Source organism: Zea mays, chromosome 3 (genome assembly GCF_902167145.1).
Source record: "Zea mays cultivar B73 chromosome 3, Zm-B73-REFERENCE-NAM-5.0, whole genome shotgun sequence".
Taxonomy (NCBI): domain Eukaryota; kingdom Viridiplantae; phylum Streptophyta; class Magnoliopsida; order Poales; family Poaceae; genus Zea; species Zea mays.
In genome coordinates this window covers 73,267,716-73,411,894 of record NC_050098.1, presented here as the reverse complement: position 1 = coordinate 73,411,894, position 144,179 = coordinate 73,267,716, and positions in this window count along the sequence as shown.

Genomic DNA, 144,179 nt, shown 5'->3' with positions numbered 1-144,179 from the left:
TGGGAAGGACATCAGCAGCAACATCTCTATCTTTTGACTACAGGACAGTAGCCTTGCTGCATTGTGGAGGACTATAGGTGTGGAGGACTACAGGTGTGGAGGACTGTAATTAGGACAACATCACCTTTGTGCTGCAGTTTGGACAACAGTACTTTTGTGTTGCAGTTTTTTACTGCACTTTATCATCTAGAGGACATCACCTTTGTGTAGTGTGTAGTGTATTGTGTAGTGCAGTCCCTAGTGCTATAAATATGTATCCCCATCCCTTATATGGGTATGACATTGTTTAGTGTTTAAATATATTAATGAAAAATTGCACCAACTCATAGTGTCATTCTTTCATTCAGAGTAAGAGTCCCATAGCGTACAATTGGTATCAGAGCCAAACTATCATTCAGCCTAAACATCACTTGCTCATCACCTTTCTGTGCCTCTCCCCATACTCAATTGGTAGCAAGAGCTTCAATTGTTCCTTCGTATCCTGCTCAGACAACAAGCCTTTTATCTGAGACAACCTCTTCCACACGTAGCGACCCCTCACTAGCACACCATATCCCTACGCTTGGTCACTTCGAGTGTGCGGTGCCAGTAGGAGGCCGAGGTCGCCACGACACAAGAACACGAGCAAGCAGCAACAGAGGAAACAACCATAGCGGCGAGGGTAGCACAGCTGGCGGTGGTGAAATTGGTAGCATCGAGAGTGGAAGTAGAAGCAGCAGAGGCGGTGGATGCTACACGTGCGACAGAGGCAGAGCTCAAGGCTCTATGCGGTAGTAGCGCTGACAGCTCTGTATCTAGCAACGGCAGCACCAACGACGAGCTTAGGCTGGCAAGGGAGGTAGCGCAAGAGCATGCAACACAATGGGCATCTGCACATCCTCAAAAGGGTACGCGCAACATCAGCCCAGATAGGAGTAGATGCACCATTGACACTCCAGGCGAGAACACGCACGGCGGCAGCACAGACGGGCACAAACGCGTCGGGGGTGCTCTCGGTGGCGGCAGCTGGGTCGATAGAGATTGTGACCTCTATAGGCGGTGCGGCTCTCCCTCCCCGGATTGATAACATGGTCATCGTGTGGTTTAAGCCATTGTCAAGGACATCGGTCCTAGCAGTGGGTGGCCTACCCTCACCAAGACCAACTACATAGAGCAGGCCACAGTAATGAGGGTATGACTCTAGGTTCGCCACATGTGAGAAGCAGTTCGATATGGCGACATCGACTACTATGAGGATCGACGAGCACTGGATGCCCTCATTGCTGCAGTCTCGCCCGAGTTGCAGTTTTCGCTTTCCCAGAAGCGGATTGCCAAGGGGGCCTGGGACGCCATCGCTGAGACCCGCATCGGCAGCGACCGTGCCCGCAAGACCAAACTACATGCACTTTGTAATGAGTGGGAGAACCTGACCTTCATGCCTGGTGAGGATGTTGATGACTTTACTCTCTGCCGCAACACTCTGTTGTAATAGATGGTATAGTTTGACGACGACACCTACGATAAGGAGAGAGTTATTGAGAAGATGTTCCGTTGCATCCCCGAGAAGCACAAGCAGTTCGCTCACTCAATCGAGTCTTTGCTAGACCACTCCATGATGATGATCGAAGAGACGATAGGTCGTCCCAAGGTCGTTGACAGCGATGAACCACAGGTTCTCTCTGGGCCTATCACCATCGGCGTGAAGCTACATATCACTCAAGAGTAGTGAGAGGCCTGCCAGGGTGACAAGAAGAAGGGGGAGTCCTCCTCCTCAACATGTGGCCATAAACATAGCAAGCCGCAAAGGCGCGAGAAGGCGCCCATGCCCGGGCACGAGGACAGGCAGAGGGTGGTGCCCGCATAGGCATCCATGGCGGAGCCCTCGGCAACAAGAAACCGACACGAGACGATGCCTATCACAACTGTGAAAATCTTGGCCACTAGGTCAGGGACTATCGACAGCCATCTCGTGGCCAGGCCAATGTTGCATAGGCAGAGGATGAAGCTTTGCTCCTAGCACACGCAAGCATCAAGCTATCTCCAGTGGCACCGACCATAGCGGCACTCCTCCACCTTGATGAGTCAAAAGCACGTGCTTTCCTCGGCAATTGCTCTAGCAAAGACATAATCGAAGGATGGTGCCTCGACACCGACACCACCCATCACATGACCGGCCGATGGGAGTTCATCACCGAGCTTGACTCTAGCGATCGAGGCTCTATCATGTTTGGGGACGCCTCCGGTGTAGAGATCGAGGGTGTCAGCTTCGTCGTCTTCATCACCGCATCTGGAGAGCACAAACTGCTCACCGAAGTCTACTACATCCCCGCGTTGAGGAACTCTATCATCAGCTTGGCACATCTAGATGAGAATGGTTCACATATGGAGGTTGAGCATGGAGTCATGAGGATCTGGGACCCCTCTCATTGCCTTCTTGCCAAGGTACACATGAGTCCAAATTGGCTTTACATCCTTGCAGCAGGAGGGGATCGACTTCGATGATGCTTTCGCCCCCATAGCATGGATGGAATCCATGCGACTCCTCCTTTATTCTGGTAGCCCAACTGGGCTAGCACGTTCATTACATGGATGTCATGTCGGTGTTTCTTAACGGCAACTTAAAGGAGGAGGTCTACGTACACCAGCCACCAAGTTTTGTGAACCCTGTCAAGGAGGGCAAGGTGTTGTGCTTGCGCAAGGCCCTCTACGGCTTATGACAGGCATTGAGGGCATGGAATACCAAGCTGGATTCCACCCTCAAGAGGATGGGCTTCATGTCAAGCCTGCACATGGCAGCCATCTATCGGCGAGGTAATGGAGAAAATGCCCTGCTGGTGGGTGTCTACGTCGATGACTTGGTGATCAGTGGCACCAAGGATGCAAAGGTGGCAATGTTCAAGGAAGAGATGAAGGCCACCTTCCAGATGAGTGACCTCGAGCATCTCTCCATCTATCTAGGGTTGAGGTGCACCAGGGTGACTCTGGGATCACACTTCGCCAGACGGCCTATGCCAAGTGCATTGTTGAGCTGGCTGGGCTCAACAATTGCAACCCAGCTCTCACTCCAATGGAGGAGAGGCTGAAGCCGAGTCATGACAACACAACGGAGAAGGTGGACGCTACACAGTATCGGTGTCTTGTGGGGAGCCTTCGCTACCTCGTCCACACACCGCCAGACTTAGCATACTCTGTCGACTACGTTAGTTAGTTCCTGCAGCGACCAGTTGAAAGTGCATTCACCCCTTTTGTGAGTTTTGGTGATTAGGATAACAACACATTTAAAGGTCTAACAAGTTTGGTAAGTGTTGAACAGGAAATTCAGTATGATGAACATATTTGAATAGTGTATAATGATCAGTGAACAAAGGTTCAACACAAGGTTAAATAACCAGTGAGACAATGCAAATGGATATAATATGGTCTCTATATTGGTTTGAACATATGGACAAGACCTGAGAAATCATTATGCATAAATATGATCAGAATAGAGGTTGAAGTGATTAAGAGGATTGGTCAAGCCAAAGTGAATGAGATATGAGGAATCATAAATTGGCTTGACCATATTACTATTAGTCCATATATGCTTCCATGAGAATCAAACTAGAGCTTGATAGATCTTAGCATTTATATCTAGATGACATTCAAGCAAGGTTCACAATATCAAAGAAATGATTCTCTCAATGGATGCTCAATATGATGTGACTCAAGAATGGCTTGATAGGGTGAAGATAGTAAGGAAAGGGCTTCGAGGAACTAAGCGAAGGTGAAGGCCAAGCCACGGCTTGTGGACCAAGGTACCATGGCTAAGGTGAAGAAGAGAGTACTTGCACTAAGTCGATGAACTAATCAGCTATGAAGAGTTATAATATGTTGATGCATCAGTAAGATGACCTGAAGCCATGATTTGAACTCATATATGGTGAAATGGTACAAGTCACAGGCTCGATTTGTGTTTGCTTCAAAAGGTGAGACAAAGATGTTTGTGATCTTTATGAAGCAACACCATAGAGAAATCACACATGAGACACCAATGACTCAAGGAGTTTACTTAATTATATTTTATTTAACTTGAGTATAAAAATCGTCGTACTATCAAGGAGGGTCCAAAAAGAAGGTTGGTGTTGGTACTAAAGCTCAAAATCCTTGATCCAAAACTTCTATTTTACCCTTGTTAATCCTTAGTGAAAGGATGTAGTACAACCTTTTTAAATCTATCTTGGCCAACATTTCTCTCTGGAAAATACTGGTTTAGCTGGTTTTCAGGCTGGTTTAGCTGGTATTCAAATACTGGCTCAGCTGATTTCACGTTGGTTTAGCTCGTATTAAAAAACCAGCTCAGCCGGTTTTTGTACTGTTCACTGTTCACTTTTTCTGCCAGTCTGCTGTGTCAGCAGCTTTTTGAAAACCGGCTCAGCCGGTTTTGGGACCGGCTCAACCGGTTTTTGTGCAGAAAAGTAAAAAAACGACTAGTTTTGGAGCTCCACCTATATATACTCACTCCTACCTCTCTCCCCCATAGTAGAGCACGCACAAAACTTCATTCCTAACCTGAGAAACACCTCCCACTCTCTCTCACACACCTCTTGCCTCTCCCATTTCAAATCTTTGGAGAGAAATCGTTGAGTGAGATTGAAGAGCTGTGGTTTTTGTGCTTCATCTCCAAATCCTTCTTGTTCTTCTTGATTCGAGGTTTGGTACTACATCGAGTTCTTTGTGGATTCATTACTCTTGGAGCTTCTAGCTCCTAGACGACTAGGTGTCTCTTGTGAGTCTCCAAATCTTGTGGAAGACCACAAGAAAGTTTGTATTACCCGCTCATTTGAGCAAAGCTTAGTATGTGTGCTTGACCTTTGTGGTCGGCAAAGGGAGGATTAGGGTTGAAAGAGACCCGACTCTTTGGGGGCGCCTCAACGAGGAAGTAGGGCACCTTGGTGGTGTGACCGAACCTCAGGATAAATCTTGTGTCTCTTGTGTTCTTGCTCATTGTGTTTGTTCGTGTTCTTCATTCTCTCACCATTCCACGGAAGAATTGTTTACAACTTTTTGGTGTGTGGATTTTGAGAAGTGCCCTTCTTAGATCTACTACTTTGAACCCTGTGGATCAACTAGAACATCTCATTTCCAAAGTTAACTGAGTGAATTTCGAGATCAATTCAGTTTATATCTCATTCTTTAGTTGAGCTCGTGCAAACCAACTAAACCGGTTTTGACACCGGTCGAACCAGTTTTACCCAGTTCGTTTCTAGTTTTGGTTGAAAAAGTTTCCGCTTGCATATTCACCCCCTCTAGGCAACTTTTAATTGGTATCAAACCCTAGTCCTTGTTCTAACGCTTAACCGCGTGAGGAAAAGATCATGTCAGGGGGACTAAGAAACAAAAGTGCTTCTAAGCTTGAAAAAGTTGAGGTTGTCTCGACTTCATCTTTTAGTGCAGATGCTGATCCTAGGGCAATAGACCTTGCCATGAGAATCCCCGAAAGGATGTTCCTCAAAATGAAGGAAGATGAGGCGAAGAACAATATTTAAGAAGAAGAAAATGATCGATGGAGACCAAACGACGAATCCACCTCTTCACAAGGTTCGTCTTTCAAATCCACTTCTCATATGTGCTTTGTCGCTAATGGGCGTGATAGTGAAAGCGAAAGTGAGGATTTACATGAACGTGATAGTGAAGATGAGAATGATCTTCAAAAATTCTTCGCTCAACTAAGCAAGAACCGGATGAGCTTGCTCAAACTCATGAAAAGAGTGGAAGAACAAAAGGAAATGCTTCATAAGCAAGAAGATATCCTCATCGAAAAAATCAAAGACTTGGAGAAGTTGACCAAATAGCCTGAGAAGGTAAAGTGCTCTCATGATGATTTGGTCCAAATGTATGAAAATATTTCAATTGAGCAAACTAGTACTTCAAATGTTTTATCTTGTGTTGCTCAATTAGAAAAAGAAAATACTATGCTCAAGAACACGATAGAAAAGCTAAATATTGAAAATCTAGCTTTGCAAGAAAAACATGATATGCTTGTGTGCTCTCATAATAAATTTATGGATTCACATATCATGTTAGAAATGGCTCATGAGGTTGTGTTAACTAATCTGAAATCATACCAACCTCACATGTGCACATGTGTTTAAATTGAAACTATATTACCATGTGCTAACAATTGTTGTTATCAAGCAAGCCAATCTTCCATTGAGCTAAAAATTTCAGGAATTAGTGATATTTCTATCACATAAGAAAATAAAGATCTCAAGGAATAAGTTGGAAGGCTAAGAAGGAGCTTAACTCTTTTGAATGGAAAGTGTCATGCTCAACCTTCTCACGATAACTGTGATAACATGGTGAAGAAGCTTGAGAAGGGGACAACCACAGCATGCACAAACCCCCTTCAAAAGAATGCTAAGTTCCCTAAGAAAGGCATGAGCAAACATCAAGAGAAGAAAGCCAAAGCTCATGAAAAGTTTCTCAACCACGCCTCCACATGCTTCACACAAGGTAACAAACAAGCCACTCTTCCAAATAAAAGAAGATGCACTAGAAAGTGTTATCAATGTCATGAGAAGGGACATGAGATTAAGTCATGTCCCTACATAAAATATAGTGGCTTAACTTTGGAAAGAAAGAGGCTCACTAACCATGTAGCAAACAAGAAGCAAGGCAAGAAGGAGTCTTGCAAAATTAAAAATCATATTTGCTACACTTGCCGAAGATAGGGACACCTTTGCAAGGATTGTCCCATGGGTAAGTATCCTAAGCATACCATGTCAATTCATTCATACTCGCTTAGGAAACCCAAAAATGACACTTGTGCTAGAAAGGTAATTAGTTCACCTAAAACTAGCACAAAGGCCATTTGGTTGCCTAAGTACTTATTAGCTAACCTTGGTGGACCCATCCAAAAATGGGTACCAAAATGTACTTAATAAGTTTTGCAAGTACCCAGAGATGATATGAAGCTTTGGGTGCTTGAGTAGTTTAACTCAATTCTTATCTCAAGCTATCGATCTTACATTTTCTATCCTTTAAGATTGACACAAATATGAATTGAGTTGTTATATCACTAACTTCATATTCATCTCTAGCAAGAACTTGTGTTGTATGGAGTAAGGATTAACTTTTGTGGGAATCAAGCAAAAGGCCTACAACTAAGGATATCTAAAGGATGGTAACAATTAAATCTTAAGTGCACATTGCTTTTAATTAGTATATTCCTTTGTGTATTTCGTAGCCACATAAAGGAAAAATGAAGCACTTAAGAATGAACTTAAAATATTTTACCTTATCTTTGAAAAGTTCCAATCATATGGTAGATTGCATATTTGTTATTTTTATATGTGGCAATCTACATACTTTAATTGATGATAATTAATTCGTGGCATATTTCAAATGAATTATCGTATTACTGCCATGACCCAGACATAAAGAGGATTATCCCGAATTCTTAAATGGATAGAGTGCTAAGTAAGAAATTCAAATTCTTAAAGCACTTATCAAAATGCAACTTCTCTATATGACTAGAGTTGTGAGACTAATGTTTTTATCTAAGTGATTTATGTAGTTTCACAACATGAGAATGTGTCATTCAACATTCAAAGAAGATCAATCCAATACTATGTGATGTATTCCTTCTTGTTTAAATTGGTTTTGATTCTTCTACATTAATCACTCACCATGTTATGAATTAAACTTTCCATGTAAACTTAATTAAATAATCATGCTATTTTCACGTTGTTTAAATCGGTGTTATGCATGATGCTTGTAAATGTAATTTAGCTCATATCATGAGGTTTAGTTATTTTAGTAACCTTCTTGTCATTCATATACTAGAGGTTGCTAAATAGGAAACTATTGCTTGTGTATCTAATGCAATCTCTTTTAAGATATTTCATGGAAATTCATAAGTAGAGATTGTGCTCCTTCAATTGGTAAAATCACAAGCATTAAAGGTTAATCTTCACCTAAAAGAAAGATTAGGAATGCTCAAGGCAAAGGTATGGAACTAGTTGTTTCATTTGGTATGTGACCGATAATAGTTCCTTTCATGTGGCATTCTTTCAATTGGTAATAATCTATTCTATGGAAAGAAATGTAAATATGAAGGTTAAATTCCTTTTGGTTTAAATTTGTAAATTGGTGCATATTGGTAATTCACTCCTCCATGTGCATTAACTTAAAAGAAATTTAACTTATGCCTTTATGCCTCATAAATGATGATTTGTTTGCAATTCATATCTAAAGATCACCATTCATTAAATACTTCCTTGTACTACTAATATCTCTTTCAAAGTTATTTTTCAACTAGTATTAAAAGGAAAGAGATAACAAGCTAAAGAAGGAAGTCTCCACAAATGATGAAAAGAAGAATATTACGATGACACCACCACAGATAGTAAGATCTTTCAAATTGGTATTACAAATGGTACGCTCTACTTGGTGGTAAGTATTCTTAAGGATAATTTAATTCATTGCAAATTTTCATGCCTTGACCAATATATGTAATGTACTCCTCATGAGACTCTTAACTGAATTGAAAGTGCATTTGGCAAGTCATTCAAATACTTGATGCACATATCTAGTGGGAGCACATTATATATATCTTGTGTCATAGAGAATAAGTTTCCCTCGAGTAAACTATACTAAGACAATCCATAATGGTAAATTTGTATCTCATTCATATGGATTGTAATCTTTGTTTTGTAAATAGCTAATCTAGGTGCAATTTAAAATTCTCTTACCGTTAAAACAAAAAGTGCATATGAATCCTTTCTTTTAGTTGATATTTTATCATATTCATATGCACTAACATGGATATGATTTTTGAACTATAAAAGGTGCAATTAGTGATCCATACTCTTTAAATTTTGGAAACCTACAAATTGATATCTTAGGAATCTATTTCAATCGGTATCCCTATGCTTCACACTAGGATTGGATCACTAAGTTATAAATTCCATGTATAACTTGTCTTTATGATATGAATGCTTGTGTGACTAACCTTGATAAGCTAGGTGCACCCAAGGTCAATCTAGGTTCATCATCAAGAAAGCAACACAATGATGTATCAAGAAAAGGAGAAAAGGCTCATATTCTTAACTCTAGCTCTTATCTATGAGTTTACATATTAACTTGGAACCATAGTAAGATGGCTATCAAGTATGTGGATGCCTACACAAAGAGAAAGGCCACAATAAGGAATGTGTGGGTACCCAAGGCTCTTACTACTAATCTCAAAGGACCCAATTCAAATTGGTACCAAAATACGAAGCTTAAACTTGTTTTGTAGGATCACTCCTTAAATGGATCAAGTTGGGTGCTCGATAATGGATGTATAAATCATATTTGGCGATAGTAGCAAGGGTGGTAACAATTGAATCTCAAGTGCATATTATTTTCAATTCATACCTCCTTTATGACTTGTGTAGCCACTAAGGAAGAGGGAGCACTTGAGGGTATACATCAATTGTTGATTATGAAGTAAAGGTCCAATTGGAAGAAAAATGAATCTTATCATATATTCAACAATCCAAAACTATGTGATGTACTCTCTCTAGTTAATTTGGATTTGATTCTTCTATATTAAACATTCACCATAATATGGCTTAAATTAGACCTTTGGAATTCATTGAATAACCATGCATATCTAAATCTATGTCATTCAATAATGTATTGTGCATAAGGGATTAAGGGAAATTTAGTCCATATTATGAGGTTTCTTTATTTTTAGCAACTCACGTGCCTTCCACAAAAAAATGGGATTGCTAAATAAGAAACTAGTGCTTGTGCTACTAATACCATCTCTTGTTTTGAGTTTATCTATAGCAAATCTATGTTAAGAGATGGTGCTTATTATTAAATTGGATAAATCATAAGCTTAAAGGAAACTATTCAACTAAAGTAAGATGAAGTTGATAAGAGGCCAAGGTATGAAAACTTCCTCTCCTTTAGTTGTTTTAGTATTTTATCCTTAGTGGAATGTACCATAGTATATGTTAAATTCCTTGCAGTATAAAATGTTCAATAGTGCATATAACTTTGACATCAACCATATGTGTGCACTAATTTAAAGGAATTCAATCTATCCTTATGGGTTTCAAGAATAATGATTCATTTGCCATCCACATATAAAGATAATCATTTGTGAAACTCTCTCTTGTGTTTTTAATGCCCTATTTTCTAAGTGTTTCAACAAGGTCCTTCCAAGTTGTTTCAAGACGGATTCAAAATCTACAAATACAAGAGTATTGGTTCTTTCAATCATTGAGTTTCAATGGGTCTCATATAAAGTATGATCGAACCAAGCAAAGATGAATAAAGTTCAAGATCACTTGGCTGGATGAAATCATAAAGAGAAGAAATCACAGTGAATCAAGACACTACAAGAAACTGATAAATGTTCGTGGGTAAAATTAAGAACGTGGGTACCCACGTTCTTACTTGAGTTAAGTTCATGGGTTATGTTAAGAACGTGGGTACCCACGTTCTTAAGTGAAGTTCGTGGGCCCTGGAAAAAACCGTCGAACTTAATGAGTTAGGAACGTGAGTACCCATGTTCTTAACTTAAGTTCGTCGGGCTCGTGCACTCCGTCGAACTTAATCCTAAAAACCTAAATCCAAAAATCCCACGTGTGCGGCTCTCTCTCTCTCTCAACCCCTGTCTCATCCCGCCCACACACACGCACTCCTCTCTCACCTAGCTCTAGGCCGAGCCGCCGCCGCGCCACCTCGACCGGCTGCGTCGCCGCCACGCCACCGCGAGCCGCGTCGTGCCTCCGCTGCACCACCGCGAGCGGGCCTCGCCGCTGCCCCGGCTCGCCAGCTTGGCCCCAACCCGCCTGGGCCGCGCTGCCACCGCGCTCGTCGAGCCGCCGCCAGACCCGTGTCCAACCGTCGGGTGGCAGCTGCTGTGGGAGGGCGGGCGCTCTCAGCGAAAATGGGCAAGCGGTAGGTGCCCGCATGCTCTCACAGAAGAAGATGTGTGCCGACTACTGAAAGCTGGCCAGGTATCAGCTCAGCTGGCCGCGCTTTTCTCCTACCTGTTGTCCTAGGCATTTCTGATCCGTCATTCTTGAGTAAATTGCACTGCTCCATCAGTGGTAGTAGGACGATTAGACCCTGTTTCAGAAGTAGATCCCAATCATTACGGATTCAGACCCCGTTTCAGAAACTAAAGCAAGCTCTCTTACCTGGGAACAATCACACATGTCTCTTCAAATTTGATATTTCAGTGTTATCCATTTCTGAAATCTAAAGCAAGCTTCACTGTGAGATCTACTTTAATGAAAAAGTAAAGAAACATTTAAAATATCTGATTAATCACTGTTAGTTTCCTCTTCCATTGGGTTATATTGGAACCTAATTAATTCACTGTCCATTTCTTTTGATATTTAGTCCAATACTACACAAATATATTCATTATTTTTGTGATCCTGTGTCCTGGGCTTGTGGCCTGATCATTGTTAACCTTTCTTCTCCAATTTATTACATGATAGCCTTTGGCATAACTTCTTCATGAATGATACATGCTAGCATTGCAAGGTTTCTGTGTTTTATATTTTTCTTTTTATTCATCACATGTTGCATGTAGGTCAAACCACTGTCGATCAAGTATGGGCTTGGTATACCAGACCATGATACTGAAGGGAGGGTTGTGACTGTAGAGTTTGATAACTTCTACCTGTTAACTTCTTATGTACCGAACTCTGGTGATGGTCTAAAAAGATTGGTAAATAATCAGTACTTTTCTTACTAGTATGAACCATGTGAGGTTAAAATCTGAAGTCCATGAGCATGTATTTATCTGCAGACTTACAGGGTCACAAAGTGGGATCCATCCCTTGGTAACTACATGAAAGTATGTCTTTTATTCTGCTACTTATCTTCCATCAATGTGTAAAGCATATTTTTACTGAAACAGAAGTACCGAACTAATTTAATGTGCATTTTGTTTATGTTATTCTGTGCTGCATTTATTCTTCTTTTTTCTAGGCTATTTTGAGTCTCTATTTGAGTTGGTTAGATGGCTTGAGTAGCACTTCTTCTGAGTTCAACTCTCCATGGGAGCAAATTTTCAAGTTAGACATGTGTGAGCTATTCTTAATGCAATGTTCGGGGGCTATCTTCCCCCTGCAGGTTGAGTTTTTTTAAAAGAAATCTTGTGTTTTCCTGGCTATGACAGTAATGACCATATAAAGTTCTAAACCTAGATTTTGCATTCTTCACGGTTGTTGTACTATGCAAAAAATACCATGCTGCTGAAATATGCATGATTTTTTAAATACAATTTCACCTCCATTTACGGACTTCAGTAGTGATCAAAGCACGACACATTGTATCTCATGCTGCTAAGTTCTGAGATGACTATACACGTCTCTTATGATTGTGCAGGAATTAGAGAAATCGAAGCCTGTCATACTAACTGGTGATCTTAATTGTGCGCATCAGGAGATTGATATACATGACCCTGTTGTGAGTAACCATCTGTTTGAATTTTTTATGCTGTATTTTAAATTTTTAGTCTCTCATTTAATTGTATCCTTATTTGGCTGTTTGTTTTATGCTACAAACACCTTGATCCCAGTAATAGAGTAGAATGACAGAAGTTTAGCCGTAGTTTTGGACCCATGTTAGATCTGAGATTTCTGATCCAGTTTTATTAGAAAGCTTGAAGAGTGGAGAAAATTGTTGCCCAAAGTTGCGAGAAACCGATAAACCTTACATTGCATTGTCATGGTGTCGTTCTTTTAGCAACCTATACTCCTGTTGCTCATATCTATATGTATATGCTCGGTGCCCTCCATCAGATTGGAATATGCGATAAACATTACCAGTTTTGCTTTAGGTACTTCACCTATCTTTTCTACATGGTCTTTAACCCATTTTTAATACCTGTTTTCCAGGGAAATCGTAGAAGTGCAGGCTTTACAAACGAGGAAAGAAAATCATTTGGGACCAATTTTTTGTCCAAAGGGTTTGTGCTGGCAGGTGCTCTAAATGCTCATAATAAACATGATGGCTGCCGAAGTTTGCGTGGGCAATTAGGGGTTTCCTTCTCTCGAGTCCTGGCATAAGTGTTGAAGAATTGATTGAGTATTCAGCACGGTGGAATTTTCAGAGTTGCAGAACTTCAAAGCGAAATACTGACTGAAGTGCCTGAAAATACAAGGTTATGTTTTCTCCACACAATTTTGGTTCGTCCATCTATACTCTTTTATTCTTAGAAAATAAGTTATTACATGAGTCGGATAGAAATTCTTCCTTTTTCATGGGAATTTTTCTTGGTGCACGGACAAAACTGCTGCTAGCACTAGCACTGCTGCTTTGCACTCTGAGATTGTCGATTTTATCAAGCCAGCTTTGGGGAAGCTTGAAGGTGAATATTTGACCAATGACCTTTATGACCTCAATGCTTGTATTTAGTACGTGACGAATTTGTGATTGCAACTGGAGTCATTGCTTGCTGCTATTTTTCTTTGGTTGTCACCAGAGCAGAGACCCAGTTTGGTGGCACTGTAACACTGTCACTTATGGGAGGATTATTTTTCGACGATGTTTGCAATGGATGCAAGAATCTTGCCCGTCATTTCATTTCATCATTTGTTCTTAGTTCTTACCATTGGAGAAACATAAATACATATATAGTGCCATAACTACTATGTAATTGACAAAAAACATTCTTTCATTTTTTCATCTCACACACACACACCGCATAAGATGATAGTTGTGGCTATTCCTAGATGTACAATAAATTGCAGCACATATGCCCTTTTCTCAAGAGGTCATTGCTATATTTTAACACATTGGTTTTTGTGGCGTAGGATAAAATCATTGTTGGTTCAACATCATGAATGACACTTGGCATCGTTTGTTCTATGTTTCATGTTGTGCATTGTTTTTTAAGGTCCCATATCATGCCGCAAGCAGTGTAATATAACAGGTTGGCGTGAACACATCCTTGTACTATTTGAGTTAACAAAGTCGATGTCAAAAGAAATCTGGTGAACACTGATAGCATTGTGTTCTCTTTTTTTACCCATTGCAAGAACATCTGAATAGACTGGAAAATCATGAATAAGCTCGTTTATTAACTGACCTATTTTCTGTCCTATTTTTTGTTCTATTTTCTGTCCTATTTTCTGTTCATAAGCTTTCTTCTCCAATAAGCTCGTTTATTAACTGAATTTGATACACATTGAATCACCTTGAGATTATTATAAATGAGTTGTAGACAATTTTATTAGCTTTCTAAAAAGTCTAGGATCACTTGATTTTGATGCCTGAGACTCCAGTTATAGATTTTTGAAGTGAGTAGTCGAATTTTGTCCAAATCTGGACAGAATTTACGTTTAGCACTGTTTGACCTTTCTAAAGATTGAATCTTGTTATGATGATAATACAAAAGTTATAGAGGACTTTATAAGCTTTCTAGAAAGTACTAGTTTACTATTTTTGGATGCATATCTTGTGAGTTATGAGCTAAAGAAGCAGTTGTTGTCCTGCTGTCCAAAAATCAGCAAATATTAAAATGATTGCTTGGAGTCTCTTTTGTGTGGGTAACTAGATTTGGTTAGTTCTTGTCTTGATTAATGAAGTCTTGCAATCTGAACATACATACTATGGTGGCGCGAGTGCTTTTTAGCTCTATCTTTCTTCTGTGTCTATCAACCACTCTAATCCTACACGTTCCAATGCACTTTATGTTTTCCATCAGATTCAGAATTCAGTTGTTTAGTATAAACTCTATATATACATTAGTTTAAAATAAAACTCAAGCATATTGTATTTGCAGATGTATAGTGCTCAGATGGGATCTCAAATGGGACCCTAGTTCACCCGTCCGTCACAATCTGGACAGACCCCAAACACCAACGAAACACAGGTATAGTTTTGTAGTATATTTGCTTTCATTTACAATTATAATCATGCATCGTTTTATTTGGTTATAGGGTTCTGAGACCGGACAAGGAAACCCACAGATGGACATACAGTGGTCGATGCCCCCTAGAGGACATATTCTTCCTCCTCCACAACCAGGTATGGGATATTGGCCGCCACCACCATGGGGATATCCTACACATCCAATGGGGTCTTGGGGACGCCCCCATGGCCAACACAGCCACTTCCATCACCAATGGTACGTTCCTAGTTTCTTGGACAGTTAACATCGCAGATCCTTTGCACGATGCATCATTTTAAATAACACGGTCATGCGTCTTGAAATGAAGTCTGTTTTCACTCTCATGTTCATGTTCATGCACAAATATGGAAACCACATTTTGTGTTTATCATGCTTTCCTATATCTTTGTGTACATGTGATTTAATGTCAGTTGTATATTTATGAGAATTTTGGTTTATTTTGTAGGATTCCGGTTCTCATCAAGTGACTCATCCCCCTCACGATGACTTTGTGGACAGATGTCTCAATTCTAGTGGTGGAGCTACGAACAACAATTCGATGTCCTGATCGAGAGCGATGGAGCTAATGTTTGAACTTGTGTGTTTGAACTTGTGAACTAAAAATGTGAACTATTGATGTGAACTTGTGTGAATTTGTGAACTTATGCATTTGGACTTATGTGAATTTGTGAACTTATATATTTGGACTTGTGTGAATTTGTGATATGAACATATATCAATGTGTTTGAAATCTGTATTGTATGTGATATTCTATGTTGCATGTGATATTATGTGTGTCTAATTTTTCATTTCTGTATTTTTTAACCGTAAGTTCGACGGCCACGTGGCCCCGTCGAACTTATGGGAAAAAATTCGACGACCCCCATCAAACTTAAAAACACACGTTCTTAATGTTAAGTTCGACGGTACCCACATTCTTAATGTTAAGTTCGACGGTACCCACGTTCTTAATGTTAATTTGGACTACTTCTCTAAGTTCGTCCAAAAATCGTCGTCGGCTATATTCGTCGGTAAACCCATGTTCTTACGGTAAGTTCGACAGCTTATTACATTAAGTTCGACGGTTTGTCACCCACATTCTTTAACCAGTTTCCTGTAGTGAGAAGGAAGTTGAACTATCCTGTAAACCAAATAATGAAGTAGTGACATAATCATATAATATCCTTCATTATGAGGTTTGAGGTTCATAGTAGCATGCTTTACCCTTTAGGATTTCAATTGATATACTTTCCATTCTTAAACTTTCAATTGGTTTAATTTTCATCATCTATGTAAAGCATGTTACGTTAAACCAAGATATAGTGCAAACATCTCCTTTAACCTCGTATTGTAGATGTGCATAAGTATACTTTGTGTACTCTTCCATGCACAAATTGAGGGAGAATTTAGCCTATATCTTGTGAAACTAATGATTTCCTTCAAGTTCATGTTGTGTAGTCTCACACCTTGGAGAAAGGAGAACATTAAATGAGGATGAGTGGTTCCAAGGAAATGATCAAATATTTACCACATGCCACCCATGGATTAATTCTATTGGGGAACAATATGTGTTCTCTAGCATAAGTTCAATTGTTTCAAATATATATGCCTTGACCAAGATATATGATGAACTCCTCTAAGAATCTTAATTGAATCAAGTGCATGTTATAAGTAATTCGAGTACTTGATGCATACATTTAGGGGAGCTCATTCTATATCATGTGTTCTTAAAGACTAACATTTTCTTTTAGTGAATTTGTGTAGTTCTTTGAAGAGAATGAGTTTCTGATGATTTTTTTGAAGAGGATAAGTTTCTCTTTGGCATGCTAAATTGACTCAAACCAAGTCATGATGAAGACTAATGGGCATCAATGAAAATCATCATGTGTTGTGTAAAGAAGTCTCAAGTCTGTCAAAAGCTAAGATGGAAATTCATGATTATAATGAAGACCATGTGGCGTAGAACAAAGGTGTGTCACTCCATGAAAAATTGTATTACATTTGTGTATCTAGGCTCTTACATGCTATCATGTGTATGTATATACAATATCTTAAGTCACATCATAAGGTTACACTTGTGGTGACGATTAAAGAATCTCTAGATATTTGATTAATACCTCTTGTGGTGATGTCATAAGTTAGTCTTAAGTCATCTTAGTGAGGTATGAGTCGAACATGCTAACTTCTCAAGAATCTTGGCTTAAAATATTTCATATCATGTATATTAATATACCTTTTGATTATGAGTAATTCCTTCAATTGGTATAATTTCACATTTTCATACTTTATTTGTACCAAGGTTCAAATTGTAGAACTTAATCCCCTGGCCTCACAAGTCCAAGTGCATAAGCTAAACAAGTATTCATCACTTGTATGCAAACATTTAGGGGGAGAATAGTCTATGATTTGAATCTTTGAGACTAACTTCATTTTCAAGTCAATTATGTGTGTGGTCTCAAATTAGAAAGGAATCTTGAGGCAAAAACAATCGCTTCAACTGCAAATTTGATGGGTATCAAAGATTCTTTGCTCCACTAAATGTATCTTTTGTACATTTTATAAGAGAATGAGTTTCTCTTGTATATGCTAGTCCAACGTCATCTAAAATTGGTAAATATGTATTACATCCTTTTGGATTGCAAATGTCTAAAGTAGCATAGCTTATAAATTCTCCTGTCTAGAACTTAATTGATTAAATAGCGCACATGTTTCTTATGTTGCATGATTACGTTCAATTGATACTCATTTTATGTCAGTGGTACTTTAAATTACAAATAAGTACTCTCAACTGGTATCAATTGAATTCACATATATATATATATATGCAATAAAACTTGAGGAGAACTTAGTGTAATATACAATTAGTGATCTGTTTATCTATCAAATTGTATCAATTGGTACTTTTCTTACATGATCACTAGTTGTATAATACATACTTGTGCAATTTTCATGTTGCCTCTTGTTATGATAAGAAAATGCTAGGTGACATCTAGACTCCAGGTATGAAGATTCATCTTTCGATTTAGTATGACAATCTTCATTTGATATCTTGGACCTATGTCACAATTATGCCAACAAGAGCTTGCAAATGAATTCTAAATCCAACATAAGCCTGGAATCCATTTGAAAAGGTAAAATGTAAAGGTACATCACTTCATGTCACTTCTCCATTACCTTTGTGCCATATAAGGACCCCTTTCATGATAGTGTGTTCAAATCTTGATTAATCATAATTTCTACCCTTTATATTTTTTGTATCCTTTTTGGAGATTTATGACAAAGGGGGTACAGCTATGCATTAAAGCTTACCTTTAGTCTTATGTAACTAAGTGTAAGAAGACTTTTGAAAAGCGGGAGAAATAATTGACAAAAGGGGGAGTATCATAAGTAAAACATAAGATGTAGAAAATTGATGAGTGCATAATATGTCATGAGCATCACGTTTATTTTATGGCACACTGCACCCCATGAATAGTATGATATAAGTTGTCTCCATACTTTGACCCAAATATGTGCTTTTGGCATTTGAGTACAAAATTGGTATTTTCTGAAATGCACATATTTAGGGGGAGGAAACTATATCATACATTTTAAAATCGTATTTAGCAAATCCTATGTAAGCTTTAAAGGTGTTGTCATCAATCACCAAAAAGGGGGAGATTGAAAGTGCATTCATCCCTTTTGTGAGTTTTGGTGATTTGGATAACAACACATTTAAAGGTCTAACAAGTTTGCTAAGTGTTGAACAGGAAATTCAATATGATGAACATATTTGAATAGTGTATAATGATCAGTGAACAAAGGTTCAACACAAGGTTGAATAACCAGTGAGACAATGCAAATGGATATAATATGGTCTCTATATTGGTTTGAATATATGGACAAGACCTGAGAAATCACTATGCATAAATATGATCAGAATAGAGGTTGAAGTGATTAAGAGGATTGGTCAAGCCAAAGTGAATGAGATATACGGAATCATGAATTGGCTTGACCATATTACTATTAGTCCATAGCTTCTATGAGAATCAAACTAGAGCTTGATTGATCTTAGCATTTATATCTAGATGACATTCAAGCAAGGTTCACAATATCGAAGAAATGATTCTCTGAATGGATGCTCAATATGATGTAATTCAAGAATGGCTTGATAGGGTGAAGATAGCAAGGAAAGGGCTTCGAGCAACTAAGCGAAGGTGAAGGCCAAGTGACAGCTTGTGGACCGAGGCACCATGGGTAAGGTGAAGAAGAGAGTACTTGCACTAGGTCGATGAACTAATCATCTATGAAGAGTTATAATATGTTGATGCATCAGGAAGGTGACTTGAAGCCATGATTTGAACTCATATATGGTGAAATGGTACAAGTCACATGCTCGCTTTGTGTTTGCTTCAAAAGGTGAGACAAAGATGTTGGTGATCCTTATGAAGCAACGCCATAGAGAAATTACACATGAGACACCAATGACTCAAGGAGTTTACTTAATTATATTTTATTTAACTTGAGTATAGGACTCGTCGTACAATCAAGGGGTGTCCAAAAAGAAGTTGGTGTTGGTACTAAAGCTCAAAATCCTTGATCCAACACTTCTATTTTACCCTTGTTAATCCTTAGTGAAAGTATGTAGTACAACCTTTTTAAGTCTATCTTGGCCAAAATTGCTCTCTGGAAAATACTGGTTCAGCTGGTTTTCAGATTGGTTCAGCTGGTATTCAAATATTGGCTCAGCTGGTTTTAGGCTGGTATTCAAAAACCAGCTCAGCCGGTCACTCAACCGGTTTTCAGGCTGGTGGAAACCAGTTTAGCCGGTTTTTGTACTGTTCACTTTTTCTGCCAGTCTACTGTGGCAGCCAAAAAGTTGTGCGCAACTTTTTGAAAACCGGCTCAGTCGGTTCTGGGACCGGCTCAACCAGTTTTTGTGCAGAAACGTAAAAACGGCTATTTTGGAGCTCCACCTATATATACTCACTCCTACCTCTCTCCCCCATAGCAGAGCACGCACAAAACTTCATTCCTAATCTGAGAAACACCTCCCACTCTCTCTCACACACCTCTTGCCTCTCCCATTTCAAATCTTTGGAGAGAAATCGTTGAGTGAGATTAAAGAGCTGTGGTTTTTGTGCTTCATCTCCAAATCCTTCTTGTTCTTCTTGATTCGAGCTTTGGTACTATATCGAGTTCTTTGTGGATTCATTACTCTTGGAGCTTCTAGCTCCTAGAAGACTAGGTGTCTCTTGTGAGTCTCTAAATCTTGTGGAAGACCACAAGAAAGTTTGTATTACCCACTCATTTGAGCAAATCTTAGTGTATGTGCTTGACCATTGTGGTCGGCAAAGGGAGGATTAGGGTTGAAAGAGACCCGACTCTTTGTGGACCTCAATGAGGAAGTAGGGCACCTTGGTGGTGTGACCGAACCTCGGGATAAATCTTGTGTCTCTTGTGTTCTTGCTCATTGTGTTTGTTCGTGTTCTTTGTTCTCTCACCATTCCGCGGAAGAATTGTTTACATCTTTTTGGTGTGTGGATTTTGAGAAGTGTCGTTCTCAGATCTACTACTTTGAACCCTGTGGATCAACTAGAACATCTCATTTCCAAAGTTAACTGGGTGAATTTCAAGATCAATTCAGTTTATATCTCATTCTTTAGTTGAGCTCGTGCAAACCGACTGAACCGGTTTTGACACCAGTTGAACATGTTTTATGTAACACCCCTGGTGTTACTGTCACTAAAACTTGAGCATAACATCATAAGCATTGGCATTGCATATGTTTGATACACCTAGAATGCATTCACTAGGCAAAATTTTCGAACAAGTTGTATTGTTATGGTATTTTGTAAATAAGACCCTAGTGTAGGGTACTTAACCCTAAATGGGAATTAGAAGGGTAAAACAAAACCCAAATAGAGAAAACCCTAAAGTTTAAATGAAATAATCATAAAATGTTACTAAGAATGGACCTAAATTACATTCACACCCCAGAGTTACCAGAAACCCTAATTGGAACCCTAAAAAACTCTAAATCCAAACCCTAGGGGCCTAAGTGTAAAATTAGTGCACTTTTGGACTAAAGTGCAAAAACCATGATAATAAAGTGTCCTAATTCATAATGATTCACAAATATGTGAATTTGCAAGCTAAACCCTGAATTTTGGACCTATTTGCAAAAAGGACCCCATTTGTGTTCTTGAGCTAAGTCTGAAATTCAGTGGTATGGGCTCAACTTTGGAGCTTTGTAACTTTCAAATTCTAAGGATTTTGCCCTAGATCACCACAACAGTTTTGTAGCTCTATGAAAGGAGAATAACTTTGCTTAAGGGAGTAAGCACTGTTGTTATGAAGAATTTAAAGATAAGTGAGCCTGAAGTTGGGCTGTCAGGCTGTTTAATGTCTGAAATTCAGACTAACAGTGCAACTGCAGTGACTTTGGGCATGAATTCAAACATGATCGAGCAAGAATTTGCTTAGGATTGCTATAACAATATTGTAGCTGGATCTTAGAGCTATAACTTTGCTACAGGGTGATGATCATGTTACTACATAAAATTGAGAGAAAATTCGCCCTAAACTTTGGCTATCAGGTGCACTGAATGATCCTCGCCATGGTACAGTGCCCCGGGAGGATAAGGTTCAGAACCTCGCCGCCGATGATCTCTTCACCGCAATTCGTGCCGCCGGCGTCTCGATTCGTGCCCAGGGTAAATGGATAACGTCGTGGGGTAGAAAAATCATTGCCGCCGTGGAGCTGGACACCAATCCGGCTAGCCGACACACTTTTCCCCTTTGCTCATCGTCGATCAGATAAGATCTCACCGCCGTTGAGTCATCCCTGCCATCCGCCGCGTGTCCAAACGCTTTACCACGTCGCGGCTAACCGTGCTATGCACGTCCGGTGATCGCCGGAGGAGCCGCCACGGTGAAAGCCACCTGTTTCGTTGCGCCAGTACTCTTTCTCCCCTCCGGCCGCCAGCACTGCTCGGCCAAATTGAGCACCACCACTTAAGCCCTCTATAAATTGAAGGCTGGGTTAGCTGCGCTATGTCATCACGAAACCAAAGCACCCGCTCCCACCCTCAATCGTTCGCTAGAGCTCACGAATTTCGAGTTTTCCCCAAATCGGTTCATCCCACCGCATGAACACCCTCGCCGTGGCCAGTGCAATTGAGGTCAGTTCAAACCTTCTGCTCCCTCGTTTGAGTGATCTCACATACCCATGATGCTCGTCGACTCATCCGATTGAACTAGACCGCCACCAATCGTCGGGAACGCGATGTTCCTTTGATTCTCCGCACTATCACCGTTGACAGAGTAGGGTAGACCACCATTCATGAAATTAGGTTGGGGGAAATGCTCGGGCGAGGTTCAATTTGGTGTCTGCCACTCGGGAGCGCCAGTCCTTGCCCCGTTCGGCCGGTCTACGAGCTCGCCGGAGCTCTGCCGCGCTCGTCGTCGTCGGGGACCTCAGCGTGGAAGGGAATAGAACGTGAGGGGGTTTCTTGTAATCTGTCAGCGACTCAGTCAAATAGTGCCATGACCCCGCTTCTAGTTATTCAATAAGCCAAGGGTTTTTTCGCAAAGCTGCCAGCACGGGCGCAGGCGCGCTTTCCACCTGAGTTGGGCCACCTGGGCTAGATTCGGCCCAACACTATTTCAGCTTTTTTCTTTTTCTTTTTCTCTAAAACTTTGGAAATCTATAGAAAATTGTATAAAAATGGTAAAAAGGTCAAACCAATTTTCCTAGATTCCTAATTTTCCATAGTATTTAATAAAAATAGTTTCTTGATTTTTAGTCCAAATAGGGAATTTTGAAGCATTTAAAATAGCCTAGAACATTGGTTCTGGATTTTTAGAAAATAGATAATAATTCCAAAAATCTCCAAACTTTTTATTTGAACTCTAAACATTATTTAGAAGCCTTGGGTAGAGTTTGGTTTGAATTGGACCTTATTTTATAACTAGAACCCAAAACCCTACCCCCTGCCCTTTGAATTCCTTTACTAACTCCGGAAACCCTAGTTTCCCGGAAAACCGTGAAGGAAAGTTGTATTCAAGACCTTAGAAATAAACTTCTACATTTTCATTGCACTCTCATGAGCATTACATGGCATTCACTCTTATATATATATGGTTATATTTAGAAAACGAGGAAGAAGTTGAAGTAGAAGAAGAGAAGACTTCACCGCCACCACCTGCGGAACATCAGACAGGAAATTGTTTTTACTTTGACATCTGTGGATCCGAGCCTGACTCACCTATAAACGAAGGCAAGCCCCGGTGCATTTGCCACCTCCTTTTGTTTTAAAAATCTTTTTCACTTGCTTGATGCATTAGGTGATAGGAGTTGATTGCTAAAACAATTCCTACATTACCTTCCTTGAATTTTATTACCTTCCTTGATCACTGTTTTACAAAAGATTTTTGATGCTTAGCCCTGCTTTAGAAAAACAAAATGTTTTGTTTTCACGAAAGATGATGTGGCAAAGTGGGTGGGATGTTTTCGAAAATAAAACTTGATGATGGATCCATCAAGGCCTTGATGGGTTCAACATCGGAAAAGATGTACCTCTGCCAGGTACCAAACTTTGGGTTGAAATGATTAAGCTGAGACCAGGCAGGTGACTTGCACGAGAAGAGAGTCTCGGTGTAGTGTCTCCGTCTGAGTCGATTAAGGACCGTCTCGATGCAGGCTTGATGACCGAGGACCCTTTAACTGGTCACATGCCTCGTCATGGGTAAGCTTTGCCTCGGCAGACTAAGGCCAGAATAAGATAACACGCAATGGGAGTGGAGCGATGGCGAGAGTAGCGTGTACCCTTCGTGGCAAGAGGCTGGACGGTGGTGTATCTGTGCTCTCGGTTGACGTGAATCTGATCTGGTCTTAAGAACCCCGGTGGCGGGTTGACATATGCAAGGGTTAAGTGCTACATATGTCGTGTGATCGGAGATCCTCAATTGAGTATAATCGATTCGGATCGCCGTACCTTCGCGGTTATGAAGACTTGGTCACTGACCTATACGTAGAACTCCAGTAAAGATGAAGGGATTGTTAAGAAATTGGCTAGTGCAAGTCAAGTGATTGATCTAGGGTAGAAAGAACTCTATTTATAGGTAATTTTACTTAACTGGACAAATAAAACTGGATTTTTAAGGATCCACTTTTAGTAAGTATTTCTGCAAAACAGAGTCTTTGATCATTGAGAAACCTTACCTTGACTACCTTATAACCAGCATACCCTTGAGAGTCTTTTCTTTAGTCGGGTAAGACTTGCTGAGTAATTCCATACTCAGGGTTTTATTCCCCGTTGTGTTTAGGTGAGGAAGCAACCAACTTTTGTTGCTTCTGTTCTAAGGTGGTACCGAAGGAAGAACACCAGGAGTAAAGCTGCAGGAGGAAAGGATCCTCCATAAAAACTTTTGTTTAAAGACTTAGCGGGAGGGGTTTTTGCCTCCCTTGATGTGTAATAATAATACTATGCACTCATAGGTTATATTCTGGTCTGTAATTATTCAACTCTATCTTACTTTTAAATAAAGGTAAGTTCATGTAATTGCTTCCGCATTCTCGTAACTCCGATGGTTGTAATGTCTGCGTGACGGGTGAAACGCTCTTGGGAAAGGTAAGAAAAGCAGATACCGAACTTGTCAAGTGATTCAGGGGCACCTATAGGGTTGTTTGAGGTCCGTTGGACAAGGACAACTGTAGGTGGGCCTAATGACTTGGGAGGTTCCGTCACAGCTGGTATCGGAGCGAAGCCCTTCTCTGCAGATATTATGAGGCATCTTCAAAAGAATTTTCTAAAGACTTATCTAGAAAATCTCTTCCCTTCTTACCTAAGTATTTCTGAAGAGTTTATCATAAAGACCAGATAGTAAGAGTGCAACATATAGAAGGTGTGAATTAACTAAGGTTGATTCTGTACTTACACATGCATCATACTAAGAACTATGCTAATAAAATTTTCCCCCTAAGAAAAATGCCGCCGCGAACGAGGAAGACTGCACGTAAGCATACTGGCCCAATTGGTGTGCCACGTCATCAACTTGCCCCAAAACACGAGGATAGCAGTAGTGGGAGTAATGATCCGATCGGGGATCTTGAAGTGCATGTGAATCGGCTTCAAACAGAACTCCGACGCAGGACTGACATATGGGTCGCGGATGGCGACAGAATCAATGAATTGAGAAGCGACATCCGCCGCCTGCAAGATCAGCTCGCGGATCGAGATTTAGCGCTCGACTGGGCGGTCCATTCTCGTTCGCTTGCCTGGGCTAAGGAGGCAAAAGCTCGAGCCTGAATAGAAGAGCTTAGCTCAGCTATTGATAACCTGCAGGCTTATTGTAATACTCTACATGAAGAAGTTCATGTATTGTACTCACAACTACACCCCAGTGTACCTGCGGATCCTATCGGGACAGAAGTCGGACCTTCTCAAGTAGCGGGAGAAGCTTTTGGTGGCAAATTGGACCTTTTCAGGCCCCTCCCTCTATAAAGTTGGTCGATGAGTGGTCTCCTAAGCCCGATAGCGAGGCTACCAGGAGCAACAGGAAGCAGGAGTAGTATAGTTTAATAGTAGAAATAGTAGTGATGTATAATAGGTAGTGTAATCCTGTTGTAAAAATCGAGTCTGTAACATTACTCCTTTTAGTAATGTAAAATGGATGGTTTTCTTTGGCATATTATATCGTTTTCAAATGTTTGTTGCCACAGATGCCTTCCCGGACTCGTGCTTAGGATGGGGCTAGTACCTCCCGTGGGAGGGAGGCAACACCAAACCCACCTCCAATCCCTCCCACATTAGCCGAGGCTATCGCCGCCTTGGTGAATGCTACAGTAGATAATACCCGTTTCCTACGGGAGATGGCAGGTCAGCAACTACAACAACAAGGCAGGCAGGTACATCAGAAGGGCCTCCGTGAAACATCTTATTTGGATTTCTCTGAAACGCGCCCCTCGTTGTTCACCAAGGCAGAAGATCCTTTAGAGGCGGACGAATGGATCCTCGTCATTGAACAGAAATTTGGGCTTCTTCGGTGTTCTGAAACTCAAAAGCCCCTATTCGCAGCTCAACAATTACGTGGCCCTGCTAGCACCTAGTGGGGGAACTTTGTTGCCGTGCAACCGGCCGATCATCAGATTACCTAGGATGAATTCAAGCTGGCCTTTAGAGAGCATTACATACCTGAAGGTGTCCTCCACATGAAACAGGAGGAATTCATGAAGTTGAAGCAAGGCGGAGATACTATCACCCAGTATCTCAATAAATTTAATCACTTATCTCAGTATGCAATTGACCAAGTAAACACCGACATAAAGAAGAAGAACTGTTTCATGAGGGGTTTAAATGATTGGATGCAAAGGAAAATGGCTACATGCGTCGACCTCACATACGGAAGGGTTGTCAGCACAGCGCTGGCAGTTGAATCTAAATATACAAGTTCTGGAAAGTCCAAGGGGAATGAAGGCAACAGGCCTAATCAAGGCCCCGAGAAAAGGCAACGGTTAGTTATCTGACCTTTAATCAGGGTTGTTCTTCATCACGCCCACCCTCCTTCCCATTCAAACAACCAGTGTTCATCCATCCCAATGCTGCCCCCACTACAACAAGTCAGCCGGGTGCCCCTGGCACTCGTTTCCCTGCCCTTCCTAGTTCGTCAACAGGCTTCTTCAATTGCGGAAAATCTGGGCACTTTATTAAGGATTGCCCCTACTCGAAGCAGAATCGCTCAAACAATCAACAAGGTACTGGGAATTCTTCTCAAGCTAAGGGAAATGAGGGCAAGAATATAAAGAAGACGGGACGAATTTATTACACTCAAGTGGCCACCACACCGGACGGTGAACAGGTAATGATGGGTATGTTCCTTGTGGCCAATCATCCCGCAATTATTCTTTTTGATTCTGGTGCTTCACATACATTCATAAGCAAGGAATTTGTGTAGCAACATTGCATTCCATACCATGAATCAAGGGAAGGGTTTCAAATACATTCGCTTGGGGGACAACTCTTTACCAAAGAAGTGGCTTACCAAGTGCCCGTAACATTGGTTGAATGGGACTTTCCTACTAATATGATTGTTCTGAAAGACCAAGACATAGATGTGATTTTGGGCATGAATTGGTTGGCCCAACATAAAGCAACCCTCAACACTGATCAGAGAACCATCAGGTTGAGTCATAACCAAGAGGAAATTCTTTTGTCTATCCCCATTCCAGCTAAAACTACTGGCAGAATATATGAAGCCATTATACCGGAGATCAAGGATATTCCGGTAGTAAGTGAGTTCCCATATGTCTTTCCAGAAGATTTGCCTGGATTGCCACCTAAAAGGGATGTAGAATTTGTAATTGAGTTGAAGCCCGGTACGGCTCCCATTTCTAGAAGATTGTACCGAATGCCTCCAAATGAGCTGGCAGAACTGAAGATTCAATTACAAGATCTACTAGAGAAAGGATTCATCTGGCAAAGCTCGTCACCATGGGGTTGTCCAGCCATATTCGTCAAGAACAAGGATCAAACATTGCAGATGTGTGTGGATTATCGACCCCTGAATGAGGTCACTATCAATAATAAGTATCCTCTTCCTCGGATTGATATTTTGTTTGATCAACTGACTAGAGTGAGGGTATTCTCTAAAATTTTTCTCAGGTCGGGCTATCATCAGATCCGTATCAGGCCCGAGGATATACCAAAGACCGCATTCACTACGTGGTATGGTTTATTTGAATACTTGGTAATGTCTTTCGGACTGACGAATGCTCCTGCCCACTTCACTTATCTGATGAACTCGGTATTCATGCCCGAGTTGGACAAATTTGTGGTGGTCTTCATAGATGATATCTTAATATATTCCAAGAATGAAGAGGAGCATGCTCAACATTTACGGATCGTATTGACGCGCTTAAGGGAACATCAATTATATGCTAAGTTCAGTAAGTGCGCGTTTTGGCTGGAAGAAATTCAATTTCTAGGACATGTGCTATCTGCCAAGGGGATTGCGGCGGATCCCAGCAAAGTCAAGGATATTTTGGAGTGGAAACCCCCAACCATTGTTCATCAAGTCCGAAGCTTCCTTGGACTAGCTGGCTATTACCGCCGATTTATACCAGATTTTTCTAGGCTTGTGAAGCCAATCACAAGTCTATTGAAGAATGATACTAAATTCAATTGGTCTTCAAAGTGTAATGAAGCCTTTGAGAAATTGAAGATATTATTAACCACTGCTCCGGTATTAGCTCAACCGGACATTAATAAGCCCTTTGATGTGTATTGTGACGCATCAGCCAGTGGTCTCGGCTGCGTATTAATGCAAGAAGGCCGAGTAATAGCGTATGCTTCAAAGCAGTTACGCCGGCATGAGGAGCATTATCCCACTCATGATCTGGAGCTAGCTGCAGTGGTCCATGCCCTGAAGATATGGCGTCATTATCTACTGGGAAATGTTTGCCACATTTATACAGACCATAAAAGTTTGAAGTACATCTTTACCTAGTCTGAGCTCAACATGAGACAAAGGCGATGGCTTGAGCTTATTAAGGACCATGAATTGGAAATTCATTATCACCCGGGCAAGGCCAATGTAGTGGTAGATGCACTTAGCCGTAAGGTTTCCTATCACTGTCTTACGGTGAAGACCTCTGACAATACACTATGCCAGGAGATGGAGAAGTTAAACCTGGGAATGATCCAACAAGGAGCCTTAAGTCAACTAAAGCTTGAGTCAGTCCTTTTACAAAGGATAATGGATGCTCAAAGGGATAATGAGTGTATGAAACACATCCATGAGAAAATAGAGGCCAGAAAAGCCAAATGTTTCAGAAAGGATGATCAAGGCATTGTATGGTTCAACAACCGCATAGTTGTGCCGAAGAATGAAGAGCTCCGCCAGCAAATTTTGGATGAAGCACATCTTAGTCATTATTCTATTCATCCCGGAAGCACTAAGATGTATCAAGATCTGAAACAACATTATTGGTGGACGAAGATGAAGATTGAAATCACATGCTATGTGGCTAGATGTGACACTTGCAAACGTGTCAAAGCCATACATATGAAGACGACTGGTCCATTACAATATTTACTAATACCAACATGGAAATGGGAAGATATTAGTATGGACTTTATTGTGGGATTACCTAGGACCGCCAAAGGGTATGATTCTATCTGGGTTATTGTTGATCGGCTTACAAAAATTGCTCATTTTCTACCAGTCAAGACATATTACCCAGTCCTCACATATGCGGAACTATACATTGCTCGTATTCTCAGTTTGCACGGTATTCCGAAGACTATAGTGTCGGATCGTGGACCTCAATTCGTATCTAAATTCTGGGAAGAACTTCATAAATCCCTGGGTACCAAATTGCTCCACAGTTCAGCCTATCACCCTCAAACAAGTGGGCAGACTGAGAGGGTCAATCAAATACTTGAAGATATGCTACGGGCATGTGTTCTGGAGTTTCCACAGAAATGGGATGATTGTTTACCATTAGCGGAGTTTTCATATAATAATAGCTATCAAGAAAGTATTAAGATGGCACCCTTCGAAGCTTTATATGGACAACGATGTCGCACTCCGTTAAACTGGTCTGAACCTGGTGAAAGATATTTCTTCAGACCTGATATGGTGAAAGAGACCGAAGAAAAGGTTCATTGAATAATTCATAATTTGAAGAAAGCTCAAGCTCGGCAGAAGAGTTATGCAGACATCCACCAGATACCCTTATACTTTCCAGTTGGAGACTATGTCTACGTGAAAGTTTTTCTAATGAAGGGTGTATCATGTTTCGGGGTAAAATGGAAGCTTGCACCCCGGTATATTGGTCCTTTTCTCATTCTTGAAAGATATGGGCCAGTGGTGTATCGACTTCAACTACCCGAAACCTTGTCTGATGTACATAATGTGTTCCACATGTCTCAACTAAAGAAGTGTCTTCGGGTTCCAGATCGAACCATTGAAGTAACGGATGTTGCCCTAGAACCAGACTTGACATATTCTGAGCACCCTATTCGAGTCTTGGATCAAAAGGACAGGGTTACCCGGAGAAAAACTCTCAAGTTTTACAAGATACAGTGGAACCAACATTCCGAAGATGAGGCTACATGGGAAACTCAAGACTTTTTAGACAAGAATTTCCCAGGCTTTTTAGCCTCATGTAAATTGTAAAGTGTGTATGGTTGCTGTAATAAAGGAGTAAGTCCCAAACCACCCCTGCCTTGTACCAAGAATAAGGAAATAAAGACATGTCGTGTTTCCTTTTCCATTACTTGCCCTAGGACTTTTAATCTCGGGACGAGATTCTTTTATGGGGGGAAGGATGTAACACCCCTGGTGTTACTATCAATAAAACTTGAGCATAACATCATAAGCATTGGCATTGCATATGTTTGATACACCTAGAATGCATTCACTAGGCAAAATTTTCAAACAAGTTGTATTGTTATGGTATTTTGTAAATAAGACCCTAGTGTAGGGTACTTAACCCTAAATGGGGATTAGAAGGGCAAAACAAAACCCAAATAGAGAAAACCCTAAAGTTTAAGTGAAATAATCATAAAATGTTACTAAGAATGGACCTAAATTACATTCACACCCTTGAGATACCAGAAACCCTAATTGGAACCCTGAAAACTCTAAATCCAAACCCTAGGGGACTAAGTGTAAAATTAGTGCACTTTTGGACTAAAGTGCAAAAATCATGATAATAAAGTGTCCTAATTCATAATGATTCACAAATATGTGAATTTGCAAGCTAAACCCTGAATTTTGGACCTATTTGCAAAAAGGACCCCATTTGTGTTCTTGAGCTAAGTCTGAAACTCAGTGGTATGGGCTCAACTTTGGAGCTTTGTAACTTTCAAATTCTAAGGATTTTGCCCTAGATCACCACAATAATTTTGTAGCTCTATGAAAGGAGAATAACTTTGCTTAAGGGAGTAAGCATTGTTGTTATGAAGAATTTAAAGATAAGTGAGCCTGAAGTTGGGCTGTCAGGCTGTTTAATGTCTGAAATTTAGACTGACAGTGCAACTACAGTGACTTTGGGCATGAATTCAAACATGATCGAGCAAAAATTTGCTTAGGATTGCTATAACAATATTGTAGCTGGATCTTAGAGCTATAACTTTGCTAAAGGGTGATGATCATGTTACTACATAAAATTGAGAGAAAATTCGCCCTAAACTTTGGCTGTCAGGTGCATTGAATGATCCTCGCCATGGTATAGTGCCCCGGGAGGATAAGGTTCAGAACCTCGCCGCTGATGATCTCTCCGTCACTATTCGTGCCGCCGGCGTCTCGATTCGTGCCCAGGGTAAATGGATAACGTCACGGGGTAGAAAAATCATCGCCGCCGTGGAGCTGGACACCAATCCGGCTAGCCGCCGCACTTTTCCCCTTTGCTTATCGTCGATCAGATAAGATCTCACCGCCGTTGAGTCATCCCTACCGTCCGCCGCGTGTCCAAATGCTTTACAACGTCGCGGCGAACCATGCTATGCACGTCCGGTGATCGCCAGAGGAGCCGCCATGGTGAAAGCCACCTGTTTCGTTGCACCAGTACTCTTACTCCCCTTCGACCGCCAGCACTGCTCGGCCAAATTGAGCACCACCGCTTAAGCCCTCTATAAATTGAAGGTCGGGTCAGCTGCGCTATGTCATCACGAAACCAAAGCACCCGCTCCCACCCTCAATCGTTCGCTAGAGCTCACGATTTTCGAGTTTTCCCCAAATCGGTTCATCCCACCGCAAGAACACCCTCGTCGTGGCCAGTGCAATTGAGGTCAGTTCAAACCTTCTGCTCCCTCGTTTGAGTGATCTCACATACCCGTGATGCTCGTCGACTCATCCGATTGAACTAGACCGCCACCAATCGTCGGGAACGTGTTGTTCCTTTGATTCTTCGCACTGTCACCGTGGACAGAGCAAGGTAGACCACCATTCATGAAATTAGGTTGGGGGAAATGCTCGGGCGAGGTTCAATTCGGTGTCTGCCACTCGGGAGCGCCAGTCCTTGCCCCGTTCGGCCGGTCTACGAGCTCGCCGGAGCTCTGCCGCGCTCGTCGTCGTCGGGGACCTCAGTGTGGAAGGGAATAGAACGTGAGGGGGTTTCTTGTAATCTGTCAGCGACTCAGTCAAATATTGCCATGACCCAGATTCTAGTTATTCAATAAGCCAAGGTTTTTTTTTGCAAAGCTGCCAGCGCGGGCGCGGGCGCGCTTTCCACCTGAGTTGGGCCACCTGGGCTAGATTCGGTCCAACACTATTTCAGTTTTTTTTTCTTTTTCTTTTTTTGTGAAACTTTGGAAATCTATAGAAAATTCTAGAAAAATGGTAAAAAGGTCAAACCAATTTTCCTATATTCCTAATTTTCCATAGTATTTAATAAAAATAGTTTCTTGATTTTTAGTCCAAATAGGGAATTTTGGAGCATTTAAAATTGCCTAGAACATTGGTTCTGGATTTTTAGAAAATAGATAATAAATCCAAAAATCTCCAAACTTTTTATTTGAACTCTAAACATTATTTAGAAGCCTTGGGTAGAGTTTGGTTTGAATTGGACCTTGTTTTATAACTAGAACCCAAAACCCTACCCCCTGCCCTTTGAATTCCTTTACTAACTCCGGAAACCCTAGTTTCCCGGAAAACCGTGAAGGAAAGTTCTATTCAAGACCATAGAAATAAAATTCTACTATCTTTGCACTCTCATGAGCATTACATGGCATTCATTCTTATATATATATATGGTTATATTTAGAAAACGAGGAAGAAGTTGAAGTAGAAGAAGAGAAGACTTCACCGCCACCACCTGCGGAACATCAGGCAGGAAATTGTTTTTACTTTGACATCTGCGGATCCGAGCCTGACTCGCCTATAAACGAAGGCAAGCCCCGGTGCATTTGCCACCTCCTTGTGTTTTAAAAATCTTTTTCACTTGCTTGATGCATTAGGTGATAGGAGTTGATTGCTAAAACAATTCCTGCATTACCTTCCTTGAATTTGGTTACCTTCCTTGATCACCGTTTTACAAAAGATTTTTGATGCTTAGCCCTACTTTAGAAAAACAAAATGTTTTGTTTTCACAAAAGATGATGTGGCAAAGTGGGTGGGATGTTTTCGAAAATAAAACTTGATGATGGATCCATCAAGGCCTTGATGGGTTCAACATCGGAAAAGATGTACCTCTGCCAGGTACCAAACTTTGGGTTGAAATGATTAAGCTGATACCGGGCGGGTGACTTGCACGAGAAGAGAGTCTCGGTGTAGTGTCTCCGTCTGAGTCGATTAAGGACCGTCTCGATGTAGGCTTGATGACCGAGGACCCTTTAACTGGTCACATGCTTCATCATGGGTAAGCTTTGCCTCGAGCAGACTAAGGCCAGAATAAGATAACACGCAATGGGAGTGGAGCGATGGCGAGAGTAGTGTGTACCCTCCATGGCAAGAGGCTGGACGGTGGTGTATCTGTGCTCTCGATTGACGTGAACCTGATTTGGTCTTAAGAACCCCGGTGGTGGGTTGACATATGCAAGGGTTAAGTGCTACATATGTCGTGTGATCGGAGATCCTCAGCTGAGTACAATTGATTCGGATCGCCGTACCTTCGCGGTTATGAAGACTTGGTCACTGACCTATACGTAGAACTCCACTAAAGATGAAGGGATTGTTAAGAAATTGGCTAGTGCAGGTCAAGTGATTCATCTAGGGTAGAAAGAAATCTAGTTATAGGTAATTTTACTTAACTGGACAAATAAAACTGGATTTTTAAGGATCCACTTTTAGTAAGCATTTCTGCAAAACAGAGTCTTTGATCATTGAGAAACCTTACCTTGACTCCCTTATAACCAACATACCCTTGAGAGTCTTTTCTTTAGTCGGGTAAGACTTGCTGAGTAATTCCATACTTAGGGTTTTATTCCCCATTGTTTTTAGGTAAGGAAGCAACCAACTTTTGTTGCTTCTGTTCTAAGGTGGTACCGAAGGAAGAACACCAGGAGTAAAGCTGCGGGAGGAAAGGATCCTCCATAAAAACATTTGTTTAAAGACTTAGCGGGAGGGGTTTTTGCCTCCCTTGGTGTGTAATAATAATACTATGCACTCATAGGTTATATTCTGGTCTGTAAATATTCAACTCTATCTTACTTTTAAATAAAGGTAAGTTCATGTAATTGCTTCCGCATTCTCGTAACTCCGATGCTTGTAATGTCTGCGTGACGGGTGAAATGCTCTTGGGAAAGGTAAGAAAAGCAGATACCGAACTTTTCAAGTGATTCAGGGGCATCTACAGGGTTGTCTGAGGTCCGTTGGACAAGGACAACTGTAGGTGGGCTTAATGACTTGGGAGGTTCCGTCACATTTTACCCAGTTCGTTTCTAGTTTTTGTTGAAAAAGTTTCCGCTTGCCTTTTCACCTCCCTTTAGGCAACTTTCACCAATGATGGAGCACGAGTAGGCCGTGAAGAGGATCATCCGCTACATTGCAGGGACTCTCTACCACGGTCTCTACTACTCGAGGTGCCCTGGGGAGGCACACCTTGTCGGGTACAGTGACAGCGACCACACCGACAACATCGACGCCAACAAGAGCACAAGCGAGATCCACTTCTTCCTCGGCAAGTGCCGTGCCAGCTAGCAGTCAGTCAAGCACTAGGTGGTTGCCATGTCCAACTGTGAGGCTGAGTACATAGCGGCCTCCATCGCTTCAACTCAAGCGCTCTGGCTTCTTGACTGCTCGATGATTCCCTTGGGAGAGGCACTGGAGCGATGGAACTCAAGGTGGAGAGCTAGTCCACCCTAGCGTTGGCCAAGAACCACGTGTTCCATGAATGGAGCAAACACATCTAGGTGAGGTACCACTTCATCCGTGACTACATGGTAGAAGGGAGCATCAAGGCATGCTACATCAACACCAAGGATCAGCTTCCTCGATTTAATCGTTGGGGGTGTGGAATTTGGGCCTTGTTAGGTCGCGCTGATGGTGGGCATGATCTCGGTAGGCAAGATCGGGGGCCAGAACACCTTGAATTGTCGACCAACTCCAGTGCTCCACCGAGGATCATTTCGCTCGCGTGGGCAGCCTCATCAGCACTTCATCTCCGGTAAAGATACTCACACACGAATCACCATATAGAATGAAGTGAGCCACGAGATAGGGAAGTTGAATTTGTCATTGATCTCTTACCTGGAACCGCTCCTATTTCAAAATGGCCATACAGGATGTCAGTAGAAGAACTAAAAGAACTTAAGAAGCAACTAACAGAATTACAGGAGGCTGGGTACATTCGTCCGAGTTTCTCACCTTGGGGAGCGTCGGTTCTGTTTGTACAAAAGAAGGATGGATCACAAAGGATGTGTGTGGATTAAAGATCACTTAATGATGTTACTGTTAAGAACAATTATCCTTTATCTCGTATTGAAGATTTATTTGATCAGATGAGAGGTGCTAGGGTATTTTCGAAGATTGATCTCAGATCGGGTTACCATCAAATGAAGATTAGGCCATCTGATATTCCCAAGACGGCTTTCTCAACCCGATATGGTCTATATGAATTCATAGTCATGTTGTTTGGACTAACTAATGCACCGGCCTATTTCATGAATCTGATGAATAAGGTGTTCATGGAGTATCTTGATAGATTCGTAGTGGTATTCATCGACGACATTCTCGTTTATTCCAAGAATGATAGTGATCACGAGGAACATCTGTGGATGGTGCTACAGAAGTTACGAGATAATTAACTCTATGCCAAATACAGCAAGTGTGAGTTTTGGCTTGATGAAATTCCATTCCATGGGCACATCATCTCCAAGGGTGGAATCTCAGTGGATCCGGCCAAAGTAACGGCGATAGTTGTTTGGAAGATACCAAGTTCAGTCACGGTGGTCTGGAGTTTCCTGGGACTCGTCGGCTATTACCGGCGATTTATTGAAGGGTTCTCCAAGATTGCTAAGGATATGACCTCACTGTTAGAGAAGGGGAAGGAGTTTAAATGGACCTAGGAATGCCAAGAGGGTTTCAATCAACTGAGGTTTAAATTGATGTCAGCCTCAATGTTTATTATGCTAGATCTGCAAAAGGGATTTGATATATATTGTGATGCAAGCCGCTAGGGCTTGGGATGTGTTCTTATGCAAGAAGGACATGTTATCTCCTACGCTTCTCATCGGTTTCGGAAACATGAGTTGAACTACCCCACTCATGACTTAGAACTGGCAGTCGTAGTGCATGCGCTCAAGATATGGATGCATTATATAATGGGAACAAAGTTCCAAGTCTACACCGATCACAAGAGCTTAAAGTACATCTTCACTCAGAAAGATCTCAACCTTAGGAAACGCCATTGGTTGGAGCTCATCAAAGACTATGACTTGGAGATTCATTACCATCCGGGCAAGGCGAATTTGGTTGCGGATGCCTTGATTCGGAAGGAGCATGTTCATGCAACTATTGTTGTTCAGTTACCGGATGAGTTAGTAGAGGATTTTAGAAGACTCAACTTGGGAATAGTTGCACACACTGAAGGGTTAACTGTTGAAGTGGAACCTACCTTGGAGCAGGAAATACGCAAGGGTCAGATTGGTGATGCTAAAATCCAAGAGATCAAAGATCTGATTACTGAAGGTAGAGGTCTAGAATTCACGGAGGATGAGCAAGGCACAATATGGTTCAAGAACCGGATATGTGTTCCTAAAATTGACAGCCTCCGTGAGACTATATTGAAGGAAGCCCATGACTCTGATTACTCTATTCATCCTGGTAGCACTAAGATGTATCAGGATCTGAAGCAAAAGTACTAGTGGTATGTGCTGAAAAGAGATGTAGCTGCACACGTGGCTGTGTGTGATTTATGTCAAAGAGTCAAAGCGAAACACCAAAGACCAGCTGGACTACTGCACCCATTAAAGGTACCCAAATGGAAGTGTGAAGAAATTGGTATGGATTTCATTACCGGGTTGCCTCACACCTCGAAGGGTTATGATTCTATATGGGTGATCGTGGACAGATTGACCAAAGTGGCTCACTTCACTCTGGTCAATACTACTTCACATTATTAAGTGATCTATAATCCACACACATCCTTTGTGATCCATCCTTCTTCTGTACAAACAAAACTAGCACTCCCCAAGGTGAGAAACTCGGATGAATGTACCCAGCCTCCTGTAATTCTGTTAGTTGCTTCTTAAGTTCTTTTAGTTCTTCTACTGACATCATGTATGGCCATTTTGAAATAGGAGCGGTTCTAGGTAAGAGATCAATGACAAACTCAACTTCCCTATCTGGTGGCATCTCGGGTAACTCCTCTGGAAAGACATCGGGGAAATCTCTAACCACACGGATGTTGCTGCCTACAAATTTCCCATCTAGAAATATGGCAGGTCTAGTAGAGGCAGTTATGGTAATTTCAACTTTAAATCTTTCTCCTTTAGAGCTGGTGAGTTCTACAGTTCCCTTAGCACAGTGTATAACTGCCTTTGCTTTTCTTAACCATGACATACTGAAAGGGAAATGTGCCCTTGGGCCATTTCTATAATTGTTTTGGTGATTGAATGCCCAACACATTGTTTTAAACTCATATGTGCTAAGGAGGCGAAAAGTGCACATCAAAGAACAAGGTATGTTTCTAGACTTAGTAAATTGTTTTAAGGTGCTAACATGTTTATCTAAGTGCTAAGGACATAGCCAAGAAAAGAGGAAAAGAGATGGAGAAAGAATGGCTCGGTTCACCCAAACCAGCACCAGCCTGTGGCACACCAGACTGTCCGGTGCCTAGGCTGGCCCGGCGGTGAACTAGCCGCTCTCAGGAAAAGAATAGGCGCTGCGGCTAAAAATCACCGGACTGTCCGGTGGAGCACCGGACCGTCCGGTGAGCCAATAGCGCTCGCAGCCAACGGTCGGCTTCACAATCAGTGGGCGACGCATGGCCTGCACCAACGGTCGGTTGGGTGCACCGGACTGTCCAGTGTGCACTGGACAGTATCCGGTTTGCCAACCGGACCCGAGGCCCAACGGTCGACTGCACCCGATTAGGAAGGAAATCGAGCACCGAACAGGTACTGTTCATGTCCGATGGTGCACCGGACAGTCCGGTGCACCACTCGACAGAAGGCAAGATTTGCCTTCCATGTTGATATCCAACATCTCCTAGCTACCTTGGGGCTATAAAAGGGACCCCTAGGTGCATGGAGCACTACACCAAGCATTCTCTAAGCATCTTAAGACTCCTATACTCCGCCTTCACGCATTTGGATTGTTGTGTTAGTGATTTGAGCTCTGTTTGAGTTGTGAACTCCCTGCGCCGTGTTTTGAGGTCAAGTCTTGGCTTGTGTGCATGTGTGTGATGTGGATTGAGTCTTGCGTGTGTTGCTTTCCCTCCCTTATTTCTGTGCTACTTGTGTGATCATCATTGTAAGGGCGAGAGGCTCCAACTTGTGGAGATTCCTGGCAGACAGGAAAAGACTACTGAAGAAGATAACTGTGGTACTCAAAGTTGATCATTGGATCACTTGAGAGGGATTGAGTGCAATCCTTGACCGAAGAAGGTCACCACAATGTGGAAGTAGGCATTGGCCGAACCATGGGATAAATCACTGTGTATTGTGTCCATCTTCTTTGTGATTGGTTTTCTTCTAAAGTTCACACCTTAGCAACTTGGTTTTAATTTCACTAACATTTCATAACAAAGTATTGGCTATTTAGTGTTGAATTTCGCAGGATCACCTATTCACCCCCCCTCTAGGTGCTCTCAATTGGTATCAGAGACATACTCTTCATCTAAGGGACTAACCGCCCAAAGAGATGGATCCTAAGGGTAAGGGGATGGTGGTCAACGACAAGGAGTCCCTCTTCAACGAGCCAAGAGACGACAAGCCCACTTACTCAGGCTCGAGTCACAAGAAGAGGGACGGGAAGAAGAAGAGGCGCATCAAGAAGATCATCTACTATGACAGTGATGCCTCCTCTTCTTCACCAAGGGATGACGACGATGACTCATCATCCAAAAGAAAGACGGTTAATCAAAACAACTCCTTTGATTATTCCCGCATTCCGTACAATTCAAATGCCCATTTACTTTCTATTCCTCTTGGAAAACCCCCACACTTCGATGGAGAGGATTACTCATTTTGGAGCCATAAAATGAGTAGTCACCTATTTTATCTCCATCCTAGCATTTGGGAAATTGTGGAAAATGGAATGCATTTTGATAGTACTGATAACCCTGTGCTTATCAATGAACAAATTTGGGACACTACTATTTTGCTAGCATCTCTGTGCAGGGACGAATATAACAAGGTTAGCGGCTTGGACAACGCCAAACAAATCTGGGACACCCTCAAGATCTCTCATGAGGGAAATGATGCCACCATGATCACCAAGATAGAACTGGTGGAAGGCGAGCTGGGGAGATTCGCCATGATCAGGGGAGAGGAGCCAACACAGACCTAGAACATGTTCAAGACCCTGGTCAACAAAATCCAAAGCTACGGGAGTACAAGATGGACGGATCATGATGTCGTCCGACTCATGCTCAGGTCATTTACAGTTATTGACCCCATCTTGTAAATCTTATTCGTGAGAACCCCAGGTACACCAATATGACGCCCGAGGAAATCCTTGGAAAATTCGTGAGCGGGCGCATGATGGTGAAGGAGGCACGATACGTGGACGATGCACTAAACGGTCCACTTCTCGTCTACGAGCCACAACCGTTGCTCTCAAAGCAACCAGCAGCAGGGAGGCGCTACCCAGCAAGGTAGCACAAGTGGAGGCTACCGGGCTCAACGAGGACGAAATGGCGCTTATCATCAAGCGCTTCAAAACCACCTTGAAAGGACACAAGGAATACCCCAACAAGAATAAAACAAGGGGAAAGCACTCCTGCTTCAAATGCAGTAAGACTGGTCACTTTATAGCTCAATGTCCCGATAATGAAAATGACTAGGCACAATAAAAGCATGGGAAGGAGAAAAAGAAGAACTATAGGAAAGCGAAGGGCGAGGCGCACCTTGGAAAGGAATGGGACTCCGACTGTTCTTCATCCGACTCCAATGATGAAGGACTAGCTGCCTCGGCTTTCGACAAATCTTCGCTCTTCCCCAACGAACGCCATACATGCCTTATGGCCAAGGAGAAGAGGGTATGTACTCGGGACACTCCAAAGTATACCTCTTCTAGTGATGAAGAATCATCTGATGATGAAGTAGACTACACTGATTTATTTAAAGGATTAGATAGAACTAAAGTAGACAAGATAAATGAATTAATTAATGCTCTTAATGAAAATGATAGATTGCTCGAAAAGCAAGAGGATATTTTCTATGAAGAGCATGATAAATTTATTAGTGTTCAAAAATATCTTGCTCTAGAAATTAAGAGAAATGAAATGCTATCCTCTGAGTTGTCTACTTGTTATGAATCTATTTTTGGCTTAAAGAATTTAAATGATGAATGGAATGCTAAGCTAGAAAAAGTAAATGCAACTAGTTCATGTGTAGAACATGTAGTTATTCGCAATAGGTGTAAAGATGTTGACTTTGATGAACATGCTGCCATTGCTAAATTAAGTAATGATGTTGTAAATCTTAATGGTCAACTTAAGACTTGCAAAATTGATTATGAGAAACTAAAATTTGCTAGGGATGCCTACATAGTTGGTAGACACCCCTCAATCAAGGATGGACTTGGTTTTCAAAAGTAAACCAAGAACTTAACAAGTCAAAGGACCTCCGATCTCAACAAAGGGAAAGGGAAGGCTCCTATGGCTAGTAGCTCACATGATCAAAAGAACCATGCTTATCTTTATGCTCATGTTAAGAAAGTTTCTCATCATGATAGGAGTTATAATCATACTGCTTTACCTATCTATCATGATTCACATGGTAGAAATAGGCCTAGGCGTAATCATGTTATGTCTCATGTGCCTAGAAAAATTTGCAATGGTTCTACTACTGTCTATCATGCTTGCAATGCTTCTTTTGTACTTCCATGCAAAAATGCAAAAGTAGTTGCTATGAAGTTGGGATCCAAATGCAAAGGAAACAAACCTTGCACATGGGTTCCAAAAACCGTTGTGACTAACTTTGTAGGACCCAACAAGAGTTGGGTACCTAAGACCCAAGCTTAAATTTCTTGTAGGTTTATGCATCCGGGGACTCAAGCTGGATTATCGACAGTGGATGCATAAACCACATGACAGGGGAGAAGAAGATGTTCACCTCCTACGTCAAGAACAGGGATTCCGAGGATACAATTATCTTTGGAGATGGGAATCAAGGCAAGGTTAAAGGATTGGGCAAGATAGCCATCACAAACAAGCACTCAATATCAAATGTATTTTTAGTAGAGTCGCTCGGGTACAATCTTCTGTCTGTAAGTCAATTGTGTCACATGGGCTACATTTGTTTGTTTACAAATGTTGATGTATCTGTCTTTAGAAGGAGTGATGGTTCATTAGCTTTTAAGGGTGTATTAGACGACAAGCTCTATTTAGTTGATTTTTCGAAAGAGAATGTCGATCTAGATGCATGCTTAATTGCTAAGACTAGTATGTGCTAGCTTTGGCATCACCGTCTAGCACATGTTGGGATGAACATTCATAAACTTCTAAAGGGAGATCATGTGTTAGGACTAACTGATGTCTGTTTTGAGAAAGACAGACCTTGTGCGGCATGCCAAGCAGGGAAATAGGTGGGAAGCACTCATCATAGCAAAAATGTGATGATGACATCAAGACCACTGGAACTTCTTCACATGGATCTCTTCGGACCCGTTGCCTACCTCAGCATCGGGGGAAGTAAGTATGGTCTTGTAATAGTTGATGATTTTTCCCGCTTCACTTGGGTATTCTTTCTGTAGGACAAATCTGAAACCCAAGGAACCCTGAAGCGCTTCTTAAGGAGAGCTCAAAATGAGTTCGAGCTAAAGGTGAAGAAGATAAGAAGCGATAATGGGTCCGAGTTCAAGAACCTTCAAGTTGAAGAGTATCTAGAGGAGGAAGGCATCAAGCACGAGTTCTCCTCTCCCTACACACCACAACAAAATGGTGTGGTAGAGAGCAAGAACAGGACGCTAATCGACATGGTGAGAACGATGCTTGGAGAGTACAAGACGCCTGTGCGGTTTTGATCGGAAGATGTGAACACAGCTTTCCATGCCATAAACCGGCACTTTCTGCATTGTCTCCTCAAGAAGACCTCCTACGAACTCCTAACTGGTAACAAACCCAATGTCTCTTATTTTCATGTATTTGGGAGTAAATGCTACATTCTAGTGAAGAAAGGTAGACATACTAAATTTGCTCCCAAGGTAGTAGAAGGGTTTTTACTAGGATATAACTCAAATACAAAGGTGTATAGGGTCTTCAACAAATCATCAGGATTAGTTGAAGTCTCTAGCGATGTTGTAATTGAAGAGACTAATGGCTCTCCAAGAGAGCAAGTTGATCTTGATGATATAGATGAAGATGAGGTTCCGACGGCCGCAATGTGAACTATGGCAATAGGAGACGTGCGACCACAGGAACTACTGGAACAAGATCGACCTTCTTCCTCAACAATGGTGTATCCCCCAACTCAAGACGATGAACAGGTACCTTAGGAAGAGGGGCAAAATCAAGGGGGGCCATAGGAGGAACAGGTTATGGAGGAAGAAGCACCACAGGCCCCTCCCACCCAAGTCCGAGCGACGATCCAAAGACATCACCCCATCGATCAGATTCTGGGTGACATCAGCAAGGGAGTAACTACTCGGTCACGATTAGCTCATTTTTGTGAGCATTACTCGTTTGTCTCTTCTATTGAGCCTTTTAGGGTAGAAGAGGCCTTGCAGGATCCGGACTGGGTGTTGGCCATGCAGGAAAAGCTCAACAACTTCAAAAGGAATGAAGTCTAGAGCCTAGTGCCACATCCAAAGCAAAACGTTGTGGGAACCAAATGGGTGTTCCGCAACAAGCAAGACGAGCACGGAGTGGTAACAAGAAACAAGGCTCGACTTGTGGCAAAAGGTTATGCCCAAGTCACAGGTTTGGATTTTGAGGAGACTTTTGCTCCTGTGGCTAGGTTAGAATGAATTCGGATTTTATTAGCCTATGCCGCTCACCATTCCTTTAAGTTGTTTCAAATGGATGTGAAGAGCGCTTTCCTAAATGGACCAATCAAAAAGGAGGTATACGTGGAACAACCCCCTGGCTTTGAGGATGACAGGTATCCCGACCATGTATATAAGCTCTCTAAGGCGCTCTATGGACTTAAGCATGCCCCAAGAGCATGGTATGAATGCCTTAGAGATTTTCTTATTTCTAATGCTTTCAAGGTTGGGAAAGCTGATCCCACTCTTTTCACAAAGTCGATGACATAATATTTGGTCTACTAACCAAAAGTCTTGTGAGGAGTTTAGCAGGGTGATGATGCAAAAGTTCGAGATGTCGATGATGGGCGAGTAGACCTACTTCCTTGGATTCCAAGTGAAGCAACTCAAGGACAATACCTTCATCTCCCAAATGAAGTACACTCAAGATCTTCTCAAGAGGTTTGGAATGAAGGATGGTAAGCCCACGAAGACACCGATGAGAACTGACGGACATCTTGACCTCAACAAAGGAGGTAAGTCTGTTGATCAAAAGGCATACCGGTCAATGATAGATTCATTACTTTATCTTCGTGCTAGTAGACCGGACATTATGCTGAGTGTATGCATGTGTGCTAGATTTCAATCCGACCCCAAGGAGTGTCACCTTGTGGCCGTTAAGTGAATTCTTAGATATTTAGTTTCTACGCCTTGCTTCGGGATCTGGTATCCAAAGGGGTCTACCTTTGACTTGATTGGATACTCAGACTCCGACTATGCTGGGTGCAAGGTTGATAGGAAAAGCACATCTGGGACGTGCCAGTTCCTAGGAAGGTCTCTGGTGTCCTGGAGCTCCAAGAAACAAACATCTGTTGCCCTATCCACCGCTGAGGCCGAGTACGTTGCCGCAGGTCAGTGTTGCGCGCAACTACTTTGGATGAGGCAAACCCTCCGGGACTTTGGCTACAATCTGAGCAAAGTCCCACTCCTATGCGACAATGAGAGTGCAATCCGCTTGGCGGATAATCCTGTTGAACACAGCCGCACTAAACACATAGACATCTGGCATCACTTCCTGAGAGACCACCAGCAAAAGGGAAATATCGATGTTTTCCACATTAGCACCGAGAACCAGTTAGTCGATATCTTCACCAAGCCTTTAGATGAGAAAAGGTTTTGCAGGTTGCGTAGTGACCTAAATGTCTTAGATTCGCGTAACTTGGATTGATCTATAGCATACATATGTTTTGTTGGTGGTATGCTTCGTAGCCGAAGATCCTGAAGAAAGAAACACCTTCAGCGGATCCTCTCAAAAGCAATGCCGAAGCTATCACCTATAAAGCTTCGGCATAGTGACATGTCTCAAGACGAAGGAGTGAACCGACCTAAAGATGAAATGACCAATAAACCCATGATAGTTTGTGTCATGATTGTAATCGATTGTGAAGGGCATAAATGTAATTTCACATAGGTTGCGCCCTGTGCCTATAAATAGATGAACAGTACCCCTGTACTGTTCATGCTATCTTGTAATCGCTTGAACGCAACACTTGAATTTTTGCCTTCTATCAAGCCGAAGGTATAAATGTAATCAAATATCGTATTTAAATATCCAAGTTTGTATAATGATAATATATAAATGATATTATTATGTGCTTATTTGTGTTTATTTTTTATGTTTTATATGTTTCATCTTTCATTATCCTATAACCGTAATGATGAAGGTACGTCCTTCATGACCTTCGTTCGAAGATCGTTATATCCTAAGGGAAATAATGCTTCGAAGGACGAAGGACATTAACATTTAATACTTCGTGTTGCCTTGTTCTTGACTCTTAGCATTTGAGAACAAGTCTCCAACATTGGCGCCCACCTCCGGTGAACTCACTTCCACTTTCTGAGCTGATGGCTTCGTTCAACAACCAAGCTGAAGCTGCTTCGACTACGAAGCTGGTGCTCCCAATAACAGGCGATTCATGCTCAGAGCCAGCCAACAAAAAGCAGAAGGAGGCTCAAAGAAGGGTACAACATGTTGGGGTGCAAGGACCCTTCATCAAGTCAAAATGGTCCCACATCCCAATCACCTTCTCCCAGGAGGACCTTCAGCTCAAGGATTACCCTCATAATGATGTTATGGTCATTTCTTGCGTCATCAAGGGATTTCTGTTCCACTATGTTCTGGTTGATACAGGCAGTGCAGCGGATACTATATTTTCCAAGGCCTTCAGACAGATGCAAGAGCTAAAAGATATGATTCATGACGCTACACACCCTCTTTGTGGCTTCAGAGGAAGGCAGATCGTAGTACTTGGCAAGATCACGATGCCAGTGACCTTCAGATTTGTCAACAATACAAGGACTGAGCAAGTTGTGTTTGATATTGTTGACATGGAGTATCCTTACAATGCAATCATTGGTCGTGGGACACTCAATGCTTCTGAAGCAATTTTTATCCAGCATATCTATGCATGAAGATACCTTCGGATCAAGGGCCTATTGCTATTCATGGAAGTCAGGAAGCTGCCAGAAAGGCTGAAGGAAATTGGACAGATTCAAAAGCAATCCATAATATAGATGAAGCCGAAGCTTGTGAACAGTATAAGTACAGAAGGGAGAAGGCTGCTTCGGCTGATCAGCCGAAGCCCATGCTTCTATGTGAAGACATAGCAGAGCAGAAGGTATTGTTGGGATCTCAACTATCTGAAGAGCAGGAGAAAAACTTGTTAAGGTTTTTATTCAACAACAAAGATGTTTTGCATGGTCAGCCAACGATCTCTATGGTGTCAATAGGGACGTCATTGAATATTCGCTCAATGTCGATCCATCCTTCAGACCCAGAAAACAGAGGCTTCGGAAAATGTCTGATGACAAGGCCGAAGGTGCTCGGAATGAAGTGAAAAGACTTCTTAGTGCTGGAGTCATCAGAGAAGTAAAATACCCGGAATGGCTAGCTAACACTGTTATGGTGAAGAAGGCCAATGGTAAATGGAGAATGTGCATTGATTTTACTGATCTCAATAAGGCTTGTCCAAAGGATGAGTTCCCATTACCAAGAATAGATTCTCTAGTGGATACAACAGCTTTGTCAGAGCTCATGAGTCTACTAGATTGTTATTCAGGCTACCATCAAATCTGGATGAAGAAGGAAGATGAGCCAAAAACCAGCTTCATAACCCCCAGTGGTACATATTGTTACCTTCGGATGCCTGAGGGGCTCAAGAATGCTGGAGGAAGCTTCAGTAGAATGACAGCAAAAGTCCTTCATTCTCAGATAGGCAGAAATGTACTAACATATGTTGATGATATCATAGTAAAGAGCACGAAGCAGGAAAATCACATTGCTGATCTACAGGAAACATTTGCTAATTTTAGGCAAGCTCGCCTTAAATTAAATCCAGAAAAATGTGTCTTCAGAGTAAAGAAAGGAAAATTCCTTGGTTGTCTAGTTTCAACAAAGGGGATCGAAGCTAATCCGAACAAAATCGAAGTTATTCTTTGGATGGAGCCGCCAAGCACAAAGAAGGGGGCTCAACGGCTGACAGGAAGATTGGCATCTTTGAATCGATTCATATCTAGATCAGCAGAGAGAAATTTACCATTCTTTGAAGTGCTGAAGTCAACCGAAGTCTTTCAATGGGGATTAGCTCAGCAGAAAGCCTTTGAAGAGTTGAAGCAATACCTGATAGATCTAACAACGTTAACTCCACCCACGCCAGGGGCTCCTCTGCTATTGTATGCGGCAGCTTCGCATTCTGCAGTAAGTGCGACGCTTGTACAGGAGAAGCTTGAAGGACAAACTAAAAAGAAAGTCCCAGTATATTTTGTCTCCAAAGTATTAAGCTTATCAAAGAAAAATTACACAGAATTGGAGAAAGTGTTATATGCTGTGTTAATGGCATCCAGGAAGCTTCGGCATTATTTTCAAGCTTACCATATAATTGTTCCCTCGTCACAACCTCTGAAGGATATTATGAGGAACATAGAAGCTACTAGAAGGGTTGGAAAGTGGGCCGTGGAGCTCAATGAATTCACCATCTACTACGTACACAGATCTTCATTTCAATCTCAGGCGCTAGCAGACTTCATAGTTGACTGGACGCCAGGGGCTCATGAAGAAGGGACAAGCAAAGATAACGAAGCTTGGACGGTGTTCTGCGATGGTTCTTGGGGAACCTTCGGTGCAGGAGCAGCTGCAGTCCTAGTGGCACCTTCAAAAGTCAAAACATGTTTTGCAGTCAAACTGGACTTCAGTTGCACAAATAATATTGCTGAGTACAAAGCACTTCTTTTGGGGCTTCGGAAACTAAGGGCAATGGGAATTAGAAGGTCCATCCTAAAGACTGATTCTCAAGTCATTGCTGGCCATGTGGATAAGAGCAGCAAGGCACGAGATCCGAAGCTTGAAAAGTATCTGGATGCAGTCCGAAGGTTGGAAGCTTCCTTCGAAGGTTTTTCCGTCAAAAATATTCCAAGAGGTGAAAATGAGCATGCAGATTTACTAGCCAAATCAGCGGCTCAGGGGCTCCCCCAACCCTCTGAAGTATTTTTTGAAGCAATAAAAGCACCTTCGGTTGAGCTTATGGAGAGAGCAGTGCTTACTATTTCTCCAGTACATGGTGAAGACTGGAGAACTGAAATAATATCTTTCCTTCAAGGCAATTGTCTTTCAAGTGACGAAGTTTATAACAAAAGAATGGAGGCAAGAACAAGACCATATGTGATAATAGAAGGGGAATTGTATAAACATGGAGTTTGTTCACCACTCCTCAAATGTTTATCAAGAACCGAAGGTATGGAATTGATGAAAGAGATACATGCAGGTCTGTGTGGATCACACATTGGATCTAGGCCCTTGTTAGGAAAAGTTTTTCGACAAGGATTTTATTGGCCGATGGCAGCTTCAGATGCGCCAGAATTAGTCCAAAAGTGCGAAGGCTATCAAAAATGTGCAAGAGATCAGAAGCAACCTTCGTCTCTCACTCAATTAATACAACCCACTTGGCCACTGCAAAGGTGGGGCCTCGATTTACTAGGCCCACTTCCACTAGCACAAGGAAACCTAAAATATGTTGCGGTGGCGGTAGAGTATTTTTCCAAGTGGATTGAGGCGAAGCCTTTAGCCACAATAACTTCGGTCACTGTCCAGAAATTTTTCTGGCAAAATATTGTTTGTCGCTTCGGAGTGCTGAAGGCTATTACTGTGGACTACGGGACACAATTCGATGCTGATGCTTTCAAAGAATTCTGTGAACAAATTGGCACGAAGATTCGTTTTGCATCGGTCAGACATTCGAAGTCAAATGGACTTGTTGAAAGAGCTAATGACATTATAATGACAGGAATAATGAAGTTAATCTTCAATCAGCCCAGAGGAAAGTGGCCAGATGAACTGATCAAAGTGGTGTGGAGCCACAACACAACAATATCAAGGTCAACAGGCTTTACACCATTCAAATTACTGTTTGGTGACGAAGCAATAACCCTAGAAGAAGCTAAGGCAAGATCAATAAGAACAATGGCTTCGGCAGAGGACGAAGCTGATTGTTCTGTGGCAAAAGATGCTATAGAAGGGATCAAGCTTCAGGCAGTGGAGAACATCAATAAATATCAAGCCGAAACAATAAAGTGGAGTGACAGAAAAGTTCGGCTAAAGAACATTAAGCCAGGGCACTTGGTACTTCGGAGAGTGGCCAACCTAGATACAGTAGGCAAGCTGTAGCTGAAGTGGGAAGGACCTTTTTTGGTAGTATCTTCATCAAGACCCGGCTCTTACAGATTGAAGGATATGAACGACAACGACATTCCTAGATCTTGGAATGCGGATGAGCTTCGGCGATATTATGTTTAGCTGATGTAATCTTTTTATTTTTCCTATGGCACCCTTTTCCTTTCCGAAGGGAGAGAAAGGTTTTTAATGGGGCGATAGCATGTAATTTCCCTTTTTTCTTATTCAGCTCTACGAGACAAAAATCCCCCAAAAATGTAAATGTAAAAGCTCAGTATGCACCATCGAGTGCAGAAAAAAGGAAAAAACAGGGAGAAGCTCGAAAGTCGTCCCTAAGGGGATGCAGAGCACGACGAAGCTACAAAAAGCCGTTCCTAAGGGAGCGCAACGTAAGTTTTCTGCTCAAAAGTCGTTCCAAAGGGAATGCAGAGCTTACAGCGAAAAGTCAACGCTGATTCCGCCGAAATAGAAGGCAAAGAAGTTCAAAAGACGTTCCTAAGGGGATGCAGAACTTACAGCGAAAAGTCAGCGCTGATACACCGAAAAATAAGCGGTGAAGCTGAAAAATAAGCGGCAAAGAGACTTCGGTCATTCCCAAGGGAATGAGGGCTATGGTTGTTGCTTCGTATGTGTGTTTGGACATTCATTTGCACGACACATTACATCATACATTTGCATTCATAAACATTCATTTAGACATGCATAGGATCATCATCATCATAACATACAGACACATGCAGATGCTTTGGCTCTAAAAATAAGGCTTTGGCAAAAAGAGAAAAAGAAGCAGTTTTATGCTTCGTTGTGTACGAAAAGAAGGGAAGGTGTTTTTCGCCTTAGGCTCAAAAAAATGCTAGTTTCGTCCACAGCAAAGCAAATCAATGCAAGTACAAGTGTTGTTCACATCGAAGCACTTCATACATTGATGGAAAGGTAAAAATATATTACAAGGTATGGACAAAGTTTGCAGAGTAAAATCTAATTCTAAAGTTACAATATTCTTTACAAAGGTTATTACAAGAATTCTCAGAGTCTTTTCCATAGCTATCTATTCAACCTTCATCATTGTCTATTAAGCTTTGGCTTCACGCTCTTCAGCTTCATCAACTTGCTCCTCAGCTTCGTCATCCTGTACATATTTAAGTATTGTAAGAATTATTCAAGTTTAAAGGGAAAGGTAAGCATAAGGTATGATTTTGTTATCGGCTTAAGATGACTTCGAGCTTCATCACCGGCTATGCTTCGTCCACCCTTCGTCCATATTAGTTTGATAAACCTGTTTCCTATGCTTCGGGCAAGATTGGGAATATCAACCAGATCTGCTGGTGACAAACTAAAGTTGGGCCTATTAACAATATTTCCATGTGTACAACCAGATTTTAGGAAGGCGGCAGCTGTGCCCCGAGAAGCTACCAGGGCACAGAAATCACCATGTCCGGCTATAATTTCATCAAGGTCATCAATTTCACCCTCGATATGTTCGAAGGCCCGTGGCAAGTCTTCAGTCGAAGGACTAAATTTTTCGCAGCTGGCTCCAACCGAATTGAAGATCTACTTCAGCCGTTGTACACATCGGCTACTGAACTCCAGACATCTATTTTGAAGCTCTGTCAATGATTTTTGCAGATTCGAACTTTTCTCAACCTCAGTCTTAAATTTGGCATTTAACTTCTGCTTCTCCTGTTCGAAGCTTTCCGACTTCGAGAGAAGCTCCGTATTTAACTTTGCAATTTTAGCTTCAGCTTCTGCCAATAAACCTTCTGTTGTCTGAAGCTCGAAATCTTTCTTTTCAAGAGCAGCTGCTTGATCTTTTATTTTACTTCCTAAACCCTCAATTATAACTTCATGTTTTTTATCTTCAAGATCTTGTTGCATTCTCAAAGCTTTGCTCAGCAGCATACTCTGTGCACAAGCAACCTTCGTTAGAAAACACCTTCGTTGTTCAAAACAATAAAAAGTGGAAGAAAAGTTTTTACCTTGAAATTTGAATAGAATAAGCTACCGACAAGATGTTGTCGTCGGTAGCGGCTTATGTCGGTCTCAAGCTTCGGGAAACCAGTACTCTTTGATAGAGTACCGATAACCTTCGCTCCGGTTTGATCTCGGACGCAGCCTAACTTTTCATCGTCAACACCACCGAAGAGTAGTGCCCCTGGTTGATATCCATAGGATATGGCATATTCTTTTAATTCTTCTTTCTCAGCCTTCGTCAACTCTTGTCCAACTAAGTTTTGAAAGTTGAAAATTTCCTTTTCTGAAGCATCTTCAGCTATTTTCTTCCCCTTCTCAGGTACTGTAGCCATGGCTTCTTCAGTGGCTGCGGCAGCTTCTTCTGTGGCCATGTCCAGAAGTATCTTATCAATGTTAGAAATTGTGCTTTCTAAATGTACATCTTCGGCCGTGGCAGCTTCGGCAGCTGCAGTTTTAGCCGGTGCAGTTTCGGTTGCTGTTGTGCTCTCAACAACTGGTGCCTTCGAAGCCGAAGCTTGCGGTGGTGTCCCTTCAATAACTTCTGTCGCAGTAACAATTCTTCGTTTTTTCGGCCTAGCTGCCTTCTTCATTATCAAGGGCTCCTTTTCCTTCTGAAAAAGCTTCGTCAGATGCGGCCCTAGTGGACTTAGCTTGATAGGCAAAGATTCAGTAATTACCTTTAAGATTTCCTCCACGTCGGTGGTAGAAGGTGTTGCAGCAGTTTCTTCTTCTATATCAGTTGCCTTCTGCTTCGGAGCTGCAACCTTTCTTTTCTTCGAAGCATCTATCTTCGGCTCAGGCCTCAGCTTTCTCTTTTTCAGTTTTTCTTCATCATGTTTCACCAATTTAGCATCTTCTTTATTCAGGACGCTGGCAACTCTCTTTCTCTTCTGTCCTTCGGCGCCTCGGTCCAGTCGCTCATAGTCAGGATACTCAAAGTTCAGAGCATCCATTACCCGGTTTAACCTTTGCTTCGGGCGAGTGCCGAAGGCTGCAGTCATCAGTTGGTCTTCTTTTTTTAGAATAATTGCCAAGAATGTCGTTGCACATAACTTCAATTGTGTTTAACCATCTTGGCAAGGCACTTTGAAATGTTTCTTGAATTATAATAGTAGGGCAGCCGAACAAGTTCCCCCTTTTTCTTTTCTCCCTTGAGCTTCGGCATGTCCCACTCTTTCAAAGTTGGGAACACTCTAAAAGCCAAGAATTCTTGCACCAGATCCCTAGTGCCAATATGCTCCGCAATAACTCGAAATTCGCCCAGTGCAATTTGGCTTGGACTCTTCGGTGTCATGTTGCACTGGGGCCTGGTTTCTCCAAAGATTAATTCCAGTGGACTTTGGACCAGCTTCTCCTTTTCTTCATCAACTTTGACGTAGAACCATTCGGTCTTCCAGCTAGCTGGCCACTTGGTACGATAGCTGATAACTGGAAACTTTGTATTTTTGTGATAAGCAAAATTGTAGCAGCCGAAGTTTTCATGCAGCCCATCTTTTCTGGCTTTTGTTTGATAATGAAGCTCATGTACTCGGCAGAAGCCTTCGGCAAATGGTTCTACCCCCTGGCTTCGAAGGGCCCAGATGTAAACACTAAGCCTAACGATGGCGTTAGGCGTTAGTTGATGAAGATAAATCCCAAACTTCTTCAAAACATCAGCAATCATCCCATTCAAAGGAAATCTTAATCCTGCTTTAAAGAAGCTTTTGAACACTACCACCTTATATTTTTCTGGCTTCGGAGTAATTTCCTCTCCGCCAAAGCGAACGAGCTCCTTTTTTGCTTCACTGAAATAGCCCAGCTTCATCAGCTTAGACATATCACCTTCGGTAATGGTGGATTTCCCAAACTCCAAGTGGCTGGGTTTAGATGGCACGACGCTGTAATCATCTTCAGATTCAGTTTCCTCAACACCGACCTACTCAGCTTCAGCGGCAGGTGCATCCTCCGATACTACCAGCCCTGACCGCTGCATCACTTCAGAGATTGGAGTGGTTTCGGCACATTCGGCTTCCTCTCCGTCGCGAGTAATCCTAGCTGTTGAGCGTACCCTAGCCATCTGATGATTGAGTTTCTTGTTTTTTGTTGAAGTTGAATTTTTTTAACTTTGCCGAAGCTCTTTCTTGTTACGAAGCTTGAGCAAAATGAATAGCTTCGGTTGACGATGCAGTAAGCAAGCTTCGGCTATGGTCAAATTTTTGGCAGCAAAACAGTGCAATAGCAATGAATGTTGTGGTAACTTCACACCTACCCATCTGTTTATATATTGCCGTAGGTGGGAAGGTAAATCATCAAGTCTTCCGCACCAGACAAATAGCCGCCCCGCATCCACTGAACGGTGGGCCACAGAGCCCGAGAAGGTGAATCGCCAGGACGCGCGTAACTGCTGCATGGCGGGGCCACATCGCGCTCGGATTATTTTAATCGTTTCTCGGCAACGAGCTCAGGGACGGTGTTTTTCGGATCTTCGGCATCCCGAAGCCTAAGAGACTTTTTCACGGATCAAGCTCGTTACGAAAAACGATCTAGCACCGCGAAGGGGCTACTGTTGGGGGTATGCTTCGTAGCCGAAGATCCTGAAGAAAGAAACACCTTCAGCGGATCCTCTCAAAAGCAATGCCGAAGCTATCACCTATAAAGCTTCGGTGTCACACCCGGTTTTAGAAGGCAAACCGAATGCGAACCATGTACGTGCCAGGATCAGTTATTCACGTACACAGCAGTTACATAATATGGACATCATCACACAGTGCTCAAAATAGTATTAATAAGGGAAATAGTCGATTACATCATACGTCTGAGACGTCCATATAGTTCTTACAATAAATCAAAGTGCGGAAAAGAAACGTAGATAACGCGGCCTTCACAGGCAGCCGACTGGGGGTTGCCGCTAACCCACACCTAGAACTCGTCGTAATCTTGGAACTCCTGGAAGTCTCCTTCCACAGCTTCATCTTCGCCTGAGCAGTGGTTGCAATGCTGACAACCTGGGGGGGGGGTTTGGTGTGTAGAGCAAGGGTGAGTACACATCAACATACTCAGCAAGTATCCTGTTTGGCTGTAGTGGACTAGCTTTATGTGGGGATAAGTCAAGCGGTTGCTTTTAGTTGGTCAGATTATTATTTACTAGTAGAAAGCCAAGTTTTAGCATTAACCCAAGTTATTAACCCGATGTACCCTTTCCAAACGGAAAGAATACCACTTACCAGCACCATAATCATAACCAGAACCATCAATCTCATAACCACCTGTACCACAATGTCTCTGATCAAGTATCACTAATCATTGGAGCTCCCTTGGCCGCTCATAACCGCGAGCACGGCTGATATATCAGTTTCATAACACTCTGCAGAGGTTGTGCACTTTACCCACAAGCCGTGATTCCCTCTCTAGCCCGGGCTTGCAAGACCCTTATTCACTCCCGAGGTGAATGGCCAGGGATTCACTACGAAGCCTTTACAAAGATTCCCCGGGGCTGTAGCCACCCGTTAGGTTTCCTAAATGCACCGCACTCCTCCCCAAGGGGCGAACCCAAACTTGGCAGAGCGAGCCGCATACACCGAGCCCCATTGACGGCACGACGGCTAAGTGAACTACACCCCGGATCCTCTAATTATTCAGCTAAGGGCACCCCATTCCACCCTTATGGTTGCACTGTTTTCCCGGGCGGTCATCCATAGAACAGGTCCTTACGGAGAGGCACTTGAGAAACCGCTCGAGTCCCCTTGAAAACCACAAGTATAATCATAAAGGAGAACGGGAAAACAGCGTATCATAGATAATCACATCATGTTCATTGATTAGAGTTGAGCAATAGCATCAGACTAAGTAGTAATAATCCGACCCAAATAGGTAAACAAGGACATGGATAACAAAAGCTAGTCAATCCTTAGGTATAAATGTGTAATGCGGGAGGTGAATTAAAGAATGAATAGGACATAGATAGGTCAAAGGACACTTGCCTCCACCAAACGACTGCTGCTCAGGGGCTTCTCCTGCGAATTCCTCGGGCTCTTCGACCGGATCGTTCTCTATGCGAGCGCAAACATACATACATACATCCACATATTTAATACAAAAGAACAGTACACCATACAAGATAACAAATAAAGCGAATATGCATCAAGTATGACATTCGATAACGCATTTGTTGTGGATAGAAAGAAACGGGAAAGGTCTCGCAGGGGGGTTAAATCTTATGTACTAATGACACAATTGGTTTTTAACAAAATAATTCTGTTATACATAATTATATCTACTAATGGAAACCTAATCACTTTTAGTTGATCAACATTGCACAGGGTAAACAATTAACTACGTGAATCAATAGCATAACGGAATTTTAAATTGAACTTCCTATTTTCCATAGCATAAACAGTGATTAGCCTACTTAAAATACAGTAATTATAATCACAGAAAGTAAATAAAATAAAATAAAAAAATAAAAAAAAACAGAAGGGGGGGGGCGGTTGAACCGGCCCTAGGGCGGTTGAACCGGCCCTAGGCGGGGCGCGCAGGGGCGGCCGAGCTGGCGAGGGCGAGGCGGCCGAACCGGCGGGGCAGGGGGCGGCCGAACCGGCGGGGCAGGGAGGCGGCGCAGGGGGCGGCCGAGCCGGCCGTGGGGCGGCCGAACCGGCGGGGCAGGGAGGCGGCGCGGGGGGCGGCCGAGCCGGCCGGGCAGGGGGCGGCGCAGGGGGCGGCCGAGCCGGCCGTGGGGCGGCCGAACCGGCGGGGCAGGGAGGCGGCCGAACCGGCCATGGGGAAAGGGGAGAGGGGATGGGGGAGGGAGGAGAGGGGGAGGGGGGAGCTCACCGGGGAGGGGCGCGACGGCGAGGGGCGGCCGGCGGCAGGGGCGGCCGAGGGCGGCGGTTGGGCAGGGGGCGGCGGCGGCTTAGGGCAGGGGTAGGGGCGGCGGCTTAGGGAGAGGGAGAGAAAATGAGAGAGAGGGAGAGGGATTGGGGGGTTTTGGGGAAAATAAAGGAAGGGGGGGGGGGCGGCATGGGCTTTTTGGGCCCAAAGGGGGCGCCAGGGGCGGCTGGGCCGGCCGGGGTCGGCCCACGGCGCGGGAGAGAGAGAAAAAGAAAGGAGAGAAAAAGAGAGGGAGAAAAAAAGAAAGAAAAGATCTTCTCCACATTTTCGAAATCCGATCTTTCTACATGAATGCAATTGCGCTTTCAAAGCAATCAAAAGAAATGCAAGGGCGGCATGGTGCATCAAACAACATAAAGTATTTAGGGTTTTTATACGTACGGGAATTCCAAACCGAATCCCGCTAGAACTTTGGAAAAGGTCAAGGTTTAGCGAGGGGAAAAAGAAAAGGAAAAGGTAACGCCCGAATTTTGGCGAGTAAAGAAAAGAAAAAATTCAACTGCAAAATTCGGGGCGTTACAAACCTATCCCCCTTAAAAGAATCTCGCCCTCGAGATTCAGGGCTGGCTAGCAAAGAGCTCCGGGTACTTGGCCATCAGATCATCTTCACGCTCCCAGGTTGCTTCTTCCTCAGAGTGGTGACTCCATCTGACTTTGCACATTCTGACGGTCTTCCTTCGGGTGACTCTATCTGCAACCTCAAGGATCTGAGCTGGCTTCTCAACATAGGTCAAGTCCTCCTGGACTTCCAGACCTTCCACTGGCAACTGTTCTTCCGGCACACGCAAGCACTTCTTCAACTGAGACACATGAAAGACATCATGCACAGCAGACAAATTCTCTGGCAAACTGAGCTGATAAGCCACTTCTCCTCGCTTTGCAAGAATCTGATACGGACCAATGTAGCGGGGTGCCAGCTTGCCTTTCACTCCGAATCTTCTGACTCCTCTGATCGGTGACACTTTCAGATAGACAAAGTCTCCGACTTCGAAACTCAGCTCTCTTCTTCTTGTGTCTGCATAGCTTCGCTGCCTTGATTGCGCTATCTTCAGATTCTCTCGGACCATCTTGATGTTCTCTTCGGCTTCAAGCAAAATGTCTGGCCCAAACACTTGCTTCTCTCCAGGCTGATCCCATTGCAACGGAGTTCTGCAACTCCTTCCATACAGCGCTTGAAACGGTGACATCTTCAAACTGGCCTGATAACTGTTGTTATAGGAAAACTCTGCATAAGGCAATCGCTTGTCCCATCCGGACTGATCTTGCAACGCACAGGCTCTCAACATATCTTCAAGAATTTGATTGGTTCTTTCAGTCTGACCATCTGTCTGCGGGTGATAAGCTGAACTGAAATTCAGATGCGTGCCCAAGGCTTCATGCAACTGCTGCCAGAAATGAGAGGTGAACTGCGTTCCTCTGTCTGACACTATCTTCTTTGGCACACCATGAAGACAAACGATCCGAGACATATACAATTCTGCCAATACTGCACTGTTGTAGTTGGTCTTGACAGGTATGAAGTGGGCTGACTTGGTCAAGCGGTCCACTACTACCCAAATGGAATCGTAGCCGGCTCGAGTGCGAGGCAATCCGACTATGAAATCCATACCAATTTCATCCCATTTCCACTGAGGGATCTGCAACGGTTGCAACAATCCAGCTGGTCTCTGGTGTTCTGCCTTAATTCTTCAACAACTATCGCACATAGCCACATGCTCTGCGATTTCTCTTTTCATTCCGTACCACCAGAATTTCTTCTTCAGATCCTGATACATCTTCTCACTGCCAGGGTGAATCGAATAAGCTGTCTCATGAGCTTCCTTAAGAATCAACTCCCGAATAGACTGGACATTGGGAACACACAAGCGGTCTTTGAACCATACCACACCTTCTGCATCTTCTCGAAAGTCTTTGCCTCTGCCATCTAGAATTAATCGCCGAATCTCACTGATCTTTTCATCATTCTTCTGCGCTTCTTTGATTTCGCGCTCCAAGGTAGGTTCCAATTCAACCGCGACTCCTCGCGAATTGTTCAGAAATCCGAGGCTCAACCTGTCAAACTCTTTGGCCAACTCATAAGGCATCGGACGAGCGACCATCAGATTGACTTGACTCTTTCTGCTCAAAGCATCTGCCACTACGTTTGCTTTGCCTGGATGGTAATGAATCTCCAACTCATAGTCTTTGATCAATTCTAACCATCTTCGTTGCCTCATGTTCAACTCTGACTGAGTGAATATGTACTTCAGACTCTTGTGGTCTGTGTAAACATCGCATTTCTGTCCATACAGATAGTGCCTCCATGTCTTCAGTGCGTGAACCACTGCTGCCAACTCTAGATCATGGATTGGGTAGTTCTTCTCATGAACCTTCAGCTGTCGGGACGAGTAAGCCACAACTCTTCCCTCTTGCATCAACACACATCCCAAACCTGTGTAACAAGCATCGCAATACACCGAGAAGGGCTTGTGCACATCAGGCAAGACTAGGACAGGCGCTGTTGTCAACTTCTCTTTCAGCGCTTCAAAGGCCTCTTGGCACTTCTGGGTCCACTTGAACTCAACTTTGTTGCCTAGCAACGCTGTCATTGGCTTCGCAATCTTCGAAAACCCTTCAATGAATCGCCGATAATATCCGGCCATTCCAATGAAGCTCTTGATTCCTCTAGCATCCGTTGGCGCTTTCCAGTTTAGAATGTCTGCCACTTTCTTCGGATCCACAGCCAATCCTTCTTTGTTGATTATGTGACCCAAGAACAGGACTTCACTGATCCAGAACTCACACTTGCTCAACTTTGCATACAACTGGTGCTCTCGCAATCTCTGCAATACCATCCTCAAATGATCTGCATGCTCTTCTTCACTTTGAGAATAAACCAGAATATCATCAATGAATACCACCACGAACTTATCAAGATAATCCATGAATACACTGTTCATCAAGTTCATGAAGAATGCTGGCGCATTGGTCAAACCAAAAGACATCACTGTGAACTCGTATAAACCATACTTGGTAATGAATGCCGTCTTCGAAATGTCCGAAGGTCGGATCCTGAGCTGATGATAACCTGACCTTAGATCAATCTTGGAGAACACACTGGCTCCTCTCAACTGGTCGAACAGATCTTCTATTCTGGGCAAAGGATACTTGTTCTTGATCGTGACTTCATTCAAAGCTCGGTAATCAATGCACATCCTCTTAGTGCCATCTTTCTTCTCCACAAACAAGACAGGGGCGGCCCAAGGCGAGGTGCTTGGCCGGATGTAACCTTTCTCTGACAGCTCATCAATCTGCTTCTTAAGCTCATCCAACTCTGGTCCAGATATTCTGTAAGCTCTCTTGAAGATAGGGGCGGTTCCAGGAAGAAGCTCTATAGCAAACTCAACTTTCCGCTCTGGTGGCATACCCGGTAAATCCTTTGGAAACACATCTGGGAATTCAGACACAACCTTGATACTTTCAATTGGGTCTGCTTCACTGCTATCGACAGCTGTCTGATAACAACTTCCTTTCTTTGGCTCAGGCGGGACTAACTCGGTCACCACTTCCTCTCCTAGTGGGGACACCAACTTGATTGTCCTTTTATCACAACTGATAACTGCCTGATACTTATCTAACCAATTCATCCCTAGGATGACATCTATTCCCTGAGTACCCATTACTATAAGGTTGGCGGGAAATGCTATCCCCCTTATTTCCACACTTACATTTAAACAAATGCTATCAGCTCGAATTCTACCACCGGCTGAGTCAATTTGAATGGGGGTTAACATGGTAGTAGTTGGAAGATTATGTGCTTCTACCCATGATGCAGTAATGAAAGAATGTGTTGCTCCAGTATCAAATAACACTTCTGCAATATGGGAATCGACTGGGAACATACCTACTGTCATGTCGGGGGTCTCCTGAACTGCTTCAGCCTCCAAGTGATTCAATCTTCCATGATTATAGCGCTGCTGAGAGCGGTTGCCTGCTCCAGGCTGAGGCACATTCTGCTTTGCTGGGGCATTGGGGCCTGACTGCTGCTGGGCTGCCTTCTTCGGACATTGCATCACCCAGTGGCCTTGCTCTCCACAGTGGAAACACGCTCTGTTTCCAACCTGAGCTGGTGCTGCCTGACTGTTCTGCTGATTTGCTGGGGCAGGAAGATGAGGTGCTTGCTGATTCTGCTTTTGAAACTGACCTCCTGACTGATTGCTCTGACGGTTCTGGTACTGATTCTGAGGGTACTGCCTTTGGAACTGCTGATACTGCTGACGCTGCTGATGCTGCTGAGGTGGACGCTGGTTCTGCCTGAACTGCTGAGGTTGATTGCCTGAGAAACGAGGACGGCTGCTGCTTCCAGGCTGGGGTCCACTGATCTTGCGCTTACGATCTTCCATCTCCTTGCGCTTCCTTTCTGTCATGATTGCTCTGTCAATCAGGTGCTGGAATGTCGGGAAGGTGTGATTCATCAGCTGATACTGCAGAGGGTCAACGAAGCCTCTCAGAAAACGGTACTGCCGCTTGGCGTCGGTGTTGACATCTTCAGGAGCATAGCGAGACAATTGCAGAAACCTGTCTCGATACTCACTGACAGACGATGACCCTTGCTTAAGGGCCAGAAACTCCTCCTTCTTCACTGTCATCAGACCTGCAGGAACATGGTACTGACGAAAGCTACCTCGGAATTCTTCCCAGGTGATGGTGTCGGGGTTGGCATGGGTGGCGAGGTAAGACTCCCACCATGACTGGGCTGCTCCTCTCAACAGACGGGGACCATACAAGACTTTCTCCCGGTCATCGCACTGAGCGGTATGCAACTCCCGCTCCATAGTGCGCAGCCAATCTTCAGCATCCATGGGGTCAGAAGAGTGAGCGAACGTTGGTGGATGACCTCTCATGAATTCAGCACGCTTATCTCTAGGCATCTGAGGCATCTGAGGCTGGGGTGGTGCTTGCTGCTGTTGCTGCTGCTGCTGCTGAATGGCGGCCAAAGTCTGACCGATGGCTTGAACTGCCTGAGTCTGCATCAGAAACATCTGCTCAATCGACATCGGGGGCGGGGGCGGCAGGTGCTGCTGCTGGGGCACCTCATCCTGCGGAGCGGCTCGCTCCTGCTGAGCACGCCTTCCTCCTCTACGCCTGTTCTCTGACATCTGCAGAACGCAACCACACATCAGAACTGATCTGGCAAAGCTTGCAGCATAAGAAAAGAGTATAGAATTCTCCAACAGCACTGAACAGATGAGCATCTTCACTGATCTCCAACACAGACCACACAGCTTCTCAGATAAAGAGGAAAGGAGAATAATGGGTTTCCCAACTATATAACTAACTTTATTGACATAATAGGTAAACCAAAATGCAGGGGATACCCACACTCTGGTGACAATCATTACAAAGATCCAAACCAAACATAGTTCATCATGACAAACATAAATGCACAGGATATATCAAACTACCCTGTCTAACTAAGACTAACTAAGACCGAAACTAACGCTAAGACTGAAGCTTCTATGTATATATTTCGTATTAATTACAAGATCCAACTCTAACGATCTATGGCTCTAGAGTTATCTTGGTCTTGCAGGCGGGATTGCCATAAGACTGGTGTCCACGCTGAGGTGAGCGGTACGGGTGCTGAGTCCCAACGGGAGCGGGGGAACCACCGTCCAGAAAACGACGTTCCGCGCGCTCAGCCCGCAGCAGGGCGATCTCAGCACGAGCCCTACTCAGCTCGTCTAATGCATGGTCCAGCTCCGTGTTTAGCACGGCGGCTAGGTTGACTGTGCTGCTCAACCTAGGATTGCCCTCACCGACGGGTGAGACAATCACGCCTCCTGTGCTGCCAGATGAACGGCGGGGGTAATACTTCAGGTCGAGACCGTCAGCTGCCCCACCGAAAACCGAGCAGTAGTGCGAAAGCGCACGCCGTGCAGCATCTTGCATGGCTGCCTCAGCTGAGTCCCGCTCAGAGATAGAATAGTGCTCTGAACAGGCCTCTGCACCCTGGAGACTGTCCTCCGGGCAGCGCACCAAGCAAGTTGCCTCCCAGCGGTCCGGGTAGACCCCGCGACTATGCTGGTAGACCACACAGCGATACTCGACGGACCAAGTATGCCGGTCAAATGCCCGACGTAGCAGGGTGTCGAGCGCATCGTGGAAGTGACACCCGCGAGCAGCGTCGCGAGTGATGGGTCGAGCAACCCATCCTTCCGGCTCAGGGTTAGCAGAGAAGTCAGTGTCGTGGCTCGAGCTGTCGTCGCCATCTCCGTCGTCTGGGTCTCCTCCAGCAGCTACTCCAGAAGCTGGGGCGCCCAGTGGTGGTGCAGGGGGCGGCTCCAGAGGAAGCACAGGGGAGCAGCTCCTCACAGACTCTATCTCCTGGTGGAGCGAGAAGGAAGAGCTCTGCTGCTCCTGTCGTCGACGCTCCTGCTCCTCACGCAGGCGGTGGTGTAGTCTCTCCAAGTGGCTGGACTGTCCGGCCACGGGACGGCGAAGCGGACGCTCAGCAAGGCGGGAGGGTAAGAAGGGGATGACTGACTTTCGTGCAGTGTGTCTAAGTCGAGCCATCTACAAAAGACATCGCAAGCAAAAGGGTGAGAACAGAATTAATATGACCAGCAAGTAATAAGTAAATGAAGGATCAGAATAAAACACAATTTTTAGCAAGGTATAATATATAGTAGAACATAGGTTTGGTCAGTAGGACCAACTTTTGAAGGGATATCAAAGTCAAGGAAGAGACAGAGGTCTATAGTCCTTAGAACGACCATTCTACTCTAGGTTAGCGGTCCTACAGTCAGCACGGCTCTGATACCACTTATGTCACACCCGGTTTTAGAAGGCAAACCGAATGCGAACCATGTACGTGCCAGGATCAGTTATTCACGTACACAGCAGTTACATAATATGGACATCATCACACAGTGCTCAAAATAGTATTAATAAGGGAAATAGTCGATTACATCATACGTCTGAGACGTCCATATAGTTCTTACAATAAATCAAAGTGCGGAAAAGAAACGTAGATAACGCGGCCTTCACAGGCAGCCGACTGGGGGTTGCCGCTAACCCACACCTAGAACTCGTCGTAATCTTGGAACTCCTGGAAGTCTCCTTCCACAGCTTCATCTTCGCCTGAGCAGTGGTTGCAATGCTGACAACCTGGGGGGGGGGGGTTTGGTGTGTAGAGCAAGGGTGAGTACACATCAACATACTCAGCAAGTATCCTGTTTGGCTGTAGTGGACTAGCTTTATGTGGGGATAAGTCAAGCGGTTGCTTTTAGTTGGTCAGATTATTATTTACTAGTAGAAAGCCAAGTTTTAGCATTAACCCAAGTTATTAACCCGATGTACCCTTTCCAAACGGAAAGAATACCACTTACCAGCACCATAATCATAACCAGAACCATCAATCTCATAACCACCTGTACCACAATGTCTCTGATCAAGTATCACTAATCATTGGAGCTCCCTTGGCCGCTCATAACCGCGAGCACGGCTGATATATCAGTTTCATAACACTCTGCAGAGGTTGTGCACTTTACCCACAAGCCGTGATTCCCTCTCTAGCCCGGGCTTGCAAGACCCTTATTCACTCCCGAGGTGAATGGCCAGGGATTCACTACGAAGCCTTTACAAAGATTCCCCGGGGCTGTAGCCACCCGTTAGGTTTCCTAAATGCACCGCACTCCTCCCCAAGGGGCGAACCCAAACTTGGCAGAGCGAGCCGCATACACCGAGCCCCATTGACGGCACGACGGCTAAGTGAACTACACCCCGGATCCTCTAATTATTCAGCTAAGGGCACCCCATTCCACCCTTATGGTTGCACTGTTTTCCCGGGCGGTCATCCATAGAACAGGTCCTTACGGAGAGGCACTCGAGAAACCGCTCGAGTCCCCTTGAAAACCACAAGTATAATCATAAAGGAGAACGGGAAAACAGCGTATCATAGATAATCACATCATGTTCATTGATTAGAGTTGAGCAATAGCATCAGACTAAGTAGTAATAATCCGACCCAAATAGGTAAACAAGGACATGGATAACAAAAGCTAGTCAATCCTTAGGTATAAATGTGTAATGCGGGAGGTGAATTAAAGAATGAATAGGACATAGATAGGTCAAAGGACACTTGCCTCCACCAAACGACTGCTGCTCAGGGGCTTCTCCTGCGAATTCCTCGGGCTCTTCGACCGGATCGTTCTCTATGCGAGCGCAAACATACATACATACATCCACATATTTAATACAAAAGAACAGTACACCATACAAGATAACAAATAAAGCGAATATGCATCAAGTATGACATTCGATAACGCATTTGTTGTGGATAGAAAGAAACGGGAAAGGTCTCGCAGGGGGGTTAAATCTTATGTACTAATGACACAATTGGTTTTTAACAAAATAATTCTGTTATACATAATTATATCTACTAATGGAAACCTAATCACTTTTAGTTGATCAACATTGCACAGGGTAAACAATTAACTACGTGAATCAATAGCATAACGGAATTTTAAATTGAACTTCCTATTTTCCATAGCATAAACAGTGATTAGCCTACTTAAAATACAGTAATTATAATCACAGAAAGTAAATAAAATAAAATAAAAAAATAAAAAAAAACAGAAGGGGGGGGGGGCGGTTGAACCGGCCCTAGGGCGGTTGAACCGGCCCTAGGCGGGGCGCGCAGGGGCGGCCGAGCTGGCGAGGGCGAGGCGGCCGAACCGGCGGGGCAGGGGGCGGCCGAACCGGCGGGGCAGGGAGGCGGCGCAGGGGGCGGCCGAGCCGGCCGTGGGGCGGCCGAACCGGCGGGGCAGGGAGGCGGCGCGGGGGGCGGCCGAGCCGGCCGGGCAGGGGGCGGCGCAGGGGGCGGCCGAGCCGGCCGTGGGGCGGCCGAACCGGCGGGGCAGGGAGGCGGCCGAACCGGCCATGGGGAAAGGGGAGAGGGGATGGGGGAGGGAGGAGAGGGGGAGGGGGGAGCTCACCGGGGAGGGGCGCGACGGCGAGGGGCGGCCGGCGGCAGGGGCGGCCGAGGGCGGCGGTTGGGCAGGGGGCGGCGGCGGCTTAGGGCAGGGGTAGGGGCGGCGGCTTAGGGAGAGGGAGAGAAAATGAGAGAGAGGGAGAGGGATTGGGGGGTTTTGGGGAAAATAAAGGAAGGGGGGGGGCGGCATGGGCTTTTTGGGCCCAAAGGGGGCGCCAGGGGCGGCTGGGCCGGCCGGGGTCGGCCCACGGCGCGGGAGAGAGAGAAAAAGAAAGGAGAGAAAAAGAGAGGGAGAAAAAAAGAAAGAAAAGATCTTCTCCACATTTTCGAAATCCGATCTTTCTACATGAATGCAATTGCGCTTTCAAAGCAATCAAAAGAAATGCAAGGGCGGCATGGTGCATCAAACAACATAAAGTATTTAGGGTTTTTATACGTACGGGAATTCCAAACCGAATCCCGCTAGAACTTTGGAAAAGGTCAAGGTTTAGCGAGGGGAAAAAGAAAAGGAAAAGGTAACGCCCGAATTTTGGCGAGTAAAGAAAAGAAAAAATTCAACTGCAAAATTCGGGGCGTTACATTCGGCATAGTGACATGTCTCAAGACGAAGGAGTGAACCGACCTAAAGATGAAATGACCAATAAACCCATGATAATTTGTGTCATGATTGTAATCGATTGTGAAGGGCATAAATGTAATTTCACACAGGCTGTGCCCTGTGCCTATAAATAGATGAACAGTACCCCTGTACTATTCATGCTATCTTGTAATCGCTTGCACGCAACACTTGGATTTTTGCCTTCTATCAAGCCGAAGGTATAAATGTAATCAAATATCGTATTTAAATATCCAAGTTTGTATAATGATAATATATAAATGATATTACTATGTGCTTATTTGTGTTTATTTTTTATGTTTTATATGTTTCATCTTTCATTATCCTATAACCGTAATGATGAAGGTACGTCCTTCATGACCTTCGTCCGAAGATCGTTATATCCTAAGGGAAATAATGCTTCGAAGGACGAAGGACATTAACATTTAATACTTCATGTTGCCTTGTTCTTGACTCTTAGCATTTGAGAACAAGTCTACAACATGTTTCATGCCCTTGATCATGTTACTTTGAGCATTTAAATCATTTATTGTTTATTTGTGGTGCTCAAGTTGTACAAGTCATCCCCGGACCTCACAAAGTCCGTATGCAAATGATGCACATGTTTAGGGGGAGATGAACTACAACTTGACTCCTTTGAGACTAACTGTTTGTTTGAGTACACTTGAAGTAGTCTCGAAGGACCATTGAAAGGGAAAATGAACTTGGGCGACGAAAAGACTTCCACTACACTCCGGTATAAGTGTACTTAATTCCAAGTTCTGCTAATGCTCTCATTGCCTTTTTGCTCTTATTTGACATTTTGGTGAGGCAATGAGGTTAAAGGGCCAAAAGTTATCCTGTTTTGGTGCTTAATGCCAAAGGGGGAGAAAGTAATGCCAAAGCAAATGGATCAACCAACCACTTGTGAATTTCAAAAATAGTAGAGTTAGAATTTGTAATTTGCTCAAATGACTCTTATTTCAAAATTTGGTCTCTTATGGGGGAGAATTATTAATTACGGAAAAATGGGGAGTTTTTGGCACTTGATCAATTTTACTCTTGTAATATCTCTCTATTTGCCCAAACAAGTGTGTTTGACTTAGAGACAGGAAAAAGAATTTGATGTGCAAAAACAAACCAAGTGGTGGCAAAAAGTGATCCAAATATGCCAAATCCTAAGTAGAGAGAATTTGGTCTTCAATTTGAAATTTTTAGTTGCTTTTTAATGTGTTGGCATAAATCACCAAAAAGGAAGAGATTGAAAGGGAAATGTGCCCTTGGGCCATTTCTATAATTGTTTTGGTGCTTGAATGCCCACCACATTGTTTTAAACTCATATGTGCTAAGGAGGCGAAAAGTGCACATCAAAGAACAAGGTATGTTTCTAGACTTAGTAGATTGTTTTAAGGTGCTAACATGTTTATCTAAGTGCTAAAGACATAGCCAAGAAAATAAAAAAAAGAGATGGAGAAAGAATGGCTCGGTTCAGCCAAACCAGCACCAGCCTGTGGCGCACCAGATTGTCCGGTGCCCAGGCTGGCCCGGCAGCGAACTGGCTGCTCTCGGGAAAAGAAAAAGGTGTTGTGGCTAAAAATCACCAGACTGTCCGGTGAGCCAACAACGCTCGCGGCCAACGGTCGGCTACGCAATCAGTGGGCGACGCGTGGCCCACACCAACGGTCGGTTGGGCGCACCGGACTGTCCGGTGCGCCAACCGGACCCGAGGCCCAACGGTCGACTGCACCCGATTAGGAAGGAAATCGAGCACCGGACAGTTACTGTTCATGTCCGGTGGTGCACCAGACAGTCCGGTGCACCACTCGACAGAAGGCAAGATTTGCCTTCCAAGTTGATCTCCAACGGCTCCTAGCTGCCTTGGGGCTATAAAAGGGACCCCTAGGCGCATGGAGCACTACACTAAGCATTCTCTAAGCATCTTAAGACTCCTAGACTCCGCCTTCACGCATTTGGATTGTTGTGTTAGTTATTTGAGCTCCGTTTGAGTTGTGAACTCCCTGCGCCGTGTTTTGAGCTCAAGTCTTGGCTTGTGTGCTTGTGTGTGCTATGGATTGAGTCTTGCATGTGTTTCTTTCCCTCCCTTACTTCTATGCTTCTTGTGTGATCATCATTGTAAGGGCGAGAGTCTCCAACTTGTGGAGATTCCTCGCAGACAAGAAAAGACTACTTAAGAAGATAACTGTGGTACTCAAAGTTGATCATTGGATCACTTGAGAGGGATTGAGTGCAATCCTTGACCAAAGGAGGTCACCACAACGTGGAAGTAGGCATTGGCCGAACTACGGGATAAATCACTGTGTATTGTGTCCATCTTCTTTGTGATTGGTTTTCTTCTAAAGTTCACACCTTGGAAACTTGGTTTTAATTTCACTAACATTTCATAACCATGTATTGGCTATTTAGTGTTGAATTTCACAGGATCACCTATTCACCCCCCCTCTAGGTGCTCTCACATACCAAGGATCAGGTCTACACAACTTTCTTCTAATACTATGGGGGTAGCCCAAAATTCTCTTCCCATAATTGTCAAGGTTAATCTGTTGGTCATATAATTTGCTTTGACAGACCCTTTAGGGGTAATTACTACCAGTGGCTTTTGTATATTTTGTAGTGGTAACTCATTTGTGTAGGCATATGAAGCAGAAATAAATGAATGTGTAGCACTAGAATCAAATAGTATTACTGCAGGAATTGAATTAATATAAAACATACCAATAGCGAAGTCAGCTCCGTCTGTGGTGGCATCAGCACTGACTTGATTGACCCTGGCAATGCTGAATCCCTTGCCAGAACCTGGAGTCTGCTGCTTGTTTTGGACGGGTGTACTAGCAATCCTCTGTGGGCAAACATAGGCATAATGCCCAACCTTACCACACTTGTAGCATGTGGTGCCTGCACTCTGTTCTGTGAATCTCGCCGGAGTGCCAGTAGGGGCAGCCGAATGAGTATGTGGAGTCTGGGGAGTCACCTGTGGTGCAAATTGAGCTGGGCGCTGACCTCCACCAATACGAGCTGGTGTACTCTGGGGCGGAACATGGCGAGGACGAAATCTACTGCTCCCCTATCCCTGGGTAATAGCCTTCCTCTTCATATCCCCCAGCTGAACACGCTTGTGTTCAATAGCTAGAGCCTTGTCAAGAAGTCTCTAGAACGACGGAAAGGTGTGCGCAACCAGTGCATACTGTAGTGGTCCATTAAGTCCCTCTATGAAGTGTTCCTGCTTCCTTTTATCATCAGCAATTTCATCTGGTGCAAATCTTGATAGTTGAATAAACTTGTCGTGATACTCGCTGACTGACATGCTGCCTTGCTTCAATGATAAGAATTCTTTCTTCTTGATCTTCATCAGTCCAGCAGGAATATGATAATTTCTGAACTGTGTAGTGAACCCTGCCTAGGTGATATTGTTGGCAGCATCATGAGCAGCAGTGTAAGAATCCCACCAATCAGCAGTGGGACCAGTAATACGACAAGAAGCATAAATAACCTTCTGCTGGTCAGAACATTGGGCGATATTCAACATCTTCTACACTGACTTCAGCCAATCATCAGCGTACAGAGGATCTGGAGAGCTGGCAAATGTCGGTGGCTTGTGACTCATGAACTCCCGGTGCTTGTCCCAGGGTGGAACTGGTGGTGGTGGTGGAGGCATTAGTGCTTGTTGCTGTCATATCATCCTTTCTTGCCTCATTTCTTCTCTCATCTCCTGCCTTTCTTGGCACATCTCTTGATGTTCCTGCCACACCTAAGCTTGTATATCGGTCATAGTGTTCGCCATCTGTTGCAGCATTTGCATCTGAGCTGCAACCACTAGATCAGTCCCAGATGGTGGAGGATTCGGAGGATTCATCTCTGCTTGCTGTTGTCTAAGCACCCTCCGGATGTGTGGGTTGGCAGGTAGATCAATTCCACCTCCCTTCCTAGTATTGACCATATGAGTTAGAAAAACATGGTAAGAAAGAATTGTAGACAAGACGAGTAACTACGAGACATGATCTTTTGGGGGTTTTATTAGCTAAGTGAATTATTGTGTCACCTACTAAGGCTAATTCATTACCTTATGGTGGTACATGCTAGAATGCCCTTCTATAATATTTCAATCAATCAAAGAAGCAAATCAGGCATTTATCATCAGAACAATCAACCAACATTTTAAATAGAGAAAATAATTTTTAAATTTTGTCTTGGGTCTCCTATCTCTTTAGAGGGTCATTATTGTAGGATTCCAAAGTGTGAAATCCTCCTTGTCTTAGAATAGAAAATGTAAGAGTAATCAGAGTAGAATAGTAGAAGGTGAGACATGATCAAGAAAAGTATAGAAAGAATCAGAGTAAGGTAAGTAGGTAATGGTTTTGTCTAGTTCTATCTAGGTTTCGTCCTACAGTCAACATTTCCTCTGATACCACTTCTGTCACACCCGGATTTAAGGGATAAAGCCAGGTGCGTCTCATATGTGTGCCAAAGAAGAACGTCACATATAATGACAAAGTGTATAGAGATAAATGTCACAAGTATCATTATTACATAGCGGAAGTGTTACACAAATAATTGATAATAATAAAGTGAACTAAATATCCATCTTTGGCACCATAAAGCTGACTAGGAGACGCCACCTAGATCGACTCGTACTCCTCATTGTACTGCTCCTCCTAGACCACATGTTCTTCTCCTGTGGGGGGTTTATATATCGCAAGGGTGAGCTCACAAAAGATCATAGCTCAACAAGTTGTTGGGAATAATGTGCATGAACTCACCAAAGGTGGGAGTACATGTGAAGTGTAAGGCTGATCAACAAATGTTGGTGAAGTTTTATTAGCAGTTACTAAATGTAAGTAAATACCAAACTAGAGTAATAGTAGATCAAAATTAATAATAAATCCCAATGCAATGCAAATGAAAAATTGAATTTAATACCATAAATTAATCATGCAAGAGTCTTGAGCTGCTCATGACCGCGAGCACGGCTAGTATATCAGTTTTACTCTCTACAGAGGTTGTACCCTGTACCCACAAGTCATGTATCCCATCTAGCCTAGGTTTCCAAGGCCCTTAGACAGTGCCGAGGTGAATGCCTAGGGATCCACTACAAGGCCTTTACAAAGTTTCACTAGCTTCAGAAAACCCGCTACAGTTTCTAGGAAGAGCACTGTAGGAATCCCCCGTCTGACCGCTATCACAACAAAATCAACCCAAGAACCTCCCTACACGCCTACTCCCCTACTGCCCTTGCCCCTTTCGGGTAAGGTAGTCCTGCACTAGGTTTCCTAGTTAGTCAGCCAAGGGCGTCCCATTCCACCCTTGTGGTGGCACGTGTTTCTCAAGTTTAGCTCGATGTTCCAATTAACATAGTTGTCTTATCATGAACAGAAATAGAACAGTAATAAAGGATGATCATTTGTAATAGTTATCTCAACACCCAAAACCATATATAGCAATAGCAAAGACTACCCAAAAGTTCAAGGGTAAATAAGGTGAAAAGATAACCAGACTAGGCTGACCTATTGGGTCCCATCAAAATTAAGCCTATGCATGATAAAATGATTATAGAGAACATTATTGGGTAAATAAAAGTGGTCAAGGGTACAACTTGCCTTAAATGAGCTCCAGCTCAGCAACTTCTACCTGCTGATCACTTGGATCCTCTGTGGCTTGCTCGTCTACTCGCAATAGTACAAACAAATATGGTATAGCAGAAATTAACATCACACCAAACATAAATATAGAATACATAATAATAGTCTACGCATCGAAACAAGATCGTAGGAACAAGAATCACTAAATTCGGAGTTACAAATTTTAAGTTATGATTTTCCGAAGTTCTTATGTGTTTGGTACAAAAATAATTAAGTGATACATTTTAATATGGTTTTCATGCTAGAACAATGTTACTCAATGATAAACAATATAATTACCAAATTATAGGAACTAGAATGGATTAAAAAGGAGTTAATATGAATTTTCTAGAGATTAAACAATACTCTGGAATTATTTTTATATTAAAAATCATTTCGTATATTCCTTTTTTCCATTTTCACATGGCTCTGGAGTGCACACAAGATTTCTAAGAGTATAGGGGCTACCGCGCAAAAGTTCCAAGACTCAGGTTAAACTGCGGTGGACGGCGGGTTATTTTCCCAGAACTCCGAGGGCTTAAATGTAAAAGGTTTAGCTGAAAGGGTATCCACAAACCGCGACCGTCCGGTCAGGAATCAAGGGCTCAGTCAGATTTACATGCTCGCGAACCGTTACAAAGCGACAGCCGCCCGAACGGGATTGGACGCTCCAGATCTATCTGCGCGAGACGCGTTGCCTACTATTTAATCTAAGCCAGTCATCGCCAGATCGACGGTTCTCAATAGTCATGGAGAAACATTACTCTACCATCTAATCTAGGCCACCCCTAGGAAGATCGACGACCCTGACCGCCTTGTCAACCATTCCCACTCCCCCGGTGACCAAGCACGGCGGAGCACCCACCCGCGGTGGTGCAATTACCGGCGAAGCCGCGCTCCTTGACCCAGCCACTAATACTCGACAATTATCACACTATAGAGAGAGGAAGGAACAACGAATGTCGCAAGGGCATTCTCACCCAAAATACGGGCGTTGTGCTGATGGCACACGGCGACGCGCAGACCCTCGGCTCCGGTGAGAAATTCCTCCGCGATGCATACACCTTCGCGCCCACAGTCGCCTCGGTGCTGTTCCAGACGTGCCCAAGAAACTCCCTGGTCCCTGAATTGGACTTCAGCGACGACGGTCGGGAGAATTCCAATGGAACCCGCCCGCGGTGGTGGACGAATCCCTCGTATTTGCCCACGATAGTGAAGGGTGATTCGCCGGTACCCTGGAGGTGTTTGGAGCTAGGCGGCGCCATGCGGACGCCTCAGGGTCTTATCCTTGCCATGGGGATTTCCGAGCCTAGTCCTCCAACCGATTCACGTGGGTCGTTCCAACCGTGCGACCGGGTGAGATGGGGTGACTGAGTCGGGGTCCCCACTCGTCAGAGGCGGATGGCGTGCGCACAGTCGGGGTGAGCATGACCCGTGGGCCAAGGTTGTCAGCACCGGTAGCCCGGGGTGACAAGTGGGGCCTTGCTCGCAGTGACGTGCGCGCGCAACACGGAGACTAACGTGTGGACCCATTTTGTCAGCGCACACGGGAGCGCACGCTGCGCGCTTGTTTGGGCCGCGCGGAGGGAGAGGGTGAATGGGCCGAAATGAGACATCCGAGCCCAGTTGGTTCTGTCTTTTTATTTCCTTTTTCTGATTTCTTCTCTCTTTATTTAAAATTCAAATTTGAATTTAAACAGTGTTGTGAACTTATACTCAAATTAAATATTCAAAATAAACATAGAAGTATAGAAGGGGGTTTAATTATTTATATGATTATTTCCTTTATTATTTTTTGCATCGGGGCTTGCCTTATGTTGCAGGAGGTTTCGAGTCTACTCCATAGATGTCGAAGTAGAAGTTATTCTTGGCTGGAGGATTCTCAGCTTGAGTGACAACTTCTTCTTCAACCACAGTTTCTTCCTCATTTTCTATACATGACAATACATGTACATGAATGCTTATGTGATGTCATGAATATGCAGTTACACAATAGAAACCTACTAAGTTGTATCTTGCATACAACTTTTCTTCATGGTACAAACTAATCATTAGGGTTTCCTAAGTTGGTATTCTATTAGTATTAAGCAACTTAACCCTAGGAGGCTAGTTATAGGGTTTGTGACCAAATAGTGTCCAAATCATTTCAAAATTCACCCAAGGTCTTTAATCATCTTACTATGCCTACCCAAAAATTTTAACCATTTTTGGAGCTACTAAATTATTTCTAATATTCTAAAAGGCTTGGTTTGAGCATATTTAAATGCTAAATAATTCCAGACTTGGGATAAAAATCATGGAACTATTTTTATTAAATACTCTGTGATTTTAGGAGTCTAACAAAATTGGTCTCATAATTTTATCAATTTTCTACTATTTTATACAAATTTCCTAATCTGCCAGTAAAAAGAAAAAGAGAAATCGTGAATAGTGTTGGGCCAATTCTGGCCCAAGCCATCTCGCGAACAAGGGAAACACGTGTGCGCCCGCGCTCGTGCTGGCGGTTTTATGCGAATGCCCCTGGCTTTTCAAATAAACAATTAAGCGACCTAAGCACTATTCCAACATGAGACTGACATCGCACAGAAGACCCTTCCCTCTTATTCACAACCCCACGCCCTTCCGCGGAACGCCGGTCGAACACTTGGTCGGAAACGTGCGTGCTCGCTGCCGGTGATCCTTCCAGGCGAAGACAAACACACAAGACGTATCTCCGAGATTATCCGAGAATATTCCTGTCGGGGACCATAATTAGGGGTACCCCCAAGACTCCTAATCTCAGCTGGTAAACCCCATCAGCACAAAGCTGCGAAGGCCTGATGGGCGCGATTTAGGCCAAGGCTCCACTCAAGGGACACGATCCCGCCTCGCCCAGCCCGACCTCGGGCAAAGACAGCCGACCCCGGAAGATTCACGCCTCGCCCAAGGGTCCCCTCAAGCAACGAACACACCATCGACTCGCTCGAGGCTCAGCTCGGGTAGGCTTCACGGAGAAGCAACCTTGGCCAAATCGCCACACCAACCGACCATATCGCAGGAGCATTTAATGCAAGGATCGCCTGACACCTTATCCTGACGCGCGCTCTTCAGTCGACAGAGCCGAAGTGACTGCAGTCACTTCGCCGCTCCACTGACCGACCTAACAAGAAAACAGCGCTGCCTGCGTCGCTCCGACTGCTGTGCCACTCGACAGAGTGAGGCTGACAACAGCTAAGTCTAGCCTCGGGCGCCATAGGAAGCTCCGCCTCGCCCGACCTCCGGGCTCGGGCTCAACCTCGACGCTGGACAACGGACTCCGCCTCGCCCGACCCCAGGGCTTGGACACAGCCTCGGCCTCGGAAGACGGTCTCTGCCTCGCCCGACCCAGGGCTCGGGCTCAACCTCGACGCTGTACGACGGACTCCGCCTCGCCCGACCCTAGGGCTCGGACACAGCCTCGGCCTCGGAAGACGGTCTCCACCTCGCCCGACCCAGGGCTCGGACTCAACCTCGACCTCAGAAGACGGACTCCGCCTCGCCCGACCCCAGGGCTCGGACTCAGCCTCTACCTCGGAAGACGGACTCGACCTCGACCTCGGAGGAGCCTCCGCCTCACCCGACCTAGGGCTCGGACCGACCACGTCATAGGGGTGGCTATCATTACCCTACCCCTAGCTAGCTCAGGCTAGGGGAGCAAGACCGGTGTCCCATCTGGCTCGCCCCAGTAAACAAATAATGATGGCGCCCCTCGTGCTCCATGACGACGGTGGCTCTCAGCCCCTTACGGAAGCAAGGAGACGTCAGCAAGGATTCGACAGCCCCGACAGCTGTCCTTCCGTAGGGCTCCAGCACTCCTCCGACGGCCACGACATCATATGAACAGGGTGCCAAAACCTCTCCGACTGCCACGACGGCATGTACTTAGGGCTCTAGATCCTCTCTGCTAGACACGTTAGCACACTGCTACACCCCCCATTGTACACCTGGACCCTCTCCTTAAGCCTATAAAAGGAAGGTCCAGGGCTCTCGTACGAGGGGGTTGGCCGCGCGGGAGAACGGGCCAACGCATAAGGCTCCCGCTCTCGCTCTCTCCCACGCAAACGCTTGTAACCCCCTACTGCAAGCGCATCCATCCGCCCTGGGCGCAGGACAACACGAAGGCCGCGGGTTCCCTTTACTGTTCTCCCCCTTTGTGTCCCGTCTCGCGCCGACCCATCTGGGCTGGGACACGCAGCGACAATTTACTCGTTGGTCCAGGGACCCCCCGGGGTCGAAACGCCGACAGTTGGCGCGCCAGGTAGGGGCCTGCTGCGTGTTGACGAACAGCTTCCCGTCAAGCTCCAGATGGGTAGTCTCCAGCAACCTTTCCAACCCGGGACGATGCTCCGTTTCGGGAGTCTTGAGTTCATGTCCCTCGACTGCAGCTACGACATGATACTCCTTCCTCCGCCGCGCGACAGCGACAATGGCGGCCGTCAGTGTAACACCCCTGGTGTTACTATAACTAAAACTTGAGCATGGCATCATAAGCATTGGCATTGCATATGTTTGGCACACCTAGAGTGCATTCACTAGGCAAAAATTTCAAACAAGTGTATTGTTTTAATGTTTTACAAATAGGACCCTGGTTAAAGGACTTAACCCTAAATAGTGGTTAAAGGGGTAAAACTTAACCTAAGTTGAGAAAACCTAAAGGCTTTAGGGTAAAAGTCATAAAATGACTCCAAGAATAAAGTTGAATCCCACTTATACCCCTGGAATACCAGAAACCCTAATCAGAACCCTGGAAAACCCTAAAACCAAACCCTAGGGGCCTATGTGCAAAATTAACCCACTTTTGGGTTAAAGTGCAAAAACCCAAGCCAAATAGGTTTCTTAAGTCCTTTGATTCACAAATATGTGGACTTGAAAGCAAAACCTAAGGTTTTGGACTTAAATGCAAAATAGACCTCATGTGAGTTTATTCTAAGTCTGGATTTCAGTGATATTGGCTCAACTTTGGAGCCTTGTATCTTTCAGGATATAGGGTTTTTGCCCTAGGTCACCACCTCAAAGTTGAAGACCCATTATAGGAGAACAACTTTGCTAAAGAGTGTGAGCTTAGTTGTTATGAGAAATTTGGAGAAAAACCCAATCCAAAACTGGCTGTCAGGCTGTTTGATCTGAAATTCAGTGTAGCACATGACTGACATCAACTTCTAGCCCAAATCCAAGCATGATCCAGTGCTCAAATGAGTTTGATGTCCATAGTTGGATTGTAGCTGGTTTGTAACTCTACAACTTTGGTACAGAGTATTGACAAAGTTGCAGTGTAAAATTTGGAGAAATACTGCTCTGAACTTGCTCTGTCAGGCTAACTGATGGGGTCTTCCCATGGTACAGTAACCGGTTAACTGAAGGAGATCGTACTCGTTCTCGTCGCCGGTAGCTGCCGCCGTCGATCGCCGCTCGCCAAGATTCGTGCTCGGCGGTCACCGGATAAGGCTGTCGCGGTGAAGGTCCTCGTCACCGGTGAGCTGGAAGTCACCCCGCTCGACCACGGTACATCTCCTCTAGCTCACCGCCCGCGGTAAAGCGCTCGCCGTCGACCGCCGCCTCTCGGCCGGGTGCCGCGTGGCTCAACTCTTCCTCCGTGCCGTCGTGACCCCTCACGGCTGTCTCATCAAGGCCGGTGAGCCCGCCACGGCGGTAGACACGTAGTCGCGAAGCCGATAACCTTCGTCACCTCCGACCGCCGCGCATCTCCTCGAAATTCACCGGCCACCGTCCTTGGAGCCTATAAATTGAGGGCAGGGCTAGTTACGCCATGAAATTGTGAAGCTCTAGCACCCGTCCCCATACTCGATCGCCCACCAGCTCGCCTGAATTTCGCGTTGCCCCCAAATCGGTTTTCCGCCGCCGTGAATCGAGCCCACCGTGGGCAGCCCTCCACAGGTCAGCCCCAGTCCTCTGCTATTTCGTTTGAGCACCCTTCCATCTCCGTGATGCTTACCGAACCATTGAATCGAGCTAGACCGCCATGAGTCGTCGGGAACACGATCACATTGCCGTTGTGCTTGCGGCCACCGTGGCCGGAGCTCCCTAGTCCACCAATAGTGCAATTAAGTTGGGGAAAACGTTCATGGGGACTCGGATTTGGTCTCAGCCGAAGATTAGCACCAGTCTTAGCCTCAATCGGCCGGCGTAGTTGCTCGCCGGAGCGCGGCCGTGCTTGAACGCCGTCGGGGACTGCGAGTTGTGAATTGACAAGAACCCGGGGACCTTTTCGTGAACTGTCAGTGACTTAAAACAATAGTAACCGAACCCGCTTCCTGTTAGATAAAACCTCGAGGGCTTTTCTGCAAAGCCGCCATCGCGCGCGCGGGCGCGGGCGCGATTCTGCTGCTGTTGGGCCGACCTGGGCTGGTTTCGGCCCAAGCCTGTTCATCGTTTTCTTTTTTCTATTTCTAGCAAACTTTAGAAATCTGTAGAAAATTATAGAAAAATCCTAAAAATATGAGACCAATTTTCCTAGGTTCCTTATTTTCCCTAGTATTTAATAAAAATAAACTCATAATTTTTAGATCAAATAGGGAATTTTAGGGTATTTAAAATAGCCTAAACCATTGATTCTGGATTTTAGAAAATAAATAATAAGTCCAAAAGTTCCCAAACTTTTTATGTGAGCTTTTCACATTATTTAGAAGCCTTGGGTAGAGTTTGGTTTGATTTGAACATTGTTTGATAACTAGAACCCAAAACCACCCCCCTGCCCTATGAACTCCTTTACCGACTCCGGAAACCCTAAGTTCCCGGAACTCCGTGAAGGCAAGTTGTATTCAAGACATAACTAATAAGTTTATGTTATCTTTGCATCCTCATGAGCATCCCATGGCATCCATTCTTATACTTATGTATGGTTATGAGTAGAACGTGAAGAAGAGGTAGAAGTCCCCGAAGAGCAAGTACAACCACCTTTGGACACTCAGGCCGGGAATAGTTTCTACTTCGACATTTGTGGATCCGAGCCTGAATCACCTGTTAACGAAGGCAAGCCCCGGTGCATTTGCCACCTCCCTTGATTTTTTTAAAAATCTTTCTCACTTGCTTGCTGCATTAAGTTATAGGAGTTGATTGTTAAACAATTCCTGCATTACCTTCCTTGATCTTGATTCCCCCCCCCCTTGAAATCCTGTTTTTACAAAAGGTTTTACTTTGCTTAGCTTTGCTTTAGAAAAACAAAAGGTTTTGTTTTTACCAAATATGATATGGCAAAAGTGGGTGGGATGTTTTCAAAAATAAAACTTGATGGTGGATTCATCATGGCCGTGATGGATTCAACATCGGAAAAGATGTACCTCTACCAGGTACCCAGTTTTGGGTTAAATGATTAAGCTGAGACCGGGCGGGTGACTTGCACGAGAAGAGAGTCTCGGTGTAGTGTCTTCGTCTGAGTCGATTAAGGACCGTCTCGATGTAGGCTTGATGATCGAGGACCCTTTAACTGGTCACATGCCTCGTCATGGGTAAGCCTTGCCTCGAGCAGACTAAGGCCGGAATAAGACAACACGAGATGGGCGTGGAGCGGTGGCGAGAGTAGCGTGTACCCTCCGTGGCAAGAGGCTGGACGGTGGTGTATCTGTGCTCTCGGTCTGCGTGAACCTGATCCGGTCTTAAGAACCCCGGTGGCGGGTTGACATATGCAAGGGTTAAGTGCTACATATGTCGTGTGATTGGAGATCCTCAGCTGAGTATAATCGATTCGGATCGCCGTACCTTCGCGGTTATGAAGACTTGGTCACTGCCCTACACGTAGCATTCCACTAAAGACGATGGGCTCTTGTTAAGAAATTGGCTAGTGCAGGATCAGTGATTGAACTAGGGTAGAAAGAACTCTAGTGCAGGTAATTTTACTTAACTTGACAAATAAAACTGGATTTTTAAGGATCCACTTTAGTAAGCATTTCTGCAAAAACAGAGTCTTTGAATATTGAAAAGCCTTACCTTGACTCCCATATAACCAGCATACCCTTGAGAGTCTTTTCTTTAGTCGGGTAAGACTTGCTGAGTAATTCCATACTCAGGGTTTATCCCTTCGTTGTTTTTAGGTGAGGAAGTAGCAGACTTTTGCTGCTTCTGTGCCAAGGTGGTTCCAAAAGAAGAAAATCAAGACTGAAGTGCGGGAGGACTCGGTCCTCCACCTAGGATCTTTTGTTTTTAGCTTCTCGGGAGGAGTTTGTGCCTCCCTGGTTTGTATAATATTACTCTATGCACTCACTTTTAGTCTGGTCTGTAATAAAAATAACTCAAACTTGCTTTTGAAATAAAATGTAAGTTTATGTAATTCGCTTCCGCATTTCTTCATCTCCGATGTTCTGTAATGTCTACAAGATGGGTGAGACGTTCCTGGTAAGGTAAGGAAATATACCGAACTTGTCAAGTAGTTCAGGGGCAACTACAGGGTTGTCTGATGTCTGTGAGACAAGGACAACTGTAGGTGGGCCTAATTACTTGGGAGGTTCCGTCACAGCTGGTATCGGAGCGTAGCCCTTCTTGGCAGATATTATGAAGCATCTTCAAAAGAATTTTCGAAAGTCTTACCTAGAAATTCTTTTCTCTTCTTACCTAAGTATTCTGAAGAAGTCTATCTTAAAGACCAGATAGGAAGAGTGCAACATATAGAAGGTTGAATCAACTAAGGTTGATTCTGTAATTATACATGCATCATGCTAAGAATCTTACTAATAATATTTCCCCCTTAAAGATGCCGCCACGTACCAGGCTAACGGCACGCAAGTCCACGGGACCAATTGGGGTGCCTCGGCATCAATTGGCTCCCCGACATGAAAGTAGCAGCAGTGGAAGCAACGACCCCATCGGAGACCTTGAAGCTCGTGTGAGTCGACTTCAGGCAGCACTGCAACAAAGGACTGATGCTTGGGTCGCTGACGGTGATAGAATCAACGAACTGAGAAGGGACATCCGACACTTGCAGGATCAACTCGCTGATCGAGACTTAGCACTTGACTGGGCCGTGCAGTCTCGTTTGCTAATGTGTGCTAAGGAAGCAAGGGCTCAGGCCCGAGTTAAAGAACTTAGCTCGACTGTTGATGACCTGCAGGTTTACTGCAACACGTTGCACGAGGAAGTCCATATATTATACTCACAACTACACCCAAGTGAGCCTGCACCACCTGCTGAGGCCGAAGCTGGACCATCTCACGTTGCGGGACGTGCGCTGGGTGGGGAGTTAGACCTTTTAGAGCCTCCTCCTTCTTTGAGGTTGGTTGATGTCTGGACTCCCACACCTGAAGATGAAGCCGCCAAGACCGATGGCAAGCAGGAATAAGGGTGTAATAGAAGTAGAGTAGTGTATGGTAGGGTATTGTAGGGTGTATTGTGATATTATGGGTAATGTATCCTGCTGTGTAATCTTGAGTCTGTATCATTACTCTTCATAGTAATGTAAAACGGAAGGTTTCCTTGGGCATATTATGTTTATTCAAATGTTTTTGCCTCAGATGCCGACCAGGACTCGTGCACAGGATGCAGCAGGAACATCCGGGGGTCGGGACGTTACCCCGAATCCGCCTCCCGTTCCACCCACGCTTGCCGAGGCAATTGCTGCCTTGGTGAACGCCACAGCCGACAACACCCGCTTCCTGAGGGAGATGGCGGGTCAGCAACAGCTTCAACAACAAGCAGGAAGAGGATTCCAACAAGGTCCCCGTGAGACCACTTATTTGGATTTCTCTGAGACTCGTCCGCCTCTCTTCATCAAAGCAGAAGACCCGCTCGAGGCCGACGAATGGATACGGGTCATAGAGCAGAAGTTTGGCCTTCTACGCTGTTCGGAAGTACAGAAACCACTGTTTGCAGCACAGCAACTCCGAGGACCTGCCAGTACTTGGTGGGGGAACTTTGTGGCCATCCAGCCGGACAACCATCAAATTACATGGAACGAGTTCAAAGCAGCATTCCGCGAGCATTACATTCCTGAGGGAGTGCTGCACATGAAACAAGAAGAGTTCATGAAACTGAAGCAAGGGGGAGATACTGTTAATCAGTATCTCAACAAGTTCAATCACCTGTCACAATACGCAATTGATCAGGTGAATACGGATTTGAAAAAGAAGAATTGTTTTATGAGAGGACTGAACGACCGGATGCAGCGAAAAATGGCTGCATGTATTGATCTTACTTATGGAAAGGCTGTCAGCACAGCCTTAACTGTGGAAGCCAAATATGCAAATTCTGGGAAAAGTAAGGGATTCAGTGGTGATCGGCCTAATCAGGGCCAGGCGAAGAAACCACGGTTTGTGATTCGACCCTCAAACCAAAATCGCCCTTTTTCTCGTCCACCTTCATTTCCCTTCAAACAGCCTATCATTATCCGCCCCAATAATACCCCCACTACCCCAAAACAGCCGGGTGCCCCAGGCACTCGATTCCCTGCCTTGCCTAGTTCTTCAACTGGGTGCTTTAATTGCGGCAAGTCGTGACACTTTATCAAAGACTGCCCATATCCTAGGCAAAATCAATCTAATGCTTCGCAAGGATCTGGGAAATCAGTTCAGTCAAAAGGAAATGCTATGGGGAAGAATATGAAGAAAACGGGGCGTGTGTATTACACTCAAGTGGCTACTACACCGGAAGGAGAGCCGGTGATGATGGGTACGTTTCCCGTGGCCAGTCACCCAGCAATTATTCTTTTTGATTCTGGTGCTTCACATACATTTATTAGCAAGAAGTTTGTGGAGCAACATCATATTGCATGTCATGAATCAAAAGAGGGATTTAAAATTCATTCACCTGGGGGACACATTTATACTAAAGAAGTGGCCTATGGAGTGCCAGTAACAATGGCCGGACGGAACTTTCCTGCTAATATGATCGTTCTGAAAGGCCAGGATATAGATGTAATTTTGGGAATGAATTGGTTAACCCAACACAAGGCAATCCTCAACACTGAACTCAGAACCGTCAGGTTGAGCTATAACCAAGAAGAGATTTTCTTGACTCTTCCCGCAACCAATCCGGCCAAAACTTCTGGTAGAGTCTATGAAGCCATGGTACCGGAGATCAAGAACATTCCGGTAGTATGTGAGTTTCCCGATGTATTTCCGGAAGATTTGCCTGGACTGCCCCCTGAAAGAGATGTAGAATTCGTAATTGAGCTAAAGCCCGGTACGACTCCCATCTCCCGAAGATCGTACCGCATGCCCCCTAATGAATTAGCGGAACTGAAGACTCAATTGCAAGATCTACTGAATAAAGGATTCATCCGGCCAAGCTCGTCCCCTTGGGGTTGTCCCGCCATTTTTGTTAAGAAGAAGGATCAAACCTTGAGAATGTGCGTGGATTATCGACCCCTAAATGAGGTCACTATCAAGAATAAGTACCCTCTTCCAAGGATCGACATCTTATTTGATCAACTGACTGGGGCGAGGGTATTTTCCAAAATTGATCTCAGGTCGGGCTATCATCAAATCCGTATTCGGCCCGAGGATATACCGAAGACCGCGTTTACTACGCGATATGGATTGTTTGAATACCTGGTAATGTCGTTCGGGCTCACAAATGCTCCTGCCCATTTCACTTATTTGATGAACTCGGTGTTCATGCCCGAGTTGGACAAGTTCGTGGTAGTCTTCATCGACGATATCTTGATATATTCCAAGAATGAAGAAGACCATGCTCAGCATTTACGGATTGTATTGACGCGCCTAAGAGAACATCAGCTATATGCCAAGTTCAGCAAGTGCGCGTTCTGGCTGGAAGAAATTCAATTTTTGGGGCACGTATTATCAGCTGAAGGAATTGCGGTAGATCCTAGCAAGGTCAAAGATATTCTGGAGTGGAAACCCCCAACAACTGTTCACCAAGTCCGGAGTTTTCTTGGACTAGCTGGGTATTATCGCAGATTCATACCAGATTTTTCTAAGCTTGTGAAGCCAATCACAAGTTTGTTGAAGAATGACATTAGGTTCAATTGGTCTTCTAAGTGCAATGAAGCCTTTGAGCAATTGAAGACACTATTGACCACTGCTCCGGTATTAGCTCAACCGGACATCACTAAACCTTTTGACGTATATTGTGATGCATCTGGCAGTGGGCTCGGCTGTGTACTGATGCAAGAGGGCCGAGTGATTGCGTATGCTTCAAGGCAGTTGCGCCGGCATGAGGAGCACTATCCAACTCATGATCTGGAGCTAGCTGCTGTGGTTCATGCCCTAAAGATTTGGCGTCACTATCTGCTGGGAAATATCTGTCACATATATACAGATCATAAAAGTTTGAAGTACATCTTCACCCAGTCAGAGTTAAATATGAGGCAAAGACGATGGCTTGAGCTCATTAAAGACTATGAGCTAGAGATCCATTATCACCCAGGCAAGGCCAATGTGGTGGCAGATGCATTGAGTCGTAAGACTTCCTGCCACTGTCTTATGGCAAAGACCTTCGAGAACACTTTGTGTCAAGAAATGGAAAAGCTAAACCTGGGGATCATTCAACAAGGGACTCTAAATCAGTTAAGGCTTGAGTCAATCATTTTGCAAAGAATAATTGATGCTCAAAAGGATAATCTGGGTATGAAGCACATACGAGAAAAGATAAGGGCTGGAACAGCCAAGTGTTTCAAAGAAGACGATCAAGGTGTGGTATGGTTTAAAAACCGCATAGTTGTGCCAAAGAACGAAGAGCTCCGCCAGCAAATTCTGGATGAAGCACATCTTAGTCGTTATTCTATTCATCCCGGAAGCACTAAGATGTATCAAGATTTAAAGCAACATTACTGGTGGACAAAGATGAAGATTGAAATTGCACGCTATGTGGCTAAGTGTGACACCTGCAGACGTGTCAAGGCCATACACATGAAAACTGCTGGTCCATTGCAATCTTTGCCAATCCCAACATGGAAATGGGAAGACATCAGCATGGACTTCATTGTGGGATTGCCCAGAACCGCAAAAGGCTTTGACTCCATCTGGGTTATCATCGATCGACTTACAAAGATCGCCCACTTTCTCCCTGTCAAAGTTAAATATCCCGTCATTACCTATGCGGAGTTATACATTGCCCGTATTCTCATTTTGCATGGTGTTCCAAAGACCATAGTGTCGGATCGTGGACCTCAATTCGTATCCAAGTTTTGGGAAGAACTTCATAAATTCCTGGGTACTAAACTGCTCCACAGTTCGGCCTATCATCCTCAAACCAGTGGACAAACTGAGAGAGTGAACCAAATACTTGAAGATATGCTGCGGGCATGTGTCTTGGATTTCTCACTGAAATGGGATGAATGTCTGCCTTTAGCGGAGTTTTCATATAATAATAGCTACCAAGAAAGTATCAAGATGGCACCCTTTGAAGCTTTATATGGACGTCGGTGTCGAACTCCGTTAAATTGGTCTGAACCTGGAGAAAGATACTTCTTTAGACCTGATATGGTGAAAGAGGTTGAAGAAAAGGTTCAGAGAATTATCCATAATATGAAGAAAGCTCAAGCACGACAAAAGAGTTATGCAGACAAACGGCGAATGCCCTTATATTTTCTTGAAGGGGACTATGTCTACTTGAAGGTCTCACCAATGAAGGGCGTATCGCGTTTCGGAGTTAAAGGAAAACTTGCACCACGATATATTGGTCCTTTTCTTATTCTGGAAAGATATGGGCCAGTGGCGTATCGACTTCAGCTCCCCGAAACATTGTCTGCTGTGCACAATGTGTTCCACGTGTCACAATTGAAGAAGTGTCTTCGGGTTCCTGATCGAACCGTTGAAGTGACTGATGTTGTCCTGGAACCGGATTTAACATACTCGGAACATCCTCTTCGAGTTCTGGATCAAAAGGATAGGGTCACCCGAAGAAAGACTCTCAAGTTCTACAAGATACAGTGGAACCAACATTCGGAAGATGAGGCTACATGGGAAACCCAAGACTTTTTAGATAAGAATTTCCCAGGCTTCCTAGCCTCATGTAAATTGTAAAGCCTGTATAGCTGTTGTAATAAAGAAGTAACCCCCACATCACCCCTGTCTTGTACCAAAAATAAGGAAATAAAAATGTGATGCGTTTCCTTTACCATTACTTACCCTAGGATTTTTAATCTCGGGACGAGATTCTTTTATGGGGGGAAGGATGTAACACCCCTGGTGTTACTATAACTAAAACTTGAGCATGGCATCATAAGCATTGGCATTGCATATGTTTGGCACACCTAGAGTGCATTCACTAGGCAAAAATTTCAAACAAGTGTATTGTTTTAATGTTTTACAAATAGGACCCTGGTTAAAGGACTTAACCCTAAATAGTGGTTAAAGGGGTAAAACTTAACCTAAGTTGAGAAAACCTAAAGGCTTTAGGGTAAAAGTCATAAAATGACTCCAAGAATAAAGTTGAATCCCACTTATACCCCTGGAATACCAGAAACCCTAATCAGAACCCTGGAAAACCCTAAAACCAAACCCTAGGGGCCTATGTGCAAAATTAACCCACTTTTGGGTTAAAGTGCAAAAACCCAAGCCAAATAGGTTTCTTAAGTCCTTTGATTCACAAATATGTGGACTTGAAAGCAAAACCTAAGGTTTTGGACTTAAATGCAAAATAGACCTCATGTGAGTTTATTCTAAGTCTGGATTTCAGTGATATTGGCTCAACTTTGGAGCCTTGTATCTTTCAGGATATAGGGTTTTTGCCCTAGGTCACCACCTCAAAGTTGAAGACCCATTATAGGAGAACAACTTTGCTAAAGAGTGTGAGCTTAGTTGTTATGAGAAATTTGGAGAAAAACCCAATCCAAAACTGACTGTCAGGCTGTTTGATCTGAAATTCAGTGTAGCACATGACTGACATCAACTTCTAGCCCAAATCCAAGCATGATCCAGTGCTCAAATGAGTTTGATCTCCATAGTTGGATTGTAGCTGGTTTGTAACTCTACAACTTTGGTACAGAGTATTGACAAAGTTGCAGTGTAAAATTTGGAGAAATACTGCTCTGAACTTGCTCTGTCACGCTAACTGATGGGGTCTTCCCATGGTACAGTAACCGGTTAACTGAAGGAGATCGTACTCGTTCTCGTCGCCGGTAGCTGCCGCCGTCGATCGCCGCTCGCCAAGATTCGTGCTCGGCGGTCACCGGATAAGGCTGTCGCGGTGAAGGTCCTCGTCACCGGTGAGCTGGAAGTCACCCCGCTCGACCACGGTACATCTCCTCTAGCTCACCGCCCGCGGTAAAGCGCTCGCCGTCGACCGCCGCCTCTCGGCCGGGTGCCGCGTGGCTCAACTCTTCCTCCGTGCCGTCGTGACCCCTCACGGCTGTCTCATCAAGGCCGGTGAGCCCGCCACGGCGGTAGACACGTAGTCGCGAAGCCGATAACCTTCGTCACCTCCGACCGCCGCGCATCTCCTCGAAATTCACCGGCCACCGTCCTTGGAGCCTATAAATTGAGGGCAGGGCTAGTTACGCCATGAAATTGTGAAGCTCTAGCACCCGTCCCCATACTCGATCGCCCACCAGCTCGCCTGAATTTCGCGTTGCCCCCAAATCGGTTTTCCGCCGCCGTGAATCGAGCCCACCGTGGGCAGCCCTCCACAGGTCAGCCCCGGTCCTCTGCTATTTCGTTTGAGCACCCTTCCATCTCCGTGATGCTTACCGAACCATTGAATCGAGCTAGACCGCCATGAGTCGTCGGGAACACGATCACATTGCCGTTGTGCTTGCGGCCACCGTGGCCGGAGCTCCCTAGTCCACCAATAGTGCAATTAAGTTGGGGAAAACGTTCATAGGGACTCGGATTTGGTCTCAGCCGAAGATTAGCACCAGTCTTAGCCTCAATCGGCCGGCGTAGTTGCTCGCCGGAGCGCGGCCGTGCTTGAACGCCGTCGGGGACTGCGAGTTGTGAATTGACAAGAACCCGGGGACCTTTTCGTGAACTGTCAGTGACTTAAAACAATAGTAACCGAACCCGCTTCCTGTTAGATAAAACCTCGAGGGCTTTTCTGCAAAGCCGCCATCGCGCGCGCGGGCGCGGGCGCGATTCTGCTGCTGTTGGGCCGACCTGGGCTGGTTTCGGCCCAAGCCTGTTCATCGTTTTCTTTTTTCTATTTCTAGCAAACTTTAGAAATTTGTAGAAAATTATAGAAAAATCCTAAAAATATGAGACCAATTTTCCTAGGTTCCTTATTTTCCCTAGTATTTAATAAAAATAAACTCATAATTTTTAGATCAAATAGGGAATTTTAGGGTATTTAAAATAGCCTAAACCATTGATTCTGGATTTTAGAAAATAAATAATAAGTCCAAAAGTTCCCAAACTTTTTATGTGAGCTTTTCACATTATTTAGAAGCCTTGGGTAGAGTTTGGTTTGATTTGAACATTGTTTGATAACTAGAACCCAAAACCACCCCCCTGCCCTATGAACTCCTTTACCGACTCCGGAAACCCTAAGTTCCCGGAACTCCGTGAAGGCAAGTTGTATTCAAGACATAACTAATAAGTTTATGTTATCTTTGCATCCTCATGAGCATCCCATGGCATCCATTCTTATACTTATGTATGGTTATGAGTAGAACGTGAAGAAGAGGTAGAAGTCCCCGAAGAGCAAGTACAACCACCTTTGGACACTCAGGCCGGGAATAGTTTCTACTTCGACATTTGTGGATCCGAGCCTGAATCACCTGTTAACGAAGGCAAGCCCCGGTGCATTTGCCACCTCCCTTGATTTTTTTTAAAATCTTTCTCACTTGCTTGCTGCATTAAGTTATAGGAGTTGATTGTTAAACAATTCATGCATTACCTTCCTTGATCTTGATTACCCCCCCTTGAAATCCTGTTTTTACAAAAGGTTTTACTTTGCTTAGCTTTGCTTTAGAAAAACAAAAGGTTTTGTTTTTACCAAATATGATATGGCAAAAGTGGGTGGGATGTTTTCAAAAATAAAACTTGATGGTGGATTCATCATGGCCGTGATGGATTCAACATCGGAAAAGATGTACCTCTACCAGGTACCAAGTTTTGGGTTAAATGATTAAGCTGAGACCGGGCGGGTGACTTGCACGAGAAGAGAGTCTCGGTGTAGTGTCTCCGTCTGAGTCGATTAAGGACCGTCTCGATGTAGGCTTGATGATCGAGGACCCTTTAACTGGTCACATGCCTCGTCATGGGTAAGCCTTGCCTCGAGCAGACTAAGGCCGGAATAAGACAACACGAGATGGGCGTGGAGCGGTGGCGAGAGTAGCGTGTACCCTCCGTGGCAAGAGGCTGGACAGTGGTGTATCTGTGCTCTCGGTCTGCGTGAACCTGATCCGGTCTTAAGAACCCCGGTGGCGGGTTGACATATGCAAGGGTTAAGTGCTACATATGTCGTGTGATTGGAGATCCTCAGCTGAGTATAATCGATTCGGATCGTCGTACCTTCGCGGTTATGAAGACTTGGTCACTGCCCTACACGTAGCATTCCACTAAAGACGATGGGCTCTTGTTAAGAAATTGGCTAGTGCAGGATCAGTGATTGAACTAGGGTAGAAAGAACTCTAGTGCAGGTAATTTTACTTAACTTGACAAATAAAACTGGATTTTTAAGGATCCACTTTAGTAAGCATTTCTGCAAAAACAGAGTCTTTGAATATTGAAAAGCCTTACCTTGACTCCCATATAACCAGCATACCCTTGAGAGTCTTTTCTTTAGTCGGGTAAGACTTGCTGAGTAATTCCATACTCAGGGTTTATCCCTTCGTTGTTTTTAGGTGAGGAAGTAGCAGACTTTTGCTGCTTCTGTGCCAAGGTGGTTCCAAAAGAAGAAAATCAAGACTGAAGTGCGGGAGGACTCGGTCCTCCACCTAGGATCTTTTGTTTTTAGCTTCTCGGGAGGAGTTTGTGCCTCCCTGGTTTGTATAATATTACTCTATGCACTCACTTTTAGTCTGGTCTGTAATAAAAATAACTCAAACTTGCTTTTGAAATAAAATGTAAGTTTATGTAATTCGCTTCCGCATTTCTTCATCTCCGATGTTCTGTAATGTCTACAAGATGGGTGAGACGTTCCTGGTAAGGTAAGGAAAGATACCGAACTTGTCAAGTAGTTCAGGGGCACCTACAGGGTTGTCTGATGTCTGTGAGACAAGGACAACTGTAGGTGGGCCTAATTACTTGGGAGGTTCCGTCACAGCCGCCCGCCCGCCGGTGGTGGAATCAACGACGTCTTCCCCACATGGTGGAAGAACAACATCCGGGTTTGTCCCATCACCTCCCCCACCGACGAAGGAGGAGGCGGGGCAACCATGGCCAAGCAGGAGGCGGTACCTCGTCGGCTGTTGAGCAAGTCGACGACGCCGGCGCCCTAGCGGGGGACACGTCGGGCTTCGACCTTGCGTCTGAGATGAAAACGAGCGTCGTTTCCCCGCAACACACCAACCCCAAGCAGACGAACGACGCCAGCAAGCTCGCGAAGGACTTGCTGGGCGTCACCCTCGTACCTGAGACAACGGTGCAGTCCGCCCCTGACGCGACTTCGTCACCGCCCATCGACCAAGAGGTACCGACCGATTCCCATCTCGTGCCTTTTGGATTCAGCTTCGACCCACCAAGCGACCTCGCTTCGGTGGAAGCCTTCATAGAGGCATGTACCAACCCTCCGGGGTACCATATGCGGTCGCCCTGGGACAGACTGACGGTCGTCTCGACCTACGGACCCTCGGGATCCGAGGAAGATGACGAGCCCGACTTTTGTTGGGATTTCTCCGGGCTCGGTAACCCCAGTGCCATGCAGGACTTCATGACCGCATGCGACTACTACCTCTCCGATTGTTCCGATGGTAGCCGCAGCTTCGGCGACGAGGACTGCGGCCCAAGTCGTGAATGTTTCCACGTCAATCTAGAGGGTCCCGACGAAGGCAACCATCTTGGTATGCCGGAAAACGGCGATCCCCCTAGGCCTGCGCCTCGCGTTGACATCCTTCGGGAGCTAGCTGTGGTCCCAGTCCCTGCGGGGGGTCAGGACGCACAGCTCGAGCAAATCCGCGAGATGCAGGCCAGGCTCGACGAGGGAGCAAAAACACTTGAGCAGTTCCGGCGGAACATCAGGCAGGAATCGGCAGACCAAGCTCCGGCCGGAGAAGCGCGTCATCTACCCTAGGGCATCCAGCACTGCATTGCCGACGACGTCAGGGCAAGGCCGCCACCGGCTTCCAGTGGGGTCGGCCAGAACCTGGCTGCAGCAGCAATACTACTCCGCGTGATGCCGGAACCATCGACCACCGAAGGGCGGCGTATCCAGGGAGAGCTCAAGAATCTCCTAGAGGATGCCGCGGTCCGACGGGCCGAAAGCTCTGCCTCTCGAAGGCAGGGGTACCCCTCGGAGCATCACACCGCGACTTCCCCATTCGTGCGGGAAGCCTCGATCCACACCGGGCGCACGCGCAACACGGCGCCTGTGGCCCCGGGTCGCCTCGGCAACGAGCACCACCACCGCAACCGTCGAGCCCACCTCGATGAGAGGGTGCGCCGAGGCTACCACCCCAGGCGTGGGGGACGCTACGACAGCGGGGAGGATCGGAGCCCCTCGCCTGAACCACCCGGTCCGCAGGCTTTCAGCCGGGCCATACGACGGGCGCCGTTCCCGACCCGGTTCCGAACCCCGACTACCATCACAAAGTACTCGGGGGAGACAAGGCTGAAACTGTGGCTCGCGGACTACCGACTGGCCTGCCAGCTGGGTGGAACGGACGATGACAACCTCATCATCCGCAACCTCCCCCTGTTCCTCTCTGACACCGCTCGAGCCTGGCTGGAGCATCTTCCTCTGGGGCAGATCTCCAACTGGAGCGACCTGGTCCAAGCCTTCGCCGGTAACTTCCAGGGCACGTACGTGCGCCCTGGGAACTCCTGGGATCTCCGAAGCTGCCGCCAGCAGCCGGGAGAGTCTCTCCGGGACTACATCCGGCGATTCTCGAAGCAGCGCACCGAGCTGCCCAACGTCACCGACTCGGACGTCATCGGCGCGTTCCTCGCCGGCACCACCTGCCGCGACCTGGTGAGCAAGCTGGGTCACAAGACCCCCACCAGGGCGAGCGAGCTGATGGACATCACCACCAAGTTCGCCTCTGGCCAGGAGGCGGTTTAGGCCATCTTCCGGAAGGACAAGCAGCCCAGGGCCGCCAGCCGAAAGACATCCCCGAGGCGTCCGCTCAGCGCGGCACCAAGAAGAAGAACAAGAAGAAGTCGCAAGCGAAACGCGACGCCACCGACGCGGACCTTGTCGCCGCCGCTGAGTACAAGAACCCTCGGAAACCTCCTGGAGGTGCCAATATCTTCGATAAGATGCTCAAGGAGCCGTGCCCCTATCATCAGGGGCCCGTCAAGCACACCCTTGAGGAGTGTGTCATGCTTCGGAGCCACTTTCACAAGGCCGGGCCACCGGCGGAAGGTGGCAGGGCCCACAACAACGACAAGAAGGAGGATCACAAGGCAGAGGAGTTCCCCGAGGTCCACGACTGCTTCATGATCTACGGTGGGCAAGTGGCGAACGCCTCGGCTCGGCACCGCAAGCAAGAGCATCAGGAGGTCCGCTCGGTAAAGGTGGCGGTGCCAGTCTACCTAGACTAGTCCAACAAGCTCATGGACGGAGGCAGCAGCCTCAACATCATCTACGTCGAGACCCTCGGGCTCCTGCATATCGATCTGTCCTCGATCCGGACAGGCGCGCGCGCCTTTTCACGGGATCATCCCCGGGAAACGCGTCTAACCCCTCGGACAACTCGATCTGCCCGTTTGCTTCGGGACTCCTTCCAACTTCCGAAGGGAAACCCTCACGTTCGAGGTGGTCGGGTTCCGAGGAACCTACCACGCCGTGTTGGGGAGCCATGCTACACCAAGTTCATGGTCGTCCCCAACTACACCTACCTCAAGCTCAAGATGTCGGGCCCCAACGGGGTCATCACCGTCGGCTCCACGTACGGACACGCGTACGAATGCAACGTGGAGTGCGTGGAGTACGCCGAGGCCCTCGCCGAATCCGAGGCCCTCATCGCCGACCTGGAGAGCCTCTCCAAGGAGGCGCCAGATGCAAAGCGCCACGCCGGCAACTTCGATCCAGCTGAGACGGTCAAATCCGTCCCTCTCGACCCTAGCAACGACGCCTCCAAGCAGATCCGGATCGGCTCCGAGCTCGACCCCAAATAGGAAGCAGTGCTCGTCGACTTTCTCCGTGCGAACGCCGAAGTCTTTGCGTGGAGTCCCTTGGACATGCCTGGCATACCGAGGGATGTCGCCGAGCACTCGCTGGATATCCGAGCTGGAGCCCGACCCGTGAAGCAACCTCTGCGCCGATTCGATGAAGAAAAGCGCAGAGCCATAGGCGAGGAGATCCACAAGCTAATGGCCGCAGGGTTCATCAAAGAGGTATTCCATCCCGAATGGCTTGCCAACCCTGTGCTTGTGAGAAAGAAAGGAGGGAAATGGCGGATGTGTGTAGACTACACTGGTCTAAACAAAGCATGTCCGAAGGTTCCCTACCCTCTGCCTCGCATCGATCAAATCGTGGATTCCACTGCTGGGTGCAAAACCCTGTCTTTCCTCGATGCCTACTCAGGGTATCACCAAATCAGGATGAAAGAGTCCGACCAGCTCGTGACTTCTTTCATCACGCCCTTTGGCATGTACTGCTACGTTACTATGCCACTTGGTTTGAGGAATGCGGGTGCGACGTACCAAAGGTGCATGAACCACGTGTTTGGTGAACACATTGGTCGGACCGTCGAGGCTTACGTCGATGACATCGTAGTCAAGACGAGGAAAGCCTCCGACCACCTCTTCGACCTTGAAACAACAGTCTGGTGTCTCAAGGCGAAAGGCGTAAAACTCAATCCCGAGAAGTGCGTCTTCGGAGTCCCCTGAGGCATGCTCTTGGGGTTCATCGTCTCCGAGCGGGGCATCGAGGCCTACCCGGAGAAAATCGCGGCCATCACCAACATGGGGCCCATCAAGGACTTGAAAGGCGTACAGAGGGTCATGGGATGCCTTGCGGCTCTGAGCCGCTTCATCTCGCGCCTCGGCGAAAGAGGCCTACCTCTGTACCGCCTCTTAAGAAAGACCGAGTGCTTCACTTGGACCCCCGAGGCCGAGGAAGCCCTCGGGAACCTGAAGGCGCTCCTTACGAACGCACCCATCCTGGTGCCTCCCGCTGCCGGAGAAGCCCTCTTGATCTACGTCGCCGCTACCACTCAGGTGGTCAGCGCCGTGATCGTGGTCGAAAGACAAGAAGAAGGGCATGCATTGCCCGTCTAGAGGCCGGTCTACTTCATCAATGAGGTACTATCCGAGACCAAGATCCGCTACCCACAAATTCAGAAGCTGTTGTACGCGGTGATTCTAACGCGGCGGAAGTTGCAACACTACTTCGAGTCTCATCTGGTGATTGTGGTGTCATCCTTCCCCCTGGGGGAGATCATCCAGTGCCGAGAGGCCTCGGGTAGGATTGCAAAGTGGGCGGTGGAAATCATGGGCAAGACAATCTCGTTCGCCCCCCGGAAGGCCATCAAGTCCCAAGTCTTGGCGGACTTTGTGGCTGAATGGGTCGACACCCAGCTTCCAGCGGCTGCGATCCAGCCGGAACTCTGGACCATGTTTTTCGACGGGTCGCTGATGAAAACAGGGGCAGGCGCGGGCCTGCTCTTCATCTCGCCCCTCGGGAAGCACCTCCGCTACGTGCTGCGCCTCCATTTCCCGGTGTCCAACAACGTGGCTGAGTACGAGGCTCTGGTCAACGGGTTGCGCATCACCATCGAGCAAGGGGTCCGACGCTTCGACGCTCGCGGTGACTCGCAGCTTGTCATCGACCAAGTCATGAAGAACTCCCACTGCCGCGACCCGAAGATGGAAGCCTACTGCGACGAGGTTCGGCGCCTGGAAGACAAGTTCTACGGGCTCGAGGTCAACCACGTCGCCCGGCGGTACAACGAGACTGCGGACGAGCTGGCGAAGATAGCTTCGGCATGAACAACGGTTCCCCCGAACGTCTTCTCCCAGGACCTACATCAACCCTCAGTCAAGACAAACGACACGCCCGAGCCGGAGAAGGCCTCGCCTCGCCCGAGGCACCCTCGGCTACTGAGGGTGAGGCTCTGCGCATCGAGGAAGAGCGGAATGGGGTCACGCCTAATCGAAACTGGCAGACCCCGTACCTGCAATATCTCCACCGAGGAGAGCTACCCCTCGACCGAGCCGAAGCTCGGCGACTGGCGCGGCGCGCCAAGTCATTCGTCTTGCTGGGTGACGGGAAGGAGCTCTACCACCGCAGCCCCTCCGGCATCCTCCAGCAATGCATATCCATCGCCGAAGGCCAGGAGCTCTTACAAGAAATACACTCGGGGGCTTGCGGTCATCACGCAGCGCCTCGAGCCCTTATTGGAAACGCTTTCCGACAAGGTTTCTACTGGCCGACCGCGGTGGTCGACGCCACTAGAATTGTCCGCATCTGCCAATGGTGTCAATTCTACGCAAGGCAGACGCACCTACCCGCTCAGGCTCTACAAACAATACCCATCACCTGGCCGTTTGTTGTGTGGGGTCTGGACCTCGTCGGTCCCTTGCAGAAGGCACCCGGGGGCTACATGCACCTGCTGCTCGCCATCGACAAATTCTCCAAGTGGATCGAGGTCCGACCCCTAAACAGCATCAGGTTCGAATAGGCGGTGGCGTTCTTCACCAATGTCATCCATCGCTTTGGGTCCCGAACTCCATCATCACCGACAACGGCACCCAGTTCACCGGCAGAAAGTTCCTGGACTTCTGCGAGGATCACCACATCCGGGTGGACTGGGCCGCCGTGGCTCACCCCATGACGAATGGTGTAACACCCCTGGTGTTACTATAACTAAAACTTGAGCATGGCATCATAAGCATTGGCATTGCATATGTTTGATACACCTAGAGTGCATTCACTAGGTAAAAATTTCAAACAAGTTGTATTGTTCTAGTGTTTTTCAAATAGGACCCTGGATAGGGAACTTAACCCTAAATTAGGATTAATGGGGTAAAACCTAACCCAAGTTGAGAAAACCTAAAAGCTTTAGGGTAAAAGTCATAAAATGACCCCAAAAATAAACTTGAATCACATTTATACCCCTGGGATACCAGAAACCCTAATTGGAACCCTGCAAAACCCTAAAACCAAATCCTAGGGACTTATGTGCAAAAGTGATGAACCTTTGGACTAAAGTGTAAAAACTACTATGTTTAAACATATAAAGTCATTTGGTTCACAAATATGTGAATTTGCAAGTTAAACCCTAAGTTTTGGGCTTATTTGCAAAAATCACCTCTTAAGCACTATAGAGCCTAAGTCTGAAAATTCAGTTTAGTTGGTTCAACTTTGGAGCCCTGTATCTTCTGAAATATAGGGTTTTTGCCCTAGGTCACCACACCAAATTTGTAAAGCAATTATAGGAGAACAACTTTGCTAAAGAGTGTGAGCTCAGTTGTTAAGAAAAATCTAGAGATAATCATGCTCAAAATCTGGCTATCAGGCTGTTAAGGTCTGAATTTTCAGACTAACAGTGCACTACAGGAACTTTGGGCACAAATTCAAGCATGATTTAATTGGTATTTGGCTATAGTTGTTATGGCAACATTGTAGCTGGAACATTGGTCTACAATTTTGCTGCAGAGCCTTGGATGAGTTGCTAAGGAAAATTTAGAGAAAATGTGACCTGAACTTGCTCTGTCAGGCAGGTAACAAAAAACTGAAACTGGCCATGGTACAGTAGATCTACACTGATGAAGATCACGATTCACCCCTCCTGCCCATCGCCGGTGGCCGTCGCCGTCGATTGCCGCTCGCCGTGATTCGTGCGCCGTGGCCATCAGATAAGCATCGCCCAGTAAAAATCTTCACCGCCGGTGAGCTGGACACCACTCCGACGGCCTTCCATTTCTTCCCCCCCCCCCCGCTTTGCGGCTGGAGCGGATTAGCTCACCGGAGAACCGCCGCTTCCCGGCATCGCGCCGCGTGGTTTTGCTTTCCACCGCGACACCGTGACTCGCTACGGCCATCTAATCGTCGCCGGTGAGCTTGCCACGGCGTTAGCCACGTATTCACCGCGCCACCTTCTTCTTTATCTCCGACCGCCAACACGGCTCGGCCAAATTGAGCACCACCGCCCGTGGGCTCTATAAATTGACCGTACCCCCAGCTCCGCCATGCATCCAAGCACCTACTGCACCCACCGGCATCCCGAAACCCCCACCAGAGCACGTGAATTTGGGATTTCCCCAAAACAGTTGAAGAACACCGCGAAGAGCAGCCTCACCGCGGCCAGTCCTATACCGGTCAGTTCGTCCCTCACTCTCACTTGTTCGAGCACTCTTGACGCTCTGTAATGCTTGCCGAACCATCAATTCATACGGAGTAGCTTTAAATCGCCGGGAACACGACGATCTTGCCACGCTGCTCACGGTCACCGTGACCAGAGCAAAACATTTGATCATTTGTGCAATTAAATTAGGGGAAACGTTCTTCAGGTAGTGAATTCGGTTTACGCCAAAGCTAAGCGCCGGTCACGGTCCCGTTCGGCCGGTCTGCTGGCTCGCCGGACTTCGGCCATGCGTGAACGCCGTCGAGGATGTGTCGGGTGAAGAAATAGAACATCAGGGGCGTTTCTGCAAATCGTCTGTGACCCACGAAAACAGCAGGGGAACTCGGTCGCAATTAGTCAAAACCGCGGGGGTCTTTGTGCAAAATCGCCAGGGCGCAGGCGTGCGCGGGCGCTTTTCCCCCTGACTGGGCCATCTGGGCTGCTTTTGGCCGAGAACTGTTCACTGTTTTTCCTTTTCTTTTATTTCCAGAGCTAAAACAATTATTGAAAATTGTAGAAAAATGATAAAATTGTGAAACCAATTTTCCTAGGCTTGTTATTTTCCCTAGTATTTAATAAAAATAATTTCATGATTTTTAGTTTAAACAGAGAATTTTAGGGCATTTAAAGCAGCTTAAAGAATTAGTTTTGGATTTTTAGAAAATAATTGGTAAGTCCAAAAATGCCCAAACTTTTTATGGGAACTTAAAGAAATATTTAGAAGCCTTGGGTAGAGTTTCAATTGATTTGGACCATGTTTGATAATTAAAACCCCAAACCACCCCCCCTGCCCTATGAACTCCTTTAGCGACTCCGGAAACCCTAAGTTCTCGGAGTTCCGTGAAGGAAAGTTGTACTCAAGATATAGATAATAAGTTTATATTATCTTTGCATCCTCATGAGCATCCCATGGCATCCATTCTTATACATATGTATGGTTATGATTAGAACGAGAAGAAGAGATAGAAGTCACCGAAGACAGGACACCACCACCTTCGGATTCGCAAGCAGGCAACTGCTTCTACTTCGATATCTGTGGATCCGAACCCGAATCACCTGTAAACGAAGGCAAGCCCCGGTGCATTTGCCACCTCCCTTGATGTTTTTACAATCTTTCTCACTTGCTTGCTGCATTAGGTGATAGGAGTTGATTGATTAAACAATTCCTGCATTACCTTCCTTGATCTTGATTACCCTCCTTGAAATCCTGTTTTACAAAAAGGTTTTACTATGCTTAGTATTGCTTTAGCAAAACAAAAGGATTTGTTTTATAAAAGATGTTTGGCAAAGTGGGAGGGTTGTTTTCGAAAATAAAACTTGATGGTGAATCCATCACGGCCGTGATGGGTTAAAAGATTAAGCTGAGACCGGGCGGGTGACTTGCACGAGAAGAGAGTCTCGGTGTAGTGTCTCCGTCTGAGTCGATTAAGGACCTTGTCGATGTAGGCTTGATGATCGAGGACCCTTTAACTGGTCACATGCCTCGTCATGGGTAAGCCTTGCCTCGGGCAGACTAAGGCCAGAATAAGATAACACGAAATGGGCGTGGAGCGGTGGCGAGAGTAGCGTGTACCCTCCGTGGCAAGAGGCTGGACGGTGGTGTATCTGTGCTCTCGGTTTCCGTGAACCTGATCTGGTCTTAAGAACCCCGGTGGCGGGTTGACATATGCAAGGGTTAAGTGCTACATATGTCGTGTGATTGGAGATCCTCAGCTGAGTATAATCGATTCGGATCACCGTACCTTCGCGGTTATGAAGACTTGGTCACTGACCTACACGTAGCATTCCACTAAAGATAATGGGTTTTGGATTGAGAAATTGGCTAGTACAGGACCAGTGATTGAACTAGGGTAGAAAGAACTCTAGTTACAGGTAACTCTACTTAACTGGACAATTAAAATTGGATTTTTAAGGATCCACTTTAGTAAGCATTTCTGCAAAACAGAGTCTTTGATTATTGAAAAGCCTTACCTTGACTCCCATATAACCAGCATACCCTTGAGAGTCTTTTCTTTAGTCGGGTAAGACTTGCTGAGTAATTCCATACTCAGGGTTTATCCCTTTGTTGTTTTTAGGTGAGGAAGCGACAAATTTTTGTTGCTTTTGCTCCAAGGTGGTACCAAATGAGGAAAAACAAGACTGAAGTGCGGGAGGACTTGGTCCTCCACATAGGATCTTTTGCTTAAACTTATCGGGAGGAGTTTGTGCCTCCCTTGGTTTGTATTATATTACTACTCTGCACTCGCTTTTAGCTCTGGTCTGTAATAAGTAACTTAATCTTACTTTCTAAATAAATGTAAGTTTATGTAATTGCTTCCGCATTTCTTTATCTCCGATGTTCTGTAATGTCTGCAAGACGGGTGAGACGTTCCTGGTAAGGTATGGAAAGATACCGAACTTGTCAAGTGACTTAGGAACATCTACAGGGTGTCTGATGTCTGTTGGACAAGGACAACTGTAGGTGGGCCTAATTACTTGGGAGGTTCCGTCACAGCTGGTATCGGAGCGTAGCCCTTCTTTGCAGATATTATGAGGCATCTTCAAAAAGATTTTCTAAAAAGTCTTACCTAAAAATTCTCTTCTCTTCTTACCTAAGTATTCTGAAGAGTCTATCTTAAAGACCAGATAGGAAGAGTGCAATGTATAGAAGGTTGAATCGACTAAGGTTGATTCTGTAATTACACATGCATCATGCTAAGAATTATACTAATAACATTTTCCCCCTTAGAGAAATGCTGTCGCGCATCAGAAAGACCGCGCGCAAATCTACTAGACCCATTGGCGTACCCTGCCATTAACTTACCCCAAGACATGAAGAAAGTAGTAGTGGTAGCAACGATCCTATCAGGGATCTGGAAGCACAAGTCGAACTGCTTCAATCAGAATTCCGTCACAGGAATGATCTATGGGTCGCGGATGCAGCCATCCGCTACTTGCAAGACCAACTCGCGAAACGAGATTTAGCACTCGATTGGATGGTTAACTCTCGTTTACTCGCCTGGGCTTAGGAAGCCAAAGCTCGAGCCCGCGTGGAGGAGCTTAGCTTAGCCATGGATAACCTGCAGGTCTATACACTTCATGAAGAAGTTCATGTGTTGTATTCACAACTACACCCGAACGTTCCTGCGAATCCTGTCGGGATGGAAGTCGGACCTTCTTATGTAGCGGGAGAAGCACTTGATGGTGAACCGGACCTTTTCAGGCCCCCTCCCTCTATGAAGTTGGCTGACAAATGGTCTTCCTCGCCCGATAGTAAAGCTACCAAAAGTAAAAAAAATGGCTTACCAAGTGCCCGTAAAATTGGCCGGACGGAACTTTCCTACTAATATGATCGTTCTGAAAGGCCAAGACATAAATGTCATTTTGGGCATGAACTGGTTAGCCCAGCATAAAGCAATTCTCAACCCTGATCTAAGAACCATCATGTTGAGTTATGGCCAATAAAGAGTTGGTGACTTGATTGCCTAAACCAAGATTAGGCTATATTCGTATTTAGTGAACCATGACCCGACCCAAAGTCGAATTTTCCGTTATCACTTCATGACCACACCCGTACAAATAAATGCCTAGATAATTTCCTTGTCAAACCTAAGGTGTACCTAGACTTCAAACAAGGATCTCAAGTCATGCCTCCTTTTAGAGCCATTCTCTTGTTCAGCTGATGCAGGTTGAAGTCCCCTGTATTTGGCTTCTCCTTGCGGATCGTCATGTTACTTTATTAACCCAACCTAGGAAAGACATGTCCGACCATTTTCCTTGAATTTGATGCCTTTGGTTCCTTCATATCTATCGAAGGCATACCAACTTAAGCCTTGACCTTGTGCTCTCTGCGATGGGCATAGAAATATGATTAGGCTGAATTAACAGTCTCCCATCGTACTTCTTCCATCAAGTTTAGGTTATGGCCATGCCTTGGGCCATGATCTATTTGGCGCTCTACTTGTAACCATCTTTACTAGTGGAGTATCTCGTTGTGTATAGTCACCCTTGCCCAATCCATTGGTGTCGCGCGAGATTTCTTATTGGTTACGTCTGGCAATGGTGTTATGACTAAAACCGTTGGCACCGCGATGAAACCGAGGGCCTACTGTGGATGCACACACATGGTTGCGCTACTTGGCATCCGTTGGTATCACCGTTAATAGTCATAATCCATTATTAGACTATATCGATATGTTATCTTTGCGCAAATTGTTCTTACCACATGAGATTCATTATTGGTTGTAGTTTTGTAATGGTGTCATGGTTAAGGACTTATGGTACCGCGGCGAAACTGAGAGCCTCCTGTGAATGTACACACAGGATTCTGCTGCTTGGCGCATGTTGGTATCGAGGTCTCTGGTCATGATCCACTGTGAAACTACACTGATGTGTGATCTTCTGTGGACTCCTTCCTTAAAACAATTTCTATGTTGATTGTAAGGAGATCAAGCAACATCTGTCATCTCCGTTGGATCAAAAGGATATACCACTTACATGTGTGGTCTTATTTCTTTTGATCTTGGTAGTGACTACTCACACAAGTTCCCTTTGCATCCTTTGTGTAAAGGTGGAGCCTTGGAGCTTTTTAGTGTCGAGAGACAACTGATTAGCTCTCAAAATGGAGATTGGATTTCCCCTGCTGCTGAAATGCAGGAGTTTGTTCATTCGCTCTCCTATTTAATCCATGTATCCCCTAACCAAGTGGATAATTCATCTCGTATGAGAAAAACGGATGAACAACATGACTAAATAGATTTTTAACCAAGTGTAGGATTTCTTGTTAGCAAATGTGAACTCTCAACCCTTGGCTTACCGATGGTACTGAGAGGACTTGCTCAATGTCAAATGTAGTTCAACAAGTTGGTTTTGCCTAACTTGTAACTGCCCGTTGAACGAATGCTGAGTTTAGAGATCGTTTTATCGAGTTGTCTAAACTCACTTTGGTTCAACCCACCACAAAGAAAGTACTTACCAAAGTCAAATTAAGTCGACCAGTAACCACCTAATTATCATTCTAGTCGTGCCTCGACTGCCTCACGCGTGTTTTTCCTGCACGTATGATTATGCCGATCCATGACTAGTGCTGGATAAAATGGACTGGTTGCAAAGTTCACATCTATAGATCCCTCCGCTGGTGATTTTTCTTGAATCAATATCACCTTTCGTGGACTTGGATTCCCTGGCTAACACGAGTTATCCGTGATGTTATTCGACATTCACACCCGTCTCGTGTGCTATGAACTTACTGTAACCACTTGTTGGTAAACCTCTTTTGTGTTTTACCCAAGATGGTGCATCTGATTCTATTTGGGTAAAGTTGCATAATTGCCACCCAACAGACTCAGATAGTACAGTGTCATCAGAAGAAGCAAATTGCACACATGGAACCTTATGTGTTCTTCTGATGGGCAAAAATGCAAATTGAAATTGCACACTATGTGGCTAGATGTGACACTTGTAAACGTGTCAAGGCCATATACATGAAGACTGCTGGTCCATTACAATCCTCACCTATCCCAACATGGAAAGGGGAAGATATTGTATGGACTTTATTGTGGGATTACCCAGGACTACAAAAGGGTATGACTCTATTTGGGTTATTGTTGGTCGGCTAACGAAAATTGCTCATTTTCTTCCAGTCAAGACAGATCACCCGGCTACTGTCTATGCCCAATTATACATTGCTCACATTCTTAGTCTGCATGGTGTTCCGAAGACCATAGTGTCGGATCGTGGATCGCAATTCGTATCCAAATTTTGGGAAGAACTTCATAAATCCCTGGGTACTAAGTTGCTCCACAGTTCGGCCTACTATCTTCAAACCAGTGGGCAGACTGAGAGGGTCAATCAAATACTGGAAGATATGCTGTGGGCATGTGTTCTGGACTTCTCACAGAAATGGGATGAATGTTTGCCCTTAGCGGAGTTTTCATACAATAACAGTTATCAAGAAAGTATCAAGATGGCACCTTTTGAAGCTTTGTATGGGCGACGGTGTCGAACTCCGCTAAATTGGTCTGAACCTGGAGAAAGATACTTCTTTAGGCCTGATATGGTGAAAGAGGTCGAAGAAAAGGTTCAGAGAATTATTCATAATATGAAGAAAGCTCAGACTCGACAAAAGAGTTATGCAGACCGACGACGACAACCCTTATGCTTTCTGGTGGGCGATTATGTCTACTTGAAAGTTTCACCAATGAAGGGTGTATCGCGTTTCGGGGTTAAAGGGAAGCTTGCACCCAGGTACATTGGTCCATTCCTGGTACTTGAGCAATGTGGACCAGTGGCATACCGACTTCAACTACCCGAAACATTGTCTGTTGTGCATAATGTGTTCCACGTGTCACAATTGAAGAAGTGTCTTCGGGTTCCCGATCGAACCATTGAAGTAACAGATGTTGTCCTTGAACCAGACTTGACATACTCTGAGCACCCTATTCGAGTCTTGATCAAAAGGACAGGGTTACCCGGAGAAAAACTCTCAAGTTTTATAAGATACAGTGGAACCAGCATTCTGAAGATGAAGCTACTTGGGAAACTCAAGACTTCTTGAATAAGAATTTCCCAGGCTTTTTAGCCTCATGTAAATTGTAAAGCCTGTATAACTGTGTAATAGAGAAGTGACCCCCACACCACCCCTGCCTTGTACCAGAATTAAGGAAATAAAAGTATTCCGCGTTTCCTTTTCCATTACTTACCCTAGGACTTTTAATCTCGGGACGAGATTCTTTTATGGGGGGAAGGATGTAACACCCCTGGTGTTACTATAACTAAAACTTGAGCATGGCATCATAAGCATTGGCATTGCATATGTTTGATACACCTAGAGTGCATTCACTAGGTAAAAATTTCAAACAAGTTGTATTGTTCTAGTGTTTTTCAAATAGGACCCTGGATAGGGAACTTAACCCTAAATAGGGATTAATGGGGTAAAACCTAACCCAAGTTGAGAAAACCTAAAAGCTTTAGGGTAAAAGTCATAAAATGACCCCAAAAATAAACTTGGATCACATTTATACCCCTGGGATACCAGAAACCCTAATTGGAACCCTGGAAAACCCTAAAACCAAATCCTAGGGACTTATGTGCAAAAGTGATGAACCTTTGGACTAAAGTGTAAAAACTACTATGTTTAAACATATAAAGTCATTTGGTTCACAAATATGTGAATTTGCAAGTTAAACCCTAAGTTTTGGGCTTATTTGCAAAAATCACCTCTTAAGCACTATAGAGCCTAAGTCTGAAAATTCAGTTTAGTTGGTTCAACTTTGGAGCCCTGTATCTTCTGAAATATAGGGTTTTTGCCCTAGGTCACCACACCAAATTTGTAAAGCAATTATAGGAGAACAACTTTGCTAAAGAGTGTGAGCTCAGTTGTTAAGAAAAATCTAGAGATAATCATGCTCAAAATCTGGCTATTAGGCTGTTAAGGTCTGAATTTTCAGACTAACAGTGCACTACAGGAACTTTGGGCACAAATTCAAGCATGATTTAATTGGAATTTGGCTATAGTTGTTATGGCAACATTGTAGCTGGAACACTGGTCTACAATTTTGCTGCAGAGCCTTGGATGAGTTGCTAAGGAAAATTTAGAGAAAATGTGACCTGAACTTGCTCTGTCAGGCAGGTAACAAAAAACTAAAACTGGCCATGGTACAGTAGATCTACACTGATGAAGATCACGATTCACCCCTCCTGCCCATCGCCGGTGGCCGTTGCCGTCGATTGCCGCTCGCCGTGATTCGTGCGCCGTGGCCATCAGATAAGCATCGCCCAGTAAAAATCTTCACCGCCGGTGAGCTGGACACCACTCCGACGACCTTCCATTTCTTTCCCCCCCCCCCCCCCGCTTTGCGGCTGGAGCGGATTAGCTCACCGGAGAACCGCCGCATGGTTTTGCTTTCCACCGCGACACCGTGACTCGCTACGGCCATCTAATCGTCGCCGGTGAGCTTGCCACGGCGTTAGCCACGTATTCACCGCGCCACCTTCTTCTTTATCTCCGGCCGCCAACACGGCTCGGCCAAATTGAGCACCACCGCCCGCGGGCTCTATAAATTGACCGTACCCCCAGCTCCGCCGTGCATCCAAGCACCTACTGCACCCACCGGCATCCCGAAACCCCCACCAGAGCACATGAATTTGGGATTTCCCCAAAACAGTTGAAGAACACCGCGAAGAGCAGCCTCACCGCGGCCAGTCCTATACCGGTCAGTTCGTCCCTCACTCTCACTTGTTCGAGCACTCTTGACGCTCTGTAATGCTTGCCGAACCATCAATTCATACGGAGTAGCTTTAAATCGCCGGGAACACGACGATCTTGCCACGCTGCTCACGGTCACCGTGACCAGAGCAAAACATTTGATCATTTGTGCAATTAAATTAGGGGAAACGTTCTTCAGGTAGTGAATTCGGTTTACGCCAAAGCTAAGCGCCGGTCACGGTCCCGTTCGGTCGGTCTGCTGGCTCGCCGGACTTCGGCCATGCGTGAACGCCGTCGAGGATGTGTCGGGTGAAGAAATAGAACATCAGGGGCGTTTCTGCAAATCGTCTGTGACCCACGAAAACAGCAGGGGAACTCGGTCGCAATTAGTCAAAACCGCGGGGGTCTTTGTGCAAAATCGCCAGGGCGCAGGCTTGCGCGGGCGCTTTTCCCCCTGACTGGGCCATCTGGGCTGCTTTTGGCCCAGAACTGTTCACTGTTTTTCCTTTTCTTTTATTTCCAGAGCTAAAACAATTATTGAAAATTGTAGAAAAATGATAAAATTGTGAAACCAATTTTCCTAGGCTTGTTATTTTCCCTAGTATTTAATAAAAATAATTTCATGATTTTTAGTTTAAACAGAGAATTTTAGGGCATTTAAAGCAGCTTAAAGAATTAGTTTTGGATTTTTAGAAAATAATTGGTAAGTCCAAAAATGCCCAAACTTTTTATGGGAACTTAAAGAAATATTTAGAAGCCTTGAGTAGAGTTTGAATTGATTTGGACCATGTTTGATAATTAAAACCCCAAACCACCCCCCCTGCCCTATGAACTCCTTTACCGACTCCGGAAACCCTAAGTTCTCGGAGTTCCGTGAAGGAAAGTTGTACTCAAGATATAGATAATAAGTTTATATTATCTTTGCATCCTCATGAGCATCCCATGGCATCCATTCTTATACATATGTATGGTTATGATTAGAACGAGAAGAAGAGATAGAAGTCACCGAAGACAGGACACCACCACCTTCGGATTCGCAAGCAGGCAACTGCTTCTACTTCGATATCTGTGGATCCGAACCCGGATCACCTGTAAACGAAGGCAAGCCCCGGTGCATTTTCCACCTCCCTTGATGTTTTTACAATCTTTCTCACTTGCTTGCTGCATTAGGTGATAGGAGTTGATTGATTAAACAATTCCTGCATTACCTTCCTTGATCTTGATTACCCTCCTTGAAATCCTGTTTTACAAAAAGGTTTTACTATGCTTAGTATTGCTTTAGCAAAACAAAAGGATTTGTTTTATAAAAGATGTTTGGCAAAGTGGGAGGGTTGTTTTCGAAAATAAAACTTGATGGTGAATCCATTACGGCCGTGATGGATTCAACATCGGAAAAGATGTACCTCTGCCAGGTACCAAGTTTTTGGGTTAAAAGATTAAGCTGAGACCGGGCGGGTGACTTGCACGAGAAGAGAGTCTCGGTGTAGTGTCTCCGTCTGAGTCGATTAAGGACCTTGCCGATGTAGGCTTGATGATCGAGGACCCTTTAACTGGTCACATGCCTCGTCATGGGTAAGCCTTGCCTCGGGCAGACTAAGGCCAGAATAAGATAACACGAAATGGGCGTGGAGCGGTGGCGAGAGTAATGTGTACCCTCCGTGGCAAGAGGCTGGACGGTGGTGTATCTGTGCTCTCGGTTTGCGTGAACCTGATCTGGTCTTAAGAACCCCGGTGGCGGGTTGACATATGTAAGGGTTAAGTGCTACATATGTCGTGTGATTGGAGATCCTCAGCTGAGTATAATCGATTCGGATCGCCGTACCTTCGCGGTTATGAAGACTTGGTCACTGACCTACACGTAGCATTCCACTAAAGATAATGGGTTTTGGATTGAGAAATTGGCTAGTACAGGACCAGTGATTGAACTAGGGTAGAAAGAACTCTAGTTACAGGTAACTCTACTTATCTGGACAATTAAAATTGGATTTTTAAGGATCCACTTTAGTAAGCATTTCTGCAAAACAGAGTCTTTGATTATTGAAAAGCCTTACCTTGACTCCCATATAACCAGCATACCCTTGAGAGTCTTTTCTTTAGTCGGGTAAGACTTGCTGAGTAATTCCATACTCAGGGTTTATCCCTTTGTTGTTTTTAGGTGAGGAAGCGACAAATTTTTGTTGCTTTTGCTCCAAGGTGGTACCAAATGAGGAAAAACAAGACTGAAGTGCGGGAGGACTTGGTCCTCCACATAGGATCTTTTGCTTAAACTTATCGGGAGGAGTTTGTGCCTCCCTTGGTTTGTATTATATTACTACTCTGCACTCACTTTTAGCTCTGGTCTGTAATAAGTAACTCAATCTTACTTTCTAAATAAATGTAAGTTTATGTAATTGCTTCCGCATTTCTTTATCTCTGATGTTCTGTAATGTCTGTAAGACGGGTGAGACGTTCCTGGTAAGGTATGGAAAGATACCGAACTTGTCAAGTGACTTAGGAACATCTACAGGGTGTCTGATGTCTGTTGGACAAGGACAACTGTAGGTGGGCCTAATTACTTGGGAGGTTCCGTCACAAATGGGCAAGTAGAGCGTGCTAACGGCATGATTCTGCAAGGACTAAAGCCACGGATCTACAACGACCTCAACAAGTTCGGCAAGCGATGGATGAAGGAACTCCCCTCGGTGGTCTGGAGTCTGAGGACAACGCCGAGCCGAGCCACGGGCTTCACACCGTTCTTTCTAGTCTATGGGGCCGAGGCTATCTTGCCCACAGACCAACCAAGAAGACTCACTGGACCAGCTGGAAGAGGCTCGGGACATGGCCTTACTACACTCGGCGCAGTATCAGCAGTCCCTACGACGCTACCATGCCCGAGGGGTTCGATCCCGAGACCTCCAGGTGGGCGACTTGGTGCTTCGACTACAACAAGACGCCTGAGGGCGGCACAAGCTCACGCCTCCCTGGGAAGGGCCGTTCGTCATCGCCAAGGTTTTGAAGCCCGGGAGGTACAAGCTGGCCAACAGTCAAGGCGAGGTCTACAGCAATGCTTGGAACATTCGACAGCTACGTCGCTTCTACCCTTAAGATGTTTTCAAGCCGTTCATATACCTCGTTTACATATGAAGTCTAACCATCAAGGAAGGGTCAGCCTTGCCTCGGCAAAGCCTGACCCTCCCTCGGGGGCTAGAAGGGGGGAACCCCCTCCGCGTCAAAATTTTCCTCAGAAAAAGTATTTCTGCCAAAATATCTTTCGTGCTTTTCGACTACTTCGGTAGTGGGATCATGAAAACGACGGAGTACACGTAAGCAGGAAAGGCCGACCGAGCCGAGGGACTCCTACGCCTCCGGGATACGGATACCTCACTCATCGCCTTCTGCGAGAAGTGACTCGCGTTTGGATGAGCGATCCTGCTGACCGAACAAGCCTTGACGCTCAAAAGACTTTCTGCCGAAACGGTTTTTCGGGTTTTCTCGGCTACGTCGATAATAGAATCCCGCGGACGAGCAAGAGTACACGTAAGCGGCAAGGCCGACCGAGCCGAGGGATTCCTACGCCTCCAGGATACGGATACCTCACTCATCACCTTCCGTGAGAAGTAACTCTAGCTCGGATAAACGATTCTGCTACCGACGAGCAAGCCCTGATACTCGAAACAAGAGGAAAAGAAACGCAGCTTTACAACGCGACGACAGTATGTTTGGGCCTCGGTGGCCGCAAAAAACATATGCATACTACAGGCGAACCGATCCTGCAGGCTCAGACGTCGATGGAGGGGGAGCAGCAGCACCCTCGGTGTCAACTCCACCTTCGGCCAAGTCCGACCGAGCCTCGGACGGCAACACGGGCGAAGGATCTCCGCTCCGAAGGATGACGTCAGCACCACGCCCGGGCCATCGCTGTGACGGAACCTCCCAAGTAATTAGGCCCACCTACAGTTGTCCTTGTCCAACGGACATCAGACAACCCTGTAGGTGCCCCTGAACTACTTGACAAGTTCGGTATCTTTCCTTACCTCACCAGGAACGTCTCACCCGTCTTGTAGACATTACAGAACATCGGAGATAAAGAAATGCGGAAGCGAATTACATAAACTTTACATTTATTTCAAAAGCAAGCTTGAGTTAGGTTATTTCAGACCAGTCTAAAAGTGAGTGCATAGAAGTAATATTATACAAACCAGGGAGGCACAAACTCCTCCCGAGAAGCTAAAAACAAAAGATCCTAGGTGGAGGACCGAGTCCTCCCGCACTTCAGTCTTGATTTTCTTCTTTTGGAACCACCTTGGCACAGAAGCAGCAAAAGTCTGCTACTTCCTCACCTAAAAACAACGAAGGGATAAACCCTGAGTATGGAATTACTCAGCAAGTCTTACCCGACTAAAGAAAAGACTCTCAAGGGTATGCTGGTTATATGGGAGTCAAGGTAAGGCTTTTCAATATTCAAAGACTCTGTTTTTGCAGAAATGCTTACTAAAGTGGATCCTTAAAAATCCAGTTTTATTTGTCAAGTTAAGTAAAATTACCTGCACTAGAGTTCTTTCTACCCTAGTTCAATCACTGATCCTGCACTAGCCAATTCCTTAACAAGAGCCCATCGTCTTTAGTGGAATGCTACGTGTAGGGCAGTGACCAAGTCTTCATAACCGCGAAGGTACGGCGATCCGAATCGATTATACTCAGCTGAGGATCTCCAATCACACGACATATGTAGCACTTAACCCTTGCATATGTCAACCCGCCACCGGGGTTCTTAAGACCGGATCAGGTTCACGCAGACCGAGAGCACAGATACACCACCGTCCAGCCTCTTGCCACGGAGGGTACACGCTACTCTCGCCACCGCTCCACGCCCATCTCGTGTTGTCTTATTCCGGCCTTAGTCTGCCCGAGGCAAGGCTTACCCATGACGAGGCATGTGACCAGTTAAAGGGTCCTCGATCATCAAGCCTACATCGAGACGGTCCTTAATCGACTCAGACGGAGACACTACACCGAGACTCTCTTCTCGTGCAAGTCACCCGCCCGGTCTCAGCTTAATCATTTAACCCAAAACTTGGTACCTGGCAGAGGTACATCTTTTCCGATGTTGAATCCATCACGGCCATGATGAATCCACCATCAAGTTTTATTTTTTGAAAACATCCCACCCACTTTTGCCACATCATATTTGGTAAAAACAAAACCTTTTGTTTTTCTAAAGCAAAGCTAAGCAAAGTAAAACCTTTTGTAAAAACAGGATTTCAAGGGGGGGTAATCAAGATCAAGGAAGGTAATGCAGGAATTGTTTAACAATCAACTCCTATAACTTAATGCAGCAAGCAAGTGAGAAAGATTTTAAAAAAAATCAAGGGAGGTGGCAAATGCACCGGGGCTTGCCTTCGTTTACAGGTGATTCAGGCTTGGATCCACAAATGTCGAAGTAGAAACTATTCCCGGCCTGAGTGTCCAAAGGTGGTTGTACTTGCTCTTCAGTTACTTCTACCTCTTCTTCTCGTTCTAATCATAACCATACATATGTATAAGAATGGATGCCATGGGATGCTCATGAGGATGCAAAGACAACATAAATTTATTATTTATGTCTTGAATACAACTTTCCTTCACGGAGTTCCGGGAACTTAGGGTTTCCGGAGTCGGTAAAGGAGTTCATGGAGCAGGGGGGAGTGGTTTTGGTTTTAGTGATCAAACAAGGTCCAAATCAAACCAAACTCTACCCATAGCTTCTAAATAATGTGATAAGTTCACATAAAAAGTTTGGGAAATTTTGGGCTTATTATTTATTCTCTAAAAATCTAGAATCAATGGTTTAGGCTATTTTAAATATCCTAAAATTCCTTTTTCAAACTAAAAATCATAGAACTATTTTTATTAAATACTATGGAAAATAACAAGCCTAGGAAAATTGGTCTCATAATTTTAGGATTTTTCTACTATTTTCTACCGTTTTTCAAAGTTCTGCTGAAAAAGAAAAAGGAAAAAGAGGAGCAGTACTGGGCCGATTCAGGTCCAGCCGGCCCAAGCCCGAGCGGATTCGCGCGCGCGCCCGCGCCCGCGAGGCGACTTTGCGCAGAGGCCCTCGGCTTAACGGCTAAACAGAAATAGGTCCGTTTACTATTGTTTTAAGTCACTGACAGTTCACGAAAAGGTCCCCGGGTTCTTGTCAATTCACAACTCGCAGTCCCCGACGGCGTTCAAGCACGGCCGCGCTCCGGCGAGCAACTACGCCGGCCGATTGAGGCTAAGACTGGTGCTAATCTTCGGCTGAGACCAAATCCGAGTCCCCATGAACGTTTTCCCCAACTTAATTGCACTATTGGTGGACTAGGGAGCTCCGGCCACGGTGGCCGCAAGCACAACGGCAATGTGATCGTGTTCCCGACGACTCATGGCGGTCTAGCTCGATTCAATGGTTCGGTAAGCATCACGGAGATGGAAGGGTGCTCAAACGAAATAGCAGAGGACCGGGGCTGACCTGTGGAGGGCTGCCCACGGTGGGCTCGATTCACGGCGGCGGAAAACCGATTTGGGGGCAACGCGAAATTCAGGCGAGCTGGTGGGCGATCGAGTATGGGGACGGGTGCTAGAGCTTCACAATTTCATGGCGTAACTAGCCCTGCCCTCAATTTATAGGCTCCAAGGACGGTGGCCGGTGAATTTCGAGGAGATGCGCGGCGGTCGGAGGTGACGAAGGTTATCGGCTTCGCGACTACGTGTCTACCGCCGTGGCGGGCTCACCGGCCTTGATGAGACAGCCGTGAGGGGTCACGACGGCACGGAGGAAGAGTTGAGCCACGCGGCACCCGGCCGAGAGGCGGCGGTCGACGGCGAGCGCTTTACCGCGGGCGGTGAGCTAGAGGAGATGTACCGTGGTCGAGCGGGGTGACTTCCAGCTCACCGGTGACGAGGACCTTCACCGCGACAGCCTTATCCGGTGACCGCCGAGCACGAATCTTGGCGAGCGGCGATCGACGGCGGCAGCTACCGGCGACGAGAACGAGTACGATCTCCTTCAGTTAACCGGTTACTGTACCATGGGAAGACCCCATCAGTTAGCCTGACAGAGCAAGTTCAGAGCAGTATTTCTCCAAATTTTACACTGCAACTTTGTCAATACTCTGTACCAAAGTTGTAGAGTTACAAACCAGCTACAATCCAACTATGGAGATCAAACTCATTTGAGCACTGGATCATGCTTGGATTTGGGCTAGAAGTTGATGTCAGTCATGTGCTACACTGAATTTCAGATCAAACAGCCTGACAGCCAGTTTTGGATTGGGTTTTTCTCCAAATTTCTCATAACAACTAAGCTCACACTCTTTAGCAAAGTTGTTCTCCTATAATGGGTCTTCAACTTTGATGTGGTGACCTAGGGTAAAAACCCTATACTTTGCAAGTTACAAAGCCCCAAAGTTGAGCCCATTCACTGATTTCCAGACTTAGAGCAAAACTCAAATGAGGTCCATTTTGCATTTAAGTCCAAAACTTTGGGTTTTGCTTTCAAGTCCACATTTTTGTGAACCAAAGGACTAAAGAAACCTATTTGGCTTGGTTTTTGCACTTTAGCCCAAAAGTGGGCTAATTTTGCACAGAAGCCCCTAGGGTTTGGTTTAGGGTTTTCCAGGGTTCCAATTAGAGTTTCTGGCATCCCAGGGGTATAAATGTGATTCAACTTAGTGTTTGGGGAGGTTTTATGACTTTTCTCACAAACCCTAAAGTTTTTCTAAACTTGGGTTAAGTTTTACCCCTTTAACCACTAGTTAGGGTTAAGTTCTTTAACCAGGGTCCTAATTTGTAAAACTTTAAAACAATACAACTTGTTTGAAATTTTTGCCTAGTGAATGCACTCTAGGTGTATCAAACATATGCAATGCCAATGCTTATGATGTCATGCTCAAGTTTTAGTTATAGTAACACCAGGGGTGTTACATCCTTCCCCCCATAAAAGAATCTCGTCCCGAGATTAAAAATCCTAGGGTAAGTAATGGTAAAGGAAACGCATCACATTTTTATTTCCTTATTTTTGGTACAAGACAGGGGTGATGTGGGGGTTACTTCTTTATTACAACAGCTATACAGGCTTTACAATTTACATGAGGCTAGGAAGCCTGGGAAATTCTTATCTAAAAAGTCTTGGGTTTCCCATGTAGCCTCATCTTCCGAATGTTGGTTCCACTGTATCTTGTAGAACTTGAGAGTCTTTCTTCGGGTGACCCTGTCCTTTTGATCCAGAACTCGAAGAGGATGTTCCGAGTATGTTAAATCCGGTTCCAGGACAACATCAGTCACTTCAACGGTTCGATCAGGAACCCAAAGACACTTCTTCAATTGTGACACGTGGAATACATTATGCACAGCAGACAATGTTTCGGGGAGCTGAAGTCGATACGCCACTGGCCCATATCTTTCCAGAATAAGAAAAGGACCAATATATCGTGGTGCAAGTTTTCCTTTAACTCCGAAACGCGATACGCCCTTCATTGGTGAGACCTTCAAGTAGACATAGTCCCCTTCAAGAAAATATAAGGGCATTCGCCGTTTGTCTGCATAACTCTTTTGTCGTGCTTGAGCTTTCTTCATATTATGGATAATTCTCTGAACCTTTTCTTCAACCTCTTTCACCATATCAGGTCTAAAGAAGTATCTTTCTCCAGGTTCAGACCAATTTAACGGAGTTCGACACCGACGTCCATATAAAGCTTCAAAGGGTGCCATCTTGATACTTTCTTGGTAGCTATTATTATATGAAAACTCCGCTAAAGGCAGACATTCATCCCATTTCAGTGAGAAATCCAAGACACATGCCCGCAGCATATCTTCAAGTATTTGGTTCACTCTCTCAGTTTGTCCACTGGTTTGAGGATGATAGGCCGAACTGTGGAGCAGTTTAGTACCCAGGAATTTATGAAGTTCTTCCCAAAACATGGATACGAATTGAGGTCCACGATCCGACACTATGGTCTTTGGAACACCATGCAAAATGAGAATACGGGCAATGTATAACTCCGCATAGGTAATGACGGGATATTTAACTTTGACAGGGAGAAAGTGGGCGATCTTTGTAAGTCGATCGATGATAACCCAGATGGAGTCAAAGCCTTTTGCGGTTCTGGGCAATCCCACAATGAAGTCCATGCTGATGTCTTCCCATTTCCATGTTGGGATTGGCAAAGATTGCAATGGACCAGCAGTTTTCATGTGTATGGCCTTGACACGTCTGCAAGTGTCGCACTTAGCCACATAGCGTGCAATTTCAATCTTCATCTTTGTCCACCAGTAATGTTGCTTTAAATCTTGATACATCTTAGTGCTTCCGGGATGAATAGAATAACGACTAAGATGTGCTTCATCCAGAATTTGCTGGCGGAGCTCTTCGTTCTTTGGCACAACTATGCGGTTTTTAAACCATACCAGACCTTGATCGTCTTCTTTGAAACACTTGGCTGTTCTAGCCCTTATCTTTTCTCGTATGTGCTTCATACCCAGATTATCCTTTTGAGCATCAATTATTCTTTGCAAAATGATTGACTCAAGCCTTAACTGATTTAGAGTCCCTTGTTGAATGATCCCCAGGTTTAGCTTTTCCATTTCTTGACACAAAGTGTTCTCGAAGATCTTCGCCATAAGACAGTGGCAGGAAGTCTTACGACTCAATGCATCTGCCACCACATTGGCCTTGCCTGGGTGATAATGGATCTCTAGCTCATAGTCTTTAATGAGCTCAAGCCATCGTCTTTGCCTCATATTTAACTCTGACTGGGTGAAGATGTACTTCAAACTTTTATGATCTGTATATAGGTGACAGATATTTCCCAGCAGATAGTGACGCCAAATCTTTAGGGCATGAACCACAGCAGCTAGCTCCAGATCATGAGTTGGATAGTGCTCCTCATGCCGGCGCAACTGCCTTGAAGCATACGCAATCACTCGGCCCTCTTGCATCAGTACACAGCCGAGCCCACTGCCAGATGCATCACAATATACGTCAAAAGGTTTAGTGATGTCCGGTTGAGCTAATACCGGAGCAGTGGTCAATAGTGTCTTCAATTGCTCAAAGGCTTCATTGCACTTAGAAGACCAATTGAACCTAATGTCATTCTTCAACAAACTTGTGATTGGCTTCACAAGCTTAGAAAAATCTGGTATGAATCTGCGATAATACCCAGCTAGTCCAAGAAAACTCCGGACTTGGTGAACAGTTGTTGGGGGTTTCCACTCCAGAATATCTTTGACCTTGCTAGGATCTACCGCAATTCCTTCAGCTGATAATACGTGCCCCAAAAATTGAATTTCTTCCAGCCAGAACGCGCACTTGCTGAACTTGGCATATAGCTGATGTTCTCTTAGGCGCGTCAATACAATCCGTAAATGCTGAGCATGGTCTTCTTCATTCTTGGAATATATCAAGATATCGTCGATGAAGACTACCACGAACTTGTCCAACTCGGGCATGAACACCGAGTTCATCAAATAAGTGAAATGGGCAGGAGCATTTGTGAGCCCGAACGACATTACCAGGTATTCAAACAATCCATATCGCGTAGTAAACGCGGTCTTCGGTATATCCTCGGGCCGAATACGGATTTGATGATAGCCCGACCTGAGATCAATTTTGGAAAATACCCTCGCCCCAGTCAGTTGATCAAATAAGATGTCGATCCTTGGAAGAGGGTACTTATTCTTGATAGTGACCTCATTTAGGGGTCGATAATCCACGCACATTCTCAAGGTTTGATCCTTCTTCTTAACAAAAATGGCGGGACAACCCCAAGGGGACGAGCTTGGCCGGATGAATCCTTTATTCAGTAGATCTTGCAATTGAGTCTTCAGTTCCGCCAATTCATTAGGGGGCATGCGGTACGATCTTCGGGAGATGGGAGCCGTACCGGGCTTTAGCTCAATTACAAATTCTACATCTCTTTCAGGGGGTAGTCCAGGCAAATCTTCCGGAAATACATCTGGAAACTCACATACTACCGGAATGTTCTTGATCTCCGGTACAATGGCTTCATAGACTCTACCAGAAGTTTTGGCCGGATTGGTTGCGGGAAGAGTCAAGAAAATCTCTTCTTGGTTATAGCTCAACCTGACGGTTCTGAGTTCAGTGTTGAGGATTGCCTTATGTTGGGTTAACCAATTCATACCCAATATTACATCTATATCCTGGCCTTTCAGAACAATCATGTTAGCAGGAAAGTTCCGTCCGGCCATTGTTACTGGCACTCCATAGGCCACTTCTTTAGTATAAATGTGTCCCCCAGGTGAATGAATTTTAAATCCCTCTTTTGATTCATGACATGCAATATGATGTTGCTCCACAAATGTCTTGCTAATGAAGGTATGTGAAGCACCAGAATCAAAAAGAATAATTGCTGGGTGACTGGCCACAGGGAACGTACCCATCATCACCGGCTCTCCCTCCGGTGTGGTAGCCACTTGCGTATAATATACTCGCCCCGTTTTCTTGGTATTCTTGCCCGAAGTACTTCCCTTGCCTGGAGCTGAATTTCCCGATCCTTGCTGATTATTAGCCTGATTTTGCCTTGGATAGGGACAATCTTTAATAAAATGCCCAGATTTGCCACAGTTAAAACATCCAGTTGAAGAACTTGGCAAGGCAGGGAATCGAGTGTCTGGGGCACCCGGCTGCTTTGGGGTAGTGGGGGTATTATTGGGGCGGATAATGATAGGCTGTTTGAAGGGAAATGAAGGTGGACGAGAAAAATGGCGATTCTGGTTTGAGGGTCGAATCACAAACCGTGGTTTCTTTGCCTGGCCCTGATTAGGCCGCTCACCACCAAATCCCTTATTCTTTCCAGAATTTGTGTATTTGGCTTCAACAGATAAGGCTGTGCTGATAGCCTTTCCATAGGTGAGGTCTATGCATGTGGCCATTTTCCTTTGTAGCCGATCATTCAGTCCCCGCATAAAACAGTTCTTCTTCTTCAAATCTGTATTCACCTGATCGATAGCATACTGCGACAGGTGATTGAATTTGTTGAGGTATTGAGTGACGGTATCTCTGCCTTGTTGTAACTTCATAAACTCCTCTTGTTTCATGTGCAGCACTCCATCGGGGATATAATGTTCACGGAAAGCTGCTTTAAACTCATTCCAGGTGACTTGATGATTATCAGGTTGAATAGCCATAAAGTTTCCCCACCAGGTACTGGCAGGACCACGGAGTTGTTGTGCAGCAAACAACGGCTTCTGTACTTCCGAACAGCGTAGAAGGCCAAACTTCTGCTCTATGACCCGTATCCATTTGTCGGCCTCGAGCGGGTCTTCTGCTTTGATGAAGAGAGGCGGACGAGTCTCAGAGAAATCCAGATAAGTGGTCTCACGGGGACCTTGTTGGAATCCTCTTCCTGCTTGTTGTTGAAGCTGTTGCTGACCCGCCATCTCCCTCAGGAAGCGGGTGTTGTCGGCTGTGGCGTTCACCAAGGCAGCAATTGCCTCGGCAAGCGTGGGTGGAACGGGAGGCGGATTCGGGGTAACGTCCCGACCCCCGGATGTTCCTGCTGCATCCTGTGCACGAGTCCTGGTCGGCATCTGAGGCAAAAACATTTGAAGTAAACATAATGTGCCAGAGAAAACCTCCCATTTTACATTACTATAAAAAGTAATGATACAGACTCGATAGTACATAACAGGATACAATACCCATTATACAGAAGTTCAACCTATTAACAGGATACAATACCCATTATACAGCAATACACCCTACAATACCCTACAATACACTACTCTACTTCTATTACACCCTTATTCCTGCTTGCCATCAGTCTTGGCGGCCTCATCGTCAGGTGTGGGAGTCCAGACGTCAACCAACCTCAAAGAAGGAGGGGGCTCAAAAAGGTCTAACTCCCCACCCAGCGCACGTCCCGCAACGTGAGATGGTCCAGCTTCTGCCTCAGCAGGTGGTGCAGGCTCACTTGGGTGTAGTTGTGAGTATAATATATGGACTTCCTCGTGCAAAGTGTTGCAGTAAACCTGCAGGTCATCGACAGTCGAGCTAAGTTCTTTAATTCGGGCCTGAGCCCTTGCTTCCTTAGCACACATTAGCAAACGAGACTGCACGGCCCAGTCAAGTGCTAAGTCTCGATCAGCGAGTTGATCCTGCAAGTGTCGGATGTCCCTTCTCAGTTCGTTGATTCTATCACCGTCAGCGACCCAAGCATCAGTCCTTTGTTGCAGTGCTGCCTGAAGTCGACTCACACGAGCTTCAAGGTCTCCGATGGGGTCGTTGCTTCCACTGCTGCTACTTTCATGTCGGGGAGCCAATTGATGCCGAGGCACCCCAATTGGTCCCGTGGACTTGCGTGCCGTTAGCCTGGTACGTGGCGGCATCTTTAAGGGGGAAATATTATTAGTAATATTCTTAGCATGATGCATGTATAATTACAGAATCAACCTTAGTTGATTCAACCTTCTATATGTTGCACTCTTCCTATCTGGTCTTTAAGATAGACTTCTTCAGAATACTTAGGTAAGAAGAGAAAAGAATTTCTAGGTAAGACTTTCGAAAATTCTTTTGAAGATGCTTCATAATATCTGCAAAGAAGGGCTACGCTCCGATACCAGCTGTGACGGAACCTCCCAAGTAATTAGGCCCACCTACAGTTGTCCTTGTCCAACGGACATCAGACAACCCTGTAGGTGCCCCTGAACTACTTGACAAGTTCGGTATCTTTCCTTACCTCACCAGGAACGTCTCACCCGTCTTGTAGACATTACAGAACATCGGAGATAAAGAAATGCGGAAGCGAATTACATAAACTTTACATTTATTTCAAAAGCAAGCTTGAGTTAGGTTATTTCAGACCAGTCTAAAAGTGAGTGCATAGAAGTAATATTATACAAACCAGGGAGGCACAAACTCCTCCCGAGAAGCTAAAAACAAAAGATCCTAGGTGGAGGACCGAGTCCTCCCGCACTTCAGTCTTGATTTTCTTCTTTTGGAACCACCTTGGCACAGAAGCAGCAAAAGTCTGCTACTTCCTCACCTAAAAACAACGAAGGGATAAACCCTGAGTATGGAATTACTCAGCAAGTCTTACCCGACTAAAGAAAAGACTCTCAAGGGTATGCTGGTTATATGGGAGTCAAGGTAAGGCTTTTCAATATTCAAAGACTCTGTTTTTGCAGAAATGCTTACTAAAGTGGATCCTTAAAAATCCAGTTTTATTTGTCAAGTTAAGTAAAATTACCTGCACTAGAGTTCTTTCTACCCTAGTTCAATCACTGATCCTGCACTAGCCAATTTCTTAACAAGAGCCCATCGTCTTTAGTGGAATGCTACGTGTAGGGCAGTGACCAAGTCTTCATAACCGCGAAGGTACGGCGATCCGAATCGATTATACTCAGCTGAGGATCTCCAATCACACGACATATGTAGCACTTAACCCTTGCATATGTCAACCCGCCACCGGGGTTCTTAAGACCGGATCAGGTTCACGCAGACCGAGAGCACAGATACACCACCGTCCAGCCTCTTGCCACGGAGGGTACACGCTACTCTCGCCACTGCTCCACGCCCATCTCGTGTTGTCTTATTCCGGCCTTAGTCTGCCCGAGGCAAGGCTTACCCATGACGAGGCATGTGACCAGTTAAAGGGTCCTCGATCATCAAGCCTACATCGAGACGGTCCTTAATCGACTCAGACGGAGACACTACACCGAGACTCTCTTCTCGTGCAAGTCACCCGCCCGGTCTCAGCTTAATCATTTAACCCAAAACTTGGTACCTGGCAGAGGTACATCTTTTCCGATGTTGAATCCATCACGGCCATGATGAATCCACCATCAAGTTTTATTTTTTTGAAAACATCCCACCCACTTTTGCCACATCATATTTGGTAAAAACAAAACCTTTTGTTTTTCTAAAGCAAAGCTAAGCAAAGTAAAACCTTTTGTAAAAACAGGATTTCAAGGGGGGGGGGGGTAATCAAGATCAAGGAAGGTAATGCAGGAATTGTTTAACAATCAACTCCTATAACTTAATGCAGCAAGCAAGTGAGAAAGATTTTAAAAAAAATCAAGGGAGGTGGCAAATGCACCGGGGCTTGCCTTCGTTTACAGGTGATTCAGGCTCGGATCCACAAATGTCGAAGTAGAAACTATTCCCGGCCTGAGTGTCCAAAGGTGGTTGTACTTGCTCTTCAGTTACTTCTACCTCTTCTTCTCGTTCTAATCATAACCATACATATGTATAAGAATGGATGCCATGGGATGCTCATGAGGATGCAAAGACAACATAAATTTATTATTTATGTCTTGAATACAACTTTCCTTCACGGAGTTCCGGGAACTTAGGGTTTCCGGAGTCGGTAAAGGAGTTCATGGAGCAGGGGGGAGTGGTTTTGGTTTTAGTGATCAAACAAGGTCCAAATCAAACCAAACTCTACCCATAGCTTCTAAATAATGTGATAAGTTCACATAAAAAGTTTGGGAAATTTTGGGCTTATTATTTATTCTCTAAAAATCTAGAATCAATGGTTTAGGCTATTTTAAATATCCTAAAATTCCTTTTTCAAACTAAAAATCATAGAACTATTTTTATTAAATACTATGGAAAATAACAAGCCTAGGAAAATTGGTCTCATAATTTTAGGATTTTTCTACTATTTTCTACCGTTTTTCAAAGTTCTGCTGAAAAAGAAAAAGGAAAAAGAGGAGCAGTACTGGGCCGATTCAGGTCCAGCCGGCCCAAGCCCGAGCGGATTCGCGCGCGCGCCCGCGCCCGCGAGGCGACTTTGCGCAGAGGCCCTCGGCTTAACGGCTAAACAGAAATAGGTCCGTTTACTATTGTTTTAAGTCACTGACAGTTCACGAAAAGGTCCCCGGGTTCTTGTCAATTCACAACTCGCAGTCCCCGACGGCGTTCAAGCACGGCCGCGCTCCGGCGAGCAACTACGCCGGCCGATTGAGGCTAAGACTGGTGCTAATCTTCGGCTGAGACCAAATCCGAGTCCCTATGAACGTTTTCCCCAACTTAATTGCACTATTGGTGGACTAGGGAGCTCCGGCCACGGTGGCCGCAAGCACAACGGCAATGTGATCGTGTTCCCGACGACTCATGGCGGTCTAGCTCGATTCAATGGTTCGGTAAGCATCACGGAGATGGAAGGGTGCTCAAACGAAATAGCAGAGGACCGGGGCTGACCTGTGGAGGGCTGCCCACGGTGGGCTCGATTCACGGCGGCGGAAAACCGATTTGGGGGCAACGCGAAATTCAGGCGAGCTGGTGGGCGATCGAGTATGGGGACGGGTGCTAGAGCTTCACAATTTCATGGCGTAACTAGCCCTGCCCTCAATTTATAGGCTCCAAGGACGGTGGCCGGTGAATTTCGAGGAGATGCGCGGCGGTCGGAGGTGACGAAGGTTATCGGCTTCGCGACTACGTGTCTACCGCCGTGGCGGGCTCACCGGCCTTGATGAGACAGCCGTGAGGGGTCACGACGGCACGGAGGAAGAGTTGAGCCACGCGGCACCCGGCCGAGAGGCGGCGGTCGACGGCGAGCGCTTTACCGCGGGCGGTGAGCTAGAGGAGATGTACCGTGGTCGAGCGGGGTGACTTCCAGCTCACCGGTGACGAGGACCTTCACCGCGACAGCCTTATCCGGTGACCGCCGAGCACGAATCTTGGCGAGCGGCGATCGACGGCGGCAGCTACCGGCGACGAGAACGAGTACGATCTCCTTCAGTTAACCGGTTACTGTACCATGGGAAGACCCCATCAGTTAGCCTGACAGAGCAAGTTCAGAGCAGTATTTCTCCAAATTTTACACTGCAACTTTGTCAATACTCTTTACCAAAGTTGTAGAGTTACAAACCAGCTACAATCCAACTATGAAGATCAAACTCATTTGAGCACTGGATCATGCTTGGATTTGGGCTAGAAGTTGATGTCAGTCATGTGCTACACTGAATTTCAGATCAAACAGCCTGACAGCCAGTTTTGGATTGGGTTTTTCTCCAAATTTCTCATAACAACTAAGCTCACACTCTTTAGCAAAGTTGTTCTCCTATAATGGTTCTTCAACTTTGATGTGGTGACCTAGGGTAAAAGCCCCAAAGTTGAGCCCATTCACTGATTTTCAGACATAGAGCAAAACTCAAATGAGGTCCATTTTGCATTTAAGTCCAAAACTTTGGGTTTTGCTTTCAAGTCCACATTTTTGTGAACCAAAGGACTTAAGAAACCTATTTGGCTTGGTTTTTGCACTTTAGCCCAAAAGTGGGCTAATTTTGCACAGAAGCCCCTAGGGTTTGGTTTAGGGTTTTCCAGGGTTCCAATTAGAGTTTCTGGCATCCCAGGGGTATAAATGTGATTCAACTTAGTGTTTGGGGAGGTTTTATGACTTTTCTCACAAACCCTAAAGTTTTTCTCAACTTGGGTTAAGTTTTACCCCTTTAACCACTAGTTAGGGTTAAGTTCTTTAACCAGGGTCCTAATTTGTAAAACTTTAAAACAATACAACTTGTTTGAAATTTTTGCCTAGTGAATGCACTCTAGGTGTATCAAACATATGCAATGCCAATGCTTATGATGTCATGCTCATGTTTTAGTTATAGTAACACCAGGGGTGTTACAATCGCCGCCAGGGTCTCCTCCAAGAACCCGGCCCGAGCAGACGGCTCGGCCGGCCGCCCCGAAGCCTCAGCCAGCTGTCCCCCATGGACACCAGCCCGGCTCATGGCCTCGGCAACCCGACTCCGGCGCTGGTCCCGCCAGTGGATGGCCCGGCCAGGCTCCGGCCGACGAAGTCTTCTTTTCGAGCCAACTCTGCCTCTGTCAATGCTGACACCGCTGCCTCCGGCTCATCGCAGAGCGGCCGAGGGTTCCTTTAACTAAGCAAGAGAGCCTCGGGCGGCAAGGCCGACCGAGCCGAGGGACTCCTACACCTCCGGGATACGGATACCTCACTCGTCACCTTCGCACGAGGCAACTCACACTTGGTTAAGTGGTTCAGTTAGCTGACAGGCGAGTCCTAGTGCTCGAAATGAGGAAAAAATATGGTATTACACCAAAAATACCTAGATGTTCAGGCCCCGACTACCGCAATGAACAAGACACCAGCACTCAAGGTGCCATTACAAACGGAACTCTGGTTCCACTCCCGCGGGTATGAACAACCTCCACATCGGAGAGCCTGCGGGACGACGAACTCCAGGCGACCCGCCAGCGACCTCTGCAGCAGCAGCGATGGTCCTAGGACGGATGCTGCCACCGGAAGGCTCTCGTTCGCGTCCCCACTGAAGGGACGAGAACCAGACATCAAAGCCAAAGAGCCGGAGGTCGGTCCCCAGGTGGCACTGACGGTCTCAACGGCAGAGAAGCTTTCTCCAGCCGCCACCACCTCAGCACCGGCGGCGGTGTCCACCTGCCCACCAACACCGCACCAGCCAGCGCCGGCCGCCCCAAAGTGCTCCGGCAGGTCCTCCCTCCCGTCCTCGCCACGAAAACGAGGACATAGGACAGAATGTTGCATCCTAGCTGGGCAGCAACAGTTCGCCTTCCCCGGCATGGCTGGAGGGCGCCTCCTCCGCAGAGCTAGGGGATGGTTTCCACCCCCAGAAGCTAGAAGAAGAGGTGGTCCGCCGACCCACGCGGGAGGTAGAGCTCCGGCTCGCCTCGCCCTCCGCCCCAGCCAGGATGATGAAGATCCTTGAAGCAGAGGGCGGGGTAGAGGTCGCAGCTCGGCTTGCTTCTCCCCACCATCAAACTGGTGGTCACCGTCTTGGGTGACCACCGGCGAGGGGATGCAGCCGGGCTGCCTGATGAAAATCCTTGAAGCCGAACGATGGCTGAAATTTACCAACTTCCGCGAAGTTGCATTCCTCCAACGACAACAAGACGAATGCGACGCGAGTGCTCCCCATCCGGGGGCTCGGAAGGTGGAAGGACGCGATGCATGAAGGGAGTGCGAAGACATGGTTGCCATCCAAGGGGGTCACCCTCCTTTTAAAGGGGACTCTCCCCACTTTCGACCTCAGCCGTCGCGGACTGAGTCTTCTCCAACACGCTCCAAGGTCCTCCCCCTACGACACGGGGGCTGGGTCCCACGCGTCATGCAAGCTGGCCCAGGACAGAAGAAGCCGAACCATCGCGCGCGGAGCGCACAACAGCCCAGCGGTTACAAGCATTCCTCCACTATCACCCGGACCAGCGGGTGAAAGGGCGGACCGCCATGCGGGCGGCATGCAACCGCACCAAGGGGGCGCACCCTTTCGACTTCGACGCGTCCAGCATGGAGGCCCAAGCCCACACGTCATGTAACCGGCGCGCCGGTTACTACGTGCGAGAAACTGCACCGCCACTCACGCCAGTACCGCGCCTCCTCGACTATGTAACCGGTGCCGCGACTCGAGGCGACCCTGCGCATGACCCGACAGTGCCAACCGAGCACATCGGTCACGGGTCAGTCAGTCGCGGAAGAAGGCGCGACGGTCGATACGGCCAGAAATGGGCCGGCAGTAATGGCGGTGGCAGGCGGGCGGAAGCAGCAGTCAAGTCGTCAGCAAGCCCACGCCCCCTCCTGGGACAGCGAGAGAACCCTCTCCCACGGCGTGAAGACGACCCACCCGTGTTCTGTTCCTCGAACGGCTCACGCACGCACAACGGCTGCCCCGCGAACCACTCGTCCCGTCGCATTAACTTTGCGGCAGGACAGGCGACACCCTTGGCAGGCGAAGCAGGCGACGCTTCACCTTTGCCATAATGACCGCGTCAAAAAAGGTGTGCCACGTCGTTCGATTTCGTATCCTTTTCCACTTCCTCTTTCTCTCTCTTGCCACAGGGACCGGGAAAGGGGATACTCCGAAAGGGATCCTTCTCTGCGAAGGAAGCGGGCCCCGAGCCCCCCTACTGATCAGAGGTTCGAAGGCTGGCCCCTCGGAAAGGGTTCAACAGCCGCCTCAGAGCACTCGGGCTCCACGCCCACTACTGGTCAGAGGTTCGAAGGCTGGCCCCTCGGAAGGGTTCAACAGCCGCCTCAGGCCACTCGGGCCCCACGCCCACTACTGATCAGGGGTTCGTAGGCTGGCCCCCGAAGGGTTCGACAGCCGCCTCAGAGCACGCAGAGCGAGGGATGACCTTGGGTACGTTCGATACATAACCAAGGCTCGGGCTACGCTCCCGAGGTACCCTAGGACATTTCCGAGACCGACGGGAATGATTTTGTAATGGAATCCCACCAGAGGGAGGCATCGAGCCCTTGGACCCCGTCAAAAGGGGACCGGGTCCGGCGAATCACCCGCAGGTACTTTTGGAGCGTGCCTCCTGGCCACTAGCCGACCCCTAACGAATGGGGCACGGGCGTCCACTCGGATTACCCGTTAGCAACTCACTGGAGACACCATGTTCGGCGCCCTCCGAGGGCAACATGGCGCTTTCCCCCCCCCTCCTCCTTGAGGAAAGGCGACGCAGGGGCGTATGAAAAAAGCCGAGTCTGTCCTTGACCGTCCTCTCGCTCTGTGCGGAGGCTTGGGGGCTGCTCTCGCAAACCCGGCTCCGGCCAAACCGTTGACAGCGTCAACATACCAGCCCGAGAACTTGGAACTCGACTATGCACCCGGGCTACGGCCAGTTCGCATGAGGGAACAACCAAACCGGCCGAGCCATCATGAAAGGCACTAGACCTCGAAGGAGTCAAAACACTCCTCCGAGGCCTCGGGGGCTACACCCGGCGGGTGCGCTCGCGCGCACCCACCGGAACGAAATGCAACCGAGAAAGGCTGGTCCCCTTGCAAAAAAGTGCGACAAAAGCCTCCAAGCGAGTGCCAACACTCCCTTTGAGGCTCGGGGGCTACTGTCGGGGACCATAATTAGGGGTACCCCCAAGACTCCTAATCTCAGCTGGTAAACCCCATCAGCACAAAGCTGCGAAGGCCTGATGGGCGCGATTCAGGCCAAGGCTCCGGAGAAGCAACCTTGGCCAAATCGCCACACCAACCAACCATATCGCAGGAGCATTTAATGCAAGGATCGCCTGACACCTTATCCTGACGCGCGCTCTTCAGTCGACAGAGCCGAAGTGACCGCAGTCACTTCGCCGGTCCACTGACCGACCTGACAAGAAAACAGTGCCGCCTGCGTCGCTCCGACTGCTGTGCCACTCGACAGAGTGAGGCTGACAGCAGCTAAGTCTAGCCTCGGGCGCCATAGGAAGCTCCGCCTCGCCCGACCCCAGGGCTCGGACACAGCCTCGGCCTCGGAAGACGGTCTCCGCCTCGACCGACCCAGGGCTCGGGCTCAACCTCGACACTGGACGACGGACTCCGCCTCGCCCGACCCTAGGGCTCGGACACAGCCTCGGCCTCGGAAGACGGTCTCCACCTCGCCCGACCCAGGGCTCAGACTCAACCTCGACCTCGGAAGACGGACTCCGCCTCGCCCGCCCCCAGTGCTCGGACTCAGCCTCTACCTCGGAAGATGGACTCGACCTCGACCTCGGAGGAGCCTCCGCCTCGCCCGACCTAGGGCTCGGACCGACCACGTCACAGGGGGGCCATCATTACCCTACCCCTAGCTAGCTCAGGCTACGGGGAACAAGATCGACGTCCCATCTGGCTCGCCCCGGTAAACAAATAATGATGGCGCCCCGCGTGCTCCATGACGACGACGGCTCTCAGCCCCTTACGGAAGCAAGGAGACGTCAGCAAGGATTCGACAGCCCCGACAGCTGTCCTTCCGCAGGGCTCCAGCACTCCTCCGACGGCCACAACATCACATGAACAGGGTGCCAAAACCTCTCCGACTGCCACGACGGCATGTACTTAGGGCTCTAGCTCCTCTCTGCTAGACACGTTAGCACACTGCTACACCCCCCATTGTACACCAGGACCCTCTCCTTACGCCTATAAAAGGAAGGTCCAGGGCTCTCATACGAGGGGGTTGGCCGCGCGGGAGAACGGGCCGACGCATAAGGCTCCTGCTCTCGCTCTCTCCCACGCGAACGCTTGTAACCCCCTACTGCAAGCGCATCCATCCGCCCTGGGCGCAGGACAACACGAAGGCCGTGGGTTCCCCTTACTGTTCTCCCCCCTTTGTGTCCCGTCTCACGCCGACCCATCTGGGCTGGGACACGCAGCGACAATTTACTCGTCGGTCCAGGGACCCCCCGGGGTCGAAACACCATCAATTCCTATGACCAATTCGACTAGCCTACCACTACTTCAACCTGCCCACGACGACGGTGGAGCCAAGGCTCTGGTGTCCGTTCTGCGCAACAAAAGACGGTAGCGTTCAAATTCTAAGCATGGTGAGCATCAGTGACTCACCAGAAGGCTAGAACGACGGCCGAGAAAGCGGGTGAAGAGTTGGAGAAGTGGGTCGACGTGGAGGTGGTCTTCAGCGGCGTCCAGCGACGGCGAGATGGTGTTCCCCGAGATCAGTTGCGTAGAGTTCAATTGCCCGTGTTGGTGAGCATCGCCACACCTAAGGGAGGCTAAAACAGGTAGTGGTTAAGCTGGAACTACCTTGAGCGAAGCTAGCCATAGAAGAGCTTTCCTCGGCGGCGATGGCGACCGATCACAAAAAATTCCAGTGACTGGGGGCTACTGTGAATAAGAAGAACTGACTCAGAGTGGGTTGGATGCATAATAGAGGGGCGGAGCAGGGGGTGCCTTCAATTTAAAGGCACCGGCCGAGTTTATTATGAATTTTGGATTGGGATCGGGTTCACAGCGACCGGGATATTTTACGGTGACTTGCTCATCATGGCGCGCGAGAGGGAAATGGTTCAGGAATGGTAATCAATTGCCTGCCACGACCTTTACGACGTGGTGGATGAATCACAGCCTGTCATAGCCGGGGAAATGGTGAGCTCCTGTGATGCCAACTCGACCAACCGCGACTGGTAATGGGGAGGCACCATGGCCGGACCAGCAAGCGACTAGGTTCACCCCTCCCTAGATCTTTTCACCCCTTCCCCGCGTTATCCACTTCTCACAAGGCACGAATCTCCCAAGCGAAACTCAGATCCTAGCATGAGATCGCCAGTGGCAGTGCACTGAATCTGGCGATCTTCATTAGGTTACTGTTCATGGTGATCTTCTTCAGTCATTCTGACAGAGCAACCTGAGGGGCCCTATTCTTCAATTTTTATGTGGAAAGCTACCAATCTGTTTGTACCGAAGTTGTTGCCTAATATACTAGCTTCGACTTTGTTATAGGGTTCTTGATTAGATTCTCACTAAATCATGCGCAAATCGATCTCAAAGTTCATCAAAATTCACCGACAGTCAAATTTCAGTCTTTGATTTGACTAACAGTCCGACTTCAGGTCTATTTGTCACCAATTTCCATGTAGCTCTAGGGCTTAACAACTTTATAAAACTTGTACCCCTATAGTAGCTCTATAACTTTGTTATAGTGACCTACTACAAAATCCTTATGGATCAAAAATTACAAGAGCCCAAAGTTGGCTCAATGTTACTTGTTCTCAGGGTTCCAATTTTGGAGCACTTGTAAACTTTTGCCATTTTCTCCAATTTGCTCCACCACACATGAAAATCTCCAAATAAGAAAAGTGTCAAGCTCCCAAAACTCTACCACTTTGATATATGCACTTTGGTCCAAAAGTGTATAGAAATGGATCTCATCTCATGGAGCACTAATTAGGGTTTCTAGGGTCCTTGTTAGAGTTTTGAGTGTTCTAGGGTTTATATGCCACTCAAATTCTCCAAGTTTAGTCTCTTATGAACACTTCCACTAACCTTTGAGATAATACTCATTTTGTTATGTCACACACACCCACATACCTCTATCCCTTGGTTAAGTATCCTATCCTAGGGTTAAAGATCGCTTCCAGTCATCACATCACAACTTGTTTTGAACTTTTAACCTAGTGGATGTACTCTAGGTGTAACATACATAATGAAATGTTAATGTAGATGATGCCATGCCCAAGTTTTAGTTCTTGTAACACTAGGGGTGTTACAAGAATGAGCAAGAACACAAGACACAAGATTTATCCCGAGGTTCGGCCACACCACAAAGGTGTCCTACTCCCTGTTGAGGAGCCCACAAAGGGCCGAGTCTTTTTCAACCCTAATCCTCCACAACCCAACCACCAAGGTCAATGGATTCTTTTTCGCAAACTTTGCTCACAAGAGCGGGGATTACAATCTTCTTAGGGCCGTCCACAAATTTGGAGACTCCCAAGGAACCTCAAACCGTCTCGAAACTCTAGGGTTTCAAGAACACCAAAATCGCACAAGAGGTGTTTGCAACAAGCTCAAGAGATTAGAATGAGGTGGGAGAGGAAAACCAAATCCATGAGCACAAGCACAAACCTCACACCAAAGGGTTCCTTCAAATGAGTTGAATCTAGAGCAAGTTTGGTGAGAGAGGAAGAAGAAGTGTGCCTTTGTCTCAAGTTAGGTAAGCAATGAATGTGGGGGTGACCAGCAACATTTAAGAGAGGGGTGTGGGGTCTATATATAGTCACGGTTCAAAACTAGTCATTTGACTAGATATTTCAAGCTGATACCGGTTCAACCACCCTAGGGGCGGTTGAACCGCCCCTGGCCGACCTGGCAGCATGTCTGACAATCTCACTAGCAGACTGCTGCACAGTCTGGTCAGACTGTTAAAGACCGGTTGAACGCCCCTGGCAGACTTGTGAGCCTGTCTACCAGTCTGATTGGCATACTACTGGACAATCTAAGCAGAGGGGTCAGAGACCGGTTGAATCGCCCCTGGGGACAAGTTCAACTGGTCTTGACCAGAAAGTTTAAGAGAGAAAGCCCCAGTTCAACTGGCCCGGAGGCAGGTTCAACTGGTGTATGATCAGAGAGGTTCACAATTGAATTTCAACTGCAGTTAAGAAAGCTCAACTCAGCTGAAGTTCAACTCAGCTGAAAAAGCTCAACTGCAGCTGAAGAAGCTCAACTCAGCTGAAAAAGATCAAATGCAGATGAAGAAGTTCAACTTCTTTTCAACAAGAACACTCTCAATTTCCCAATCCTAACAACAATCATACACAGAGCGTTCTAGAGATTTTGGTTTTCAAAATATCTTTTGAATTTGGAGGCTTGAGCTATAGCAAACACCATTACCTGTGCAAAAACTAAAAAGGAAGAATTAGATCCTGCGACTCAAGATATACATAAAATTTTATACGTCTGCCGCATGGAGTCTTTCCAAGGGTACCGCTTATGTGTTTTCTTTGTCCTTGAAACTTCTATTTGATTTCTAAACAATGGTTGTGACTCCTTTAGTTCCTGTATATTCTGAGCATATACTTGGAGCAAACTCGTTAGTACTCTTATTTGTTTTGTCATTAAATCACCAAAACCCTCAGTTAGGGTTGATTGCACTTACAATCTCCCACTTTTTGGTGATTGATGCCAAAACATATAAGATTAAATAGATGTACATTTGGAACAATAAAATTCTTTTGGATAATTGTATATAGATGGCTCCCCCTAAATGTGTGCATAAATTTTGAATTAGCATGTTGACTTAATATGTCAAGCTTGCAGCACATTTGGTAATTGTGACCAAGTCCATACTAAATATAATTATCCGAGGGGGTGCAAGAGTGTCATAAAACAAATTGTGATGCATATGACTACTTCTAAACACTGATCATCTATATCATGCAGCAACACAAATATCATATAAACAGATAAGGGTGAAGAAAAATGATGATGACCGGATGACCATCATATCACATAATTAACATATAAAATTTTTATTACAACAATGATATAAAGGAGAAAGAAACAAGCCACAAAAGTGACCAAAATAAAAAAACAACCTAGCTATCCTTATAACCTCAAATTTTCTCCCCCTTTTTGGCAGCAAGTACCAAAAACAGAGAGAGCACAATACTCAATAGTCCCTAGGGTCGTCACCACCATAATGACCCCGAAGGAGGAGAATAGGGACGATAAGAAGGGTACTCCAAAAAGAAGGCATGCATCATATCTTCCCCATATGACGATTCCCGAGGGGGCTCATCAGTAGAAGGAAAACCTGATGAAGATGGACCCTAGAATGGAGGAGGAGGGTGATGGTGACTAGAGCCGGAAGGTCTAGGGTCACCAGGAATAGGTCCAGGACCCTAGTAAGGAGGAGGAGGGTGACCAGAGCCGGACGGTCTGGTGTCACCAGGAATAGGTCCTGGACCCGGGTAGGGAGGAGGAGGAGCAGATGTGTAGAAGGAGTCGTCAAACTCCTCGGCCTCATACTCAGGAGTAACGAATGGCACACCATACTCTTGTTGGTGCCATTCATTAAGGTTTTTGGGGTAGGTAGGGGTCGAAGGCGGAGGAGAGCGCGGATGTCACGGAACCTCCCATGATATTAGGCCCACCTACAGATGTCCTTGTCCCAAGGACCTCAGACAATCATGCAGGTGCACTCAATGACCCGGCAGGTCCGGTTATCTGTATCTCTATCACATCGCCCAAGTGTGCTTATCCCATAACATAGACATTACTTACACACCATCAGACTAAGTGAAAAGTATTACAATAACATAATTTACATTCATAAGTGTAATATAGAAAGAGTTGATTATTACATAATCGGGTTCTGAGTGCTTAAACTTATTACATCATAGAAGGTGTTGGGGGCCTGCTTCTTCGCCGAAGGTCCTCTAAGCAGAAACACCTTAGAAAGATTGCCATATAAGCAAACACAGCGTGAAGGTACACACCGAAGCTACTATCCAGGGAGCTTCGGCATAGTGACATGCCTTGAGACGAAGGGTTGCACCGACTTAAAGAGGAAAAGACTGATCAGTCCATGATAATTTGTGTCATGATTGTAACTAGTCATCGAGGACATAAATGTAATTTTGACCAGGCTGCGTCCTGTGCCTATAAATAGGTGAACAGTACCCCTGTACTGTTCACGCTGACTTGTATTCGCTCGTGCGTCACACTTGGACTTTTGCCTTCTGTCAAACCGAAGGTACAAATGTAATTCAATAATGTTTACGTTCATTCATGATGATATAATTAAAATATATTAATGATGTCGTATGATTATTCATGTTATCTCTCATGTTTCATATGCTTATTCTTTCGTTAATTTATACTGCGATGGTGAAGGTACGTTCTTCATGACCTTCGTCTGAAGATCATTATATCCTAAGAGAGATAATGCTTCGAAAGACGAAGGGCATTAACCATTAACATTTTGTGTTTCCTTGTTCTTAACTCATAGCATTTGAGAACAAATCCCCAACATTGGCGTCCACCTCCGGTGAACTCACTTCCACAATTGAGCTGGTGGCTTCGTTCAGCATCCAAGTTGTAGCACCTTCGGCTACGAAGCTGGTGCTCCCAACCACGGGTGGTTCAAGTGCAGAACCATCCAACAAGAAACAGAAGAAGGAAGCGCAGAGAAGAGTGCAGCATGTTGGGGTGCAAGGACCCTTCGTCAGGTCCAAGTGGTCTCACATCCCAATTACCTTCTCCCAAGAGGACCTTCAGCTAAAGGACTATCATCACAATGATGCTATGGTCATATCCTGTGTCATCAAGGGATTTATGGTCCACAATGTTCTGGTTGATATAGGCAGTGCAGCGGACATTATATTTGCAAAGGCCTTCTAGCAGATGCAAGAACCAGAGGACAAAATTCATGATTCTACACACCCTCTTTGTGGCTTCGGAGGACGGCAGATTGTAGCACTTGGCAAAATCACAATGCCAACACAAGAACTGAGCAAGTTGTTTTTGACATTGTTGACATGGAATACCCATATAATGCAATCATTGGCCGAGGGACACTTAATGCCTTCGAAGCAATACTTCATCCAGCATACCTATGCATGAAGATACCTTTGGAACAAGGGCCCATTGCTGTCCACGGAAGTCAAGAAGCTGCAAGAAGAGCTGAAGGGAGTTGGACAGATTCAAAGGAAATACACAACATAGATGGAGCCGAAGCTTGTCAACAATATAAGCACAAAAGAGAGAAGGCTGCTTCGGCAGATCAGCCGAAGCCTATGCTCTTATGTGAAGACATAGCAGATCAAAGGGTATTGCTGGGGTCCCAGCTATCTGATGAGCAGGAAAAAACTTTGATAAGATTTTTGTTCAACAACAAAGATGTCTTCGCTTGGATAGCCAATGATCTTTGTGGTGTCAATAGAGATGTCATCGAGCATTCACTTAATGTGGATCCATCCTTCAGGCCAAGGAAGCAAAGACTTCGTTAGATGTCTGATGATAAAGCTGAAGGTGCTCGAAACGAAGTAAAGAGATTTCTCAGTGCTAATGTTATCAGAGAAGTAACATATCCAGAATGGTTAGCCAACACTGTTATGGTGTAAAAGGCTAATGGCAAATGGAGAATGTGTATTGATTTCACAGATCTCAACAAGGCATGCCCAAAGGACGAGTTCCCATTGCCAAGGATAGACTCCCTTATGGATGCAGCAGCTTCTTCGGAGCTCATGAGTCTATTGGACTGTTATTCAGGCTACCATCAAATTTGGATGAAGAAGGAAGATGAGCCAAAGACCAGCTTCATAACTCCTAGTGGCACCTATTGCTACCTGCGGATGCCAGAGGGGCTCGAGAATGCAGGAGGAAGCTTCAGCAGAATGATAGCCAAGGTCCTTCATTCTCAAATAGACAGGAATGTGCTGACATATGTTGATGATATCATAGTAAAGAGCACGAAGCAAGAGAATCACATTGCTGACCTACAAGAAACATTTGCGAACTTCAGACAAGCTGGATTGAAATTAAATCCAGAAAAGTGTGTTTTTGGAGTAAAGAAGGGCAAGTTCCTTGGCTGCCTGGTATCAATGAAGGGAATCGAAGCTGTCGATGGGAAAATCCACCGGCCGGGTGGCGGAATGCACCCGCCCTAATCCTAAGATGAGGAGGGGCCTAAGCGGTTGTCTGTTTCGTGAATTCGGGATGAACACAAGAGGACACGAGGGATTATAGTGGTTGAGGCCGCCAGAGCGTAATACCCTACCTCCACTGTGTGTAAGTTGTATTGAGTATGTAGAGCGTGTCCCTTGTAACGTTGTGTGCCTTCCCTTTTATAGTTTAAGGGAGGCACATACAAGGATGCTGAGCCCCGACATGCGGGCCCAGGAGCATAATGGAAGAAATACGTTATGTGAATAACTAATGCTGATAGAGTAACACATGAGTAATCAGCGGGAGTTATCATGTCCGCAGTCCATGCAGCATTGATGGGCAGTTACCCTTTTGTTGGTAACGGAGTAATTGCACGACCCACGTATCGTGGACTGAGCATGCCGCCTGTCAGTGGAATGGACAGGCGCACGTCTTATCCGTAATGAATGCGAAGGCGCGCATAGCCCGGAGGCGTCATGCCAGGTTCCGCTCGTTGGCTTATGCCGCACGCAGTATGCCACGTGGCAGCATCGGGTCTCCGCTTGAGCGGGGAGCAGAAGTGTATGCAGATAGGTCCGGATCCCACCAGACTAGGTCTGGACACGTGTCGGCTCCGGACCCCCGCCTGGGTCCTGAATAAGGCCCGGGTATGTTTTGTCCTGGAACCCTGGGAGCCCACTTTGGGCGGCCCCGACCCCATACGGGGGGTCCAGATTCCATGCTAGGGGTCCGGTTTGCACACGTGGAGGTCTTGGGCCAAACTTGGAGGCCTGGACTGTATATACAGGGGTCTGGCACGGGTCCGGCACTCTCCCATGGGGGTTCAGACTCACTGTTGCTACCTTGGTGTATATCACTTTCTCTGGAAAAGTGGCGGCCCTGGACCCGCTCATATGGTGGGGTCAGGCGCTGTTGCTAGCCCAGAGTAGTCGCCGGAGGCTGGGGCGAGTCATGGCCTGGTCCCACATACAACTCTTTTACCACGCTACTAAAGGTAGCCACGTGGGTACTGCGTCTTTATACAATAGTAAGGGGTACCCTAGTTTCAGGGTACCGACAGAAGACAATCCAAATAAGATCGAAGCTATCCTTCGGATGAGGCCGCCAAGTACAAAGAAGGGGGCTCAACGGCTGGCAGGAAGACTGGCATCATTAAACAGATTCATATCCAGATCAGCAGAAAGAAATCTGCCATTCTTTGAAATACTGAAGTCAGCCGAAGTTTTTCAATGGGGTCTGGCTCAGCAAAAACTTTCGAAGAGTTGAAGCAATACATCATCGATCTAACAACACTAACTCCACCTGCGATAGGGGCTCCATTACTCTTATATGTGGCAGCTTCGCACTCTACAATTAGTGTGGCACTTGTACAGGAGAAGCTAGATGGCCAAATCAAAAAGTAGGCTCCAGTGTACTTCGTCTCCGAAGTTCTAAGTTTATCAAAGAAAAACTATACAGAATTGGAGAAGGTGTTGTATGCTGTGTTCATGGCCTCCAGGAAGCTTCGACATTATTTTCAAGCATATCACATAATTGTTCCTTCATCATAGCCTCTGAAGGACATAATGAGGAATAGAGAAGCTACTGATGGATTGGAAAATGGGTTGCGGAGCTTAACGAATTCAGTATTGACTATGTACATAGATCCTCAATTCAGTCCCAGGCGTTAGCAGACATCATTGCTGATTGGACACCAGGGGCTCAAGAAGAAGACACAAATAAAGACGCTGAAGCTTGGACAATGTTCTGTGATGGTTCCTGGGGAACCTTCGGTGTAGGAGCGGCTGTTGTCTTGGTTGCGCCTTCTAAAGTCAGAACATGTTATGCAGCAAGGCTGGATTTTAGTTGTACAAATAATATTGCTGAGTACGAAGCACTTCTATTGGGGCTTCGGAAGTTAAAGGCAATGAGAATAAGAAGGGCAATCCTTAAAACTGACTCTCAAGTCATTCCTGGCCATGTAGACAAAAGTAGCAAGGCAAGAGACCCAAAGCTTGAAAAATATCTGGATACAATTCGAAGGCTGGAGGCTTCTTTCGAAGGTTTTCTGTCAAGAATATTCCAAGAGGAGAAAATGAGCATGCAGATTTGTTAGCCAAATCAGCAGCACAGGGGCTCCCTCTACCTTCAGAATTATTTTTTGAGACAATAAAAGCACCTTCGATTGAACTTATGGAAAGAGCAGTGCTTGCAATATCCCCTGTGCATAGTGAAGATTGGAGGACTGAAATTATATCTTTCCTCCAAGTTAATTGTCTTTCGGATGACGAAGCTTATAATAAGAGAATGGAAGCAAGGACAAGACCGTATGTGATAATAGAAGGGGAATTATATAAACATGGAATCTGTTCTCCACTCCTCAAGTGTTTATCCAGAACCAAAGGTATTGAATTAATGAAGGAGATACATGCAGGTCTATGTGGATCTCATATTGGGTCTAGGCCCTTGCTGGGAAAAGTGTTTAGACAAGGATTATATTGGCTTAAGGCAGCTTCGGATGCAACAGAGCTAGTTCAAAAATGTGAAAATTGTAACACCCCAGGTGTTACCTTGGCTAGAGCCCACCTTGGCACTAAAGGCTGTGATCACATGTGGTAGAGACTTAAGGGAACATATAAGATCCTTGGAGGTATTGTGTTAATCAAGTTGTTAATGGCCTAAGAAGTATTAATCAAACCCTTGCACACTTATTACCTTGGATAAGAGGGGGGAAAGAACCCTAGGCCCTCCTAAACCCTATCTCCCAAACCCTGGTTAAGGGGGGGAAAAAGAGAGTAAGCAAGATGCAAAACATGAGTGATCTTTAGCAAAGCCCTAACTAACCTTATAACCATCAATTAGGGGAGGGTAATATTGCAAAAGACCCCTGGAGAAACCCTAAATCAAATCTCCAAGTGGAGCGAGAGCTAGAGCTCTCTATTTCTCTCTAAGTCAAATTCTAACCCTAATCCAAAGACCAACCGTGTTCACCTCGAAAATGGCACCAAAACCACTTAGGTTCTATACCAAAAGTGTGGCATACCACCTAAGGCACCCCCTGGAAAAAGTGGAAACCGAGACTTTGACGTTTGACAGGTATTGGCATCAGTTTTGTCGCGATGTGGGCAGTGAGACAAACCAAAATTGGCGCCCGTCTATCTCCTGATCTAGGGCGTATCCTCCATTGGAACTCACATGAACTAGGTAGCTCTAGGTGCAGGGAAGAGATCTCCCACAGGCGACAGGGCAAGATTCGTACGTTTTGGCCGCTCAGCAGAGGGAAGAACACAGGCAGAAGCAACGAGCCACGTGTTCGACGCGCTCTGAGCTCGCCAGAGCACGCCCTCGCGCGCCCCCGCATGCCCAGCGCCGCGCCCGAGCCAAGCCAGCGCCATGGCCCGCGTCCGCGCCTATAAAGCCCTCCCAGGCTTCGACTGCACTCTTCCGCGCACCCTCAAACCTCACCGGAGTTTAGCTCGCCGCCGTTTGCCCGTGCGCAGCGTGTCCGCGGCCGCCCAACCCCTCTGCCACCGTAGACCGGCCAATAGAGCCATTCCCAACCCCGTCCAGCCCTCGGAAAAGACTGTGCACACCTCCGTGAAGCTCCCCGAGCGAGGAATCGGCGTTTGCTTCGCCGGAAAGGCCAGTCCACGCTCGCTGGAGCCCTCAACCCCGCCGGAGTACGTGGACCGGGTAATCCACTCAACCATCCTTCGATTCCTTGTGCACTCGGTCACTACGTTACCCTGTGAAGCTCACCATGCCCTTGGATTGAACCAGTTCGCCGTGGTTTGGCCGGTACACTCGCCGCCGAAGAGAACACCCGCCTGCGTGCGTGGACCGAGCGATTCCGGCATCCCCGACGTCAAGCCGTACCTCGACGTGACCGCCAGAGTCTCCCCGAGCCAACCCCACTTTTCGCCGGACCTCCCTCGCCGCCGGTAAGCCGCGCCACCCTTTTCTTTCCCGCGATTACTGTTTACATTGGGGGAAGGACTGCGGGTGAGAGGGAGAGAAGGTCAGGGGGTTTTGTGAAATGTCAGAGACACAGGGGAATAGTGGAGCAAGGGTAGAATTGCGAAGGTTGATTTAGTTTAAACCTAGGGACCTCGGTGTAAACTGTTTTTCCAGAAAACCTTTATTAAGTCTGTTTTTAATTTGAACAGAAACTTTAAAAACTCATAACTTCAGTTTAGTTCATCCAAATTTGGTCAAACCAATTTTGCCAGACTTTAATTAATGTAACCTACTTAAGAAAAATATAAAACCCCTTGGTACTATAGAAAACTTTAAAGTTCTGATTTAATGATAGTTTTAGCCAAAAGCTCAATAATAGAAAGAAAAATAGTTGTGCTATTTGACTAGGGTTAGAAAAATTTGGAGAGGTTTATATCTACCTACTGACCTGTTTAAAAATGTTAAACCTCTCTGTCCACCCCAATAAGTTAGTCTTTACCCCTTATTTTGCAATATGCTTAGGATTAAGAAAAATAGAAAAGGGGATATAAATAATGAACCAGAGAGCACCTCTATTTTTGTTGGGATACTTATTCAATATAGTTCACTGGAAAAATCTATCATACCCTGGTTTAGTATAAAATAAGTAGGATACCTTTTATTTTAATAAAATAAGGATAACTTAGAAAAACCCTACAAAAATAACCCCAAGGTAAAAACACCCCCACCCTTGGGATAACTAATGTTTTATTAATGAGAACTTAGGAAAAATATGAAATCTGCTATTTGACATTTTTCAAATAATAATGTAGTAGAAGGTGCCTTTTTGACATTAAACTTAAGAAAATCATAACTAAATAACCACCACTTAGTTTTCTGTGATTTTTAGCACAGAAGCCTATTATTACTATTGGATGCCAGCAAAAATAACCTTTAGGACAGAACCCACCCCTAACTAAGAGATGTAGTGTAAAGTGGCCCATTTTGCATAACTCTTGTTATTTTTGTTTAAAGCCTAGCCTTTGTACTTTAGACCTCAAATTCTTAAAACAGGCTAGAATAGCAAATGGCAACCCACTGTACTTTTTACAGAATTTTTTGGAAAATATTAAACCCCTGTCATAGTTCAAACCTACCCTAGAAACCATAAGTAGAAAATAAAAGAAAGGGAAAAGTGGATAATAGAAAAATGGTGCCATCCTAAAATCCTTTATATCTTATCCACTGAAGGATACAAGAGCAATACAAATTCCCTATGTTTATCCTCAACAAAAACCTAAGCCTAAAGGTGATAAGTCTAACCCACTAGAAGCCCCACATAACCAAGAAACCCTAAGTTACTTCTTGACTTAGTTTCTTTTTAGCATAACGTTATTAAATCCTGCATAATCATGACATACATGTTCATTGCATTCGATAGACTGTAACCTTGCTGACGGAGAGTACATCCTCGTGCCGGAGCAAGGAGCTGCTCAGGAGGTAGCCCCAGATCCAGCACCAGAGCCTACACCAGAGGACCTGCCTGCCACTGCTTTGGAAGGCAAGCCCCGGTTTTATGCATAACCTGTTCTATATGCTATTTTACTGCACTTAATGTTTGTAGGATTGTACTGTGCACTTAAGTGTAGGAGTTGATTGAAACCCTAGTTGCATGAACTCAGGATTCCTTTTGAGATGGATACTAGTATGCTAGGTCGAATAGTTGCTTTATTTAATTAGGATCTCGGTAGAAGACGAGTGATTTTTCTAGCACTCTCGCGAGATCAGGAATTGGTTGTACCCACTTTTATATCATCATGATTCTAGTTGTGGACAACAATCCATGGGGATTGGTTGTCTACGAGATGGGAAAATGGAATAAGGATTAACGTGCGGATACCTGTGTCAAGCGTTTGAACGTACTAAACACATACCGAGAAATATGGTAAATCGGTAAGCCTAGTACCTGAGTGAACCTGCCCGCAGATTGCCCTCCTCACGCGACCTGAGACGTGGTCTCCCATTCCGGTTATGGTGGGTACAAGTGCGGTCACTCCAAGGCGGTGAGCCCCTTTCTGTTGCCAGGGAATTGATGGGGACGGTTGATATGTGTGGGGACGGAGTGCCCCTACATGTCGTGTGTTTAGGTTTACCTTGCAAGGATAAAAACTCGATTTGAATCGTCTGCTTCTCGCAGCTAATGAGACTGCTTGATCCATTGTACTGCATTGAGTAACAAGTGGAAATATGATGAGTTGATATAAGATGTTGATTGTTAAAAATGCTTGCTACCATGTATGAATATATAGTCCACTTTTAGCCTTAAGAGAGTGACACTTAAATTGACAAAGTTAAAACTTGACTTAGAAACTCAGCTAGTGCTTTTGGCAACCAAATCCCACAGCCAAACAGCTGCATGTCTAGAGGTAGAGGAGTAGACTCCTCACACCGGGTAAGTCTAGCTGAGTATTAGTATACTCAGCCTTGCTTGTGGCATAATTTTACAGGTTCTCTGGAGGACATGGTTGCTGGAGTGACTTGGTCGTCCATCTTGCCACCGGGTTGGACTGTCGAGTGGGACCCCGCCTCGGCAGAGGAGGAGCATGAGGAGTGATGGGACAGGCTTCCCCATCTCTCTGTTTAATTATCATTAGTTTTATTCCGCTGCACTTCGAACAATGACAACCACTTTTGCAAAACTTCTATGATGATGTAATAACTTACTACCCTTTCATGCATGGTTTTATGCTTTATTGTATTTGCTCTGTGACTCACCATCGAGTGAGATTGTGGTACTTGATCCTGTCAGTGGCCGTGTCGGACTAGATCCGAGGGATTGACGGGTTATTCCCATTTAAGTGTGGTCTAGCCTCTAAGGCGGGGCTTAGGCACTTAAGTTGGAATAATTCAGGCAGTTCCGCCACAGCTGGTATCGGAGCTTGTACCACCACAGAGGAATCAATAAAATGTGAATACCATCATTTTTCCAAAATAAAACTTGATAGAAACAATGTTGGATAGATAGTAGGACGAGCAGGATAGACGCAGGACGTGAAGCCTTAGGGAAATAGAAGGGTAGCTAGGTGGCTAAGTAATTAGGCCCTACAGGCCACTTTTACAGGATGGGAGTTCTTTCCTATTCCTTTTATCTTGTTGTGAGGTCGTTTAGGACGAGCATGCATGCATTCTTAATTAAGCAAATGGATAACTGAGTAAGGACTTAAACACAAGATAACAACCAACTAGGTCCCCAATGCCTTTTTATTTAACTAGAGAAAGGCTGAGTTTTATTTTTCTTGTTCTTTTTATAATTCTTTTTTTCTTTTACTTACGCTTAACCGTACACAGATGACTTCCCACGGATCCTCAGACGACGGGAATGCACTGTCTCACACTGACGGACTTGCACGAGAGGGCTTTCCCCGCATTTTGTGGGAGGTACTTCAGGGGGCCGGATACACGACACCCCCTCAGTACGCGGTGCAGCAGTTCGAGAAGCACCGAGTACCTCGCTGTAGGGTGAGGATGACCTTGGAGCCTCATCCCCTATAGCCAGGCTGGCGCTCCTTGGACTCCGAGTCTTTTGGATACCGAGCTGAGGACACGATCGAGGCAATCGCTCTGCATGGGTTGACCACTTTCTGCGCATTCCATCCTTTGGAGCTGGTTACCCACCCCATTGGCTTGTTCCCTGCCGAGAGGGAGGACGACCCAATGTGGAAGGATCGGGTGGAGCATGCCAAGGATATCTGGGCCATCTACCCAGGACAGACTGCGCACTTGACCATACGGTGCATGAATGCTCTGTACCGTCTGCAGGTGATGCGCGGTGAGGCGATGTCCCATCTGATGGCACTACTGGAGGCAACAAAGATTACGTTGGACAACAGAGAGGAGCTCGTGGTTGATTTGTCCACTGAAATGGTGGAGAAGGACTTGCAGGTGGAGCAGCTATCCACTGATATCCAAGAGTTGGAGGAGCTAGTGGGCACCAGGGAGAACACCATAGAAGTTCTCGAGGATCAGCTCATTAACACCCAGCAGCAGCTTGCCGAGGCTAATGAGCACTTGGACATGCATCATCAGGAGATCCAGGACATGGAGGCCAACGAGGACGTCGACATCGAGGGAGGAGAGGAGCCTGCCTCTAGTGTGGACACTGCTGGCTCAGGGAGACCACCTTCCCCCGAGTCAAGTGTTGCCTCGTTCGCTCACTAGATGTCCAGGATAGGGTTAGAAGTTGGATGGTAGGACTCCTCGCAGCTAGCTTAGCTTTTGCACCCTTGGGGTACTAGGCTAGATAGAGTTGAGTCTTTTTGGGACAATTGATGTAACCGTGCTAAACTCTCTTGGAAGCATGTTGATGGTACTGTTCTCAGTTTTAAATTGGAAGGAGAAATTTGTGCCTTTTTTAAATCCTTTTGTTGAAGTTGGAGTCTATCGCCTTGCTTTTGACTCGTTTCGCCGCGATAAAATTTTGAACTTGGAAATATGGTGTTAAGTATATATGTGATTTTTCAGATGGCCGGGAGGCAGCGTCGTGGCCAGAACGAGCGCGTTCCTCCACCGCCGCCACCACCTCCCACTCTGCAGGAGCTCATGGCTCAGCAGAATGAGATTTTGAGGCAGCTAGCTCAGCGTCAGCCACCACCTCAGCACTATGGTGGTGGAGACCATTAGCGTCACCCCGCGGCAGCTACCTACCAGGAGTTCCTTAGTACCCAGCCTCTATTGTTCACCAGGGCAGAGGACCCACTTGATGCAGATGTGTGGTTGCGAGTGGTGGAATCCAAATTCCCGCTACTCCATGGAGCTTGCTCAGAGGTTACCAAAGTCCGGTTCGCCACCCAGCAGCTTCGCGGACCCGCAAGGACTTGGTGGGACCATTTTCTTGCCATGCAGCCAGAGGATCGAGAGGTGGAATGGAGGGAGTTCAAGGCAGCTTTCAGGGGACACCATATACCAGCCGGGATTATGGACCAGAAGCTCAATGAGTTTTTGGCACTCACTCAGGGCAACAGGACAGTGTTGCAGTATGCCCAGGCTTTTAATGACTTGTGCCAGTATGCGGGATACCACGCGGATACAGATGACAAGAAGAGAGACAGGTTCAGGAGGGGGCTCAGCACTAAGCTCCGTGACCGTCTCAACACCGTCAGGGCCAACAGCTACAATGAGTTGGTCAACATGGCTATCTCCCAGGAGGACTGCATTACAGCTTGACAGGCAGAAAAGAAGAGGAAGACCCCTGTGGCAGGACCTTCAGCTCAGCCACAACGCTTCAGGATTGTGTCCGACACTCAGAACAGGGGACCCCAACAGCAGCAAGGGAGATTGGTGATCCGACCACAGCAGCAACAGCAGCAGGCACCCAACCGTACCCAGTTTCCAGCTCAGAGGACCAACCAGCAGCAGCAGCAGTACCGCCAGGCAAATGATAACAGGTGTTTCACCTGTGGCAACACCGAACATTATGCCAAAAATTGCCCCTGGAACCAGCAGAGGCAGGGGCAGAATGTCAATCAGAACCAAGGCAAGAGGCAGAAGGTGCAAGTGAGGCAGGGCAGGCTGAACTTCACCACCATGGCTGATATTCCCGAGGGAGCACCCATCATGACTGGTATCTTTACAGTTTTGAATTATCCTGCTATTATTCTATTTGATTCGGGTGCATCCAATAGTTTTATCAGTGCCAAATTTAGTGCCAAGTGCCAGTTGCCCTTTCACCACACCGATGGGGGCATTACAATTTCAACCCCAGGAGGCAGGGTTGCCACTTATCAAATCAACAGGCAAGTGCCTATAAAATTCGGTAGCCTTGTGATTAGAACCACCCTTCTCATCTTAGGATTGGATAGCGTGGATGTTATATTGGGAGCTGACTGGTTGACCAGGCATCAGGCAGTATTGGATATTGCAGCCAGGGCCATTGAAATTCATTCCCCTGCTTATGGCGAGACTGTTTTATATTTACCTGGCTAGGGATGCCCCCGTTCTTGTGCCTTTGTTATGATAGAGTCCCCAGTGGAAAAGATCCCAGTGGTCTGTGACTACCCGGATGTTTTTCCGGATGAATTGCCAGGGATGCCACCTGACCGAGATATTGAGTTCGCCATCGAATTGCAACCCGGGACTGCTCCCATCTCTAAGAGACCCTATAGGATGCCTCCCGCGGAATTGGCAGAATTGAAGAAGCAATTGCAAGAGTTGTTGGACAAGGGGTTTATTCGCCCAAGTACTTCACCATGGGGATGTCCAGTTTTATTTGTGAAGAAAAAGGATGAGAGTTTGAGAATGTGTGTTGACTACCGCCCTCTCAATGCGGTGACTATCAAGAACAAATACCCACTGCCCCGTATTGATGTTCTGTTTGATCAGTTGGTAGGAGCCAAGGTATTCTCCAAGATAGACCTTCGCTCAGGTTACCATCAAATCAAGATCCGTGCCAGCGATATTCCCAAGACGGCCTTTTCTACCAGATATGGGTTGTATGAGTTTTTGGTGATGTCTTTCGGGCTGACCAATGCCCCGGCTTATTTCATGTACTTGATGAACTCAGTATTTATGCCAGAGTTAGACAAGTTCGTGGTCGTTTTCATTGAAGACATTCTGGTTTATTCCAAGAATGAAGTCGAGCACACCAAACATTTGCATACTGTACTTCAGAGACTGCGTGACCATCAGTTGTATGCTAAGTTGTCTAAGTGTGAGTTCTGGCTGAAGGAAATCAAATTCTTGGGTCACACAATTTCTCAGGATGGGATATCAGTTGATCCTGAGAAGGTGCAAGAGGTAATGGATTGGAAACCCCCGGCTACAGTAAGGCAGATTTGAAGTTTTCTAGGTTTGGCAGGGTATTATCGACGATTTATTCCGGATTTCTCCAGGATTGCCAAACCAATGACTGAACTATTGAAGAAAGGAGTCAAGTATGAGTGGAGCCAAAAGTGTGAAGATGCTTTTCATACCTTGAGGCAGCATTTGACAACAGCCCCAGTGCTGGCTCAACCTGACAACACCAAGCCATTTGAAGTTTATTGTGATGCTTCTGGTACAGGATTGGGATGTGTCTTGATGCAAGAGAACAGAGTCATTGCTTATGCTTCACGAGCACTCAGACCCCATGAGCAGAACTACCCTACACATGATCTGGAATTGGCAGCTGTGGTTCATGCTCTTAAGATATGGAGACACTACTTGATGGGAGCTCACTGTAACATCTACACTGATCACAAGAGT